Genomic DNA, 125,290 nt, shown 5'->3' on the forward strand with positions numbered 1-125,290 from the left:
TTTTAGTGACCATATACCCAGTAAGAATTATTTTCTGACTTCAAATTGTCCAAATAATTTACCTCTCCCCCTTCCTTATGCGCAAATATAAAGCCCAAACTATTTATCTCCCGTATATTCTGTCACATGTCTTTGTCTTGTATCGCGGTAAGCTGAAAAAAATAACGAAGAAACTGGTTTATTCTCGAGTTTTATACAGCGTAAACTTGAGTGAGTGGTCAATACTACACTAGTACCAAAACTCCTTCCCCCTACGGAATTAAAAAATAAAACACAAATAAAATTCTCAAATTTGGAAAACCTTATTTTCCACGGAGGGGGGGGTATATTTCGGGGATGTATTTTCCGTGGGTTTGAGGGGGGTACTTTCCGGGAGGGGGTATATTCCACGGGGAGGGGGGGGTATTTTCCGGGAGGGGACAATCGCGGGGGGGGGGGTAAACGCCGGCCACCAAAAAAACATTGGAGAATAGGGAATGAAAAGGTGTTTCATGGTTCCAAATTAGATTCACCATATCCGCAATCAAGACACATTAAGTGTCAAAAATCGTTTCAAAAAAAAAAAATAATTGGGGTGTAGTTAGAGAGTAGGATGGCAGCCAGCTGCTTAGTGTTTTGAGTCAGAGTCAATACAAAATGGTTCCTTGATATTCACTAAGCGATGCACAAGGCCTAATGACCGTCGCTATGTTTATCCACCACCCATAAAGAGGCTTGATGTCTCTTTTTTAAAAGCAATCGTGATGTCACGTTTTCAGTCTTGATGGGCAATCTATCAAGAGACTTGACAAAAAAATGTTGGTAAGAAAGTAGTACGGTGTGTAACGTTTTGAACAAAGATCAATACACAAATTTTCATTGATATTCACTAAGCGATGGACAATGCACAAATGTTTCCCGAGATTCACTAAATGATGCATAAGGCCCAATGACTTTTGCGCTAATAGATATTTGACCAGAAAAATGACTTGACAAAGTCTCTTGAAAAAAGGAACTTGACCAGAAAAAAATGATTGAAGAAGGGAAATGAACACGTGTTTCACGGTTACGAATTAGGATCACCCTATCCACCATCCATTACCGAAACATATTTAGCACTTTCTTTTCCAAGGAATAGAAGGGTTATTAGTAGATTGGATGGTAGCCAAGTGTTTGGTGTTTTGGACCAGATATAACTGAAAAGAAGACCCACAAAGATTTCTCAAGATTCGCCAATTTTTATGTAAGAACCAATAATTGCTATTAAATATCTGCCCTGAGAGACAAGCCATCTGAGAGACACCATGGAAAAATAGATGTGAAAGAATTTCTGTTGGAGACCTGGCAGTAAAATGTAAAACAGGCGAAGAACATTCTGGGAGGGCAGTAATAGCACCAGAAGAAACCTGGTCCCTTTAAAGAGCTTTATTTACCAAAATGAACACCAAAAACTACCATTAGAAAATATCCCTAGTAAACATGTAGTATATTTTTTCTTCAACCTTCCGAAGCAGCCAACATGCGCCTTGGCTATTCTACTTCTACATCTTCACTGCATCTACCCTGTTAACTAATTGCTAACCAGGTACGTGAAGCTATCCTCTTTATTAATTTTTTTGTTACTTAACGTAAGCTCTCATTCCAATTTCAACCAAATGGGCTACCTCTAAAGCTTATACAACATCCCTTACATAAGAACCTTAAATACCCCAGGGGCATAACTTACAACCCTCGCTCTCAGGCTCTGGTGGTTTGTATCAACCTCAACAGCCTTGTTATATGATATTTGGACTATTTTGAATGAAAGGAGTGTCTCAAAATATCTTCTTAAAAGAAATTTTCAAATCTACTCTCGCATCCTGAGCGAAACATACATTTCGCTACCATTTTCATCTAGGACATTCAAGTCATCTGAATAGTATAGTGTGGTACAGTTTTAGCGTTTTGATATTATTTAGTACCATGTTCAAATTGTTCGTGGCAACGAACTATAAAAAGAGCGATGCGGCTCAATAGTAACCAAAACTCTAAGATAAAGTCTTGATAAAAATGGATACATCAAAAGAATCGAATTTTGATGCTTCTTCAGTACATATAAAACTCATCAAGTTTAATGTTAACCATCAAAAGTTACGAGTCTGAGAAAATTTGCTTAATTCTTGAAAAAGACAGGAAACATCTCTAAAGCATCAAGCGACCTTAATGAAAATCACATCATCAAATTCAGCATATGAGAGAACCATATTGTAGAGGTTTCAAGCTCCTGTATACAAAAATAAGGAATTTTACATTTTTTTTTTGCCAGAAGCAACATCACGGATAAGTGTTTATTTTTTTTTTCCCAGGGGTGATCGCATCGAACCAATGATCCTAGAACATCAGCAGAAGGATAATTCAATCGGAAATAAAGAGTTAGGCTACAAAAATAGGCTACATCTATTTTTCAGGGGAGGGGGAGGGGGTATTCTTACTGACGAGGAGGGGTGTTTCTTTGGAAGCTCTTTCCATGAAGGATTTTTCGTGGGAGAAGAGAATTTTCCATGAACGGGAGCTGGATTTCCCTGTATTATTTAAAAAATTATCAGAAATTAAGTATAAAAAAAAACAAGTTTTTGACTGAAAGAAAAGAGCAACATTAAAACTTAAACGAACAGAAATTATTGACGTATATGAGGGGGGTTGCCCCTCATCAATACCTCACTCTTTACGCTAAAGTTTTTTTAGAATTAAAAAAAAATATCTCATTATTCTAATTATACGGCCCTTGTGTTTCAGGAGTCATTCCTAAATAATTGGATCAATAATTCAAACTTTAGTGATAAAGAGCGAGGTATTCAGGAGGCGGAAACCCCCCTCATATACGTAATGATTTTTGTTATTTTTAAGTTTTAATGCTGCTCCTTACTTTCATCTGAAAAAAAAAAATTATTTAATCTCTCATAGTCTCTGACGTGTTCTTTGAATAAGCTCCACCAGAATAATGAATATAAATACGAATAGGACACAGCCCTGCGACCAGACAGAGAAAAAGAAAAAAGAAGAAGCAACACTTATCCAAAGACAAGTCCCCGACCACCAGATCTTCAGAAATGAAGAATATAAAACTTAATAATTGAAAATATAGAGAGAAAAACGGGGATAATATTTAAACAAAGCAGCAAAAGGAAAAAACAAGAAATTTTAAATAATAAAAATCTGAATATTTCGACTCCACGTCCGGGAGCTTTTATCTGTGGAAAAAAAGGAATAGGCTAAGTTAAACACAACATATACAGAAAAACAAAAACAAATAAATAAAACTAGCGTCTTAATTACTCCCAAATATCACTGAAGCAATCACTGCAACTAGTATAAAGTTCATTTTATAAATTTTATAATGTAAAATTCTCGTCATTTTTTGTTAATCTTAAAAATTCTTAATGAATTTCTTTTTTTACTAACGTGTTGATCGTCGGTGTCCTCAACTCATATTGGGTTGAGCAAGATGCAACTTACAAATTTCATGAGGTCATTCTTGTTGATCCAATGCATAAGGTAAAATAATTCCCCATGGACAAGCTTTGCTTTAGGATGCAGCAATAGTTTTTTGTAGATATGTTTTTTTTTCAATAAATCCTTCTTCTTCTTCTTATTTATTATTTGTTAATTTGGAGAGCCTAGTGGCAATAGATTATTTCATTTAAAAACAACTCCTGAAAACCTGTGACATTTTGGAAACTTAAATCAACGTGGATCTTTTAACTTGTTGGCAAAACTGAATGACCATTAAATTACTTTATTTGTATCGGTGGTCTCAGTATAAAGCCAGGTAATTTTTTTATTCTATAGTTTTGCTAGGTTTAAAAAAAGTTTAGAATAATAGATGAAGATAGTTCAGATAAAAAGGAAAATGTAGTTTATCTTTGTGATCAATGTGTCTTCCTTCTATAAAAGGGGTTTCAGACCAAATCGCCAGGGATCTTAAGAAAAATGATATTTTTACTTATTTTAATCCTGGCAAAACGATAAGATCAAAAACTTATCAAGGTAAAGACCCCGTCCCTAAGTTCAGTAAAAACCTGGCAAAACTATATGCCACTTCCACATTTACAACATGATACGAATTCTTGACCCTTCAGATTTAAAAGATCCTGTGCTAAACAAGCTTTATTTATAATTGGACAAATGTAACTTAGTTTTCTGCTTTATTATTTATTCCACTTGAACAAATCTTAGTCACTTATTTACTTAGTCACTTAGTCACTTATTAGTTTGTTTCATTTTGATACCCACGTTGTATGTTTTTGTCTTTCTATTTATTTTATTCTCTTTTTTCTAGTTTAAATCGTTCTTATTTCCGCCAAGAAATTGTGAACTAGATTATTTTGGACTTTTTCTAGTATCGTAGAAAAAGGGAAGCAATCCACCACAAGAAAAGCTCCTCGGTAATATATGGTAGAAGCCTTGGTTTTATACCTTGGTTTTATACCTTGGTTTTATACCTTGGTATTATCCTTGGATAATAATTATTATCCTTGGTTTGAGCAGATACAGTTAAGCGGAGACATCATACGTGCAAAATTACGAAAAAAGATAATATTTATTTTCCAACGGGGATCACGATCTCTAATAGAACCAAATTTGATTCATTTGTCAAAAAGAGATAGACAAAGTGAAACATAAAAAAAAATAATAAAACAAAAAAAGAGACGCCAATCAAGCATAAAAATGTTCGATAATAATTTAAAAATTGGCTAGAATAGAAACAGAAAAATAGAGGACGACGGGGTGGGGGATAAAAGGAAATCATAGTCAAGAAGAAAAACATTGCCGAAATCGTGTTCAAGGTCAAAGACATAAAATTAAAAAAAAAACCACTTAAAATCAAGCCAAATTAGCTGTCAAAAAAAATATTTACAATTAAAAAAAGGAATACAGTTAAAGGAAAAATTTTTTTTTAATTAAAGGTCAGAAAAGAAATTTAACATAAATAAGTATCCACAAAAGGGAAAATAAAAGGGACAAAGATAAAGAGAAAAAAAGACCCATGATTATTGTGAACATACACAACAACTAAAATAAGGAACGGAGGAGTTAATTTTTGTAGAGGGCCGTTGTCAGTTATTATGTAGTAGTACCAGTTGTCAACACCTAAAACTTCCGAGACCCCTAAGTAATGTCCATGATATGTGAATCCACTAGAATTGCCAAGGAAGTCCAGCAAAAGATCTAGAGTCTAGTGTGATTATTCACCTACAAGAAAATGTCCTCGGTATGAGGATTAGTTATTGTGGATTTAGCAAAGCGCAAACAAATTTTTACACTCCTTTCTTTTAATGTGGTAATACCTGCAGATTTAAGGAGGAAAGAGTATGGAATTTTGCTCTCTTTGTATATGATCCTGAGGGAAAGCTTTTGGACCAACTCAATTTTGTCACCAAGCTTGCTTGAAAGATGTGAATGCCAGACTGGACATGCATATTCTAATAGCGGCCTGATAAATGATAAATAAACACGGAGGGACTGCATCTTAGAGCAATTAAATTTGTTTAAAATTTTTAACAGAGATAATGAAACGTTTGCTTGTTTAACAATATTAGAAACATGCATGTCCCATTTAAGATAATTTGAAATTGTGACACCAAGGAGTTTAACATATTTCACATGCATTTCAGGTGGAATAGGGTCAAGGAAAGCGGGAGTGGATTTCAAAAAATTTATCGTCATTATATTTGAATTGGTGGAATTTACTTTCATATTTAGGTTCTTAGCTTCATCCGAAATGTGGGTTAGGATTTCGAGGGAGTCACTTTTAGTATTCCTGTGACATACATCAAGGATCGACAAGTCATCCACGTATTTCCACCTTTGGGGAAAATCCCTACCAATATCGTTAATCATGACTAGAAATAAAAGTGGTCCCAATAAGGTTCCTTGAGGAATTCCACAATAAATTACTGAAGTTTCTTGGAGTTGTTCTGGAAGCGTGCTTCAACTTTAAATATCTTGTCCGTCATATTTCTGCCGACATTGCTCGTAGCATCGGAATGATAAGAAAACTTAAGCACAGATAGATGGATAGATAGATAAGTATTTCAAAAACCCAAGGACCGTATACACACAAAAATTTATAAAAACAAGAAAAGCACCAACAGAACACATTACAAAACACACAGAAACAGAATAAAAAGGGAAAAAAAATACCTAATCTAGAGACAAAATAAATTAATTGTATGAAATTTTTTTTACGCATTTATCTATGTACAGACAAACTCTTTGGATTACTACTTTGGAAGCTGCAAATCAACCCCATGTAGATATTTTCCCTTAAATCAGATCAGAGGGCCGGGGCACTTCCAGAGAAAATGGTCCAAATCTTCGTCCTCATCTTTACAAAGAGGACACACATACCGTACTTCAGGATATACTATCTTTTTGTCGAACACCTTTTGACTGCTCTGGATTGGAAATCAATTCACCCTAAGCTGAATCCATCGACATCAAATCATAGCCATTAAATTAAATTTAAAATAAACCCATATTTTCCCAGAAACTACCATAAGGATACTTTATTTCTCTCTTGTGTATACACTGCTAGTATACTGTATGGTCTTCTACGTTCATAGTTCATCTGCATCCATTGAAGGGGTGCTACCATTTTGGCGAACCGTGACAAGCACGAAACGTCATAACTTGGAATCGTCAGAACCTCGAACCGTTATAACGTCTAAAAAAATTTATAAGTTTATATAAAATTAATTAGTATATAATATTTTAGAAACAAATTTAGGTTATATATTTGTGCTACAAGGGGGTGGAGGTAAAGCGTAGCATATATGAAACACGTAACATAACCTAGGTACCTTTTCCCCCCGAAACCCCAAAAAACTAAAGTTTGAAAATTTTCGATGTTATGATGGTTCGAGGTTCTGACAGATTTTTTTGTCAATGTTATGACGGATTTTGTACTGTTCCAGACGTTCGTGCTCCTGACGGTTCGATGTTATGACGCCTTCCCCATTGAGAGTACTTCAAAATGAAATAGTTAGAGCGATGATGGGTGTAGAAAAACGTTCTTCAGTAAGGTCCAATTATGTTGAACTTAAGATATTACCTATTTTCGGTCTGGTGAAATTTTATAATGCTCTATTTATGTCTAAGCGCCAAAATAATTTGTCGCCCAAGTGCTTTAACGGTCTTTTTTTTACCGTTTTCAAGTGTTCACAAGCATAATACAAGGAGTTTAAGTCAGTCTACAAACCCTAGAGTAGTCACTACACGACCAAAGTTTTCTGTGCGTCATGTTTGCCCTTGAGCCTGGAATAGTTTGCCTCAAAATATTGTAAAGGAATCAAAGCCGAGTGAGTTGAGAAGGCTGCTGAAAGACCATTGTTTTAGGGTTTATGCAAAAGATGGGTGATGAGTTCTCTGGTTCTTTTATTTATTTAATTAATCAAATTTTTTATTTGGTTTGATGATGGGAGGTACCGAACGTTTTTTTGCATTTTGTTTTTGTCATTTCTTGTTTTGCCTTGCATTTCTTGTCATTTCATTTCTTTGTTTTTGGTGTGTGAAGTTTATTTGTATTTAGACCTAATGGGGTGATTATTTACCTAGACAAGCTTTGCTACAAGTTTTGTTGATTAATAAACCCTTTATTCTAAAAACAACGTCTTTTGTCGTTTTTGTCGCTTCCAGTATTTTTGTCAGCCTTATAAAACCCCATTTTCGCTTCTTTTATTTCTCTTTGATTTTTTTGTGATGGCAGGCCAATGGGGTTTATAAAATTATCAAAGTTTCGAAGGTTATAATAAGTTCTGCTTCTATTTATAATAATTATAATTGTATATTATCATTTTTAATTAGTTATTATGTATTATTGTAATACTTATCATAATTATTATTTATGATAATTATTAGAATTAAGTATAGTATTATTTTATATTATTATACTTTATGCATTTTTAATGGAAATGCCAATCCAAAATGTAAGTGGAATTACATTAAAAACAAAATTCATTTTAAACTACATTAAAAACAAAATTCAAAATTCGATTAATAGAAAAATTCATTGATCATTCGGATGCTATTACACCAGATTCAATCAGGGCAGCCATTCCCAAAGCAGTTATTCAGCTCTCTATTTCTCCTGTGTTCTGTGGTTCTGTTTTTAAAAATAAGGGGGTCCAAGCACAATTGAATGTAGTATTTGCTTACTTCCCTCTCCCCTAGATTTACCCCAAGTAGGAAGTACCCACCCAGATACGGGGAAAGTCAACCTTTTATTTTTAAATAAATGAACAAACAAAACAAATAACATGAACATTTCGACTCAAAGCAATGCTTGTGCGAGTCACACCTGATATTGGCAAACCAATTTATATTACACTATGAAATGAAAAGAGGAGAGCTGATAACATAAGAGAGGGATAAAGAATTAGAAAGAAAAGAATTGAGAAGAGGTGGAGTCAAAGAAGGAGAGTGAGAGGATAAGATACGAAAGAAAAATTAAGACATTAACTCATGCGGTATCAAATACTGTGTAAGAGAGGTATCGTTTTTGAAATGTGCCAAATGATTTATGGATTTAATAGATTCATTAATTGAGTTCCATACAAAAATCTCTTCTATAAAATGGATAGTGTTGAGACCTTGTAAGCCTTCTTCTCGGTAGCACAACATTGTACTGGTTGCAGCGGAGAGCTCTTCCTCGATGGATTGTGCTACAAAGTTCGAAGTACCTGGAAAGACCTTGAGGAATTCTAGTCGATATTGCCGAGTGTGCTAAACGCAGATTACTAACGTTATGCTTTTAAAATTGCAACTGATCCTTTTGTGGGTAGGCTCGCCTTTTTGTGGGTTAATGCAGGCACCCTAGATGCCAGATTCTATGTTTAAACAATAGAACTGGCAAAAATAGAACGAATTGCTTGTTTGATGCAAATGCATGCCAATGAGCAAAATCCAATTAGCTCAGCACAAACAGGAGATATTTCTGCAGTAGTAGGATTTGAAGAGACTAAAATAGGTGGTACGTTGCTAGTGAAAAGCAAAAAGCTAAACTAGAAGCAATCACATTTCCATTGCCTGTAATCGGTTATTCTATTAAACCTAGAAAGCTACGGATCAGGATCAGTTAACCCTATCTATTTCCAAGCCCATTACTCCATTTCGCTTCCAGGTAAAAAAGAGATGCATACAGTAGTGCGTTCGCCAAACCTAAATAAAAATTCACAGGAACAATGTCAACTTTGTACCCATAAAATATTGATAAATATTTACTCTAGCAGTTACACAGGAGCGTAATTTGTTGTGGGGCGGGGGGTGGGGCAAATTCCCCTCCAAGTACACAGTCTCCCCCCCCCCCTAGCTGAAATTTAGTTTCTCTAAAAATCTTGTAAACTAACATAAGCCTGCATAATTCAAGCATCCACAGAAACGGGTCAGTTTTCTTTAGTATATCTGTATCTTTTTTGTCACTATAAGGCTCATTTTTCAATTTTTACTGTCATTTCCACTTGAGTTTGGAAAATTTGATCCAACTTTGCCCTCCCCCCCCAGAATTTTGACTAAATTACGCCACTGCAGTTTGAAGGCAGTAGATGCTTCAACCAAGCAAGAACTACCTACTGGTTTAGAGGTTGAAAATATAGTTTAAGCCTGCAATAAGGAAAGGCAATGGGCGCTACTTTGACATTCTGCTTGCTGCCTAACAACAAGAAAACCACCCTCGTGCAAAAAGTTGGCAGCAGAAGAAAATCAGTCAAGTGGGTAGCCAAGTGGATTCCGATTTTTTAGCTTTAAGGGTATGCTTACTTTTTGCATGAGGGCTTGATTTTTTAGCTATTTAAAAGCTATTTTTAGCAATTTAATTTTTTAGCTGAATTAAAATTAAGTGTTTTGCAGTAGGCATCAAGACATGGCTAATTGTTGAAAAAAGCCAAGACAGATAGTCCGAGTAATTGAGAGGCAAATCTGGGATAAGCTCTTTTTAGGATTGTATAAAAATGATGTCATTTCATTTGTTGATAGATAAGTCTATCATCCATCCATGGGTCATTCCTAGGGCAGAACTAAGGTAGTCATAGAACTATCCCACCATATGGCTATCCCTGGTGTTTAAATTACCGGTTCAAAAGGCTGTTAGGCTATGCATTACAGACTACATTTACAGCCCATTCCCTGCTTGCGCCACTGTTTTGCAGTAAGGCCATTCTGGATATTACAGATATAGATCAAATAGAGTCTTGCCTGAAAGCAAATGCGACCTTATACATTATAAATTGGCCAGTCAATACCGATGTGCAGTTAGCGGAGAAAAGAAGCAGAAAGCAGTTTTAAAGTAAATAGTATAGGCGCACGCCACTTGGCTACATTAGCTACAGAACACCATGTTATTGTTCTCCAACTCTCTATGTGTAAGGGTACTACGATTAGGTAATGGGATAATCCCCTAGAGGCCCTAGGCTACTTATGCACCATGATGTTATTCAAATTTCTTATCTTAACTTTATGGCAAACGTTGTTGCAATTGTAAGAATACCAACGTACGTAAACCTGCCTTTTTTAAAATTGATCGAAGCAAAAAAAAGCGATTATGAATGGGTCAGTCCATACCACAGTTCATATAATTATCCAGTATGATCATTCCCTATCTCACCCATTATAAAAACCCGGACCGGGGTGCGAGTGCTCCAGAGAACGTAGAAACATAAGCGGCGTCAGATCTTTTCACGGGTAGACAAGTCAGACGCGAAACAATCGGAAACAAGTGGAAAGCCGCTATTAATAACTGCACGAAGAAGTCGGAGGAGCTTTTTGTTCGCACCGAGAACGAAGACCAGAAATGATCTGCGATAATCTTACTGGATAATTATATGAACTGTGGTCCATACTATCTGGGACCGGTACCTATGGTTTTGCACAGTGGAGCAACATATTTTTTAATTTTATTGATGCCGGAAGTATCGATGTGGAATGGATCATACTTTTGAGCAAGGAATTCGGGAACAGATTCAACTTGCAGTAGATAAAGCCAACTTAATACTCTTTATAGTAAATTACAAGTCCCGAGAGGCCGAATTGGAACCTGGAGTCAAGATATCATAAAAACATGAAAACCAAAAACCTGGCAAAGAATGCCAGAACGGAAACAAAGAAATGAGAATGAAAAATCATTTGTTAGTCAATAACAAGGATGAAACATCCTTTGCCTGTAACAAGTTGAGCTCAATCTGAGTCACTATGTGACCTAAAATTTTTTTTGACCAGACCCCAAAAGTTGACTAATATTACTATTGTCCTGCATCATCTGATGATGACCTTTCACCATTTTCCCCAATGATTGTACATCAGCACAAGCTAATTTAGAAAATACTAATCGGAATTCTGCCTTCTGTTGGGGGTATATGTTTTTGTTATGTTGAATTAATCAAATAAAACAGTAAAAACAGCCACTTTTGCATTTTCTGATGACACAAAAGACACATAAAAATGTAGTCCTATATCTGCCCGCTATGATTACTTCTTATGCTCCAATTTCGTTCCAGTTTTTGTATCACTAATAAAGGAGGCAAAGTAGCACATTTTTCAGTTTTTCTTTTAATTATTTCTATTTTATTTATGTAGGATACCACTTTTTCACGGAGAAACTGTTTTTTCATCTTTTAAGTATTCTGACATCATCATGTCGTCATGTTCAATTCCTAGGAATGGGTTTTTGCTGAGTTCAGAGTAATGTCAGGAGAGATATTAGTATATAAAAAAAATGCGACTGAGATATCAACTACACTGTCCATAGTAGAATTAATAAAAGCACATACTTTACAGTCAGTATGATAATTGACATCATAATTAACTTTACGATTACTGACATCATACCTGACATCATAATTAACATTATGATTACTAAATAGCATGGACTGAAACTGATAGTTCAGTATAAAGTATTTCCAGGTCCCAGTTTTGAAGTGTTCTTACACTTTGACGCGTTTTTTCCCAAGAGGAGAGATCCTTTGAACTCTGCTCGAAGGGAAAGATAAATTCCCGCTCCCACCCCCACCCAGCATGAGTAAGTGCATTATTTTTGTAAGATGACATGCACACACGAGGAGGAGAAACACCCCCCCGTGCTAAAAGGCGCTTACCAAGAGGATCTTCAAACTATCCTTTAAAGGAAATGACTAAACCCTCCCCTGCGTGAGTATGTATGTACACACAGACTGGATAACCATGACCCCCCTCCCCCAGCTGAGTTAAAAGGCTCTTCTCCATCAAAACGCTGTAAAAACACACATAAATTAATCCATCTGATATTTGAACTTAAACGTGCATCTTCTTTAAGCATGAATAAAGAGAAAAAAGCACCGTTTACGAATAATACGGTTATAGTAATTTATAAGACGTTATGTTATAAAACAGAAATTTAGGAGGGAAACAGAAAAACAAAAATCGCTTTAAGTTTTTACACTGTCATCAAAATGCAGTTCTTTTTATAAAGAAAGCTTTTTAGGGCTAAGTGGTATAACAAAACAAACTTCAAAAGCTCATTTGTTTTTAACCCCGAGTCGTCCCCTCCATTTTCAAAATCCCTATCCTAAACATTTCTAAAAACGGGATATAACTCATTTCAGAAACATTATAAAACAGTTTCAAAAAGAGAAAAAAGGAAATAAATATTTCTGAAAAAGAAACATACCGCAATCTGGAAAAAAACTGAAACTTCTACCTTGACAAACAAATCAAATTCGGAATACATTGAAACTATTTAACAGAGCTTGAAAATATAGGCTACTAATCTTACAAAAAATAACATGACATCTTTTAAATTATAACAGGTGAGTATAGCATTACTCAGTAGAATTAAACAGGTAAAGATACTAATTCGCAGTAGCACCTCAAGAAGAAAATTATTATGCATAGATTTGAAAATCATAGCTTGATGGATTTAGCTTATTTTTTAGTGCACACACCCTTCGTTGCATACAATATGTATAGGTGTACTAGTAAAATAATGTATAAAATTCAGTTGCGTTTAATTTCAGATCAATAGCATTATAGTATATAGTTTATAAATAAAAGACTACTGGAGCTGGACAGTTTTTTCCAAGATATTGGCAACCGAGGTTTCTTTTCCAAATTTTTGCAATTAAGTTATACTTAAGTTAAAACGCTGAACTTAAAAAGAAAATTATTCTTGTATTGTGCTCCGAGACGCCGCACCAACTTTCCTTCCTCAGGAACCAGTTTGAGTCTCCAGTCTCATCAAATTCGTTTGCCGGGTTTCCCAACCGGAGAAGAAAACGAATACAATAATAGTAAATGCCGGAAGTAAACGCAATTTTTGTTTAGGTCATGCTCCCTCCCCCCCCCATCTCGAAATCTTGAGACATACTTTATTTTTTCATACTATGTCTGATGTTTGTCACGGCGTTCAACAATTTCTATCGTTTTAGTCCCCTCCCCCCAAAATGTGTGAGCTTCTTCATCCCCAAAAATATGTTCCTGCGTACCTTCCAAACATTAGCACAAATTCAAAAACAAAATTAACCCATATAGGTTGAATAAGCAGAGTTGTGGCACCTTCTCAGACGTCTCAACTGCATCTCTAGCATCTTTTACAGCTTGGTATATGGTATAAAAGCAGCAGTCAGTAACCCTTCTTTATGGAAATTAGGGAGCAGGATTGCTCACCCCCCCCTTCTCTCTGAAGGTTTGTATCCGTTCATATGATTTAAGAAAAAATTCTTATTCAGTGTTTTAAAACATGTCCTTTATCCAATGAAACTTTTCACCATCAAAATATTTTTCTCTGCAAGTGCCTGGCATTGGCATAAATTCAAAGCTTAATTTTTAAGCAATGTCAATTTAAGTTAAAATTTGATGTATAACTCAATTTTTTGAACCAAGAAAATTAGAAAGGAGGTATCTAGAATTTTCTCAGCCGTCACAAATTTATAAAGGGTGAAAAAATGGCAGCCACTTAAACAATCATTGATACGAAAAAAATCACCGACCGTAGCACAAGAAAAGAGAACAAAAAAGAGAAAGAAAAAAAAGTGGATAAAAAAAAGAGAGATAAGAATTGTCTAGAGTCTTGGTAAAACCAGTCAGATAAGTTTATTATCAGATAAGTATTATATCTAAAAAAAACTTTCAATAAGTCCAAAAAAGGTGTTATTGCACTTCTTAATAAGTAATAATAATAATAATTCCATTATAATAATAATTGATTATTATAATAGAATATTAGTATAGGTGAGAATTATAATAATAATAATCACAGACCGTAGCACAAGAAAAGAGAATAAAAAAGAGAAAGAAAAAAGGGAATAAAACAAAAAGAATAAAAAAAGAGATAAGAAATGTTTAGGTTGTTCGATAATAATTTGAGGAGAAAAAATATTTACTGCAAGGGATTTCGGATGTAAAAAACATAATTATACTATAAGCTCCTGAAAATATTGTTTTTAAACTTCAAAGATACTTTCAAAGCTGAAAGAATACCGAGACATTGAATTATCTGAAATCGTCACTGATTGATAGTCCTCATCCATTCCGCTTCTGCCTTCATCGAGGCTTCGGCATTGACGAGGTTTTATAAATTTTAATGCAAATCTGTACATAACGTTGAATATTCCCTCAGAAATAACTGGAAAAGACAAGTTCACTTTTTCATAGCATTTACATTAAGCTTCAGCTCTTCCTGAGCCCCTTAGCCAATTAGTAATTCAAGGACATTTTATAGACAAATAATTCAAGGATTAATAATATAAAACATTTCTAAAATAAATTTGAAATACTATCAAACAGTTCGTGATAACGAACGACACGGTAAGGAATCGGCTCGAATGTAACCAAAACTCCAAGAAAACAGGATTTTCATATCAATATATATATCAAAAGAATTGGCCTTTTATGCTAATTCCAAATATACAAGATTCATTAATTTTAGTGCAGCCCATCAAAAGCTACGAAAAAAAGCTTCCTGAGAAAATTTGCCTGATTCTCAAAAAAGGGGAGAAACACCCCAAAAAAGACGAGCGATCTTAATGAAAACCGCACCATCAGATTCAGCGTATCAGATAACTACTGTTGAGGTTTTAAGCTTCAATCTGCAAGAATGTGATTTGTTTTGCCAGAAGAACGATCACGGATGAGTGATTATTTTTTTTCCAGGGGTAAGCTTATCGAACCTATGGCTCTAGAATATAGAGAGGGCTCATTCAAACGTAAATTAAAAGTTATAGTGCCCTTTGAAGTAACCAAAAGGATTGGAGGGCAATTAGCTCCCCTCCCATGCGCCGATTTTCCCAAAGTTACCTGAATATAATTTTGAGATAGGCATTTTGCTTAGCGTAGTTGAAAGGTCCAATAACAATGCCTTTGGGAATAACATGACCCCAAAGACCCCCTGAGGAAAGGGCTATAAACTATGGGGAACGAATTTTTCATGAAGGGGAGGCCGGATTTCCCAGCAATATTGAAAAACGATCCCAAATGAAAGTACTAAAACAAGCTTTTTGAACTTAAAGTAAGGAGCAACATAGGAATTTATAACGAAATGAATTCATTTCTTATATAAGGGGGTTCTTCTCTACCAAAAAACTACACAGTTACCGCCCGATACAATTTAAATCCCAATTCTTAAAAAACGACTCTTGACTTACAGTTTAATTAGAATAAAAATATTATCGTGAAGAGGAAGATATGGAAGAGGGGACAAGCCCCCTCATATACGGAATAATTTCTTTCCGTTTTAAGTTTTAATATTGTTCCTTATTTTCAGTTGAAAAAAACTTGGTTTTTATATTTAATATAATCTACAAGAGAAGAAAAAAAAAAGAAAAGAAACACATTCATGAGACAGTGTAATTTATTGCTTGAGAACAGAAAGAAAAAAGAAATTCATTCATTTTGGCAATTAAAATATCATGCACGATACTTAATTAAGCTTTCTGGGCTCCAAATTCCGCCATTCGGTTATTCAAGGGCATTCTGATAAATTTATCAGAATTCATGTATTTCTTGATATTATCAATACTTTCAAATCGGTTTACAAAGTCCTTGAGGTTTGGAAATTCTTCCAAACAGCTTGGGCTGAAGATTTTGTGTTGATCCAACATTTCGTACATGATAAAATCGGGAAACGTTACCTGTAAATTATAGAATCATTTCAGTTTTTCTTTTTTATCTATAAATAACTACAAACGTTTTTTTAATGAAAATACCAAAAAAAGGGTATTTTCCAGTGAAAACACCCAAAACGGTATTTATCGAAATATAGCGGGCTAGTAAAGTATAGAATCATTTCAATTTTTCTTTTTATCTATAAATAACTATAAACGACTTTTTTTTATTAAAAATACCAAAAAAGGGTATTTTCCAGCGAAAACACCCATAACGGTATTTATTGACATACAGCGGGCAAGTAAAGTATAAAATCATTTCAGTCTTTCTTTTTTTTACGATTTAAAATTATTTTACCCTTTTTTACCTATGAAATTATTATCATTTCATAGCTAAGGACTATTCCTTAGATCTTTCGTGTAAAGTCAGGAGCAAAAAGAGTGCAATATGCCCATATGTGAGAAGCCAGAGCTCTCCTTCTGAGTTTTTAATAATACATTCTGGAATTTATCATTATTTTTTCAAGAAAATATTACCGTAATAGTTAATTTATGATGCAATTGTTTTGACAAGGGCCTTTCTTGACACAATATTTTTAATAATAATTCACTCTTTTTTATCCACAAAGAAAACTATAAAAGGATTTTTCAAGGAATATATAATTTTTTCCTTTTTTTTATAATGATGGTTTTCTTTATATTTTATTTTTAAATATTAATTATATTTTTATTTATGAAAGAAGTAACAATTTATTAAAGTTAAAAGGTGGTTAGAAGATAAAGCCACCCAGGGGAGTTTTGTCTTTTATACGGTTGTTTAGTTTTTTTTTGCAAAATGTAGCTGGGTTAATTGTTTGCTTTGGTAAAATAAAGTATCTATCTATCTATCTAACTCCGTATTTATGTGACAGAAACAATGGATACCTGACACTTACGGAGTTACACTACTTTGGTAAAAACATAATGTATTAAATAGGGAATGCGCAATATGGTTTTTATATGTTTCATTAAAAAACATAATGTATAAAATAGGGAATGAGCAATATGATTTTTATATGTTTTATTAAAAAACATAATGTATAACATATTGAATTTTCAATATTTATTTTGTTTTTTTTATTAAAATAAAAACTTTATAAACTATTGAATTCTAACGATGATATTTATAAGTTTTATTAAAATTAATACATTATAATAAATTTCCTGCGATATATGTTTTTTATATTTTTTATTAAAAAAAATACTTTATAATATAGGGAATGCTCAATATGATTTTTTTATGTTTTATTAAAAAACATAATGTATAAAAAAGGGAATGCGCAATATCGTTTTTTTATGTTTTATAAAAAAACATAATGTATAAAATAGGGAATGCGCAATATGGTTTTTATATGTTTTATTAAAAAACATACTGTATAAAATAGGGAATGCGCAATATGGTTTTTATATGTTTTATTAAAAAACATAATGTATAATATAGGGACTGCGCAATATAGTTTTTCGCCGTTGAAAAAGTTTTTAAGATTTTAAAGTTTAACCCATTTTAAAATTTACTTATATTTGTTTGATCATACCATATTATTCCATTGACTTCTTTTAGTACCCATTTTGACATTAATTGTAGTTAATTTGTCGCTCTGCGAATTCCCATTGTTGACGACAATGTATCGATTCCCCATCAGTAATGTAAGGCAATGCAATTAATTTTTAAAATTTGCAATTGAAACGGTTCACTTTGTCCTAATATGTCAAAGCGGCTTGTGATTTTGCTCAATGGATATTTTATAGTTTTAAGAAAAAAAACCGTTATTTAAATTGAGCCGAGTTTTGCTACATCAGTATGTCAAAAGGTTGGAATAGTATTATCAAATTTCAAAGTAAATATGCCAGATTTAAAAGTACAATTTAAGCAGTATTTAAAGTAATGGTGCTAAATGGTGCTAAAGGGAAATGAGTAGCATTCCAAAGTCTTAAGTATTGTTATTTTTCAGGGTTTTCTTTTGTTCCTGTTCTGTATTTGCATCAAAGTAGAGGTATTGAATTAAATAAATTTCAAGCTGCCCTAGAGTTCTTATTCTGAGTAGTAGTAGACTCATTTATAGCAATGGTTAAGAATATAAGCCTCCTGAATAAGATTAGAATCGGGAGCAAAGATAATGACTGTGGTCAAGCACGACTCTGAAACATGATCACCTCAAAAATCTAAAGGTGATTAGCTCATCACGCCACTACTAAATAACAAAGGACCACTTTCGGAAATTATTTGTTTCCTGAGTGCTTTCGGTGCTGTATATCCCTAGGGTGACATTCAGTAACATCTTGCCGAGAATCATTTCGTTTTTCCGGGTTATTGACACAAGTCGGGCACATAGCTTAATGCAACCATTAGGGTAAATTAAAACGAATGAAGACATACTTCAGTCTTATATGCCTATAAACTAATGCTGTTCAGCAATTTAGCTGTTTATAGTTTATTGGCGGACTTTATTTTGACATTTTGCTGTTGGTAGTTGGTCGGCGGAATTTATTTTGACATTTTTCTGTTGGTAGTTGGTCGGTGGAATTTATTTTGACATTTTGCTATTGGTAGTTTTCACATTGACTTTCCGCGTTTGTTTTTTGTTTTTTTTTCTTCGGCACTTTTCTTAAATACTTTATTTCGTTTCGAGCTGAAGAAGAGAGGCGGTTGTCCTCTCGAAATATTTGCTTTGTTTGTTTATTCAGTAATTTCGTTTGGCCTTAAAAATCCCATTTTTGATCGTTTCCTTTTCTTATATCATTAACTCTTTTTCTTTTAATTAATATTTTCTAAACAGTATAAAAAACATAGATGAACCATCCAGATAGCAATCAAGGGCATGTTATGACTTAACAAGCCTGAAAAAAAAATTAATAACAGTGTACTAAATCTATCAGACTAAAAAAAATGGAAAGTACATAACCCTGTTCCACGCCAGACTACTAGGAAACAACCACAACGCTGTTTTTTTTTTACTTTCACAAATATTTTTACTAATATTGAGTTTGAAACAGAAAGGCTATGAGGATGCTTGTAGAGAACTGGGTTTTAGAACAAAATTCTACTATAGACTTTGTCCACACTGATTAGAAATAGCAACGAGTATAATTACAAAGGAACACCTTCAGTATCGTGCATTAGGAGCAACCGTAAGTATAGGTTCACCTTGAGCATCCATAGGTGCACCTAGTCTAACCTCTGAGAGGGGAGACCACAGGATATTTACCGGGCGGGCGCAAGAAAGAGTTTTAGCCCTAGGCAATAATATTTTTGAAGAGAAATTTCACTTGCTCTTCTTGCATATAAGCAACATCAAAATGACTAGGGTTTTTTTTTGGGGGGGGGGGGGAACTATAAGTCATCAGAGAGTCCACAAGCTTTTCTCGGTTTCAGCAATTTCGGGCAATAATACTTGAATTAGATAGAAACAAACGTGGCCAACGTGACAAAAGAGTATACAAAATCTAAAATATATATACTGTCAAAAAAAAAAAAAAAAAAAAAAAAAAAAAAAAATTATTCTTACATGGTCACCAGCGAAGAATTTTCGATTCCCAAGAAAATTTGAAAATTACTTGCGCTTCTGGGCCAAAGAATTTTTATAGTTTTCTTTATTTTCATTCTAGAAAAAGAAGTATAAAGGTTAAAAAAGAGAATGCCAAAATTACTTAAGACCTATGGCCTTTAGTCTAGCATTCGTACAAACGAAAAAATGTCACTGGCCACCCGTAAAAGAGTTTACTAAGAATACTGGTAGCCCTGGTTATGAACTTATAACTGCATGGAGTCAGTACGCATTATATGGAAAGGATACAAAATTAATCAGCCAATGAAAATGTGAGAATTGTGATAATTTTTCTAAAGCTGCATAGGATAGAAGGTTTTCAATTGGCTGATTCATTTGTCTTTTTTTTCTGCAATTCAAAAACGGGTTTAACACCCTCTGGACCTGGGTTGCCAATAGTCAAAAAGAAAAAACAAACTAAGCAAATTGATCCTATCTCGACCATAGAAAGTATAAACCTTCTGCAGTTAGGGCGTAGTTAGATATTTCGTCAAAACCGTGAAAATGGTTTTCAGGGGATTCAAAAACTTATAATTTTAAAGTTGAATTTTTACTAATTGAGGTGGTTTCTAATAGGTCTCTTATAATTTAAGAGCCCAAAAAGTTCTTAAAGTCACAGAAATTGCAGACAAAATTTAAAATGGCAGTGAAAAGTCTTTGCAGGCAAATCACCAACATCAATCAAAGAAAAACAATACTGGCACGTATACAACCACAAAAATAGAAATAAAGGCAGTATTAAATCAGGATTTACGATTATAACCATGACATACAGTTAGCTGTTACACTAATTACTATAGTTTTCTAGTTCTTGTTTCACCGTTCATGCTCCGTTTTCACCGTTCACCTAGTTCTTATTTAACATTTAAAATTTGCTAAGTATATACAAAATGGCAAATATCACTTAAAATCTCAAAATGTATGTATAACTGTGCTCGCATATAAATTTTTTCCTCAGATGTGATTGGATTGAACCAATATTCGTAGATTATCAGAAGAAGGCTCACCCGAATAAAAACTTTATGATTTAATGCCAATTTTAAGTAACTAGAGATCACACTATGTTCAACTGCTGATCTCTGACATTTTCCACGGAATTTTGCAGGTTATTTTTTCCCGACAATTTCGCAGCAATTTTGGATCGAACACGGACGAAATGTAATAATTTTTTTTGACATTTTTTCCCGGAATTTCCCGGCATTTTTGGATCGAACACGGACGAAATGTAATCAATACAAAACTCTATGAACTATTGAAACAGTATTGATACATCCTGCTAGTCTCAGATGCCATACTGGCGCCCTGTACAGCATTCGTCCATAAACATACATGCAATCTATAAAAAATGAACCATTATTATAGACTGTTTATCTAATAATACTGGCGGTAATCGAGCATCGCATTGTTGCGCACCGACTATGATGATAGATGCCAGCGGCTTCTTTTTACAGAGAGTGGGGTGTTACCAATATTCGTAGTCATGTATACTCCCACCATTTAGCCGTGTCCCAGCCATTTAAACATTTGCCTCTCAATTACTTGGAATATCTGTCTTGGCTTTTCTTTGTCTACAATTAGCCATATCTTGATGCAACCTACTGCAAAATACTTGATAACCTCAATTCAAATAACTTCAAGGCCTCTTAAAAGCATTTTCAGGCCCAGAATTCGGGGTGGGGGGGAGGGGTTAATCAAAAATATTTTTCGGGGGGGGGGTCAACAAATAACCTCACAAACGCATAAAAAAAATTTGTTTATATCCATTTTTGTTACGCTTTTGCGAGTCACACAAACATTTCAGGGGGAAGGCTCAAACACCCATACCCCTCCTGGGTACGGCATTGATGAGGGGCACTTTAGAAGAAATACATGAACTTTCAGATGAATATCGATTTAATACCTGCACTATCTTCATTTAGTTGAAAATAGGATGAAGCTTGCAGTGCAGTCGCTGATGAGGATCAAACCTCCTCTTTTATTGCAGATAAAATAAATCTTTTCAGAAAAAAATCAATTTTATTTCGAAAAGTTAATACAATAAATTATACTTTTTTTCAAATCTACATAATTAAAAAGTTCAACTTTAATGTAAAGAGCAAAATTTGAAGGAGTGCGTGCTAAAATTGGACTACTTTCAATTCGTAATTCAAGACTTCAGAAATCAATGGTTTAACTCCAAACTTCAGGAATAAACTCTAAATTAATGGGAATGGGGTAAATAAGTATTTTTCGCAATGCCTTAACAACTGAAGAAATTATTAATGCACAAATGGTTTTGGAAAGACAATTGGCAAACAAAAGACTTGCAATTAGCGACTAGTTGCTGCTTGCAAGCTATGCTGCGAATGATTTTTGCAAATCATTAGCAAAACTTTGACATACAGAGCGGGGAGTTGAGGGAGGAGGCCAAGCTCTCACGCACATCGTACTTTCAGGTCATTACATGTTGTATTGTCGCTCTTTATTTCATTCTTTTATTCTTTTTATTCTTTTATTTTTTTTTTGGTATTTTAGTTGGCAAATTTCCATTGTGGATCAGTATAAGCCTTCATCTGAGAGGCTGTTTATAGGTTCTAATTATTTTTCCACCAATTGGATAACCCAGAACGTTTACTCCATAGCATTTTGGCCCCGGTCGGACCAAAAATTTAGTTTTATGACCCAAAATGGCAAAAGCCAATACTTTTCTCTAGCACCGTCTCATTTACTAAAAAGGACCCTAGATCTTCGAAATGCAGGCCAAATGCGCAGGGTCGTTACCCAGGAGGGGGGAGGGGGGGGGGCCCACCAAGGTTGGGGTCACTCGGTAAAATTCCGACGCCGTTAAAATTATTTGTTCAGTTAAATAATGACCATGAAAATGCAGACATGTCATATACAAAAAGTTCAAGCTTAGTCGGTAAACGCAGCAGTTTTACCGACTCCTGCCGTGAGTGTGTAGATGGTACCACAACTTTCAATTTGGTTAAACAATGAGCATTAAAATAGTGACATGATATGTACCGAAATCTGAATCTTGGTTGGTAAATGCAGCGATTTTACCGACTCCTGCAGTGATTTTACGTACTGTATTCGAAACAGACATTATGCTAATTTTTGACAAAAACAGTCGGTAAGAATGACCAGCCAGTCGGTAAAATCTCTTGCTCTCTCCCCCGCCCCCCGAACCGGTTGGCTAGTAACGACCCTGCGACTGAATCCTCTCAGCCAGGCACTCTAATTTCAGCAAATAACGAAAACTTTGGCATAAAGGACGAGGAATTGAGACAGGGGCCAAGCTCTCATATACAGAATATTTTCAAGTCGTTATATGTTATTAATTAAAAAAAAAAACTTTCCGAAAAATATTTTTTTCAAAGAAAAGTAAATGCTATTTTAAACTTAAGCTCAGCAGATACAAATATCTTTTAAAATTCAAACTCAAAACGACCAGAAATTACTATTAAAGATTAAATGAAACCCAAAACGAATAGAAATTAAATAAACAATTATAGCAAAAACATTCAACAAGTTATAATATAAATTAATAAATAGATCTGAAAGCGAGCAATGCTTAGATTTAATATGAATATCAAGCTTACAATGAAAAAAAAATATTTTCCTGTTGAAATATAAATGAAACTTAAAACGAACAGATATTAAATGAACAATCAATGCAAACAAACATACATAGATAGTAATGTAAATTAATAAATAAATTTTAAAACGAGTGAAAGTTAAATTGAATATGCAAATCAAGCTTGAAACGAAAAAAAATCACCACAAACAAGAGTTTGGGTATGACCTCCTTCTCTCACTGTAAAAGTCGAAAACCTACTGCGTCATTGGCGCTTTACTGAAAACAAATTTTATGACAAATGTTTTCTTTTGAATTTAATATTGAAAATAAACATTAAAATTATAGTAAAATTTTGAACTGATGAGCTTTCAGCAATTAATATATGTTATATTATTAATATTTATTAATATTAATATATAATATTATGATACAAGGAATTCTGCGGACCTAGTACATGAGAGACGACACACTGCTAGGTCTAGTTTGTGTTTAGGCATGTGAGTGTTTCGGTATGGAAAAGTCTTCCGGAAAGCACTAGGATGGCTGAGAGTGTGTCCTCTTTTAAAAATAGGTTAACGAATTTCTTAATGAATAGGGATGGCTGAGGGGGGGGGCTGTATTCCGTATACTGTCTTGTGTAAGGAATGGTTTGCGGTTCCCATGAGGTTTATTTCTTATTTATTTATATGATTGCATTATTATTTTGTTTTCCATTATATATGTGAGTGAGTTTTTTCAATATATATATGAGTGAGTAAAATAGTGAGTCCTGCCACAAACAAATCTGTATAGATTTTCACGTGGTAGGTCTGTTTGATATGTTTTTTTGTGAATATTGATACTTAATAAAAAGGAATTTTTCTCTCTCTCTATTAAGTTTAATTTATTAGCTCTTTTTAAAGTTGTTAAAGACGAATATAGCTTCCCTACAGACAAGTGTTTTGGATTCTGCCTCCTTTCCTAACTGTAAATAAAAACCAAAAGCCTACTGCGTCATTGGCGCTTAACTGAAAACGGATTATATTAAAAATATTTTCTTTTCCAGTTATTACAGTATTGAAAATAAAATAAAATTACAGTGATATAAATTCTTGAACTGATAGATCTTTCAACAATTAATATCATTATTCATCAAGTATTCAATTTGATTTTGTTTGTACTTTCCAATACTGTTCAAGGCGCATATAGTTTTGATTAAAGCACCAATGACGCAGTAGGTTGTAGACTTTTAAATTGAGAGAAGGAGGTCATACCCAAACTCTTGTTTGGGCTGATTTTTGTTCTTTTCAAGCTTGATTTGCATATTCAGTTTAAGTTTCACTCGTTTTAAAATTTATATTTTAAATTAATATATATTGCTTGTTTGTCTGCATTTGTTGTTTATTTAATTTCTGTTTCTTTTAAGTTTCATTTATACTTCAATATGAAAATATTTTTTTTTTCATTTTAAGCTTGATATTCATGTTAAATCTAATCATTACTCCTTTTGAGATCTATTTATTCGTCTATATTATTAATTTCTGTATGTTTTTGCTATGATTGCTTATTTAATGTCTGTTCGTTTTGGGTTTCATTTATTCTTTAATAGTAATTTCTGGTCGTTTTTACTTTGAATTTTAAAATTTATTTGTATATGCTGATCTTCATTTTAAAAATGCGTCTAATTTTATTTTAAAATATTATTTTTAGGAAAGTTTTTCTTTTAATTAATTTTTGTTCGTTTTTTATTGCAAAAAATTTCAAGTTTTTAAAAATTCCTTATTTCAAAATCAAACTTTAAAAAAAAAAAATATTCATCAAAGTATCAAAACTGATATCAAAGTAACAATATCAAAGTGAATAAATGGGTTTGTATCAACCTCGGAGTTTTTATTATCTTATGTTTGAACTCCTTTTAACAAAATTGCTATCTCAAAATTTTTATCAGATGGGTTAGGGGAGAAGGGGCGTGGGGGAGCTAAATTAAGCTTCGGTCTTTTTTGACTCTCTAACAGTAACCTAGAACTTTCTATTGTAAAACAAATTAGCCCTCTCCGAAGTTTATACGAGTATCCCTTATATAAGAACCATATTTATCCCCAGAGTATAATTTACAACACCTTTCCCTGGGCCCTGAGGGGTTTTGTCGACCATGGAGTTTTAATATCTGATGGTTGAACTATTTTTAACAAAATAGTCAACTGAAATTTTTATCGGATGGTTTATCCATCCCATAGGCCCAAAAGCGTTAAGGATGGAAGGGACTAGTTGCCCTCTGATCTTTTTCACTCTGAGAAAAGTTTTCCACTAATTGGCTATCTCAGAACATTCACTCCATGAGAACCTTCTTAGAACGTACATTTTGGCTCAGATTGGGCCAAAAATGTAGTTTTATTACCCAAAATGGCAAAAGCCGACACTTTGCTCTAGCACGATCTCTTTTTCTACAAAGGACACTAGATCTTCGAAGTGCTGTCCGAATGAATCCTCTCCCTATATTTCACCTTTTATAGTTCGACGCGATCGCCTATGCCAAAAAATCGAAAGAAAACAGAACCGGCAGCCCTGACCAACGTTCACAGCAAGATTTGAAGATTTTCAAGTTTGTGTATTTAGGAACTTAAAAACTATCCGTTATCGGGTTCATAAATACATTGAATTTGATGACATGGTTGTTATCGGAGACTCACCCCTTTCTGTAGATTTCCCCCCCTTTTCTGAAGTTATATTAACCGCTGCTGATGGATAATTTTAAACTTACTAAATTTTATGTATTTAGAATCAATATACGAAGCAGATTTTTTAACAAATATAGCAGCATCAATCCCCACAAACTAATAAAATTAAAGCATTAATATTTATAATGTCGTTATTAAAGCAATAGTACTAGGATTCTAAAATGAAGCAATATATTCTTGCAGGATCGTATCCATGTGGGGGGACGGATAGGCCTACCGGTTTTGACCCCCCCCCGCCCTAAATTTTTGTCTGAGTCGTCAAAACATAACAAAAATGCTGATAAACAAATGTTTGATGCGTTTATTTTGAATCCCCCTCCGAACAAAAATCCTGGATACACCCTTGTATGCTTGGAATAACAGCAAGTAGGATAATCTGACAACATATGTTGCACAAACAATAATATTTTCAGCATCAATCCCCACGAACTAATAAAATTAAAGCATTAATATTTATACGAGTAATGTCGTTATTAAAGCAATAGTACTAGGATTCGAAAATCAATCAATATATTCTTGCAGGATCGTATTCATGTGGGGGGGGGGGGCGGTAGGCCTACCGGTTTAGACCCCCCCCCCCGCCCTAAATTTTTGTCTGAGTCGTCAAAACATAACAAAAATGCTGATAAACAAATGCTTGATGCGATTATTTTGAACCCCCCCCCCCCAGAACAAAAATCCTGGATACACCATTGTATGCTTGGAATAACAGTAAGTATGATAATCTGACAACATATGTTGCACAAACAATAACATTTTCGTTCCTTAAGCATTTTTTTTTATTTCTTACAGTATTATTTTTGTTTTCGTAAAGGAGTTTCAGAAAAACATACAACCAGTTGTTTATTTTTTTAATATCTGTCAATATATACTATTTAACAAAATGCTCAAACAATGGTCTCTTAAATTTTGCCAAAAAAGCAGCACCTGAAATATCATATCAAAGATAATTGTCACTTAGTTAAAAACACCAGATTTGTCTAATTGTATACTCCATCACAGTAGTAATTCCGTTTTTTGGAGATTTTGAGGGGGGGGGGGAAGAGCCGAGAATTTTCCTCTAAGAAGGATAACCTATTATTAAAACATTTTAAAGAAAAAAAATCCTTTTGTAAGACAAATTTTACGAATTGCTGAGGCATAAAGGGAAAGAATGGTGTCTAGGGTATTGTTGTTATCCTACCCAAATGGCCCCCACAGCCTCGTAAGAGATGCAACTCTTCATTTGGGATGTTACAAAATTTGTTTTATGATAACAATTTATTCTGTCCAAATCAAGAAATGGCCTCAAACTTTCCAATTTCTTGATAGTTTTAAAATAGTGTGGGGTAACTCTCCCTCCCAAACCCCTTTTTCCAAGGAGCCATGTGCTTTAGAGTAACTACGATATTTTCTTTAACTTTTACCACTATAACACCCTTAATAAACAGAGCCACGGTTTAGTGTAATAATCTTCGGTGTGAATGTCGCTGTAAGTCACCCCACTGTTTGAAATGCGATCATGTTATTCCTACTAATGCTGCCGTAAAAGCTATCTTAGCCACAGTTTGGAAGTGTTTACAGTCGTGTCTAGAAGAAGATCATGTTCATATGCGATTATTTACCCTAACAGTTTCTGTTAAGTTAACTAATAGCTGCCAAAGTGCCAAAAATAAATATTTAAAAAAACTTAAAATGGAACAAATAATGTAAATAATATTCTAACTTACAAATTTTCCATAGCAAAGTCGAACAAATCCATTACGGAAATCTCCAGCTTGATTTTCAAGCATGTCAACACGCGTCATTTCTTCACTGTTAGACCCAAGTAAAGAGGGGTCGTACTTCTTTGCGATAAACCGCAAAATCGCATTGCTCTGTGTTATCTTTACATCACCATCTATATAGTAAGGAAGCTAAAAAAAAGATAAATTTCTAAATTAACTGACAATTGAGATCATGGGCATATCCAGGATTGCTGTTGTTGTTGAGGGGGGGGGGATACAAAACTTTAAAAAACACAACAAAAATTTGTTTATATACATTTTTGTTATGTTTTTATGAGTCGGAAAAAAATCTCAAGGGGGGGGGGGGTCAAACCCATTACCCCCTGGATATGTCCATGATTGAGATAGCTAAGGAATAGACGTACCTTTAGAATAAGAATTCCATCCCCCACTCCCCTAATTGTCAAATATGTACCCTGAATTAGATATATGAAATGAACCTTCTATTGTTTTGATAAACCCTTACACCAATTTGAAGAAAAGAGTGCTTCATCTTACATTTATATTTGAAAATCGTAATTTTCTAAAAATAAATTCAAAATTATGAAGTTTTAAGGTAGTACCATATTTTCGTCAGTGTTGCAAGGTTGCAACGTTTGAATGTGAAAACAAGTACTCAAAACTAATTAGTTAAATCTGACAACGCTTTTCATCTGTAAAGACTTTAACGTTAATAACCTGCTGATTTCCAAAGAAAAATTCATCTTCTTACGCCGTTTGGTCTATGTCTTTGCTTAGCATTTAGTCTGTTGGGTATAAAAAGGTCGCATCTCTATATTTGTAATTTTTCAGAAGAGCAAACAAAAACCTCACAACTTTTCTATTTTCTCTTTGATAACTGTAAAACAAAAACAGATTGATATGCATTGATTTTACATATCAATTGGTTTTTGTTTTACGGTTATCAGAGGGGAAACAAAATCGGTAATATTAGAAACCTTCAGGAACCAAAATGGAAAAAAAGAGTCATAAACAGCAACAAAAACACAACACGGCAACACCAGAGACATCATGCAACCAAAGGCGGATCTTTTAGTATTTCATCAGTTGGGTATCGAAAGGTCGTATCTCTATATTTGTAATTTTTCAGAAGAGCAAACAAAAACCTCACAACTTTTCTATTTCCTCTTTGATAACTGTAAAACAAAAACAGATTGATATGCATTGATTTTACATATCAATTGGTTTTTGTTTTATCATACAGTTCGTGGTAACGAACTGTAAGTAAGGAGCGACCCGGCTCAATGGTAACCGAAACTCTAGAAAACGGGTTTTTGATACCAATAGATACATCAAAAGAATCAGACTTCAATTCTGAATTCAAATATATAAGTTTCATCAAGTTTAGTCTCACCCATTAAAAGTGAACCGTCTGAGAAAATTTGACAGATATTAAAAAACGAGGGGAAAGACCCTAAAAAAATTACATAACCTTGAGGAAAATCACACAGTCAGATTCAGTGCATAAAAGAGCCCTACCGCAGAGGTTTCAAGCATCTATCTGCAAAACTGTGGAATTTTGCATTTTTTGCCAGAAGAAAGATCACGGATACGTGTTTATTTGTTTGTTGTTTTTTTCCCCAGGGGTGATCGTATCGACCCAGTGGTCATAGAATATCGTGGGAGGACTCATTCGAACGGAAATTAAAATTTCTAGTGCCCTTTTTAAGTGACCAAAAAAAAAAAATGGAGGGCAACTAGGCCCCCTCCCACGCTCATTTCTTTCCCAAAGTCACCTGATAAAAATTTTGAGATAGCCATTTTGTTCAAAATGGTTGAAAATATGATAACTATGTCCTTTAGGATTACTTAATCCCCCGAAGTACCCGGGGGGGGGAGGGCTGAAGGTTATGAACTTTACCCGATGTTAACATATAGTATTGGTTATTAGGAAGTATACAGACATTTTCAGGGGGGATTTCTTCTCGTAGTAGGGTTGGGTGGGTCGGGGGTTTTAAAGAATTGGAACAAAATTCGAACTTTAGCTTAAAGAGCGAGGTATTGACTAGAAGGCGAGCCCCCTAATATACGTATTGAAAATATATGAAAATAGAAGTTCGTTACGTAAGTTAATTCGTAAGTTACGTATATTTATTACTGATAAGAACGTTCGTAAATAAAATTAAAAAAGTCTCGAGAAAGCCATTTAACCAAATAAAAGTAGAATGTCCCCTCCTCAACGCCTAGCTCTTTACGCTAAAGTTTCCCTTTCTCACAACTCTTATTTTTTTTTAAACAATAAAAAACTTTAGTGTAAAGAGCGAAGCGTTGAGGAGGGGACAGCCCCTTTCATATACGGAATAATTTCTGTTCGTTTTAAGTTTTAACGTCGTTCCTTACTTTCAGTTAAAAAAACTTGTTTTTTTTTATTTAATGGTTATCAGAGGGGAAACAAAATCGGTAACATTACTATATATTATATTATTACTATAATATAGTAATATAATACTAGTTTATTCTATTATTTACTATAATATAGTAATAGTATATAATATTACTGTTACTATCGGTAACTTACTATATAAATCTACGCTCGTAAAATAGTCTTGAGTCGTATTTTTAAACTAGTCGAAGATGTTTCTTATGAAATTTTGAATTATATTAATTTTTTAATATTTAACAAAAACCAGTGAGGTTTTTTGTTTGCTCTTCTGAAAATTTACAATTATGGAGATACGACCTTTTGATACCCGGCAGACGATTTGCTGATTTTTCAGACACCATTTTTTTTTTAATTAAGCATCCATTACCACCAAAAACTGCACAACTGCATACGGAGGCCTTTTTCATTTAAATTCAATTCTCGATGTCTCCTCCCTAGAAAGTCGATACAGGGATGAAGGGACGAAAAATATCAATGGGGGAGCCTAGATACCCCTCTAGATTTTGAATACATTTTTTGCTATTTTCAATGAAAAATACCCTTTGTTTTATTTTCCTTGAAATGATAACAAACCACACCCGCCTAGATTTCTAGAATTACATTTCGCATCACCTCCCCAAAATTTTTGTGAATTAGTAATCGTGGTGAGAAGGGGTCAAAAGAAAGAATTCAAAGGAAATTAGAACTTCCTGCACTTAAAAAAAAATCAAGCTTTTCTGTTTGAATTGTGACTTACTTATTGAATTTAAACAAGTCACAAACAAAATCAAATTTTTATGTTGGAATTGTGACTTGCTTATTGAATTCCAACAAATTACTGAAATTATTAAGATTTATGCACTTTTCAGTAGAAAAAATGCAATTTTCAACTAGGCCCCCTCCCACACTCATTTTTTTCCCGAAGTAACCTGATCAAAATTTTAAGATAGCCATTTTATTCAGCATAGTCAAAAATTTAATAAAAATGTCTTTGAGGAAGACTTCATACCCCAAAGTTCCCGAGGGAAAAGCTGCAAGTTATGGACTTTGCTCATTGTTTTCATATTGTCGTTTTGTTGTTCTTTTTTTCTTTTTTTTGATTTTTATTATCTAAGGTTGTATATTGTTCCTCAGCTTTGTTTGTAGACTGTATTATGTGTTGCTATGGCCCACAGGCTTTTTGCGATAAATCTTACCTTATCTTATAGTATTGGCTATTGGGAAGTAGACAGAAGTTTTCAGAGGGGATTTTTTTTCTAGTGGGGGGGGGGGGAGGTCGGAGGAGGGGGGACGTGGGAGGATCTTTACATGGAGGATGTTTTCATGGGGGAAGAGGTATTTCTATGAAGGGTGCACCGGATTTCCCAGCACTATTTAAAAAATGATCAGAAATTAAATAAAAAAACAATTTTATTTAACTGAAAGTAAGGAGCAACATTAAAACTTAAAACAAACGGAAATTATTACGTATATGAGGGAGTTCACCTATTAGTCAATACCTCGCTGTTTACGCTAAAGTTTTTTTAGTGCTTTCAAAAGAGCTATCTATTCTAATTACACAGCCTTTGTGATTCAGGGGTTTGTGATTCGAACAAAATTCAATTGTATCGTATCTGTCATATCTGTCGTATCGTACGGAAATCGTAAAAAAAGTTAAATTAATATGCAAATTTCATTTTAACTATTCATGTACGGTGAGCCAAAATCAAAGCTGCATTAATTCAAAAACATTCAGAAATTAAATTAAAAAAAAAACAAGTTTTTTTTAACTGAAAGTAAGGAGCGATATTTAAACTTAAAACGAACAGAAATTATTCTGTATATGAAAGGGGCTGTCCCCTCCTCAACGTCTCGCTCGTTATGCTAAAGTTTGACTCTGTCTTACAACTCTATTTTTATTTAAGATGAAAAACTTTAGCGTAAAGAGCGAGGCGTTGAGGAGGGGACAGCCCTCTGTTCTGTTCGTTCGTCACATAGTTGCGCGTGCAGTTTTCGCTTCTTCAGTAACTCTGCATGCAAAATGTCTTAGGTAGCCTACAATTATTGTGCATATTATGAAGTTAGAATTGATTTTTGACTTCAAACTGTCCAAATACTTTACCCCGACCCCTTATGTGCAAATATATAGCCCAAATTATATATTTCCCATTTATTCTGTCACTTGTCTTTGTCGGTTCAAAAAAAAAAATATCAATAATCAATATCTTAAATTAGTTCATATATTTATTATTTTCATGATGAGCCTGTAGCCTACACACAGGAACTGTGTGTAGGCTACCAATGAACACAGGTCACATAGTTACACGTGCAGTTTTCGAAGTGATACTGAAGAACAGATATATTACCGCGAAAGACCGAAATCTAGTGAATATCGACATTCACTGGTGAAAGTCCAAAAAAGGAATATTTAACAAATATTTCGGACATAAACCAAGCAACTATGCTCTTCTAGACCAGTCAACTTTCTCATTTTTATGCGAGGTTTGATAGTGATAGGTCAGGCTTTAAATCTCAGAAATTGGTTAGAAATCCGGTTAGAATCTCAGACATATAGATCTCAGACTTGTCAACATTCACCATGGTGAATGTCAACAAACACATAGTCGCTTGGTGTATGCCCGAAATATTTGTTAAATATCCTTATTTCGGACTTTCGCCAGTGAATTTCGACATTCATCAGATTTCGGTCTTTCACCATAACAGACATACAGTATTTTGATTTCATAAGTAAAAAAACAGATAATACTTTCTTGATTATAAATCAAGGAAAGGAAACACACCAATGTTTACAAAAAAAAATGCAGTAAAGAATATTTTTGTTTTGCCTATTAATATTAAATTTTCTGAGAAATATTATGTTGGAAATGTGAACTGTAAATTCTAGTTATACGGAGGATTTGAACAATTGAAAACACCGACCAAAATACTTTTAATATTTTCATCAAGTTAATTTATTTTTGAAAATAAATTTTTTTTTTCAAATAATTGGTTCCCTTGCGTATTACAACATGGTAAACATAAAGATTCAGCTCAATTTGTGTGTCATTTCAATTGTATCCATCTTAACGGTCTTGAGTTAATCAAACTGATTCTGACAAAAAAATCACAAATTTTCTGAAGAAATCACCAAGACTCATTAAAAATCATCTGAATTTAACAAAAATAAGCCATAGGTACACACAATTCTAATTCTTAGGGGCGGGTATCAAAACATAAAGAAGTGCTTTGAATATCAGTGTGACTCATCTTCCTTAAAGCTCTAAGGATATTTTAATTTTTTTATAACATTCGTCAATATACAGTAATTAATTAAATAAATAGATTTGTCACTCAAGTTTTTTTTTCAAATATGACGCCCACTAGTCAAAAAATTTAAAAATAGAAGTAAAAGCAGCACAAAGTTGAACTAAATCAAAGAAGTAATCCCTACCCCTAGATCTAGGACTTCAATTCTTCTGTTCAAGGAAATAGAATTATAGGGAAACTATTCCTAGTCTATATTGAAGCACAGGTAAGCGCAAACATATTGTATTTTAACCACGGGGGGATATCATAGACTGGTGAACTTTATGTAAACAACAGCACAAATTGCAAAAAATCACAACACTTCTGGGGTGATATACACCTAAAGGCCCTCTCAACTACATATATCCCTGAAGGACACCCGTACATTGTTTCATATACCAATCCAGATTTCTAATTCTTAAGTCAATAGCCTATATCTCTGCGTGTAGATTCAATAATTATAATTCCTTTCCAATCCACAAGAGCTAGCATTATTAATCTTGCATTTTTCCAACTAAAAAGGCAAAACCAAAGGGAAAATCGTGCATAAAAATTAAACAACTCAAAGAAGTAAAAGAAGATAAAAACAAACAACTTACATTTGGAAAGTCCAAGCCAAGACTGTGCTTAATATCAAACCAACAGGACTTGTCATATGCAGGTCCCTCGCCACACACATAATATTTATCTTCAAAATCAGTACCAGTATATCCAAGAAGCAACCTGATTGGCTGAGCTAGCTAAAAAGGATACATTAATGTATTTCCTAGGACTGTTAAAACTCAATTAAAAAATAAACCTTTATTTGATTAAAATTCAATCAATTGAATTTGTTTTACGACCTGTTGCATACATAGATAACCAACTTAGTATAGTATAAGAAGAGAGAAAAGGGAAAAGAGAATGGCTAAAAATAATAAATAAAACAAGAACGAAATACATAACATAAATAAATGCACAATAATAACAGAAAAACTACATTACACATACTGCTTTAAAATTGAACACCATTGCCATCTATGGATCCATTGTTATATGCTTTGATGCAGCTGCTGATGCCCGCATCAGGGTCTATGGTGCTGTACCTCAAAGTGGTCCAAAAATTACTTACCCAAGGGTGGAGGCCAAAGTGATACTTTAAATGCCGGCAGTAAACTCACCAGTTGTTTTGTTTCTGTTGCTGAGTAAATAGACCAGAAAGGCACAAGGTATCAACAATTTAGAAGTACGCATGCGTTATGCAGCTTAGACAGTAGCTGATGATTAAAACAAAGATTATTGGATAATATACTTCTGTAGGCACTAGACATCCAGCACTGCAATGATAGGTGAGGAGCTTTCTGGTAGTTTTAAGGGAGTCACTGATTGGGAGGTCTAGATGTTTTGTTTCCAGTTTAGGAGCAACAACACTCCATAAAGATTAACTTTAAGTCCTTCACGAGCTGGACCCCAGTTGAAGAGTATGACAAATGGCTAACCAATAAACTTACCATTTACCTTTGAATATTCTTGATCCAAAACAGCAGATTTTTTTCTCAAAACACTAGTACCACTTGGCTGGAGTTGAAGATATTACCAGCAAATGCAATAAGATATACACTAGACCTTCTAAAATACCAGAGGACATCAGTAGGAACTATGCACGGGCAGATCCTGGGGGACCCTGGGCTCCCTCCAAGATTTTTCTGGTGCCCTCTTTCTCTGTTTTTTTCTTTTTTTTTTTTTTTTCTCAACGCTTCAAGTCGGTCAATTATTTGCACAGTCATCACGTCCCCCCAAGATTCTGCTCATTGGTGCCCTTGTCACATTGGGCCTCCCCCAACATTTTGCTCAAGGTCTGATCCTGGAACTGTGTGTCCAAGATGGAGCAAATAAACATAGATCAGGATGTAAAGCAGAGAGGCATGACTATCTCTGCAATTGCTCTGTCAGGCAATTTGATTATGAGGATTAAATACATATACATATTATAGAAAATAGGAATAAAACACTGATTCCACATTTATAAACTTCAAAGAGGATATGCATGTGAATCATCAAAAGCATGACTGAGATCATTTATTAATACCAAATGATCCCCAATAACAAGTGACTCTCCCAACTAATAAACATCAATAACAACTGATGACAGTGCTGTCAGTGGATGAGCATACCCTATTCCTTTCTGAGACCCAAATTAGTACAGGAGTATATAACACTTATTACTAAGTATAGGCATTACCCACTTCCCAAAACTCGTGCAAGAGTAAGGCAACCATTTGAAAACAAAGAAGGGATAATTCTGTTTGTGAACACCATTTGAAATAAAGGTGCAAGGTGTGAAAAAAAACAATGGGGTTCCAAGTAGGAGGGGGTTGGTGGAAACTTTATCTGTACCTCTTGAGAGAGGCTACTTGATTTTATGTATTACATTATAAACATCAGAAACATTATTAAACATATTATAAACATACAGTAAATTTTGAAGTGACCACTTTTGAAACTATCTGTTCAAAAGTGATTTTGAAAGATTTCTGTATTCATAGGGAGGGTTCCAAAGACTCTTTAAAGAGTATGCTGACATCTAACCCTTGATTTGAAGATAGGCATATAGTAAGGTAATGTACCAGTTACTAGCAGCTAAAATCACGGTTTTGACTTTAAATAAGATAGTTTACTTATAATCTCCTAAAACTCATGAAAGATAAGATATTGTAAAGATTATAGGATCTTTTAAACCTTATGAATCAGAAATTAGCAAACTATAAGGCTCATCAAACTTCCCTTGTGCCTTATTTGTACAATAGATCTATTTCTGAAAGGTTTACTTTTAATAACACAAAGTTATTTTGAGGCAATGCCCCTTAAAGAAGGAAGGGCCTACTCACCTTATCCAACTAATTTCCAAAACAGAAAAAATCCTATTATCTAGACATATACCAGCAAATTTAAAAAGTAAAATTCACGTTTAGTACCTTTTTGCCCTGGGCTCCAAACCCAACTCTACTCTTACCAAAATTCTCTACTGGGCCATATTAGTATTTTTAGAGAATTTTTTTTTATTTTTCACATAATTTAGCCAGGAAGAAAGTGAATACATCTCTTGGTGCCTATTTGATGATCTTTCCTAATATAACAATTGCTTCTTGGGGAAATTACATTTTGAGGCCTTAAGGTGACCCCAAAAGGTAACTTATTTTTGTCACTGCACAAAAAAGTGACTATCACTAGAAACAAGTTTTAGAAGTTGTTAAAAACATCACATTAGTTCATATTGGGAAATTTTGATTCTTTTCCATGATTTTTGTAGAAAGAAGGCAATTGGTTATTTTTCACTCAATATTTCTATTTGCTACTGTTATGTTAGCCTACAGCAGAATTTATTGTGCACAAAATGCACCCTTAAGTATGGACCCAGGAAAATGCTTGGGATTTCAGGAGAACTTTTGTAACTTCAAATTTTTATTGAACTAGATTGTAAAGTATTGTGACAGCATGAAGTTAGAAAACAATTCTTACTTAATAACATGCAGAATGGTTTTATGTACCATATTAGGCATGCAGACCTGCTATACTTTACCTCTACAACCCCCCTCCTATTGTGCAACTATATAGTGCAAAATTGTTTCTAAAGCATAATATTTTTGTCATACTTAAGTATATTTCATTAGGATTGAGTGTCAGAGATAGTACTTGTCTATTATATAAAATTTACTCAAGAAGTGAAGCTTAGTGACAATAAAATATAATGAAAATAGAATACTTTATTAGCAAAATTTTGTAGGTTATTTGTGAATTATTAGATTGGGAGCTTTGGCTGACCATCTCAAAGACAAGGAAAAGTTCATTATTCATGCAATTCTTGACCTAGTTCATTATTAGTGCAATTCTTGAGGACATTGATCAGTTTTTGCTTTGACTAGTGATAGAATATAGTGTCTCACCATGGTTGATCAAGAATCATTTCAGATTATTGGAAGGGCAACAACACAACTGAGCTGGAACAAGTAGGTTTCACTCATTTGAAAGTGAACCACAAAAACAATTTTGCTGACCCAAAAACTGGTGCCTCTAGCCAAAAAGTAGAGAGAATGTGAGGTTCTGCAAAGTGAAGGACTTAATTTATTTTAATGCAATTCTTGAGGATATTTCAGCATTCTGGGAGCATATTTCTAAGTCGTAGTTTCCACAATTTTGCTAATGAAGTATTTTATGGTCATTGTTTTTTTTTTCATTAGGCTAAATAGGTTTGGTTAGATCAAAATGGGTTGTTTAGGTTAAGTATTTAATATATGCTATGCTTTACCCCCCCCCCCCCCTACATATCCTAAACTTGTTTCTAAACAATTATATTTTCACAATAATTTTGTTTTATTTCTATTAGCATTCACCAAACTTCACTTCTTGAGTGAATTTTATATAATAGAAAAGTACCCAGGTTCTACTTAGATGAAGAGTAGGTATAGATGTATGAGCAGTCTCCCATATAAGGAGACATGTTTAAAAAAACAATTCTTGCTCCATAATATGCACAATAATCCTAGTTAATATACTTTGTAGCAGGAGAGCCTTCATCTTCACTATTTTAGGCTACTTGTTTTTCTAAGAAATTCATGAATTTCTTAGAACCTATATAGCCTAGCCTATTATTGTTATGCAAACTATGAAGTAAGAATTGTTTTCTTAACATGTCTCCTTAGGGGGTGGACTGCTCATACATCTATACCGAAGAATAATAGATCAAGGCTATATCATACAAGTACCACCCTGATTTCTTCAAGATAGCCAAAATTTACTGAGGATGGCCATAGTGCCTGAATAAGACTAGGCTTGAAGGTCTATTTTCAGAAAAAAAGCAAGTTTTATTACTCCTCTAATATCCCAGTATGCTAAAATAGGCTTGCTCATTTTTCTTTGTAATACCACAAAATGCGATTACTATTGATTTACAGATTAATTCTGGGAAAACAGACGAGATAAAAGTTCAAAGTTGACTTTATGTTGGAGACATCTAATATAATGATATACGTAGGTAGCGTTGCAAATGAATAGACTGTAGAGTGATAAATAGCGAGGCCAGACTCTTTTTAAGAAATGGGCATGTTCCAGAACTCAATTATAAAAAATGATTATTATTTATTTGTTATTATTTTTATCCAAGACGACAGACAACACGAAAGAAAAACGCTTTTTATTACTGTAAGTGTAGAACGAATTACGATGTTACATCCTTTTAGCCTATTATATGCTAAATTTGTTATTAAGTGTCATTATAGACTGAAGGTAATAATAAAATATTTTAAAGATAATTATATTTTGAAATTCTATTGTCATAAATTGTGTGAGGTTTATTGTAATACTCAGTTAACTTCGGCTGCCAACAATTATGGGCAGTTCTATGAACTATAAATTAATATGAGTTAGGTGTTGCTCTGGGATCCCACGGGCCACATATACGATATTTTTTCGGCGTAATATCGCACTAGAAATTGGAAACGAAATTTTTATGTTAATATTATAATTATTACAGGGGGTCATACTAGACAATTTATTTGCATATGATTTTAAGTGGCGAAAAACAGCATATTAATTCAGCTTTTTTTAATTAGCCTAGGGGAAGGTAATTTCTTGTCACATTTGGGTATGGGACTGGTATGCATAAAAAAAGTCAGTAATAATGACATTTAAAAATAGCTGTAAGTAAGAAATCAAATGTCAACTTTTCTTCTCTGATATTCAAGGTGCTTTTACTTCCTGGAATCTATCAGTTCAAGATTAGATTTCTCTTGTTTTAAAACTTTCAAAAGTGGAAATGAATACACCATCTACATTTACAAATAGGATATAAATGGAATCATTGAAGAATAAGCAGGTAGATATACAATGAATATAATTTCCTAAATGAAAAAGAAATCATTGAAAAAGAAAATAAGACTTAGTACCTTGTATAATGATATTCGTACAACCACTAGATAGGTCAAATCAGTGGTAGTTTGGTCATTGAGTTTGGTAGTGGGGGATCCGCTCCAGAAATCACTTAATTGTTTTAATTTTTATTTATAGTATTTAATTGAAACTCCGATTCTCTTATTTGTCATTGAAATGATTAATAATCACTGATAACGTCCTATTCCATACGTTTCAGATTCATCTACTAACTTACAAATGAAGAACTGCCTCTATGTATAATAATATGCTGACTTCTTGCTTTTTTCGCTTTTCTAAATATTTCTTTTAACCAGCTCAAAAAAAGCATAAATTTGATAAGAGTTATTACTGAAATTATTCTTATTTCACACAACGCCAGTGCTACCTGTGGGATATTTATCTCTATAGAAGCTTGCTGTACAAAATATCTAATGATAACAGAATAAAGTGAATTTCAACAAAATATGTATTTTGTCATAATTTCGAAATTTGGTGTGCACATATAAGTGATCTAAACCCGTTTTGTATTTCTATTTTTACAAATTTCATCATGGAATACCAGAAGAAAATGCCTCGATTGTGAAGAGAATTTTAGACATAAAAACGCTGTTCAGTTAAACCCCCCTCCGGAAATATATACCCCTCATACCCTAATTTACAAAAGAAAAAATTTTGTGTAACTTATATAGAATTCATTTTTTTTAAACAAAGATACAATGGGGAAGGTAATTTTCAAAATTGAATGGGATACCTCACAAATGTCATCTCAGGCAATTTTTATTAATTTTAAGGTTTCTGCCGCAATGATGCCAAGTATTTTTCAGATTTTCTGTATATTCTTTGTCTCTTTGTCAAACAACGCCCAACTGATAAGTTAGTAATTCTAACTTTGTTTTTCGAATACTTTCAAATTTGAAATACGGTCACTATTTAAATGTGGGGAATATGTCACAACATAATGGTACACAGTCTGTGGCAAAACTTTGACTTATCCTGTATCTTTACTTAGGCAGCGCTATTGCGCTGCCTATGATGTTTATTTGGGCTTTATGTGGCCCGCTGATATCGAAATCCAATAAGCAGCGTGTTTGCAAAATAGTTACTTTTATTCACTACCGCTTGAGTAGTACTTAGTTCAATAGCACCCCTCCTCCCCCCTAGCCCCCTCAATAAAAATACTGTTGCTACGCCCCTGTTTTTGATATTAGTTTGTGTTGATTGTTTTGTTTTCATTGTTGTGCAACAGCTAAGCTAACATTTATTGGTACTGTTTGGATATAATATGTCTAGAAATAAATAGAGAATACTATAGACACCGGGGCAAGGTTACCTTCTAAAACACCCTTCAAGCGGTGACAAAAGACATCCCCAGTCACGACTTAACTTGTTTTGCGGGTGACTTCAATGCCAATGTGGACAATGATAGATCTTATTACGAAGAGATCCTTGGAAGCGAAGGACTCAGGAGTTAAATGAAGAGAAACGCTGCTAGTGGACTTTACACTGACAAATGAGCTAATAATTAGTGGCACCATGTTTGCGCTGAAAGCAATCCATAAATATTATTGGAACTCTCCTGACGGGAAAACGCATAACCAAATTGACCGCCGTTTGATAAACAGAAAACGGAGGTCCAGTCTGCAAGATCTGAGAGCTTTCAGAGGAGCTGATATGGCATCTGATCATGCGCTAATGATAGCGAGGATAGTACTGAATCTAAAGGCCACACAGAAGACCAAGTTCAAAGTTAGCCCAATCTTCGATTCCTTGAAGATTTCTACTGCAATATTACAAAATGAGTTCGTCATTACAATCTCTAGCGAATTTTATGCTCTCCCCTTAGATGCTGATACTGATGTCAGTATGGAGTCAACCTGGAACACTATCAAGGAGGTTTATAATCAGACGGCTACCGCTACGCTTGGGTACGCCAAGAGACCCAAAGACCAATGGATATCAGAGAGAACCTGCAACCTGATTGGTGACCGTCGTCACTTAAAATACCAGCTCCTAAAAGGTGGTGAAAACAGCGCCACAGTTCTGAAGAACCAGATGTACAGAAACCTGGATAAACAAGTCAAAAGGAGCGCAGGGGTGATAAGCGCAAACTTTTGGACAGAAAAGCTGCCATAGGGGAGGAAGCGATGAAATGTGGTTACTTCAGAGCCGTATACCAGATTACCAACGAAATTGTGGGGAAATGCCGAAACACAAACGGACCAGTTAAAGATGCAAATGGCAAAACTGTCTCAGACCAGTCAGAAATTTCCGTAGTATGGGTCTTACATTTCGATAAGATTCTGAACAGACCCCACCCTTTGGATCCACCAGAAAACCCTGCAACTCCCTTTTTGGACCTTCAAATCAGCATTGAAGAACATTGTGATGTAGAAGTTCAACAGGCAGCCCGCAAGCTGAAGAATGGCAGAGCAGCAGGAACTGACAGAATAACAGCGAAGATGATAAATACATAACTAAATACCTGTATATATGTGTGGCTTACACTTTTTGCTAGTATCTTGAAGTCTGAAAAGGTGCCCAACGACTGGAGAAAAAGTACGCTCATCAAACTTTTCAATAAAGTAGAGGCGACAAAATATGACAGCTGGAGGGGCAGCAGCCCGGGTAAAATCCTATCTATTCCGGGCAAACTGTTCTCACAAATTATTCTGCGGCGCATCCAGACAGTCCTCGATAAACACCCGTGGGACGAAATGCACAGTTTCCAGCCATCCCGTTCTTGCATGGATCTCATCTACACACTACAGATGATGATTGAGGAGTGCAATGAATGGCGAGAAAGATGTATCTGCTTTTCGTGGACTTCGAGGAAGCCTTCGACTCATCAATCAAGTTTCGCCATGGAAAATCCTGCGATACTTTGGAGTTCCTGACAAAATAATGGCCCTAATTGTTGCAATATGTGAAAACAGAGAAAGCTGTATTCGGACCCATGAAAGGAATACTAGATATTTCCGTATCATGTCCGGTGTAAAACGGGGATGTGTTCTTTCTCCAGTCCTCTTTGTCTTCGCCGTCGACTACATACTTTGTGATTGTACAGGGTTTGGCATCCAAATTGGAGAAGCCAAACAGCTAGCCGACCTGGATTTTACTGAATGTATTGCCTTGATGTAAAGCAACAAAACCAAACTCCAGGATCTCCTCAATACTATCGGTGAAAATCCTGGCAGACTTGGCCTCAAGATTAACACACAGAAGACAAAGAGCATGGTAACAACTGATTCCCTCTGGCCATAAAGTGTATAGATTCAATTGCTGAGCAGATCGTAGAGTTCAGGCACTTCGGCAACATAGTGTAAAGTTCAGGGTCAAGCGAGCGGGAAGTGCAGCTGAGGATAGAGCAAGTCAGTAGAGCTTTTAAGCGACTAAAACCAGTATGGCCATCGAAAAAGTATTCAAAGAAATTAAAAATGAGGCTATTTAATAGCAATGTCCTTTCTGTACTTCTTTACGGTAGTGAGACCTGGAATTTAAATCAGTAACAAGAGAGACGGTTTCTTGCTTTCGAAAACAACTACCTTCGGAGGATTCTGGGTATGCGGTGGTATGCTCCCGCAAACCACTCAGGGGTTGGCGTCTCTGCCCGCAGAGCTTAAGAGTGGTAGGTACCGCGAGGTGCCGACTCCTGCCCCTATTGGGGTCACCACCACCTTTGCTGAGGTCAAGTATGAGGTCTTATGACCGCTCCTTATCCGATGAGGCAAAGTCTGTCTTAGGAGTTCTTTTGTCCGCTGTTTGGGCCAACTACCCATCTAGCCGGTATTTACCAAGTTTCCAAACGGAAAAAAACAGCCTTGGATCGGAGTTCCTTCCAGTACACAACCAGATGCGCGCCCCAAGACAATTCTTACGGATACGTTTACTGTTACCCACTGCAATGTACGGGGTCTCCGAACCAAGTTGGATCACCTACAGCACATGATGAATGCGGTCTACCCTTCTGTCATGTGTGTATCCAAGACCAACCTGAATTCTAGCGTCATTGATAGTAGGATCAGTATTCCTGGTTACACTCTGCTCAGGCTGGATCGCAAAAACCCGAGAAGCTCGACTTTTGGTGAGGTAGTGTTGCTACGTACCTTAAAAATAACATCCTTTTTTGGCACTTTCGATTCCTAGCGGTAAGGAGGTCTTTTGGGTGAAAGTAAACCTATCAAACAAATCGTTTGTTATTGGTACATTCTATAACCCACCAAAGAGGAAAATCACCGAACATCTGGATTGCTTGGAATTTGTAAAGCAAAAGTTCCCTAAATCATGTATGATAATCCAAGGAGACTTCAACATTCATCATAGCCCCTGGCTGAAAAGTCGTACGACTGATGTGGAGGGCTTAGCTCTGCTAGACCTGAGTCCTGCTTACGGCCTAGAACAACTTGTTGAATTCGACACTTACATCAGCCCTCGTGGATCATCCAGGCTTGATCTCTTCTTAACTGATCATTCGGATTCCTTTATTGTTGAAAGCTATCCTTTTGCCAGCAACCATCTGGCAGTTATAGCTCATGGAAATCTCAAAATACCTCCACCTTTAAAGCACGGGTGGATCATCAGGCAGTATCACCGCACAAACTGTGATGGTCTGCGAATCTTCCTATCGGCAAAGCCGTTGAGTAAATTTTTAAAAGAAGCCTCACATAAAGCAGCGGCACTTTTCGAAAAAGCGATTACAGAGGCTATTGAGCAATTTGTCCCATCGAAACAGTAAAATTCTCATCTCGAGATAAGCCATGGTTCAATAATGGTTGTAGAAAGGCAATCAGGGCCAGAAAGAAGGCTCACAAGAAATGGCGTTCAACTGAATCCGACGAGGACCGGGCTGTTTTTATTAGCGCTCGAAACGAGTCTGTTAAAGCTGTACGTCAAGCTAGAGCCAATTACAAGCACAAATTTGTAGACAAACTGAAAAGTGCCCCTGCTAAGCGGTGTGGAGGGTCGCCAAAGAAGCCCTACCGTCATCTAAATTAACATCAATTCCGTCGCTTCATGTTGAAGGGACGATGATCCAGTCAAGCCAGGAAAAGGCAGATGTTCTTACACAAGCCTTTTCAAAGGTCTTCCAACTTGATGAGGACGGAGCCTCCCTTCTCCCCTTTCGGCCCGAACAGATGCAAAAATCACCAGCGTTAACATAACTACTAGGAAGGTGCTCAGAACGCTAAGCCAGCTGGATGTCAATAAAGCTTCAGGACCTGACAAAATTCCCAATCTCATCCTTAAAAGATGTGCCGCTGAACTTGCTGGTCCTCTCGCCTTTCTCTATAGAAAATTCTTTGCAGCGGGATTATTCCCGAAAGCCTGGAAAACTGCTCATGTGATCCCTGCTCCAAAGGCAGAGTCTGACCTTACTAATGTAGGATCATATCGTCCAATAAGTCTGCTGTCCTGCGTAGGTAAAGTTTATGAAAGCGTCATTAATAAGATTACCAATACCTTGAGTCACATCTGTTGTTGGCAGACACGCAATACGGTTTTCGCAGAAAACGGTCCACGTTAGACTGTCTGATTGCACAGTATCAAGAGTAGGTTGAGCTCCTTTCTCAGGGACAAGATATTCGCCTTCTCTCAATTGACATTACAAAGGCCTTTAATCGTGTATGGCACAAGGGACTTCTTTGTAAACTGAAACCCTATGGAATTCATGGTCGACTATTTGACGTGCTTCCTGACTTTCTTCGTCAATGATCGTTGCAAGTTGTCCTCAGTGGCTTCATATCAAAAGAACGCCCAGTTTTATCAGGAGTACCAAAGGAAGTATTCTTGGGCCAACTCTTTTCTTGGTGTTCATGAACGACCTAGGGGACAACCTTGTGAAAAAACCTCACGACTTTGTGGATGACACAACGACAAAAACATCAATTGCAAAAGACGAAGATCCCAGTGAACACCACAAGGAGCTTCAGGCTGATCTGGTGAAAATGAGGCGCGTATAGATGCATGGCTTGTAAGTTTTAACACATCGAAAACGAAAGAGCTACTAATTTCTAAGACACGTAAAATGAGGGCTCATCCTGACTTCGTCTTCAAAGGAGAGGTAATAACACGAGTTGATGCACTGCACCTACTTGGAGTTAATTTTTCTTCGGATTTCTCATGGACTAAGCATCGCAGTAAAATTAGATCCTCTTGCAACAAGAAATTAGGATTTATCCTAAGACTTAAAAGTCTCCTCCCTGATGATTCTATTTGCCACTTTTCAATTCGTGCATCAGACTTGTCATGGAATATGCATGTCCTCACTTCGTTGGTGTACCAAAAAGCCATATCGCTCCGTTCCAAAATATTCAAAATAGAGCAGTTCGTGCAGGAACTTCTGGCAACACGAAAACTAAAACCTCACAGTTGATCCAGGAACGTTTCGATGTGGCGTCCATGTTAGTTTTCTACAAGTACTTGTATAACCATCCATCAGAGAAGCTATCGAAGCTCATTCCTGATAAAGCAAAGCTCTTGCTATCAACTCACCGAAATGCAGCTCGTCAGGACTACCTTGAGCAGGGTACTCCCCGCCAAGAATATCTGAAAACGAGTTTCACCCGGCGATCGGTTGCCACACAGAATAGATTGCCGGAAGAGCTAATCCCGAAAAATCCTTCCCTTGACGCGTTCAAGAGAAGGTAGAGCAAGTACCCCAGTGTTAGAAAATGAGGTAATTACCAGGACTAGCAGCAAATCATCATTTGTGATGGAGCCGTGAAGCCTGTATAAAAAAAATCTGAATATCGACTGGAGAGATCACAAACCAGACAGTCCAAACTATATCAGGCCAGCCCAATGTTACAGACGTCATTCGGCAACGAAGGTGGCGATACATTGGGCACATGATACGTATTAAGGACGATAGGATCCCAAGATAGATCTTGGAATGGCAACCTCAAAGAAACCGCAGAAGAAGTCGACCTTGCGTCGCACTTATCAACGGACCCTGTCCGACATTCACACGGTGATCCAACCCCAATGTGAAGATGTTTGGGCGGCGGCGCACATGCGGGAGGACTGGCGGCTCTTAGTGCATGCACTAGGGCAAAAGGCGGCACAAGAGGATCTAAGGTCTAAAGTCTTGGGTATAGAAAGAAACCTAAGCTTTTAGTATCGGAGGAAAATCGGACGGAGCTTATTAAAACCCATGACCGTAATCCTAAGATCATACATGCACGATTTTTTTTTTAATTATCAGTGATTACCAGGCCGTGTGGTACTTGCAGCTCTGTAAAATGCTCTGATAAATGTATTGTATTTTCCCAATTACCATACAAGTTCACAAAATTCAGCTTTTCAGCTGAATCGAAGTTATAAATTACAAAATTCAACGATTGGACTTTAAATCTTTAATCTAAATCTAAAACATACTTTTATAAATCCTGTCCAACATTGTAAATTATCATAAATGTTATGAAAAGTTATTAACGTTTTAAACGTTACTTCACAAAATTTCAACGACTGGACTCTAAGTCTTTAATTTAAAATTTAAAACACATTCCTTTAAATCCTGTTCAACGTTGTAGATTATCATAAATGTTATGAAATTTTATTAACGTTTTAAACTTTATGAACTTAGCAAATATGCAAGCATCATCAATTTCGTTTGACATTATTTGTGCTGTTAATTTGTATACGGAAGCTTCACTTTCCTAACATACATTTTGTCGAATTGAGTCAAAGGCATATGCTCAGTGGAGGTATGTTCCTCAAAATGCTCTCCCAGGTCAGTTTAGACTCGGCATCAATTCCTAAAAGTTTCTTTCACCGATATACATTTCTTTTTGAAGAACACAGAAACACCATTCTGATGTTTTGAAATCGTTGCCACTTAAAATCAGACGCGAATTAAAATCCAGTTTGAGCCCCTGCACTTCAACACAAGATTTTCAAGTCCAATTGCAGTAATCCTGATAAAAGACCGTTTATCTTAGTACCTAGACTAACATTAATTTTTTGGGACAAAGTTTAAAATGCAAGTAGTATATAAAGAACCCGTTATGAATTTCCAAAAACATCCAATATAATTTCGCTCTTGTAGATAATTCTTCCCTTTAGCTACAAAAGGGGATAAAGTCATCTATTTTTATTTTAGTTTCAAGAAATTAGAGGTTTACCTTGTTGTATTTGGTTGTATTTATCTATGCATAAGAACATGCACAGAATCATAACAAACAAGTATCGCGCAAAACACAACATAGAATTTTTATAACGACTAAATAACTAAATCTAAATTAATAAATATGTATTTATTAAAATAAATATTCCATGACATCTTCCTTGTTTCGTTCAAATTAGAGATATTTACTACTACTACTAACAACTAATCGCAGCACCAAGTCGCCTGAGGCCAACACGCCTACGCACGCTCCTCCTCCATCCCAATCTATTCAAAGCCTCCCTTTTTACACCCTCCCAGAAAGTTCTTATTCCCTTTAAATCTTTATTTATGACATCCTCCCACAGCAGAAGCGGACGGCTTGTTTTCTGTTTAGCCCTAGACGGTTTGCAGAAAAGAACAAAGTTCGGCAATCTGCCATCCTTCATCCGCACAACGTGCCCTAGCCACCTCAACCTTTCTTTCATTATAGCCCTAGAAAGCGGGATTGAACCACACTTTTCGTACAGCCTACTGTTTGAAATACGGTCAGTCAGCCGGGTACCCAGAACAATCCATAAGCAATTTCTCTGGAAAACATCTAGCCAATCTTCATCTGCTTTTCGGAGCGCCCATGCTCCAGAGCCATATTTGACCACTGTCATCCTTGTAACTTCTAATATCCTAATTTTAGTACGCCGGCTAATCTTCCTATGCTTCCAAACTTTTTTTGACTTTCAAAAAGCACCATGAGCCTTGGCTATTCTACTTTTAACATCTTCAACGCTCCCACCGTCTTTACTAATAATACTACCAAGGTAAGTGAAGCTGCCCACCAGGTCAGTCTTTTCGTTACCCACCAGATATTAAGGCATATTGTTCATCTTATCTTCACTTATGTTTTTACAATATGTGGAAAGAACTAAGAGGTTTATTCCATTAACAGGAATATTAGTCAGTTCAAAACCAATTTAATTATGGGTTCATAAACAAAATGAAAGCATAGAAATGCATAAAAATAGGTTAAACTTTCAATCAAAACCATAGATTGAATATATTAATACTCAAATATTTTGATTTCGCATCAGAAACCCTTAGCAACGGAAGAAGAAGAAATCTGGAACAAGACGTACAAAAATATAATATGAAAACGCGAACCATATAAGAAGAAATATCACATCTGAAAACTTTTCAAGATGTTTGAAAGTTTTGAAACTTTTGAATTAATCATAATAATCGAAACACTGCAAACATATACAATTCAAAATATTATACCATTCAAGGTGGATCAATAATAATGCAACTGTCCGACAAAAGTAAATTTGTCCCCTGACATGGGATTCTAACAAATGAAAAAATCTTTTTCTTTTAATATTTTAAACATATTCAACATTTAATACAATTGATACTGATTAAAGTTTGAAAGGTTGTATTTATAGTGCGAAATGTAGTAACAAGGGATTTTAGAAAAACCTTTTAAATCCCACTTATTATTATTCTTCATTTACTGCCCATCAAAAAAAGAAACTTAATACAGAGTAATCACTAAAGATAAAACAACAAAAGGACAAAACACACAATTGAAAATTCACATACATAATAAAAAAAAAACTGTTTATTATATACTTTTCATTAATATAAATAATCTATTGCGAACCAATTTACGACCATAGGTGATGAAAAATCCTTTTAAAATGAAATGATTATTTGTTAATACTCATATTTGGGTCTACGAAATTATAGATATGGGTAATTTTCGGTTTCGTGTCCAAGGAGGCAAACGTAGAAGATACTTGGCAAATCTGAACAAGATTGAACGTAAGACCTTTTTCTCTGTAACTGTAAACAAATTCTAGAATGGAGCAATGTAAACCAGATGTGGAAGGACTACGGTGTTGTATATGAACGCTAGAAGGTGATGGTTGAAGCGCAGTTTACTTTTTACAATTTCGGCGTATGAAATAATAATTTTACGCTCAACGTGAGATATCAGCAAACGGCATGTGTGGCCGATTGGAAGGCCCAGGTATACAATGTGGTCTGCGAGATTGACGAAAAAGGTGATAAGAGTGAGTGAGGCAAATATAGATGTATTAGCTTCGTTTCCGTAGGAAGTATGTTACTTAGTATGACGATGCATATTAGACAAAGAGATGCTGTTGATAAAGTTTTAAGAAAAGAGCAGTATGGATTTAGAAAGTGAAGATAAAATTGTCACTCTTACATTAATAATTTTGAGGTGCCTGAAACATTAGACCCTTTTAGTCCTCAGCTTTAGATCATGAACATGCCTTTGATTCATCCGAAGGAAGAGCTTAAGTGAAGGTCCTATCCTTGTATTGTATACCAGGTAAATACATTAAAGTTATGAGTGATATGTGCAAAAACAATATTGCTGCGGTTCAATCAATCAATCAATCAATCATTTTAATATTAACATATACATATATAATTGAAATACGCTTATGGGGAGACAAGCTCGAAAAACTAGGCCTAGACAAAGATACAATAACAAATTACACTACAATACAACTACAATACACTACAATGCGGTTAATGTAAGAAATGAGATTAGTAGCTGATTTGGTATCAAATCAGGAGTTAAGCAGGGTTGTGTTCCATCCACCTCTATATAGATCATTTTGACAAGAGGTATTCCTAAGGAATGCGACGAAGGCTATGGAAGAGAATGGAATCAAAGGCTATAGGAGATCAGAGAATCAAATGGGAAGGTGAAACTCTCTTTGACTTAGATTATCTCATAGAATCAAAAGCTATGGGAGAAGCTGGTTTGGTATTGAATCAGGAGTTTACCAAGGTTGTGTCCTTTTCCCTTGTATATGGATCATATTAATGCAGTTTGTCCCAAGCATCATGGTAAAAGTTGTGGGAGAGAATGGAATCAAATGGGAAGGTAAAGCTCTCCTAGGCTGAGATTTTACAGATGACCTGAATATCCTAGATGAAAATGTTAGCAAAATGAATAATTTTTTGGAAGTTTTGAGAGTTTAGGGTGCAAGAATAGATTCGAAAATTGAGGTTAAAAGGATTAAGTCGCTTTGACAGGGAATAAGCAAAGGCGAAGAGGCGATGTTGGGCAACAAGAAGATCGATTAAATGGATAGCTTCGTTTACCTGGGTAGTAAAGATGATGGATGCAGTGAAATGCACACCATGGTAATTGGACACAGCTGCCTACTTAGTATTAGTACATTTTTACCTACTTTACTATATTAATTTATTTAAACATATTGATTTATATTACATTATATGTATTCTCATTTTATTTTTTGTATATCATTTTGTTTTCTTTTATTTATCATTTACTTTATTTATTTATATCCTTTTTTTTCCTTTATGTGTTTATATTATTTATTTATGCGAAATTTGTTCTTCTTTATTATATATAATTATAAAATATATCTACTTACTATATATTTTTTTCAGTTCTTTTGTGATACTAATTTATTTATCAAACTGATCATATACTAAAAGATACGTAAAAAGTAAGCAATGCCATAGCGACTAGAGAAGATAGTCTACTTACTATTGCGAAATCTGCAATTCATTTGTATATATTCTAATCAAATTAGCGCTCTATTTCTCTGTTAATTGATTTACATCTAAGTTAATAGCGACAAAGACCACACTGCCTTTCCATCATAAACAAACAAGTAGAACAATAGGCAAATTTTTTATATGAGACAGTAGAAGGCAACTTTAAATGAATATTTCGACCCTATATCCAAGGGCCATCCTCAGCAAAAACAAATGAAGTAAAAAAAAATATAAAAGAAATCATAACGTTGAACTAAAATATTTTTAAAACAGCCCTAGCATCATTACTTCAAGGAAGTTCAACCAGGACTCCTGGTTGAATTGAAAAACGGACTCGCTGTAATTGATATAAGACCTATCCACCTGCATGTTATTTATTCAACAATGCAAACAAAACAAATAGATGGGGTTAACCAAAATTCTTTTCGTTATCACAGGCTTTTTTTTATTATTTTGATATTGACTTAACGAAACTGTTAACAAGACTGGGACCAATTAATTTTACTGACAGGTATTAAAAAATACAAGAAAATACCAACAAATGCTATTAGTTAGTACGAAACAAAGGTAAAAAAGGGTAAAGAATACGGCATTGGACTTTTCAGTTCCTACAGGCGGTGCTGATCTCCGTTTTAGGCTATTCAGCCAGGAACCGCAACGGAGGGTCGGGACCAGCCATCCTGTACTTTTATGCACCCTTCCTGTTTAGCTTCCCCAGATTTCTCCAGGTACCCATTTAGAGCTGGGTCGATTTTGGCTGAGCTTACAGTCACTCCGCTGACCCCTGTTCCAAACCACCAGCAACAACCAGCAACATCAGGAGTCGAGTCCGAGTCCTCGCGGACAAGGAATTTGAAGTCTAGCGTGCTAGACTAAACAGAAAGACGAAATTAATTGATTCTTCTCGTTTAGCCTAGAGATTATAAGAGAATTAATAATAACCATTTTCTTTAACTGTTTAATATTGACTTAACAAAACTGGTATCAATTACTTTTACTTCCAAAGCATAGATGAAGACCACACATAACAAATCCCTTGGGCAATAACTTCAAAGATAATAAATCTGAAAATTAAAAAGAAAGCTATATTAGTAGGTAAAGAAAACAGGATCATCAATGTGAGGAGGGAAAGGGATCTCATGACTCGACCCTAAACTTCAAAAAGCTATAATACACGTGCCCACAAGGAAAATTTCTCCCGAAGAAAAAGACATCTTCCTTCAGTTTTGCCTCTCTCTCAAAAGGATAATCAAATTGACATCTATAAAAATGTCAAAAATTTCATAAAATAAATACCATAAGTTGAAATTAAATTAGCTCTGTCATGAAAAGTTCATGCCAAAAACTTGTCCATTTTTAATTTTAGCCACACAGTTTCCATTTTTATTTAAAACAATCCTGCTTAAACTTTGCACCACAAGAGTTGAAATTATTTACAGCACTAAAATAAAGAAGACTGGAGTGCTCAAGACAAGCGATGACAAAGATACTGCCGACAATCCAGAAGGGGCCCCATTAAATGAGGCCCACGATGTCATTTAATAATATGTACTCGAAATTCATACATTTTCATCTTAATAAAACAGTGGTCATATTAAATTCTTTTAAATAATTATTATTACAATAATTATTCTAAAAAAATTAAGACTTCTTATTGAGTGGATTTTGGGTTATAAGCACATATTTTATAGTTTTTGAAGATTCAAGTACGTCGAAATGTAAAAATCGTATACAAAAATTACATTTACAAAGAGTAACAACAATAAACCTTAAAAGTGCTAACATTCAAGAATTACATGGACAATAATAGGTAAATATAGGAAGATCTGTAAAATATCCAGGTTTAGAAGGGGGTAGGGTATGGGGGAAACGATATGTATCCAATCTTCGTCGGAAAGTTGACTTTTTGAGATAACCATGCATAAATTGTGACCTCTTAAGAATTGAAATTATTTACAGGACTCAAAATAAAGAAGGGCCGTAATGAAAGAAAGTTTGAGATGGCTAGGGCACGTTGTGGGGATGAAGAATGACAGGTTGCCGAAAATTGTCCTTTTCGGCCAACCGTCTAGGGCTAAACGGAAAGCAGGTTGTCCCTTCACCCCTTATGGGGTGGAAAAACGTCATAAAAAAAAAGATTCAAAGGAAATTCGAACTTCCTGGGAGGATGTAAAAAGAGAGGCTTTGAATAGATTGGGGTGGAGGAGGAGCGTGCACAGGTGTGTTGGCCTCAGGCTGATTGGTGCTGCGGTGAGTTGTTAGTAGTAGTAGTAGTAAAATAAAGAAGACAAGGAATGTCAGAGATACTACCCACAGTCCATAGGGGGAAGGGGACCCAAAAGCATTTAAATAGCCCACGATGTGATTCCATTACACGTGCTTGAATTTCACAAATTTTCATCTGAATAAAACATGATCCTATTACATATATTTAAAAATAATTATTGTTTTTATTATTATTATCAAAAGTATCAAAAAAAAAAAAGAGATCGCTAATATCTTTATATGCGTCAAACTAGGCAAGCTAAATGCCGATAATAACCAGAAAAGAACAAAAACAATTAACAAAAGGAAAAAAGGAATTGCAACCAATCAAGTGAAAATCAGTCCCCCTTGTTCAGAAGCCCAGATAGAGATTATACAAATTTATAAGAATAATGGGATTTATGGGGGGGGGGGGGGGTTAAAATAGAAAGGATGCATCTCTAGGAGTTCCAAGTTATAATAAGGAGTTTTTAATATGCTATGCGAAAATAAATTGGACGACAGAAAAGCGGCCCTTGTGTTTCAGGAGTCGTTCTTAAAGAACTGGGACAAAAAGTAAAATATTAAGGGGGGGGGGAGGGGGTAACCTCCTCATATATTGGGAGGAATCTTATAAGTAAAATTTTTTATAGATTTTTGAAGCTTTCGGTACACAAAAAAGTCGAAAATTCTAAGCAAAAACTGGATTAAAAAAAAAAAAAAAAAAAAAAAAAAAAAAAAAAAAAAAAAAAAAAAAAAAAAACTGGATTTAAAAAGAAAAACAACAATAAAAAATAATGAATTATGTGGAAAGTGAAGGAAATTATAGAAAAACCCTTAAAAATACTCATGTTTGTGGAGAGGGAAAAGAAGGAGGGATAGATGTGTGACCTTCACTGGACAACTGGATTCCACTTTTTAGGACAGCCATGCATAAACTTTGCATTCAAACAGTTGAAAGTCATTACAGGACTAGAAATGCTAAAGACAAGCAATGTCAAAGATACTCCCAGTAATCCATTGAGGGCCCTAAAAGCATTTTAATGGTGCCCACGATGCGATTTAATTATATGCACTTGAATTTTCAGAATTTTTCATTGATGTAAATAATAATCGTATTAAATTTTTAAATTTTAAAGTAAAATATCGTTTGTATTATACTATAAAAAAAAATCTCTGACGAATGCCCTAACGAGGATACGCTGGGTACAAAAGGTTAGAACTGTTCCGGTGCTATGAGATGGATTGGGGTTTCTGCTCCGTCAAAAGCTCCAATCAAAGACAAAAAACAACACACAAGAGAGTTTTTTGTCTTTTTCTTTAGATGATTTAACAATATTTTTCTCTCTTTTTTTCTTTTTTTTCCCCGTTGACAAAGGCTCCCGGATGTGGAGTTAAATTACTTTGATTTTTTTTATTAATGAATGTTTTGTTATTTTTTTCGTTCTTTGTCACTGCTTCATTGAAATTAAACCCATTTTTCTATCTTAATTTTTGTAAGAAGTCGTAGCAGTGCTAAAAGGTTTTGAAAATAAGAAGGTCCAGATAGTAGGCAAAATCAGTTTTTTTTAAACATGGTGGTTGTGAAGTTAGGGATAAAAAATGTAGATTATGGATATAATTTTTGAAAAATGGGAAGTACCTAGCGATTTTAGAAAAATTTCAAATAAACCCATCTGAAAGAAAGGTGATAAGAGTGAGTGTGATAACTGCAAAGGCATTATAAGTCTCGTTTATGTAAGAAGCAAATAGATTAGTATGATGATACGTTTTAGGCTTAAAAATGCTGTAGATGAAGTCACAAGAGAAGAACAGTGTGGTTTTAGCAAGCGGAGAGGGTAAGTCGACCAAATTTTCATTCTTAGACTAATAATTGAGAAGTGGCTGAGTCATCAAAAATTTTAGTCTTCCCAATTTTTCGCGAGTTTACTGTTTGACAAACGACAGCCTAAGAATTATACTTAGATAGTCCCTCTGTCTATAAAGTCTATATATAAGTCTATATGAAGCTGAAAATACATAATTAAACTATACATCAATCGCCCCACGGTCAAATACTCTCTACCGGAAAAAAAGAATAATAAGCTTGAAGATAGTGAAGAATGATAATTGAATACCGGGAAGGAGAAGGAAAAAAGGAAAAAAGGGAAATTAGGGTTATGAAGGAAGTTAAGTACTGAGATGAGGAAAATATCGAATTCTGTACAACTCAGAAGTCTCCTTGAAGATCTATAGCTCATCTTTTTATTTCCTTTTTTTAAATTCCATTTTTATTATTTGGATACCAGCATCAAAAATAAGAAACTATAGGTTTGGCTAGAAAGGCGGGCCAAAATTACAGATTGAAAAACAATACCGGAATTATACAGGCAAAGATTCTCTATGCCTAAATAGTAATTTTTAAAGACTTTCCATCTCTCACCACTTTTCTATTGTTATGTAATAATATGTAATATAAAATATCTATTTATAATATTAGTAATATAAATAAAGAATATTAGCAATCTAGTTTTGAGAAAAAAAGGAAAAAGGTGGGAATATTCTTTAATTTTCACATATTCTGAAAACATTTCAAATTTTAATTCTAAACAAAGGCTGAATAGTCACTTATCAATATTTTTTAGTATTTTATTTTTATTTTATAGCTTTCACAAGAGAAAAAAACAACATTAAAAAATTATATTGCTAGATCTATCTTTTGAGTAAACCATTCTGTCTCTTCATCAACTGAACAAATGCTAGCTCATCGACAATAGTGAGCTGAGAATTGTGCTTGAAACATAAAAAATATATATACAAAAATATAAAAATAATTAAATAATAAATACATAATAAATATACTAAAAGTATATAATTCAAGTTCTTCCGTTTCTTCTGAATTCACTACAAGGGTTTATTTTGTCTGAGTTTTGGACTAAATTTTTGAGCATCTTGCTCAAAAAATTCAAATGGAAAACACATTTCTCAGCGAAAACCTCGCACAGGGGGTAACAGAGCTCGTTAAATATAACACCAAATATAAAAAAAGAAAAAAAAGTAAAAAATCAGCAAAAATAAGATAAAAACTATGGCACCAAATAGCTTAAGAAGATGTGACATTTCTTTGGAAACTAAGAAATGTTTTAATTTTTACGAACGAAAAGCGTTGTCAAATTCAAGGTTTTTTGTTACCCCAAAAAGCCCCGGTTTTTCGGGGTTACCATATTTTCAAGGTTAAACGTGACAACAGTGACGAAAAAAAAATTACCTTATAGCTTCATAGTTTTGAAACAACAAAAAGCAAAATCTCATAGGCTCGCGGTTTTCTGTTATACTTAATATGGGTCCAGGGGGGGGGGGGGGTGGGGTACATCAAAATGAAAATATTTTGATTTTGATGGGCTTTGTACTTCAAGGTTTTAATGAAGAAGAACCTTAGAATTTGTGTTTCTCAAAGTTACTACCTTATAGGTAACAAGTTTTGGTCAGACATTCCTTTGGCGTGCGCAAAGTTTTACTTTCACTTATATAGAAATGTTGACCTTCCTCCCCTGGCTTAGGTGGAATTTCCTTCTTTTTAAATTGTCAGTTAAATTGCTATGAATCAGGTGGCCAAAACAGAATGATTCAACCCTCCTCCTGAAAATCTTAGATTCACCACTGATTGTGAAACGCTTAATGGACTCACATTTTTTAGGCAGCAGAGGCTTTAATGGCTACATCCAAATCTGCAATAAGCTCGTCAGCGTCTTCTAGACCAACTGACAAACGGATTAGATTGTCACCAATACCGAGCTGTTGACGCTGAAAGTCAGGAACGGACGCATGCGTCATCAAGGCCCTGGAAAATAACGTTTTCTGGCTCAGTGCACGAATAACCTAACCTGGTGATTTCGGTCTAGAATCGTAGTCTTCCATCCAAAATTAACATAAAGACTGTAATAATAAGCAAGGCCGTACCTAGAGGGGGAGTTAGGGGGATTTGAACACCCCCTCCCCCCGAAATGTTTGTCTGACTCGTAAAAACGTAACAAAAATGGACATAAACAAATTTTGTATGCGTTTTTTAAGTTTTTTTTGTGTGTAATACCTCCCCCCCCCCGAATTTTTTTCGGAGTAAAACCCCCTCCGAAAAAAAATACTGGGTACGGCCTTGCTAATAAAAGATAATAAGAAAAAATAGTTTGCATAGGTGTAATGATTTCTTTTAACATAATTTTCCTGATTTTCTCTTTCATCTCTTATAAGCGTTGAGCTTTGAGCATCAGTGTTTTCCTAATGTAATGTTTTGACGTTAACTTAAAAGTGATTTTACTTTTGAGTTTTCTGCGGAGATATTCAACAGAATTCATGCAGAAATGTAAAACGAATTGGCACTGGCCCAGTTTTGAGCTAAAATTATTATCTAATATAAAAGTATTATTCTAAGTAAATTAAATATAATTATACTAAGTTATACTAAAATACTATGTTAGAAGTTTCATAAAATACATGCTAGCAATCAGGCTCTATCTATAAATTAAGTCTTACAAAGCTTATGCGTGTCATTTTTAAGTTACAAATTCAAAATCCTATTTGCCATCATTTCCTGTGAAAACCTTGTACATCCCAACGGTGAACACCTATTTGGCAAAAGTTCTGGCGATGCTGATAGTGTAGCGCTGCACAGCAAAACAAGAAACACTTGACATTAATTCTAGTTTATATAAATTTGAACCCCATTGAAGAGTTAAAGCCTATTGGAGTCCACCCGGGAACTTTCTGAAAGGAGGCAGATTTTCAATTCTTACTTTATCCCGTCATTTTCTACAAGGACCTGGTGACTTCGAACTGTAAACACTCTCCTGGCAAAAACATTAGCGCCGTCGACAATGCAGCGTTGCAAAGCAAAACAAGCAGGCAGATTTTCAGATTGTCCAATTTCAAAATTCAGTCTGCTCTCACCTTCTATAAAAACCTAGTGACTTCGAACTTTAAACATTCTCTTGCCAAAAATACTAGCGCCGTTGACAGTGCAGCGTTGCAAAACAAGAAGAATTAAAAAATGTCAAAATTAATTTTAGCTTATTCAAAATTTTTATTTCAATTAAAAATCTAAAGCCAATTTAGACCTATTAATATATATTGAATATATTAAAAATTCAATATATGTTTTCATTTTCTATAAAAATCTACTGATTTCGAAATGCAGGCACTCACTTGACAAAAATACTAGCGCCACTGACAGCACGACACTGCTCGGCAAAACAAGAAAAATTCGGAATTAATTTTGAGTTTATTCAACATTTGAATTGTAATGAAAAGTTTGATTGGATTGAACAAAGGATTTCTGAAACAAAACAATTTTCTAAAAAAAACTATTTTTATTGACATAAGACAGCTAAGGATGAAATAGAAGTTGAAAAGGTGAATGAGATTAAATAGAGGTTAGTAAGCAAAGGTTAATTTAAAAAAAGGAAACATTATACCGATTGTTGCCTTTCGGCAAAAACAGTTCTTTCATCTATGGTCCAACAATAAGGCAAAATAAAGAACGAGACAAAAAAACAAAATAAACATAATTCACGTTTTTAATTTAGGCTTTAGTAATAAACTTAGCAACTTCGTGCTAGCAGGCAAACAGGCTGGCATCAGTTTTCAATGGAAGTTGGACAAAAATCAGAAGCGCTTAAGCTGTGTGACCAGGCCTTATCGTCAAAGAATTTGGAGCTTTCTTTTTGCTCCCTTTTAAGTTGTGGTATTAGAAAATTGATCCAGTGCAAGAAAATCAACTTTTGAACCAATACAGATATTTTTCTTAACGCTGATCAATACAACCTGGCGAGCTGATCGAAGCATATGGAATCAGTTTTTCATGCTATGCACCATTTTTAAAATATCGAGGGGTTGATAACTTCGGCATTGCGGTACAGGTTAGGAAAAAAATCTGGCTCAAATTTTACGACAGGGGAGGGACTTGTAAGTAACAATCAGCTGTCAGGCCTAATTCATTTTTACGATGAGGGGTTGGCATTTGTTGCTAGTTGGTGTAACTATTATTAACTTTTCATCCATTTGAGGATGCAAAAATTTGGTTTCCTGTCTGGCACAGAGAGATTTGCAAGTAAGAAAAGGTTGTTAGTGCACGGTCATATTGGTTAAGGGATAAGAAACTCCTACAAATCAGTTTGCATTTCATTTTATCAAAGAACTGGGAAAACAGAATTCAAAGACGAACGAAGGACTTTAATTAAGAATCGCTTGTTGGACCACAGACGGCTTCAGGGATGAGGGGTTATGTATAACTACTGACTGTTATATCTTTCTTTTATTTTTAGCAAAGTCTATCTATAGTTGCATGATTATGAAAAGTGATGGATAGCTTTATAGTATCAACAAGGTTCAATAAGTTTATGCTGCATGTTTCTAGCCTCTTCATGAGATTTATCATTTAAAAGCTTTTAAAACAGGTGCACATTGAAGGAAAGAATTCGGACTAAAAGTCTGAGGCATTTTGAAGACTTGAAAGTAACATTCGTTTGTTAGACCATTATCATCTTTATCAATAAGGAGCTTACACAGTTAGTAGACCTATTATTGGTTCCTGATATGCATTTTAGGCTAAAGACAGATAATTTGTCTACATTTCTTTTGTTTATGATGCATTTGAAGGTAAGAAAATTTGTCCCCATTTGGTGATGAAGTGATTGCAAATAAAAATGCATCAGAATGACGTAGGTTTGCAAACTATTTTAGTAAAGAGCAGTTGCAACAATATCAATCTGATATTCTATAAGATGATATTGTAAGTCTTAATCCGTAAAGACTTCAAAGATTAAAAAGGATAAGTTTTGACTAAGAATAAGGCCAATATTTTTTCTTTACATCCCTTTTTACACAATGGTCAGCTTCAGCAATGCGGGGTTGACATCTTTTACTAGTGGGTGCACCAATTATTGGCTTCCGAGACATTTGAGGATACAAAAAAATTCGGTTCCAAGGCTACTACGGAAAGGGACTTGCAAGTAAGAATAGTTGTTAGGGGACGTTCATCTTCAAGGATGAGGCGTTAGAAACTTGTTCAAATTAGTTTACTCTTTTTTAGTCTCCTGCCCGGATTTGGCCAAGGCGGGGAAAGTTTGAGGGGGTAAAACTATACCCACTCTAGTGAAAACTGATGCCAAGGAGTAAGATACTTGTGCCCATTTACCTGCATTTTATTTAGTTCCAGTAGACTTAAGGGTATATTACATATATATATTTAAGGTTCAATTGGTTGTAAAATAAATAAAATACTTTTAAATCCCTTACTTGAGTTTCTGACCATAGTGTTGCCTCCAAAACATTTTGTGATGCTGCAACACTATGTTGCATAGGCAATGTAAATCCAGTCAATAATAACTAATAGTGTTTATAATTAATAATAATAATTATTAACAACAACGAACTTGACTGTTCTCTCGCATTAGTTTCCTATACTCCTTAGTTTCGGCCTAAGATCGAACTAATGTTTCCTTTTAATGTCGGTAGAGTCGACTGAAAAATCTGTAGAATCAAGTAGATTAGTACGGGCTCTTTTCTAAAGAGTTCTGTTCTTTAGTCACCACCGACTTTGGCGACAACCGCTACACCCTCTTAGACATTCAAATGGAGCCCGTTTTTTAGGATTTTTAGAGTCACAACGTCATGCAATAATCAAAACAAGTTTAGTATGAAAGTGTATTAGTCCAAGTAACACAATCTGATAGCAAAACTATCCTATTCCGTAATATACTATATCCTGGAGATCATTTGCCAATTATCATCTACCTTCGTCAATTCGTATATTATTTCGTATAGTTCGTACTACCTTCAAAAGTCCACACTACCTTCGTATATTATTTAAATCTGCTTGTAGGTTTTTTTTAAAGTGGAGTCTTGGTCTTGGCCCATATGTTTATTTTTGTCCGTAAGTTTTTGCCACTTTTTTCGTTATGTATTGATTTTTTTTTCACATTTTTAATTTTTCTGCATTGATTAAGCCCCCTACAAGATCAGCTTTTGGGGTTGCAATATCCGTCGTATTTGTATTCTTTTTCGTTTTACTCTTTCATTTTTTGTTGTAAATTGTTACATTAGAGTTAGATTTCATAGTATTAAATAAATGAAATGAATGAAAGAAAAAACATTCATAAGTGTTTGTACTAAACTGTTGTTTAGGTAACAGAAAATTCATTTTTATCACAATTGACAAGTTTACACTTTTTCTGACAGAGAAATTATTTTACGAGCAAAGTTATCCTATCCCGCTTATTTGTCTTCACTATGATGAACGGCCAACGAAAAATTAAACTGACACAATATTATTAATATATTGTATTTCTATCTGCGCTTCTCAATGGTTGATTTTAGCAGTCTTTGATTCTCAATGTTTTTTTTCGATTGGAAATTAATCTATTGTTTTTCTACCAGCGCTTCTCATTGGTTGATTTTAACAGTCTTTGATTCTCAATGTTTTTTTTCGATTGGAAATTAATCTATTGTTTTTCTACCAGCGCTTCTCATTGGTTGATTTTAACAGTCTTTGATTCTCACTCACACCGCAGTCTAAACTGAGCAGATTTATCGTGGCTTTCGGTATCCAACCAATTTAATTTTAGACCCTTTAAAGAGATACGAAATTTTAGGAACGTCTACTAAAATAATAATTCGACTGATAAAAAAAAAACTAGATCATGTTAATATTGCACTTGAAATTAGTTTTTCACTTTCCTTCTTTTCTCTACATTTCATTTTTATTCTTTAATCCACATTCATAGCATTCCAATTTTGATTCGATTTTCAGTGATTATTATGAGAAGATAACATATTCTAAGAAACTATTTAATAGCAACTAGTGACAATTCTCCAAGAGTTTTGAATTCTCCAAGACTTCCAACAAGACTAAGAGCTTTAAAAATAAAGATACTCCCTCATGGGCTCAGCCTTGCCACTGGGAATGTGAGCATGTTTCTTACGTGGATTCGACTTAGTATATTCTGACTTTGATTTATCGTTATAAAGAGTTATAAAAAGTATAAGAGAACAAGAGAGTATAAAGAGTATAAGAGAATAAGAGAGCATAAAGAGTATAAGAGAATAAAAGAGTATAAGAGAAAGCATAAAAGAGTATAAGAGTAAAAAGTATAAAGAGAGAAAGTATAGAAAAAAAGTAAAAAAAGAAAGTAAAAATTTTAACAGTCTTTGTAAAGTAATTTTAAGAAAGTAAAGTAAAAATTTAAGTAAAGTAAAAAAGTAAAGTAAAGAAAGTAAAGCAAAAAAAGCAAAGTAAAGTTGAAGTAAAGTAAAAAGTAAAGAAAGTAAAAATTTCATTTTTATACTTAGTTTATATTCATAGCATTCGACTTTTAATTCAGTCTTCAGGGATTTTCGTGAGAAGCACCTATTAAGAAGTAACTAACAGAAATTCCGGAAGACGATTCCGGAAGACAGAAAACGATTCCTTTAAGATTTCCAACACGACTGGAGAGTTTCAAACCCGAAAAGTCTTAAAATTATGCACACTCCTTCCTAATACAGTTAGGAATGTGTATATAGCAATACAATATAGCAATTTCGGATTAAGATCTCTTGTGATAATTATGTAAAGGCAACGTATCTAAAGAAACTACTGAAAACACTAACGGCAATTCCGCAAGACTTTCAAATCCTCCCAGGCTTTCAGCAAGACTGAAGACTTTCAAGGCCTTAAAAAACTTTTTGGATTCCATGAGTCCTCCCTTAATATAGAAGCTCATCATACCACTGCTACCATGGCACTGTTTCTTCGCTAATTCATGCTGAGGATGAGAGGGTAGACCTGGAAACAAACAGTAAATCTAGTTTTACTTACTAGTAGCCGATGAAATTTCATTAACTGATTTATTACCTGATCTCAATAATTACGTTGAAAGCGACTATTGAAACAGTTCTAACAATTAGATCTTCTGAATTTAAGCTTAAGTACAAGGCCGTATCCGGGAGGGGGGTACCGGGTTTGAAGCCCTTGCTTAAGTTATCCTCTTTTTTATAATAAAAAAACACAGAAAGCGACTAAATATTAAACTAAAGAAAACTTAAGGAACAAAGAAAACAGAGATTTACGAACAGAGCCCAAACAAATGACGCACTTTTAAGATTACAAGGATTTACTGAATAGCACATTTTCTTTTTTTCTCTCGCTTATTAACAAAATATAACAAAATTAATCGCTTATTAACAAAATATTAACAAATATTAATATTAACAAAATATTAACAAAATCGCTTATTAACAAAATATGCACGAGAAAAAAAATACACACACAAGAGAATGAAACGTGACAACACTCTCTTGCAACCAATTCCAAAATAAAACATATAAGCATCTTAAAAATAATTTTTTAAACTCAATTATAAGAGTCATAATAAATATGCAACAAATGGTAATATAATGGTAATAAATGGTAACAAAAGCTATACGAGACAAATGGTAACGTCTGACTGTAGGCACTTCAGTTCAAAGTCAACTTTTTCGCTAATCAACAAAATCAAACTTTATTCCGCTGTCCGTTAATTAGCTGCATATTAGCCGCTGTTACCTGCACTTTATTATTCCGAGGATACGTGGCTTCACAATGGCTGATGTTTACAGCAATTTATAGTGTATTATAGCCATTATAGCGTAGTAGAGTTGATCCCAACTGATTTTAAAAATTAAACAGAGAAGAAGCTTCCAAATTATTCAGCTTTTTTTTCATTATTAAATTAAAAAAAAACAGTTTTTTTAACTGAAAGTAAGGAACGACGTTAAAACTTAAAACGAACAGAAATTATTCCTTATATGAAAATGGCTGTCCCCTCCTCAACGCCTCGCTCTTTACGCTAAAGTTTTTATTGTTTACAAAATAGAGTTGTGAGAAAGTCAAACTTTAGCGTAAAGAGCGAGGCGTTGAGGAGGGGACAGCCCGTTTCATATAAGGAATAATTTCTGTTCGTTTTAAGTTTTAACGTCGTTCCTTACTTTCAGTTAAAAAAAACTTGTTTTTCTTTTAATTTAATTTTTGGACGTTTTTGAATAAATGCAGGTTTTGATCTTGTCTCACCGTACATGAATAATTAAACAAAATTTGCATATTAATTTACTTTTATTTGGTTAAATGGCTTTCTCGAAACTTTTTTAATTTTATTTACGAGCGTTTTTATTAGTAATAAATATTCGTAACTTACGAATCAACTTACGTAATGGACTTCTATATTCATATATTTTCAATACGTATATTAGGGGGTTCGCCGCCTAGTCAATACCTTGCTCTTTAAGTTAAAGTTTGAATTTTGTTCCAATTCTTTAAAACTGACCGCTTAATCACAAAGGCCGTTAATTAGAATTAATAGCTCTTATGAAAGTACTAAAAAATCTTTGGCTTGAAGAGCGAAGTATTGACTAGGGGGTGAACCCAATCATATATGTAATATTTTCTGTTAGTTTTAAGTTTTGATGTTGCTGCTGTTGCAGTTGAAAAACTTTTTTTTTTATATTTATTTTCTGATCTTTTTTTTAAATAATGCTGGGAAGTCCGGCGTCCCCTTCATAGAAATGTCCCTTCCCCCATGAAAAATTTCTTCATGGAAAGATCCTCTCACATAATCCCCGAGCCCCCCCCCCCACTACCAGAAAAAATCTTCCCTGAAAACGTCTGTATACTTCCCAATAACCAATACTATATGTTAACATTGGGTAAAGTTCATAACTTTCAGCCCTACCCCCGAGAACTTCGGGGGATTAAATCATCCTAAAAGACATACTTATAATATTTTCGAACATGATGAACAAAATGGCTATCTCAAAATTTTGATCGGGTGACTTTGGGAAAAAAATGAGCGTGGGATGGGGCCTAGTTGCCCTCCATTTTTTTGGTCACTTAAAAAGAACACTAGAACTTTTAATTTCCATTCCAATGAGCCCTGCTACGATATTCTAGGACCACTGGGTCGATACGACCACCCCTGGGGAAAAGAAAAAAAAATACAAATAAACACGCATCCGTGATCTTTCTTCTGGCAAAAAATGGAAAATTCCACATTTTTGTAGATAGGAGCTTGAAACCTCTACAGTGGGGTTCTCTGATACGCTGAATATGATGGTGTGATTTTCATTAAGGTTCTATAACTTTTAGGGGGTCTTTCCCCCTTTTTTCGAAAATAAGCCAAATTTTCTCAGGCGCGTAACTCTTGATGGGTATGACTAAACTTGATGAAACTTATATATTTGAAATCAGCATTAAAATCTGATTCTTTTGATGTATCTACTTGTATCAAAATACCGTTTTTTAGACTTTCGGTTACCAATGAGCCGGGTCGCTCATTACTTACAGTTCGTTACCACGAACTGTTTGATTACTGTCATTATAGTCAATTCTCCTTTCAAACAATCAAATAACTTATAAGATACGTAATTTAGCCGTGCATTATATTTGTTAAAAATCGAGTTCAGACCAACCGTTCAAAGAGTTAACAATTTTCTATGATTTATTTTACTTTAAAAAGACTTCCAAATTTTAGACGATATTCTCAAATATTGCAACTACAAAATACGACAAAAAGTCCAGACTTGGCTACATACAAATCACCAAATTTTTACTGCCTTCCTCCGTTCGCTTGGGCCTTTGATCCTTACAGGTACATTCACGTCGCTCTACCTCCCACCACTCGCAAAGATCAACAATTTTAGTGTTCAGCCCATGGACGCTTATTATCATGACATCACACGGTCCAATTACTCCACAAAATATTCGTTGATGACATTTCGACATTAATATGTTGAAAGCCTTTTTGTTTTAATTTACGGACAGAAACAAACTTTCTCATGAAGTCTTAAATAGTAAAATTAAATCTCACTTTTAATACTTTTTTAAATTTACTAGCCTATGTAAATAACTGGTTACAAAACATTCGTAGCTTATTAACTAAAGAAGAGGCATAAATACTTACCTGGGAAGATGACTTTTTCAACTAGTGGGTGACTTTCTAAGAACTTTGCCACTTTTATACCATTTTCCATGTGCTGACGCATGCGCAAATGTAAAGTTTTCAAGCTACGATTGACTAGATAGCAATCAAAGGGAGAAGGTACAGCACCAATCGCTAGTAAAAAGAGAAACAAATTTTTAATATTCACTTAAAATACAGTGAGGTATACAATCACATTCCAGAAAAAACTTTTGTTTTTGTAAATCACCATGGACTTAAAAATCACAATATTTTTGGACTCATGGACCCATCTTTGGTATATTCATGCCTAAAACAGTGACTTTCAGAGATTTCTCTAAGTGGTTTCAAAATTATGAAGTTTTTATGGCGGCATCACGCTTTCGTCAGAGTTTTATACTTTAGATTATGAATAAGCTGGTCGGAAATATACAGCTCAGTATTTTTAGTAGAATTTAAATTATTTAATTATTATTAACTATCTTAATTTGATTGTTTTAATTATTATTATTTAAATATTTTTTAATTATTAATTAATTATTTTCATTTATTAACTGCCTCCTCTGCTTTATTAAATTTTAAAAATAAAAATGATTATAACTATTAGATTATTTGCTTGAAATTTTGCGCCCCCTAAAATTTCTCCGCCCGGGGCAAGTGCCCCCCTTTCCCTCCTTTAAAACTGCTCTGCCTTCAAACAGAGACTACATCTCCTTAAGCTGTTCAGTGCCATATTTCTTTAGCCCATTTTTTGCTGACTTTTCACCCACTCTTCTTATTTTTAAATTTGGCGCCTGCCACTACCGAAAATTGGATAACTGCATGAACAAGTCTTTTTCATTAAAAGTTGAGTTTCCAATTTTTTCTATTTGATTAAAGATATGCATGGTTATGTAAGCTTCCGCTAATCAATTTAACATCATCGTACTGAAACCTAGGCTTTTGGGTGAAATTTCCCCATTACATCATTTTAATGTCACAAAAGTATTTTTTTGGGCAAGTGTTATGTTGACCTATGAAAATAAATAAATACAACTAATTTTTTAAGTTTAATAACGCTGTGGCTCCAAAAAAGTTCAACATTAACAATCTGTTGATTCCCAAAGGCAACTTCAAAGGAAAGCAACCTTTTACATACATTCTAAGACCTCACTGGCTACACATGACCTATGAAACAAAGAAAAGAAAATATAATATATAAAAAAAAAATATCAAAAAGCTGAGAAAAACGAGGGTAGTGTCAGCTAGTGGTCTCTTCAACATGAAGAGAAAATAAGCAAATATTTCGACAAGTCCGTCCTCAGTGCTTCAAAAGGTTTGATTTTTTTTTTTTTTTTTTTTTTTTTGCACTGAAGACAACTTGGCGGAGGTCCTTGTCGAAATATTTGGTTATTTTATCTTCATGTTGTTCCACTGGCTGACACTATCCTAATTTTTCTCTGCTTTTTTATTTCTCTTTTCATTTATTATATTTTCTCTTCTTTGTCTCGTAGGTGAAGCCATACTTTCTTAAGCTGTCTGGGGTCACGTATTTTTAGCTTATTATTCACCAACGTACTTTTATTAATTTGACCCCACACTACTAACAAAACTAGGCAACTGTAAATATATATAAGTCTGTTTTATTAAAAATTGAATTCCCCAGTTTCCTAATTTTTTAAAATACATATAATTGTGTAAATTTCAGCTTAACCAGTTCAAACAATCCGATTTTATTTTTTACGTTCCTTTGTTGTTGAATAATAAATGTCAACATTATCAATTTAGCTCTATTTGACTTATTAATCTCGGATTCTGCAAAAGAATTATCACACTTCACATTAAAAATGATTTTGCAGTAGTTTGCTGGTTACCAACTATGATCTTTTGTTGGTTATAAAATAATGTTTAAAAGTTGATTTTTCAGGGGAGAATTTTCCATGGGGGGAGAGGGAGTTTTTAGGAAGAGAATCATCCACAGGGGAATTTTCTGGAGGACATTTTTCAAATCCAGAAAAGATTTTTTTTTAAATCACATTACTTAATTCGAAATTTACCTCTTATTTTTGCTACAACATGCAAATAGCATGACTACTATAACAAGATACAGAAATATATATAATAAATATATATATATAATATATATATTATATATAGAAATATATACAATAAATAAATAATAAATATATATAAAGGTATATATAATAAATATATATATAAATAAAAATATATAAACATAATAAATGTAATAAATATTATATATAATATAGAAATATTTAAAGGAAATTCAATTAGAAATTTAATCCGAAATGAAAATACATTAATTAAGTGGTACTTAAATTATGGTAAGAATTTTTGTACAAATTTTTTTCACTTGAAATGCAAAAAAAACTGACTAGGAATGGTTGTAATTAGGACTTGAGCCCTTAAACCAGAAATGGTAATTACAATTTCGACTAATCTTAATGGCAAAAGTTTATTTAAAAAACAAATTGATGGAGATTTCGACAGATAGCCTGAACACCTTCGAAAATGACGTCGGATAGAAACGAAAACTGCACCATTGGAATCGTCATAGACAAAAACCCCATTCAGGAAAGTTACAGCCTCCGATATTGAACAACAAGGAAAATCACTTTTCTGCATTGGTAGCACTGATGTGACTTTTTTTTTTCACCGCTAGATGGGGCCTGGAACATCATATAGAGCTGTTGAGGTGTTCATTTGAAATGAAGCTGTTATACCTACGTGCTCTTTGAAACAAGGCCGCATCCAGGGGGAGGGGGGGTTACCCAGTTTGAACCCCCCCCCCCCCCCCAAACGTTTGTTTGACTCATAAAAACGTAACAAAAATGGACATAAACAAATTTTGTATGCGCTTTTTGAGTTTTTTTTGTGTACCCCCCCCCTAAAAAAAATTAGTACCCCCCCCCCCCCCCCGAACAAAAATCCTGGGTGCGCTTCTGCTTTGAAATTATAGCAAAATCAAATAACATAAATGGTGAGACATAGGGATAGATATAATTATCAGGCACGCACATGAACTTATTTCAAAATTGGGGTTGGACACTTTTGATAAACAAAAAACAAGCTCAATAAACGAGATTTTCAAAAAACCATAAGTCAAGAATTCAGAAGGCCCAAAGACCTCAATGACTACGCGCCTGATCAGAAGTACTGTTAGGCTAAACAGTACATCGTAATTCTAGTGAGATATTACCATTTTTAAAAGAGAGCATATCATGGTAATGTAACTTAATACCGGTAAATAACATCTGTAAATAATCCAACGATTATCAAATGAGAATGGCACACCTGGCAGTCTCGAAGCACTTGAAAAACACTGTATTTCTAACAGATTAATTATGTTCTATTGCTGGTTCAAGTGCTTTGTTTATTCTAATCTCTTTTTAAAAAAATCAATTAAAACAAATTAACACTCAAACAGTATTGCTTTAAGACAATTATTTTCGTTTCATTACGTTTAACATAAAAAGACCTTAATATTCAGACAAAAAAAAAATTAAGGTCATTAAATTTCACATCAATTATTTGCGAGGCCGGGAGGGGGGCGTCTTCCGGGGATTGTTAAAGGGCAGGGTTTGCAACAATTTTCATGGCCAATCTCATAAACATTTTCTCTTCCTTTTTTTTCACCCAAAGAAGCAGAAATCTAATGTAATAATAAAATATAATATTTGTAATTGATCCAATGGTCCAAAAGTTATCAAACGAAAATTGAAACGTGTCAATGGAATCCATATTAGGTAAAAAAAAAAAAAAAAAAATAAGCTCGAATCCTAAATACGTACTTTTTATATCCAACTTAGTTCATAACAGAGGCGTTTTCAAAATTCTTTTGTTTAAGGTGAATGAAATGAAAACAATAGGCGAAAAGCGCACAAACGTCAAAATTCCGAAGGGAGGCACACGTGTTCAAGTTCGTTTTATCTTTAAAATAAATGGCCACAGGTATGAGAACATACAAATTCTGGTAGAACAAAAAACTCGATTTATACAGTGAACAGACTCTAAACCTGTTTTACATTATTTCAGGCATTATCTGAAACAGAAACAAGATACAAAACAGAAATAGAAAAGAAACAATAAGAAACAGAAACAATAAACTTAATGATATACATACAGAAATGTATAAAGATATACTTACAGCAAGGCCGTACCCAGGATTTTATTTTGGAGGGTGGTTTTACTAAAAAAAATCTGGAGGGGGGAAGGGGTTTACACACAAAAAACCTCAAAAACGCATACAAAATTTGTTTTTGTTCATTTTTGTTACGTTTTTACGAGTCAGACAAACATTTCGAGGGGGGGGGGTTAAACCCCCTAAAACAGGAAAAAAGAAACAGCCATCAAACTATTAAGTACCGAAAAGGGTAGACACAAGGCCGTATTCTGGATTTCGTTTTGGGGGAGGGGGTTGCTCGAGAGGATTTTTACAAAACAATTCACAAAACATACCAACATTTGTTTATATACATGTTGTTACTTTTTTACGAGTCGGAAAAAATTTTCCAGGGAGACAGGGGGGTTCAAACGCGGACCCCCCCCCCCCAACCATAAGGCCTTGGGTAGAGCCTCATTGTTCAGAAAAGTTGAGGAAAGTTCAACAAAATTCTATTATTTTTTAACATTTTACTATCCTTAAGGCTTATGCTACCTTTCCAAAATTTTGGTGCGTAACTTTTTTGCAGTCTGACGGTTAAAAGGTTTCAACAAAACATAACAATTTTTCTATCATTCGGTAGCTAAGATTAAGTTTTATCCATCTACCGTATTATATTCTTTAAATTTGTCTTGTACCGTTTTTAGATTAAAAATACCACGGATATTGGTAAATATCATCGAAAAAGGAAAATGTTACTTTTTTTTAAAAGCAAGTTTAATTCAATATTTAAGAAAAAGTCTACTTAATTTTGGCTCGGGGAACGGATCTAACCCACATAAACCCAATGAAATATCTTGCCCTTTTGGTGCAAGTTAGACCTGTAGGATCGGGCCCGGATTTACCAATAGGACCATTAGGCTCGGGTCCAGGGGCACACAATGCCAGGGGGCGCAATAAACTACCACTCAGTGATTTTTTCTTAACAAAAGCTGGACTGATGTGATTTACCGTCTAAGTGCCAGGTGCACTCAGCCAGCGCGCAGCCTATTCACAAAAAAGTGATTTAAAAACAACACAGGAATTCCGTGGCCACTTATAAACTGTCAGATGTCTCCCAAGAATGGCACCTAAGAGTTCGGTATCACCTCTCTTTCATTACTTTTGGCTCATCAGCTGTGTTCTATTCAGTACTTCCACTATTCCCGAATTTTCCGGGATGTCCTCAAAAATCTCGCAAAAACGGAGCGGCAAAACGCTTGGGCCCAGAAGCGTCAAAGCTTTATATCCGGCCCTGTGTAGGCTTGTTGCAAAATTGCATGCTTCATACATATATATATATATATATATATATATATATATATATATATATATATATATATATATATATATATATATATATATATATATATATATATATATATATATATATATATATATATATATATGTATATATATAAAAATAAAACATTTATTTTTGTAAAAAAATAAATTTATTTTTGTAAAAAATAAATGCTCATATTTGTAAAAAAAAGCCAAGAGTACTTTTTTCGTTTTTTTTCCTTTTTTCTTCGATTTTTACTCTTGGTTTTTTTTTTAAAAGTATGAGCAAATGTATATATATATATATATATATATATATATATATATATATATATATATATATATATATATATATATATATATATATATATATATATATATATATATATATATATATATATATATATATATATATATATATATAAGTAAAAATAGAAAAAAAATAATTTTTTAAAAAAGCGAAGTAGGCACGGTCGCAGGAATCTGTTTTAGGATAGAAGGGGGAGGGTCCGTCAAAAGAGCCAAAAACAGGCGAAATATACTGAAATCATGAAAAAATTGTAAAAATTACAACAGCTTGGGGGGAGGGAGTGATGCAGTCGCCAGGTCACCTGCGTACGCACCTACTCTTAAACTAACCATTTTGAAGGAATCGCAGTTTTTTATGGATTTCTTCGTCACTTGTCATGGCAGCACCCATTATGACGTCTGAATGGCCATTCATGTATTTTGTCAGAGAATGCATTACAATATCAGCTCCAAGCTCAAGGGGTCGCTGAAAAAGACCATCAAAATTCATTTGCTAAATATTTACTTTAAATGCTGTTAGGTACTTCTTTCTAAGCCAAAGACAGACACCTCAAACGTCCTCGCTCGGAGGAAGATTTCCTTCCCTATTCCATAAGGTGCAGGATTTAACCCCCATGAAGAGTGGGAGACGTCCGTTAATATGCATGGGGTTTCCCCTTTTAAAAGAAACTTGACAATGCGTTAACATCTCATCACTCATGCCTAATATTCCCTTCCTGTTTTTCCCACACTCGGAGAAAACAGAGATTTATAGATCAGGATAACATTGTTTAAAATAAATTTATAGATCAGTTACATTAACAACTATAGTTATATATATATAGTTGACTATAGTTAATAGTTAACTATAGTATAGTTATATATATATTAACTTAGTTAACTATATATAGCTATATAAATAAATTTATGTTGCCTATGCCCTTTAATGAAGGAAATAGTATAACTAAATTCTTACTTTGTAATAGGAAAGAAATTTATGTGATACGGATTTTCTGGGTCACTCCCACTTTAAATCATGTTTTGTCCACTATATTTTTGTTTTATTTTACTCATATTTGAACTATTCGCGCATTGAAGTATTCCAAAAAACCTAACAAATAGGAATAAAATACATAAGAAAATGAAAATAAATTTCAACTAAAATCGAAAAGCTCCCCCCTCTTAATGGTACTTATGTGGCCAAACCGACTATATATAAAAACAAAAATTTAAATTCTGGAGTCTTTGAAGAAGTTATCGGATAATCCTTGTTAACAAAGAAAGAAATGAGGTTTAATACTGAAATATATAAATTACATTAGCAGGGGCAAATTAGCACTGCATAACCACTGATTTCAAATTAAACAAAAATATGGTGGAAAAACATAATTAAAGTGAGAGTGACACAGATAATCTGTTTAACTTAAGTCCTCTGCATACTACAAAGCAAAAATTTTTGCATGGTAGGTTTCAAATAAACAAGAGTGTTCCCTTCATAGTCTCACACATTGGATAGACAAAAATGCATAGACAAATGCATTGGATTATAAAGTAAAAATTTTGTTATAATATTGTTTTTCTTCAGAAGAGGGCACAGACAAGAATTTTGTTTACAATGACATCCACATAGTCAATACCCATAGCGATGAACGTTGGCTAGTATAATTAACAAACAAAGTTCATGGTAGGTTTCAAATACATGTATCTCTTTCTTTTTTTCTGTTTTTTACATTGACATCCATATAGTCAATACCCATGGTGATGAATGTTGGATAGTAAATTAAGAAACAAAGTTCATGGTTGGTTTCAAATACATGTAAACAAGAGTTCCCTTCATAGTCTCACACATTGGATATATCTAACAAAATGCATTCAACAGCAGCGTTGCTTGGCAAAATTTAAATTTAGAAAATACCAGCATTTACAAAGTTAAGCTTTTGGTTTTTCCTTTTTTTAAGCTAATATGGACACACAAAAGATCGTAGAAATCTTCAAGTTTATCCTTAAGACTCAGCTTATGCTAGGCTAAAAAAACAAATTCTGGATAAGTTATTGATAGAGAACAAAATGCTAAAGCATTTCTACAGTTCAGTGTTTTTTTTTACCAACTAATTTCTTTGAGCTTTTTGCTCTAATTATAACTTTTAGGCAAACAATAACATCGTTTGAAATTCGACCGTCTACTTTTCCCAGTTCAAACCATCTAGGGTTAAACGGAAAGCAGGTCGTCCTCAGTTGGGGTAGGGTGATGTAAGGAATAAAAATTTCTAAACCGGAACCTTCTGTACTTTGCATAGACTCTTTTGTCGTTTCCAGATTCATTTCTTTGTTTTCATGTCGTAAGGAAAGTTTTAAGGAAGATGGGAACTTCCCGGGAGGGTGTAAAGATGGAGGCTTTGAACAGATCAGGGTGGAAAAGGAGCGTGCGCTGTTATATTGGCCTCAGAAGCAGTGGTGAGTTGTTATTAGTAGACCTAATTCTTGGAGTTTAGCTTATACTAAGCTCAAAAATAAAATTTATAAAGTCAAGGTCAAGGTCTGAAAGCGTTCGGTTTTCCTTTTTTCAGGCTATACACAAAAGAGTTCCGCTTAAAATTAGCCAGATATACAAGAGCTAGAATCATAGAAAACATATTCGGCTTGTTCTCCCAGGTCGCCTAGATATTGCAAAATCTACAAGGGTGCCGATAAGCAAAATATTGGGGAGGGGGGAGAATGTGACAAGGGTGCCAATAATTTACCAAATTGACAAATTTATTTAAAATAATGAACAAACAGAAGATAGAAATTAAGGAATGATGTTGCCAGAAAAACATTAACCGTATGGGGTCCTATATACAAAAGATCATAGAAATCTTCCGGTTTATTCTTTAGGTTAAGCTTATGCTAAGCTCAAAAATAAATTTCGGACAAGTTATTGACATAGAAGAAGATAGCAAAGCATTTCTAAGCATAAGTGACCTTTTTACCAACTAATTTCTTTGAACTTTTAACTCTTAAAACTTTTGGGCCGTAAGCATCGTATGAAATTCAATTATTTACTTTTCTCAGTTTTTCTGGTTCAAATTGTTACTCACCTTATTAGCTTACCTTATAGCTTATTCTGTGTGTTTGGCTTATGCTAAGCTCGAAAACAAGTAAAAACAAAATCAAATTAAAAAAATTAGATAAAAAAAGAAAATTGTTACGTTTCCAACTCTTTTCTTTTCGAATCTTGGTAAATTTGTTAATCAATTGACTTAAAATTTATCCTTAATTCAAGTACAAAGGAAAACGTCAAAAAAAGTATGTTAAGAATATCATGAACCGTAATGAACGTCAACGCCACGAAGAGATTCTAGCCACATTAAACCCTTGAGTAAAGCCAAATTCACTTTTTCGTTTTGTTTCTGATGCTTTACCCACCCTAAAATGCACAGGTGTGAGGGGGGAGGGGGGGGTTGTATCGTTCAAGCTCCTCAAGATATCCATGTTTTTATGATTTTTGTTAAATGTCCCAAGATTTTTGGGCAATCTACCAAATTACGATTTATATGGTGGGATTTTCAAAACCAATGACGATTTTCAAATTTTAATTATGATTTTGATTTTCAAAAAATTTCAGATTTACGATTTATATGATGGGGTTTTCAAAACCAATTACGATTTTCAAATTTTATTAACGATTTCGATTTTCAAAAATTTTCAAATTACGATTTATATGGTGGGGTTTTCAAAACCAATTACGATTTTCAAATTTTATTTACGATTTCGATTTTCAAAAAATTTTAAATTACGATTTATATGGTGGGGTTAAGAATTCTGAAGGCCCCACCACCCTCGAAATAATCGCCTACATATCTCTATCTCTATCACACTATCTCTAACATATATATAAAAAAAACTAAACAAAAGTATAAATATGTCGTTGGAAATTGCAAAGCATCAATATCATAGCATAATTTTCTTTTTCGCAACATGATTTAACGTTTAAATTTTTCTGATTCGCCAAAAAATAATACTAATACAATTTACATATGTTCTGCCTGAATATTTTTTTTTCAATTAGTCGTTAAAATAAAAGTTCAAAATAGGGATAAAATCCTTTTTAATAGACAATGTATAATAAATTTCACAAAAAATACCAGATATTTCGGTTACATATACAGTGACCGTCATCAGTAGTAAAACAAGTAGTAAATATCTGGTATTTTTTTTATTTCTATACACTGTCTATTAAAAAGGATTTTATCCCTATTTTGAACTTTTATTTTATCGTCATGGAAAGGCAGTGTGGACTCCAAAATTATCTGCTTCAATTAGTCGTTCAGGCTTTTCATTTTTTTTTTCAATTAATCGCTCAGGCTTTTGGTTTTTTTTTCAATTAGTAGTTCAGGGTTTTCGTTTTTTTTTTCAATTAGTCGTTCAGGCTTTTCGTTTTTTTTTAAATTAATCGCTAAGGCTTATGGTTTTTTTTTCAATTAGTCGTTCAAGCTTTTCGTTCTTTTTTTCAATTAGTCGTTCAGGCTTTTCGTTTTTTATCAATTAATCGCTCAAGCTTTTCGTTTTTTTTTCAATTAATCGCTCAGGCTTTTAGTTTTTTTTTCAATTAGTCGTTCAGGATTTACGTTTTTTTTCAATTAGTCGTTCATGCTTTTCGTTATTTTTTCAATTAATCGCTCAGGCTTTTTTTTTTTCAATTAGTCGTTCAGGGTTTTAATTTTTTTTTCAATTAATCGCTCAGGCTTATCGTTTTTTTTTAAATTATTCGTTCAAGGTTTTAGTTTTTTTTTCAATTAGTCGTTCAGGCTTTTCGTTTTTTTTTTCAATTAATCGCACAGGCTTTTCGTTTTATTTCAATTAGTCGTTTCAGGCTTTTCGTTTTTTTTTCAATTAATCGCTCAAGCTTTTCGTTTTTTTTTTCAATTAATCGCTCAGGCTTTTCGTTTTTTTTTCAATTGGTCGTTCAGGATTTACGTTTTTTTTCAATTAGTCGTTCAGGGTTTTAGTTTTTTTTTCAATTAATCGTTCAGGCTTATCGTTTTTTTTTCAATTTGTCGTTCAAGCTTTTAATTCTTTTTATTTAGTTATTATTTTTTTTTCTCTTTTTTATTCAATTTCTTTGTAACAAAACTTTATTTTATTTAAACAAATGATTAATAAAACAAGTAAAACTGACCCCCCCCCTCCTTTTTAACTCTAAGTATACCATTAACATAATAAACAGTTCATGGTAACGAACTGTAAGTAAGGAGCAAGAAGTGCTAACAATAACCGAAACTAAAGAAAAAAGTTGTTACAGCAACATACATTAAAAGAATCGAATAATTCTACATATATAAAATTCTTTAAGTCGATAGTCACCCCAGAAAGTTACGAGCCTGAAACAACTTATCCCGTTTTCTAAAAAACTACCAAAAGGCCCCCCAAAAAATGAGTATTCTTGATGAAAATTGCAACATCAAATTCAGCGTATAAAAGAACCCAGGTTTACAACTTTTATCTACAAAAATGCAAAAATTTTCCATGTTTTCGAAAACAGTCACAGACTCGTGTTTGTTTCTGTTTTTCCAGGGGTTATCGTATGCGATTAATTTGTTTTACAAACTGTTATATAAACTAAATTGTTTAGTTGACGATTAATAAATCAAGTAAAACTGTTTCTTTTTTACTCATGCCACTAGCTAGAAATTTCTTACCTGGAAATATGAAGACATGAATGTGTTGTCTACAACTAAGATAGCCCCAGAAGCATGTGTAATTTTTGCAATTTTTTCGATGTCGACTAGTTTCATCAGTGGATTTGTGGGCGTTTCAATCCAGACCAGCTAAAGCAAAAAAAAAAACTTAATTAAAATTTCCAAAAACAAACCAATATGTTTCTCATACAGTTTACACTTTTTTTTAACTTTCTTTTGAAAAGTACAGCTTAAAATGAAAATTTTATAAAATTTACAAAATGGAGGGGGAGGAATCAGAGTCATATTTTTGGAAATGCAAAATAGAAAATATGCGAAGACTATATAGAAAACGATATTACACAGAATTTCCTAAGCAACAGCAACCTTGAAAAACTTGTAAATATTCTATAATATTTTCCAATGAAGAGGACTGACTGGTAATTTCTGATGACATTAATAGGGCATTCCCTTTTTCATCTAAGAGAAGACCTACAGAAGAAACCGACAAAACTCCAAATAAAGGCACTGGATTGTCAATCACTACTCAAAGACGAGAGTCATGCGCAGCAAAGTAAACACAACGCCGGGCCGACCGCTGAATGCCAGTTCTGATGAGCTAGAGGAGGTTTCAGAATTCAAATATCTTCGAAGCCTCATAAAATCTGATGCAAGTCTGTAGTGTAGAATTACAACACGCATTGCTTATGTAGCTAATGCACTTACCAAACTCAAGATAGTCTGGGAAAACTCTGCATACTCTAAAGCAGGAGCTCTGACTCCTAAATAGCAATTTCCTCTCTGTACTAATTCAGGAGTTGTATTACAGACAGAACGGGTTGAAAGTAAGGATTTTCAGGGTCAGAACAAGGGCCAGCTTAGGGACCAAATATCCATAAAAATAACTGACTCTTGACTCCTAAATAGCAATTTCCACTCTGTACTAATTCAGGAGTTGTACTACACACAAAACGGCCTGAAAGTATGAACTTTCAGGGTCAAAACAAGGGATTAGCTTAGGGACCAAATTTCTATAAAAATAACTGACTCCTGACTCCTAAATAGCAATTTTCTCTCTATCCTAATTCAAGAGTTGTACTAATACAAAACGACCTGAAAGTAGGGACTTTTAGGGTCAGAACAAGGGACCAAATTTCTAAACAAATAACTATTACCAATGGTAGTATCACTTCCGTTCTAATTATGCATACTGGAACTTATCCTACACTACCTGTCATCCCGGCAAGGACTAGAATTTCTATCCCTGAAGCATACAAGAATGCATCAAAGCATCTCTCTTATGGCCAATATACTGCTGGTCATCAGGTATATGCTGGGCAATGAGCAGGGTCTAATGACTGGCCATCAGGAGAAAGAGTGCTTGGCAATCGCAACACTTCCAATCAAGCGAAACTATTATCACACCTACATATAACCGCTGAAAAAAAAATTCCGTGGGCGTCAAGCAGTGTTCACTTACTTAGCTCATTTTGTATAGATGTTGATTGGAGGGGGATAGACATGCAAATAGTTCGGCCAAATTAAACTCTTCACTTGCTTCGCTAGCTCTGTGCATTTATTTCATCTTAGCTACTCCAAATAGAATGCAAATAAAGAAAAATAATTTAAAAAAAAGACACAGCTGAAAAGACAAAAACTTAAGTTCCTTTTTTCGGTAACTGCTTCGACACGTTTGAGATCAACTCATGCTTTCTTTTTTAACAGTCGATTAAACCTTCCGAACGTCTATCTTCAAGTCTCGTTACACGTTACGCCTTTAGAACATCTAACACAGCCTTTGCTACCTATACGCCAACTGCGTTTTTTACCTCAGCAAAAAGAAAAATCGCAGAAAATCGCGGTTTTCATGTCGTAGTTCCCAAAATGGACCCAAAGGGCAAGAGTTTTTTTTATTTTTATGTCCTTGGCACTTTAATGGAAGACCCAAGCGTGTATTATTGTCTACTACAATTCTGTAGGTCTGGAAGATCCCAATTAGAAATATTCTGGCGGATCCTTGCTGCATGCGAGTTAAAAGACCCCAATATCGCCAGGTTTCCATATTTATTTGGTCGTCTAGCAGTAGCCGTTATCTGACTGTTACTATGCACTTAACGCAAGTATTCTTCGTTGATAATAAAAGTTTTTCTTAACTGAACGGTCTTCTTGGTCCTTGGGCATATTCCCCCCCCCCCCGCCGTAAACATATACATAGTGTACCTAGTTCGACTCATGATCATTCAAATTTCTGAGTTCGCTTACTCAAAATACGAGATTCATACTGTAATTTAAATGCTCACAAAAAATTACATATTTCAAAAATGGTTGACAGGTTACACCTTGTCGAAATGACAGGCATGTAAGGATTGTCAATACATAAGAGAAGGGCCTAAACTGGTAGTCTTAAGCTCGAGCCAATGTTATCATAACTAAATAAAACTAGAAAAGAAGAAAACGAAACATGATAGAAAGTTGAAATGATAGAAAAAGTCAACCAATTAGATTCAACCAATTAAATTTTTCTATCTAGGATAGAGAAAGTCAACCAATTAAATTTAGCCAATTAAATTTTTCTATCTAGGATACAAAAAGCCAATCAATTAAAATTTCAATCAAATTACCTTGGTGTTGGGCTTTATAGCTTTTTGCACGTTTTCAGGAACAGCTGCATCTACAAAAGTGGTTGTGATACCGAGTCTATCAGCAACCTGTCGCAAATACCTGTTAGTTCCACCATATAAGTCATCCATTGATACAATGTGATCACCGTTACTGAACATTTGCGTTATGGTCGTAGTAGCAGCCAAACCAGAGGCAAAGGTTAAAGCTGTAAAGATAGATTACATGTTTTAGCAAACCTATATATTAAAGAAAAAATATTAAAGAAGCCAAAAAAATGTTCCCTAAGGGGAACATGCAAAGTGAGGGTCACGTTGTTTCCAGGTCTTTTTTTAGGCTAACAATCCTCTACAAAAATATACAATCTAAGCTTCAGCTGCATAAAACACAAAAAGCAGATGTTCATTTGGAGTACAACCTCTTGACTGGCAAATTAAGGACCGCATCATTCCCAAGCTTTTTTTAAAATCTATATTTTTAGACAAACCATCCCACCTAAGCTGCAGCTCTACACCTAAGAAATCAAATTTTGTCTACTTTTTAAGAGTTTCCTGGGGGGGGGGGGTAGTTAGGTACATAAGCGCACATTTCCATAAGGTTTGTGCATTTTATGGTAAAAGCACGAAAATTGGCACACATATATAGAAAGAAAAATACGGAGAATCTGACAAGGGGCAGAATCACATTTTCTCAGCGCGTTTTTCCACGTTTCACCGTGTTTTTCCGCACAGAAAATCGTATATTTTTGAAATTGAAGGATTTGGACGTTTGAAAGGTCGTTTCTGGTTGATTCGGGTCTAAAAATTCTGAACATGTGCCCACTTTTGAAATCAGACCAGTAGTTTCCCAGTTATCGTCATTTTCATCATCGCGGGTCATACTCGTTTCTCTATACTGAGGTAGTAGATGCGCTTAGGTTATCTTTCAGGGCTAAATCGAGTATACTGAATCTGAAAATGTGCTTACTTTTAATATCCAACCATCTGTTACTGAGTTATCATTACTTTCATCACCGCCGAGTATAGACTGTCTTTCATACTTCTACATTACAAACTCTGGTTCACCTTAATGTGCAAGTGACGACTGCGGTCTCAACGAATGGACCATTTGCGGGTAAAAACGCAACTCGAAATACCTCATATTGCTAGCAGGTTTAACAAAGAAAAGAAGAAATGTAGCACGTACTTTTTTAAGAGAAAGCATATGAGAAGAGAACAAGTAACGTGCAATTTACCTTTACTAAGTGCTGTTTTTTTTTTTATAAATGTCTTCATATCATGATACACAATATCCAGAAGACTATATTTTTGCCGCTTCTGTGATTTCTTGATGTTGTTTAAAGTTTCAACACGTGACTAATAGTCTTTTCTGCCTTAAGAATAAAAGTGATATGCGGTATTTGAGTCGCGCACAGACAAATTTCTTGAAACTTTGCGCACAGACAAAATTTCTTATGATATTTTCGCTTTGAAGGAAGCAGTTCTAAAAACCAGCAGAACGGAGCGCGTGAACACAGAGGAACTTCGTCTTATGCCGTGATAATCACAGACAGAACCCCCGTTCCTCGGATGAACTGGCGTCATTTTTTCAAATGACTCTTCCTTTTTCGTTACTCTTCCATTTTTTGGTGACTATGGTAGGCCAGGAACTGCAAGACATCTTTGTAATGGCCACTCTTGGAGACACAGTTATTTCAACGCGCGATATCGCTTTTCGCGAAGGCCTCACACTTACCAACCACGGAGAAGGCGACACTCGTGTGCTACTCCATGCCTTCCATCAGGCCCTGTGTGACTATAACTTCAGAGCCATCAGAACTGTGGATTCTGATGTAGTCGTGATTGCAACAGCTTTGTTCCAGCAGCTTCAGATTGAAAACCTGTTTGTCATCTATGGGCACGGAGCAAAGACGAAAATGCTGCCCATTCCTGATATTGCTTACCGTCTAGGAACTGACAGAACTTGCAGCCTTCTCTTTTTGCATGCCTTCTCTGGATGCGATACGACTTCTTCTTTTGCTTCATGGAAAGCATGGTGTTTTGAAGACCTGAAAAGCTGTGAAATCCATTCTTCCGACTTTCGTTACTCTGAGTACATCAGGAGCCCCGCTCCTAGATTGTCACTTTACAGACATTCGTCCTCCTTCTTTACTAAAAATCAAGCGGCTTGTCTGAAGCGAACAGTCAGCGGAAGGAGCTTTTCACACGAAAAACAGCCGGAATGGAAAGACTGCCCCCAACAGCGGCTGCTCTTGAGCAGCATACAAAACGTGCTTACTTGCAGGCCCAGATATGGGCATCATCGTATTGCCCAGAACTTTCCCCACTGGATCCAGGTTTATACGGCTGGGTGAAGCATGACAGAGGCTGGGAGCCTTTCTGGACTAATCTTCCTGAGGCAGCGACAATTTGCAAAGAAATACTCAAATGTGGCTGTAAAACGAAGTGCAAAAACAGGTGCAAATGTGCAAAAGCTTCCTTAAAATGCACAGATCTCTGTTCGTGCAAAGGTTGCGATAATCAGTACAAGCAGTAGTGCACTTTTTGTAGCTTTAATTGTCAGAAGCCGATTTAGACCTGTATCCTGTCCGTGAGAACCTCATTTTCTTTTTTAGCAATCTTTATGATGAAACAAGTCGAAATCGGCTATTTCATTCCTATGATCCATGTGATTGTTTAACTAATTTCAAATACCTGAAGTAGTTTAGTATTCTACATTTTATCATCATAATAGTACACTTCTTACGTCCGAAGTTCCTCAAGTCAAGCTGTTTGAGTTGAATAAATGATTTTTTTTTTCTGAAAGCTTATTGAGGAGATCTGAAACGGTAAATAATTACTTACAGTAAAACATTATTAAAATTCACGTTTTTTTGTCTTTGGGCGGAAAACGCAAAGTAGCGCGGAACCGCGGAGACAAATTTGAATTTGCGACTTAGTCGATTTTTCATATTTTCCGTAACATCTTCACCAGTTTTTATGCGTTTACGATGACAAATACAAAGTCAGAAAGCGAAAATTACTCAGAAGTGCATGGAGCGTAGTGATGAAACTGATGAAAACTCAGCAGCTGGGAGTTGGACGGAAAAAGTAAGCACATTTTTGGGATTAAGAGAGACTAATTAGTCGGAAACGGCCCACTGATCGGAAAAATTTACCACTCTTAAAGTCAGCTATTTTTTCCCGAGCAGAAAAACGCAAAACGGCGCGAGAATCATGTGGGAAAATGTATTTCTGTCTCCAGTCAGATTTTCCATATTTTTCTGCACAAGTCTGCCATACTTCCTGCTTTTACCATAAAATGCACAGACCTAACGCTTATGTATGTAACTAGGGGGATTTATCAAGATTGATTATATAGATGAAAATCCTTGGAATTGGAGAGGAAAGCACCCTTCCTCTGCGTTCGCCTATGAGTAGCAAGAAGTTTGGCGTGAAAAAAGGGTTGATGAAGAAGGGATGTTTGCAATTACATTGGCCTCAGATGAATAGGTGCTATGATGATTTTTCGGTATTAGTAATAGTAACGAGACATACTGCATTATAGTAGCTTGTAGTAGTAGACATAACTGGCTCCAACACCTTCATTTACTCCTATTTGTTCGCGATTCTGCCACATTTAAAGTGAGTTTTCGTGCAAATGTTCTTTTTTTCTTGAACAAAGAAACGCGTTTCTCGCATTGTGGTGTTCCGCAAAACGCAGCATGCAAGAATGTAGGAATAAGAAACAAGCTCCACAATCACAGAATACATTTTTTTTTGCTGGTTTAGCAGTTTACTCAATGTTCAGCGTTTCATTGTTTGTGTTTAGGGTTTCATTACTACGTTTCCGCACTTTTTTTTTATACTGACTATTGACAGACTGCCAACTTTTCGCTGTCAGAAAAAATTGAAGAGCATAGTAAATAGACAAAGAAAATAAATAGAATCACAGCCCGGTCGCTGTTGTTCAGCAGAAAAAAAGCAAAAGATACAATAGTGAAAAGGGGTACAATTATCAAACTAAAACACTATCTCTTTCTTACAGTCACCATGACACTATCCTGATTTTTTTCATAATCAGGACTGCTCGCGAGAAACAGTTGACCATACTGTTTCACCATAACGAGACTGTCCACCATAAACCATATAATTAAATGGTTTGAAAATGTGAGGGTCAATTTTGCAATTTTTTTTTTTTAATTAGGTTACTGTTTATTCAACTTCACTTTCATAGTCCGGCAAAATTTGACTTTAAATTTTGATGTTTTTTTGCTATTATGCCGTTAAGTTCGTCCACCCCACAAGAACTTCCAGATTTTTTTTTTTACTGTCATCTGTAATTTTCATTACTTTTCACATTTTTGTTTTCTTTATTTAAACCCGCAGCCACAAAAAGTCCTGTTTAAGTGCCTGTTACAAAACCTTAAAACATTGGCATCTAATGCATTCCTCTACTTTAGGATAATTTGTTAATTTTTAGAGAAGAAAAACAACATATTAGTTTCCTACATAGATTAATAGCTACTTAGTAATACGATATTGTGATTATTCTACAGCGTGTTTATCTCCTTAGGCTATGAATAGCTCCATAGCTTATAATCAAACTCTTGAATGCGACTATTCATACTATGCACGTGATTTGAATGATAAACAGTTTTTTGTAAGACGATACGGAAGGATTAACTGCGCAAATAGTCGAAATAATAATCTGATTGACTAATCCAGGCACGTCGCGGGACTTTTTTCGGGGGGAGGGGGAGGGACGATAAAAGTCATTTGACAATTTGAACAAGAAAGGCCCAGAAACTGGGATAAATCCAAGATTTGTAGGGTCCAGGCCCCAAGCCCCCCTTTTTATGTCCCTAAACTAGATGGCGACTTTACTAGAACTTGTTGCTTTGACAGAAAAGTTCTTGATTAGAACTTGTTTGTTACTGTTTTGAAAGATTGTCTGCTGCCATATACCTTTTTTTAAAAGTCCAATTGTTTTTTGTTATTTTTTCTATCAAACTGGCGAAAAATATACATAAACTTCCAATTTTATAAATATAAATCTTATTCACTGCTGCATGCCGAAGAAAACCCGAAAAAAATATAATTAAATTATCTCTCGTTGGACCCTAAAAACAGAAATTTAAAATACCATAAGAAAGAGCCAACTCGCCTCCAGAGCCCACCCCTCCAGCAAAACCAAGCACCAAAGAAACTTGAGAGATTGACCACAAAAAAAAAACACAAATTAATAAGCTTTATAAAATCTAACCAGTTCTGTTAGCTCGTGAAAACAAAATCGTTAGCTACAGGGGTGTAATTTCGTCAAAATCCTAGGGGGGGGGGGCAAATTTGGAGCCCATCTTCCCAAGTCAATCGAAAATGACCAAATGAAAAATAAAACTGAGCCATATAGCACCGTAAAGGTAAAGGTATACTAAAGAAAAGTGATTTGCCTCTGTAAATGCTTAAATTATGTATATTTACCTTAGTTTTGACAAAATTTTTGAAAACGCTAAATTTCAGCTGGGGAGGGGGCGAACTGGGGTCTGGGGGACAGTCGCATCCCTGTCCCATTGCAAACTACGCGCGTGGTTAGCTAACTAAAATTATTAGATAAGAATTGTCAGAAACACGTTAGTTGTTCGCGAAACTAAAAAAAAGCTGAAAAAAATAGCATAGGTTATTAGGCCAGTCTCTCTCTAAAATATTCATGGAAAACCAAAATGGAGTTCCCAAAAACCCAAACACTTGGCGTTTTTTACCGAGCGCTTGTTTTATCGAGCGTTTTTTTTTTACCGCCCACTGTGTAAACCGCAATACTATCCTACACACCTCTAAAAAAACCTTGGTAAAACAAACACCCGGTAGAAAACCCCAAGTGTGTTTGGGCCTAACAGGAAGAGATATTCCAGCCATAGATTTTGTCAATGATTATAGCCTAGAAACTAGTCATTATGCTTTGCTACATAATCGGTTTTGCGATCCGAATTCTCAAAAAGAAGGTTCCGACAACGATTAAATTTGTCAGAGAAATTCACTAACAATTCTTTGTTAGCTCAGGGAAACACAATTGTTAGTAAAACTGTTAGCTAAGAATTTTTGTTAAGACAGCGGAAAATGGCTATAATATACTAGTAGAGAAAAATTGAAAACCGGAGGCACTATTTATTGTCACATGTCACATGCTCTTCTTCATTTAACTGATGACACTGCCACCTTAAAAGACTTGATTTCTTAGAGATTTATTAGTTGTAATTCTTAGAGAAAGTTGCCCAGGTAGCTAAATTACAACTTTTATCGGTATGACAAAATTGTAACTTCACAACATTAAAATGCGCATGTGTGAAATGGTTGTGACTTTCATTTTCGCTTTTTTTTGCTTCACAGTTTGGTTTAGACGTGAAAACTGGACGAAAGTCAACTGCCCCGGGACACAGGAAGGTAGTTAATCAAGAAGAGGGTGAAATTGTTGCCATGGATCAATGAACCAAATTACAAATTGCTTTAGTGTGACAAAATGAGAACACAACCTTAAAGTATTATAGCTTTACAATTTCAAATGCGCACTTGTAAAACCGTGTGACTTTTGTGATTCTTGTTTCGTCCTGTTTGAAACGAGGAAAGCAAAAATAACCTTAAGGTAGATTTTTATGAAAATATACAGTCAAGAGCTAGTATCCAACAACAAAGGCCTTACAAAAGGACACCCGGTTCTACTAAGGGAGCGACTCGAAGGCATATGACATGCTCTTAAGCGACTCGTAAGGGACCCCGGAATCGCATACCTCAAATAAATGTAAATGACTTAGAAGTATTGGCCCTCGGCCAGCTTATAATATCAAACCAAATTTAGGGGATAGGCTGGTATATGATATTATAAGGAAGGACTGGATCAAAAATACTACGGATGATTTCCAACCTTGTGAAAATTTTGTATAACTGCCAGGAAAATTGACTGAAAATCAACTGTCCCATACCAACAGAGAAGGATAGGGTGTAGTTCTTGAATAGGAGGGTGCGTCCTACTGAAATTATTGCCCCCCTCCCCCAATAAGACAAATTAAAACTTTCGATCGTGCGAAGAAACTAACCTACAGCCTAAAAGCACCGTGACTTTGCTACTTTTAAAATGTACATTCGTAAAACCGTTGCATTTTTTGTGATTGTTTTCTTGCTAGACAAATTAGTATAAATACTACTACTACGAACACCTCACTGCAACACCAAGGCGCCTGAAACCAACACAGTTACGCACACTCCTCCTCCATCCCAATCTAATCAAAGTGAAAACTGCTGTAAATTCAACTACCCTATGCCAAGAGGAGGGAGATGGTGTGTAGGTTTCCAGTAAGAGGATGCGTCTCACTAAAATTACCGTCTGCCCAATTAGGGACATTAAAACTTATATTCGTGCGACAAAATTAACAACAGTCAAAAAGCTTGGCAGCTTTGTGCGAAATTAAATTGTGAATTTGTAAGGTAACTGCGACTTTTGAAATCCGCTTTTTTTGAATTTTCCAATGACCATAACTCTTTGACTCTCAAAACACAATGTTACACCCCTTTAAATGGTTTGAAAGACTTTCAGAAATACTGCTTTACAGGTAATTACAAAAAATTACACCATTTTATATACACCATATTGAAATAGGTAATGATACATCATATTAGGCAGTTATTTATATATTCTCTCTAATATCACAAGGGCTCATAAGACCCTGATCCTAGAAGTATTCACTGAACCATGAGTTCAACGAATGTAGAAAAATATTCTGAAAAAAATTTTCAATTTGAATCAAGGACATACACTTTTATTGCCCACAGGTGAATTATTGGCAATATTATTGATGATTTAGAAATAAACCATCAATAGAAAAGATAGGCTAAAATGATGAAGCTTCTACGAAAACAAATTATGACTTTTTTAGATATATCCAAAGGGAATAGGCCTTTTAAATTTGTGTCTTTGGGGATTTGACATGGGAAGACAGGGATCAAACATTACTACAAACAGGTACCACATGGCGACTTCATTAAAAGAAGTCGCCATATGGAAAGAAGACTTCATTAAAAGAAGAAGAAGCAGACTTCATGGAAAAGAAGACTTCATTAAAAGAAGCAAATTTAAAAGAAAACTGAGCAATTGATATATTTAATCTGCAATACAGCAGGATTCAAGCTGAAACTTGTCTGTAAGTGATAATTAATCAGCATTTATTTTTATCTTCAAGAATTATTTAGAGTTAAAATCATGTCTGCACAATGTGAATATACCTGAAAAGACAAATACACAGCAATGTCAGGTCTGACAAAGTCGCTAAATGTTAGATGGCGTTGGTGATTTTTATTTCTAACAACAGTGCCAGTTTCTACGCGCTGCTTGGATACGAACTTATCTGAAACAAATATACTCATCCAAAATTATTTTTATTCATTAATGGATTATAATAACTAGCACTATGGACCTGGCAGGGGTGGATCCATAATAAAAGTTTGTGGTGGAGGGGGGGGGGCATAAACCTAGCACTTGCACCTAGAACCACCATCCCTGGGTCAGTTCCTGGGTCGTAGTTACTACTTACCATATTTTGCGCTTTCTAAAGATGCTAATGCAGCTTCTAACACATTTCTTGTTGGATTACCACTCCGACCATATTCAAATCCCTGAAATTGAAAATGAGCTATTAAGGAAATAACATGAAACCAACAGATAGTGAACATACCTTGAACCCAAATTGAAACTAACCCACACAAAATTCTGGATTTGCCAAATTAAAGGTAAACCAAAATAAAAAATTAGGGTTAATTTATAACATTGCATAAAATTCACCGTGGCAGGATATTTCTGCCTCTTTTGCCGTACGATTTTGGGTACTTGTTGATTAAACAAAACACAATTGAGAAGTTTGCTGAATGTAAGATTTGATAAAACTGGTTTCATAGCCACAAAGACAAATGACGGGTGACAGAATGCATAGGATCTGTATAATTTGGGCTATATATTTGGAAAATTAGGGGGGGGGTAAAGTTAGTTTTAGGAGCACTGCCCAAATACCCCCCCCCCCTTAATGGCAAATATATTACTTACTTAGCTTAGACTTAGGAATTCTCACACCGGTCAGCGTATAAGACGGCAACGATCCCTCTCCACGATGACCTCTCTAGCGTCTTCGGCCAAAGTTCATCAAGGGATGTTCTTGAGAGTTCAAGGCATCGTCGGAGTTTAGCCTTCTGTCGTCCTCGCCACCGAACTCCTGAGGGAGTTCAACACCAAACATCATGAGGCAAACGATTGCTGCCCATCCTAACCCACGATTGCTGTCCATTCTATAGCCCAAATTATGTTATTATATAAACTAAAGTTATATGAATGTTATATTTCATTAGAATTAACCTGACTTCAATTCTTGGGCGTGTTTCGTTTAATGAACAAGTACCTAATTTTAGCAATTACAAAATTTCATATTAAGAAAACTTATTTAACTAGTCAGTTTGTCATACATAAGGCGGTGTGCATATAGCCTGATCAGTGTACTGCTAAATTTCCAATATTTACCTATCTACAATCAGAATTTCTCAGGTCAATCATGTTCATTTATCGTTCGATCGGGTCAAATTAAAAAAAAAAGAGCTAAGGCTCTAATTCTAGATAGAAAGAAGGGCATAAAATTTGATTTCGTCCGTAAAAAAGGTGGTTAGCAGAAATAATAGAAAATAATGTTCCAGATATATTGTCTAAACAGAGCTCTAAATATTCGTTTCATAAACAGATTATCTAACAATAAGCTGTACGACAATAAATATGATTCGATCCCACTTTCTAGGGCTATAATGAGAAAAAAGTTAAGACGGTTGGGTCAAGTTTTTCGAATGAACAATAATAGGTTACTGAAAATTATTCTTTTTGGGGCCAACCCACCTGTTATCAAATAAAAAGCAGGACGTTTTTGAACGGTAAAAGAAGAAACCATAAGAAATGACTTAAGGCAAACAGAAACATCTTGAGACATAGTGATTAAACAATAGTTTAAATAGGGATAGATCCTTTTATTAGACAGTAAAAAAAAAGACACTGGATATTTCCATCATGTATACAGTGACCGTCATCAGCAGATATACCCTTCTGATGACGGTCATTATATCTGCTATGACGGTCACTGTATATGTGATCGAAATATCCAGTATTTTTTTTCACTGTCTAACAAAAGGGCCTATCCCTATTGGAACTGTTATTTATCGTCATGGAAAGGCAGTGTGGTCTTCAAAAATACCTATGGAGATAGTAAAGTGTAATGATCTGAACAAATTAGGGTGGATAAGGAGAGTACGCAGCTTTGTCTGCCTGGGGGCCGAGACAGATACATCGGGTCGTTCGGGGGTAGGTTCCCTCCCTAGAAGGTCTAAAATTGCACTACAAGGTTGGAGAGGCAAAAGATACCAAAGGAGGAGCCAATTTTTTATCGATGTCACCCCGAAATAGTAATTCTGTATCCGCCCCTGCCTCGGGAGACTTGGTGCTGCGACGAGTTGTCATAAATAGTTGCAGTAACAATATGCAAATATATTTCTGAGAACACTCAGGCCAATCATGACAAGACGAAAGAATCGTAAAGAAGAGATAAACGGAGAAAATAACATCCAGTGACAAAAAAACGAAATGGACTATGCAAATTTTTCGGTCAAGACCTCCGTTTGGCCGTCTTTAGTGCAACTAATAAAAAAAAAATACAGATACAAATCCGAAGGATAAAATAAAAACCAAACCTTAAAGACAAATACTGAACCTAAAATAGGAAAGAGGAAAGAAATAGGAAACCTATTTCTACCGAAGCCTATTTTACCTAAAATAGGAAAGAGGTTTGGTTTTTATTTTATCCTTTAGATATTTGTCTGTATGTTTTCAAAAATCCAAAGGACAAATTAAAAACCAAACCTTAAAACAAAGACTGAACCTAAAATACGAAAGAAGAAATAAATAGGAAACCTATTTCTACCGAAGCCTATTTTAACTAAAATAGGAAAGAGGTTTGGTTTTTATTTTATCCTTTGGATATTTGTCTGTATTTTTTTCAAAAATCTAAAGGAAATAAAAACCAAACCTTAAAACAAAGACTGAACCTAAATAGGAAAGAGGAAAGAAATAGGAAACCTATTTCTACCGAAGCCTATTTTACCTAAAATAGGAAAGTGGTTTGGTTTTTATTTTATCCTCTGGATATTTGTCTGTGTTTTTTCAAAAATCCAAAGGACAAAAAAAACCTTTAAAACAAAGACTGAACCTAAAAGAGGAAAGAAATAGAAAACTTATTTCTACCGAAGCCTATTTTACCTAAAATAGGAAAGAGGTTTGGTTTTTTGTTTTATCCTTTGGATAATTGTCTGTATTTTTACAAAAATCGAAAAGACAAAACAAAAACCAAACCTTAAAACAAAGACTGAACCTAAAATAGGAAAGAGGAAAGAAATAGGAAACCTATTTCTACCGAAGCCTATTTTACCTAAAATAGTAAAGTGGTTTGGTTTTTATTTTATCCTCTGAATATTTGTCTGTGTTTTTTTCAAAAATCCAAAGGACAAAAAAACCTTTAAAACAAAGACTGAACCTAAAAGAGGAAAGAAATAGAAAACTTATTTCTACCGAAGCCTATTTTACCTAAAATAGGAAAGAGGTTTGGTTTTTTGTTTTATCCTTTGGATAATTGTCTGTATTTTTACAAAAATCGAAAAGACAAAACAAAAACCAAACCTTAAAACAAAACAAAGACTGAACCTAAAATAGGAAAGTGGAAAGAAATAGGAGACCTATTTCTACCGAAACCTATCTTACCTAAAATAGGAAAGAGGTTAGGTTTTTATTTTATCCTTTGGATATTTGTCTATATTTTTCATTATTTGCACTGAAGAAGGTCAAGCAGAGGTCTTGACTGAAATATTTGCATAGTCCATTTCGTTTTTTGTCACTGGATTGTATTTTCCTTGTTTCTCACTTCTTTACAATTCTTTAGTCTAGTAACAATATGAAATAATTACCCTGTGCTGAGCAGGGCCATCCTGTTTGAAAGTTGTTGACAAAGAAATGGGTGGCACAACTGCTCTCGATTCCCACTGTTCAGGTTCTTGTCCATCGTGAAGTGCTCTTGTTGCAAAATCTTTGCTCTGTTCCTTAAAACCAGAATGAACTATACCGTTTTCCATGCTCATTGTGAAAGTCTTGAAGAGAAAAACAAAGTATTCAAAAAGAATCATCAGAAAAAAGCTTAAAGTATTACGTTTAAAAGGTAAAAAAAAACTATTGAATAAATATAGGCAAATTCAGTAGGCTTTCTGTATGTTATAAGCAGAAACAATAAAACATAGATGTCAGAAAAATTGGGGAAATTGAGATTTTCTCTGACAGTAACTAACACATTTTTTTTTTAGCCAGATATTCACTGGCCAACCGCAGTGGTAGTACCTAAGCAGAATGATGATATAAGACAAAGATAAAATAAACTAAACTAGATAAAAAAAAAATTGGAAATTGGAAAAACTAAAATTCTACAAAATTTATGAAAATGTAAAACATTGAAACAAGAACGACACACGAAAAGAAACAGTTGTTATTTTTTGGGCATAAAAATATTTTTTAGGCGATCACTTAGAAAGAAAACTTTATCAAGATAAAGGATTCGAATTATCGCCAAAATCCCCACTATTACACAATCTTGTTTATCATAGTGACAATAAGTTCCCTGAATAACTCTGTTAGGTAAAATGGTCCTAAATGTTAGCACGTTGACAGAAAATAACTTAAGACAATTGTTAGATTCCACTTAAATGTTGGAAAAAGAAGGCCCATCGAATTTGGCCAGCCAGTGGAGCAGCCTGGAAATCACCAAGGGATAGGGGCACAATCAAACTACCAGTAACAACGATGATAAACAACCTACTTTTGGGATTTTCTCTGCTTACTATTCAAATGTACGAACTGGTCGAATCTAAAGGAGTTTTAAGGAACGTCTATGTCAAATCATTTTCTTTGATCATCATTTAGATCACCATTGATGTCTGAAGCTGTGCTGGCCTCAGACAGCATGGTGCTGCAGTAGTTGCTAGTAATAGTAGTAGTGTCTGACCCAGAGGTGGTTTTAGGGGGGGGGGGGCAAAGGGCACTCGCCCCGGGGGAAGAAATTTTAGGGGCACAAAATTTCAAATAAACAGTCTAACATTTATAATCAATTTGTAATCTTTAAAATGTTATTTTTATTAAAATAAAGTAGGAGGTGTAGTTAGCAGATAGTAGAAGCAAAGTAAACAAGTTTAAGCAAGTAAAAAGAATGAAAACGAAACTTCACTTGATTGGTTCTCTTGTGTGGAACATTAAACTAGTAAAAAGAACTAAAAGCTTTGAATTACATTATTTTTTGTTTTACAAGTTAAGTCTTTGCGTCTTTGTGATCCTATTCTAAAGGCACCATTAGGGGTCCCTTTCCTATTTATTCCTCATTTAAAACTCATTTATTTATTAGCCAGTTCTCTCTTTTACATTTCCATAGGTTGCTCCAATCATGTACATAGGATCTTTTGGAGAAGGGGGTGGAGAATAATACAAATATAACTTTTTTGATGGTTTGAATAAGAAGTACCCAGAAATTCGGGAAAATATTTGAGGGGGAAGACGCCCCCCCCCGCAGGTCCTCAGATTGCTGCCATCTATCTTTTCTTAATATGAAAATTTGTCGTTTCATAATATCCCACTAAAGAATTTAAGAAACTAGAGAACCATAAGAATACCTCCAAGCCAATGGTCCGATCGAAATTTAGCATCATTTTATTTTGAGCTTTTTACTACATGATTTACGATATATTTGGTCATTAAGTGCTTTTAAGATAAAGTTAACAAATACCTAAACGGACCGAGAGTACCTTCAATCTGAACGGTCCGACCGATTTTTAATCCACAATAGGCTACATTTTCAATCTGGAACACGGGATTTGTGATCTAATCGTTCTTTCAGTATTTTTAGGATAGGCTATTGCTAACTAATACATAAGTTGGCTAAGAATACCTCCAACCCAAAAGGTCCAACCCGACCAAATTTCGGCTCGATGTTGGCTTCATAGTCAATTCAGAACTCTTTTACGCCGGATTTGTGATTTATTCGCTCTTTTAATATTTTCAAGGTAAAGTTAACAATATCTAAAAGGCACTCAGGCTAAAGTCAATGTCTGTTAATGATAACTATTTTTCTGATATGTTATGTCACACTTTCTTTCCTCTTTTTTTTCACTTCCGTATATCTTAGAAACTTTTGTTGAAGTGATTTCAGCCATTTTTTTCGATGTGAACGGCTCCCATGTCTTATACTATAATCAGGAAAGTGTTTGATTGTGTGAGTAGGGTGGGTTTTGTCGGTTGTTTTTTTGGTTATGTTATAGGAAAACAGTTCCTAAACTTAGTTATAAAATGTGTTTGATTGTGGCTGTCGTTTGGGAGTTTGCTGTTTTTTTTTTGTGAGGTTAACGTCTCCACGTCCAATAACTTTAAGCAGGAAAAGGTTTGATAGTGGCTGTCGGGTTTGGTTTTTCGTGTGTTTTTTTGGTTAGGTTATCCGCAAAAAGTTCTCACTCAAAGTTATAACAAATGTTTGATTGTGGCTGTCGTTTGGGATTTGTCGTGTGTGTGGTCTTTTGTCAAATGAATCTTATACCATTGTATCTTAAGGTGGACATATTTTTTTCATCTATAGAATATAAAAATGTTATCAAATTTTTCTGGAATTATGGTGATAGTTTTCAAACATTCGTGGTAATAAACTATAAATAATGAGCAGTCCGGCCTAATGGTAATCGAAACTCTAAAAAGGGAACTTTGATAACAACTATTTCATCAAAAGAATTGGCTTATTATGCTGATTCCAAATATATAAAGTTCATTGCGCTTAATTTTACCAATCAAATTCTACGAGTCTGAGAATGGTTGTCTGATTTTTGAAAAAATGGGGGATACCCATAAAGTTACGGGATCATTGCTGAATCTGATTTTCTGAATCTGATTTTCTGAATCTGAAAATCAGATCTTAATGAAAATCACATAATCAGATTCAGCATATCAGAACTCTTTTCGAGGTTTCAAGCTCCTATCAATATAAAAGTGTAATTTTGTATTTTTTGTTTTCCAGAAGAAAGATCGTAGGACGCGTGTTTTTTTTTCAGGATGATCGTATCATATCAATTGTTCTGGAAGATCGGGAGAGGGTTCTCTTAAACGGAAATTCGAATTTCTGGTGCCCTTTTTAAGTGACAAAAAAGATTGGATGGCAACTAGCCCCCCTCCCACGCCTCTTTCCCCTCAAATATGTCCCATAAAAATTTTGAGATAGCCATTTTGCTCAACATGATTGAAAGGTCTAATAACTATGTCTGTGGGAATGAGATGACCCCTTCCCCCCACAATCCCTTGGGAAATGGCTGCAAGTAATGGAATTTGCACATTATTTACAAACAGAATTTGTTTCTGGAAAATGTACGAAAATTCTTTTGGGGGATTTTCTGCGGGGGGAGAGTTGGATTTTCCGGAGGTAATTTTCCACGGAGGGGGAGATTTCCCGGCCTGATTGGAACACGATCACAAACTAAATAAAAAAAAGTTTTTCTCAACTGAAAGTAAGTAGCAACATTAAAGGTTAAAAGGAACAGACACTATTCTGTATATGAGGAGGGCTACCATCTCCTCGATCCCTCACTCTTTCCGCTAAAGTTTGAATTGTTTGTCCCAATGCTTTAGGAACAACTGCTAAAACACAAGGCCAGTTGATTTGGAATAGGAACCAATTTTTTAAAGCGCTAAAAAACTTTAGCGTAAAGAGTGAGGAATTGAGGAGGGGGCAGGCCTCCTTATATATGGAACAGCTTTTGTTCATTTTAAGTTTTATTGTTGCTCCTTCCTATCAGTTAAAACAACTTCCTTTTTATTTAATTACATCCAAGATACTTTTGGTGAATTACTGGTTTCGACTAGTACCGGAAAGAAACTTAACGGCAAAAGAATTATCACCAACTACCTTGAAAAAAAAAAAAAAAAATTTACATTTTTTGATACGTAATTCATGAAATAGTTTTTCCATTTTCTACATGAGTTGACAAAACACTAAAGAGGTTTACATTTATGCTTACTGAACAACTTTAAACGTTGTATCAAAAACAACTATAAGTGAAAATAAGGATGAAAAAATAATGTACAATCCACTAAGTATCAGAGTATCACTAAGTATCACTAAGTATCACTAAGTATTTTTTTTCAAAAAGGAGCTATATGTTACTCTTCCTAAGGCGAAACATTTACTGACCAATTTTCTTTTCAAAATTCATTCAATGTTCAAGTTGAGATAGACTTCAAAGTTGTTTAAGAGCCTCACATTCAGTACGCTATTTAAGATATTTTAATGGCTTTCAATGGAAGCAGTTGTTTTTCAAGCATGCCCGTGAAATATCAGGGGGATGAGGGAGAATGCCAAGATCCCTTTCCCATACTAATTCTTTTATATTAAAAAAATTGACAGTTTCATGTAAATGTAAGCGATGTAATACTCGGAGGGAGGGGTGTATCGTCCACACTAACCACCTCTCAAATTTTCTAATTACCTAATAGGAACAGAAGGTTCCATTGTAACTGAACCCCTATAACTGAACCACCGTGCAACTGAACCCCCGGGCAACTGAACCCCCGTATAACCGAACCCCGGGCAACTTAACCCCCGTACAACTGAGCCCCGTGCAACTGAACCCCCGTGCAATTGAACCCTCGTGCTACAGAACCCCCGTGCAACTGAACCCCCTTTAACTGAACCTTCGTGCAACTCAACCCCATTTAACTAAACCCCCGTTAACTGAACTCCCATGTAACTGAACCATCGTGCAACTGAAGCCCCGTGAAACTGAACTCTCGTGATACTGAACCCTCATGCAACTGAACTCTCTTTAACTGAACCCTCGTGCAACTCAACCACCGTGCAACTCAACCCCATTTAACTAAACACCCGTGTAACTGAGCCCTCATGTAACTGTAACTGTGTGTAACCATGTAGCCATGTAACTGTGTGTTAACGAACACAACTGATGAGCGAAAATTGATAAAAGAGAGGGGTAATACCGAACTCTCAGCTACCATTCTTGGGAGACATCTGACAGTTTATAAGTGACCATGGAATTCCTGTGTTGTTTTAAAGTCATTTTTCTGTGGCGTGGCGGCAGAGTGCACCTGGCGATGATAAATCACATCAGTCCAGTTTTTGTCAGGAAAAGATTACTCAGTGATAATTTATTGCTCCCGCTAGGATTATGCGCTTCTAGGTCCGGGCCTAGGGACCTAGTGGCAAATCCAGGCCTGAGCGTGCACATATTTCCTTTTGGTGAATTGACTTTCCCTTTAAGCGCTCTCTGAAACTTCCAACTTAATACACAAATCCCTTTTTGAGATATGCCATTTTGAAAATCTGCATGCACATAGTGTCTCTTGATTTAGTTCAAGTTCCACCATAAATACCTCATTCTGTCAAATTTTTAACTCGATATGCGTAGCCTTAATAGTGCTAGTTTAATAGTAGCAGAGGTTGCAGTAGGAGCAGTAGAAGTAATAATAGTGTTGAATTTGTAGTAGTAGTAGCAGTATTAATAGCAGTAGTAGCAGGTAGATGCCCCAGAAGTTTCATCTTGATACGCTAAGCTCTTCCGAAAAAAATTGCAGATACACCTGTATCAGTAATCTGTATGTTATTGCAAGTTACCAATTGTTAAAAAAATCAATTGTTTTTATAGAAGGGATGATCGTAAAAACTTTGAAGGAGGCTTATTCGATTGGAAATTGAAAGTTCAAGTTCAATTTTGAAGAATCAAAAGTAATCACAGGGCAATCAGCCTTTCCCTCTTAACTCCCCCCCCCCCCCCAAATCCGGCCGATCAAAATAAAAATAAACATTTTGTTCAAAAGAGTCTAAAGATCAAAACACTCTGCCTTTGGGGTTAACAAAACCACCAGCAGCATCTGGGTCAAGGGCTGTAAGTTAAGCTAGTTGCTCATTGCTAACATAAGGTTTATTTAGATAAAAATTTGTATGAACTTTGGGGAGAGGGGCTCATTCGATTGGAAATCAAAATTTCCAGTGCACTTTTTTAGAGTTAAAAGTCATCGGAGGGCTTCAACCCCACCCTATTTTTTCCCCAAATACATCCGATCTAAATTTTGGGACTACAATTTTATTCAAAACAGATTAGAGGTTAAATAAACATATCATAGTTAAATAACTATTGCTTATAACCAAATTGTGTTACACCCAACATAAGTAATGTGGTTGAGTTGCACGAGGGTTCAGTTGCACGAGGGTTCAGTTGCACGGTGGTTCAGTAACACGAGGGTTCAGTTGCACAGTGGTTCAGTTACACGAGGGTTCAGTTGCACGGTGGTTCAGTTGCACGGTGGTTCACTTACACGGGGGTTCAGTTACACGGAGGTTCAGTTAAAGGAGGTTGAGTTGCACGGGGGTTTAGTTACACGAGGTTTTAGTTAAATGGAGTTCAGTTACCCGGGGGTTTGGTTACACGGTGGTTCAGTTGCTTGGGGTTCAGTTACACGGGGGTTCAGTTACACGCACACCGGAACAGAAGCCTGCTCCCACCAAAGATCAGTCCTGAGGACCCAGAGGAAATGAAGCAATTTCGACTTATTAGACCCCCTCTCATACCTGAAAAAAAAATCATACTGCAGAGTAGGACTATAAGTAACCTCAAAATCACAACTACTCCACAGAATAGTCACCACAGTGACAATATGCTGCCCTAAAACAAACTTTTATAGATTATATCTTTTAGTTAATCGTCAAAAATGGATTAGGGAAATGGCATTTAACCAAAAACAAACAGTTGGGCTATAAAACATAATGAAAACTATAAATTTCGAATTCGTTATCTATTGTCTGTTCGAAAATTTGGCTGGTCTACAAATTCAGATTCAATTTGAGAATAAAAACCCTAACTTAAAATGGCAATTCAAAAATGTAATCAAATGGGATTGATAAGGCCTTATTCCAGAGAAAATGAGGAGTCCAATCCACTCATGAAGTGAATAGAATAGCCTAGATTAAGATGTTACAACTAGTAAAAGGTAGCCTAGTGTAGAGCTTATAAGTATAAAATCCAGAAATCCAAAGTGTCAAATTCTACAACAATGCCAAAAACTTTAATTATAAAAACCTACTGAACAATAAACCACCTATAAAATAATAAACCATGCAAAGAACTAAAGAAATAGACTTTCTTTCTGTAGAGTATATGCACGCCTCCTCTTTAGAACAAAATCAAACTCTCCAGGTGATGCAAATTAAAATTTAATGAGCTATTTTGCAAATAGCTCATCGCACTGGACTTGAAATCCTGAGAAGATGGTTTTTTAGTCCTGGCGTTGTTGATTGGTTTGGAACGGGGTCAATGGTGTGAATCTGTAAGCTCAGCCAGAGTCCTAAATGGATGTGCCTGCTCTAAATGAAAATCAAGGGGAAAAACACCGGAAGCGTCGGATGATTTGACCCCAACCACGCATTGCACTCTCGGCCGAAAGCAGTGAATCAGGAGATTGGTACCTGTGCCAGGGCTTCCACTATCCCCGAATTTTCGGGGATCTCCCCGAAAATCTATGTGTCTCCCCGAAAAAATTTATTTTTCCCCAAATCCCCGAAATTTCCCCGAAAATCACTCATCCACGGTTTGACCCCTAGTGACTATCCCTAGCAAACATTACTTTACATACCATAATTTTTCACTACTCTCTTGCTTGTTAATTTACGTCTCCTGTGTTACTTTGCATAAGAACCAGACCGATACAATTTAATTATAGAGGTTCTTTATATGTTCACAAAAGTATCACTTTCTTTTATTTAGATTTAATAATTTCGAATGCAGTATTCCAAATGTTAGAAGATTCTTACATTTGCATCATTCGTGGTCAAGTATCTTGACAAAATTAGCCAAGAATTATACTTGAATGTGTTTAGAGGAACGCTCAGTTAGATTCTGGATTTTGAAATTGAACTTCTAAAGAAAGAGAATTGCTTTGAAAACCGAATCATAAGTTTAAATTTGGTTTTCTTTCGCTATTTTCGGTTTTGGACATACTGTATTAATGTTTAATACGTAATAATTGAAAGTATAATATATTGCAGAAATTTATCTTCTTGCAAGGAATTCTTACCTTTTAAGCTTTTGTTTCATTTGGTGTGTAAAATTCAAGTTCTTTTCTTTTTATCTGAGAATTGCGTTTGTCATACCACCCTTTATCCTGAAACGTATTCACCCAGAAATCCCTCATAATTATTACTCTGGTCCCTTCACCCGTGTAATATTTTCAGTGGGCGTAATATTTTAAACTGCAGTTTTGGGAACTTTTTACGGTCTCGCAAACCTGTTAGTTAGACAAACGAAATTTTACGGAAAATATATTCTGCTCAAATATGGGATAGCCAAGTAAATATGTTTAAATATCTAAGGCCTACCTTTACAACTTCTAATGCTTTAACAATTAATAACCTTGTATGAAGGCTAATTCTGAGATAAAAAAAAATTTAAAAGTAAATATGGTATAATTTATTTCTTCCTAAGAACTATCCTTAAATACGATCTTCTTACCATAAAAAATGCACAACTCCCTGCCCCTCCTAATGAGGAAAAATTTAGCTACAGACTATGTAAAAGATCGAGGAATAGAGGATTCAAACGGAAGTAACCCCAAAAATATTATCCATAAGAAAATATACAATACAGCTTAAAGTAAAAATTTGGGTATTAGGCTCATATTGTTTTCTTGTCAAGTTTTAAATATTTTCGGGCATATTTATCACGAACAGTTGGTTAATAATGTCAAATAATGTTAGTGCGAAGTAAAAGAATTAGTAAATTTTATATGATTTGTAGCCTACAGCTATCATGTCCAGGCATTAGATGGGCTGATATAGAAATGAGACTGCAATAAGCATTATATTTGGAATATGGATGGTCACAGGGTTGGTGGGAGGGTTGGGGGTTAATCGGTGACTATATAGTAATTATGAGGTAACCCAAAGAAAGGAAAGCATAGTAGAAACAAACAATGAAAAAAATGTATGTTCCGATGGGGTATTTTCCGCACGGGGGTGGGTATTTTTCGCGGGGGATATTTTCCGCGGGGAGAATTTCCGTGGTACTTTCCGTGGGGAGTATTTTCAGCGGGGGAATATTTTCTGTGGGGTATATTTTTGCAAGGAGGGGGGGGGTAAACACCTAAGTCCTTAGAAGTAGCATGAAAAACCAATAATGTCTCTATTGTCACAAAAATTCCCTTTTTAATTTAAGTTTAAATTTACTTGTTAAGTTTAGTTCTTATTTGTTTTTAAGTTTTAATATTACCCCGTATAGGTTGAATTTGTCTATTTAATTTACTTATCTGGAAACCGCAAACAATATGTTTTTGTTTTTAAATATTATTAATGAATTTCTGAGATTAATGACTTGATATAAAATTGCTACTGGTATTTACAGCTCCATTGTGTTAACTATTTTTCTTCTTTTTTTAAAAAACAATTTTGAAGTTTTTGCCGCAATAATCAACAATAAGTGTTTTCAGCTATGGGTTCCAATCCCGGGCTCTGGCTCTAAAACCTATTTTGTAAATGGCTTGATTTACTACGCAGATACAAGCCCTACTTGAGCCTGAAAACGAAGCTAGAACCAATTTTGGCTCCCTAATTTTCGCAACGAAATACCATTTTGTTTTTTCCCCGAAAAATCACCAAATCTTGAAGACTTGTCCCCGAAAACTCCCCGAATTTTTAAGACTTGTCCCCGAATTCTAATTTTCGAGAGTGGAAGCCCTGCCTGTGCAACGCAGACCATCGGTCAGCATGTGGAAAAGTTTAAGTTTAGGGTAAGTATTTCGTAAATAAGATTCTAAATCAAGAAAAGAAAGTAGGACACTGTTAAAATTATAAGATGCCAAATTAATCCAATTTTTATTTCGCCATTTTATTTCCTAATCATTACAGTTTTCACTTTTTGAAAGGTAGAATCTAATAAAGTACCAAGCTCGCTCAAACCATTCAAAAAACAAACGAAAATTCAAATAAAACAGTTACAACTTAAAAAAAAAATGCGAAACAGGTATATACTATTTTTTATAATGAATATAAAGCAAGAATACAATACATTGTTTGTGAGCCAGAATGAACGAACAATTTCAGTTGTCAACTTACAGAGTAGTGAACGTTCCTCCACCTCAGTTAGTTAAAGACTAAGAAAATATCGGAGCATGTTGCTCTTTTCTTCTGTCTAACTATGGATGAATCTGATTGGACAGAAAGAGATCAGCCCCTTAATTTTTACTTCTCGAGACATTTTCTTTGAAAAACAAAGTAAATATTTTCGGGTGTACCTCAAAAGTATCGGTTCTACGAAAATTTTATTTTACTATACTTACTATAATTACGATTATAGTACGATTACTATACTTACTATAATATTTTACTATAATTACGATTTACTGTTATCAGTAAATCTAGGAGACTTCAGAATCCTGATGCAGTAAAGCAGTAAACTGTAGCGAGTATAATAGGAATAGGAGTTGGTAGGGGGGGGGGGGGCAATCCCCTCACCAAGAAAGACGACACTAAAAACGTACAAAAATAGGCAAATCAAAATATCCCCTTCTAAATTTTTAAAAAAATAACTTTTGGTTGCCCCCCCCGCCCCAGAAATTTCTGGTACTCAAGATACCATAGAATAGTAAGCCCTAGACCTCCATTGCCAAAGCCCCGAGGAGTGTTGCAGCAACCATGATCTATGGGGTCATAGTTCTGAAGCAACATCTGCAGCTTTATCTCATGGGTGATATATTTGTAAGCTCCCTAACACATATACAAATGCATTATCAACTTTTAATTACAAACTTTCGTGTGTAAGAAGTAATCGCCAAACTCTGTATCCGTACTGTTTTTGTTTTCAGCTGCATTAAGACTCTGTGCTACTACGGTTAGTGATTATCCATGCAACGGGTCATTGTGGAAACTTTTATTTCTTAAGGGCTGGGCACACGTAGCTGATTTCGTGAAGTGATTTCCAAATCAGCGCCGATTTTAAAAGAAATCGGCGTCGATTTTAGCTTGAAAAATTTTCTAGTTTTCGGCGCCGATTCACAAAATCAGCGCTGATTTTCATCATGATCATCAAAACAAAAATAGGGATACAAATAAATAGTCAACCAGAGGTATCTGTGGTGAAAGACCCCACTACTAAGCTGAGAACTAAGCTGAGATCAATCATGCAACTGTTAATAAACTCCAGTTGACTATTTGTGTCCATGATTTTTGTTTTGAAAATTTTGCGCAATAAATTTTTCTTTCAACAAATTTTTCTTACCGTTATCGTTTGTCCACTGATGCTGAAATCGGTTCCCGAAATCAGCAACGTGTGCCGAGCCCTTTAGTGTAAGATTCATTTTCGGATCTACAAGAGTGCATGCCCTCTTGCTTACTTTTCATGGTATTAAACCTCCAAAATATAATAAATATCAAAATCGAAAATTTTTGAAGAAATTGGTTATGTTTCCAGATTAGGATTTCGGGTATTATTTACCAAAAATTTATGAGTGATATGGTATTTTGATTAGGTTGTCGAAGAGGTAATACAAAGTTTTATCGTTATTCAAAGTTAATGATTTCTTTTAGATACAGAAGAGTGCAAGTCTTCTGGCTGACTTTCCATGGCATTAAATTTGTAAGACAAAATAAATATCAAAATCGAAAATTATATGAAAACATTAGGAACTGCTCTGTTTCGAAATCACGATTTGCGGTATTATTTCCCAAAAATTTATGAGAGCGATACGAAAATTTCGCTTAAGTTTTCGAAGAGATAATATGACGTTCTATTAGTATTCAAAATTATTTTATTTCTAAAAAGCTTGTGTAAACTTTTATTTTTTAGCGCAGGGTTTATTTTCAGATATAGAAGAGTACGTGTCTTCTTGCTTACTTTTCACGGCATTAAATGTCTAAAATGTAATGAAAATCGGAATAAAAACAATTAAAAAAACAATCGGAACTTCTCTGTTTAGACATCAGGGTCTGCGGTATTATTTCCCAGAATTTCATGAAAGATAAAAAAATTTTGCTTAGGTTTTCGAAGATATAATATGAAGTTCTATCAGTATTCAAAATATTCGACTTCTACAAAGTTTAGCTTATAAAATGGGAAATATTACTTGGGTAAAATGTTGGAAATTTGCATGGTAAAAACTTCAAAATAGAAAGTCACGGAACGAATTTCATTTTTGAAAACCGATAACAACTCCGGTTCTTAGAAGATCAAGATCTATTTATCCTTGTTCAAAAACATCAATCTTTTTCTAGAAAAATATTTTCTCTAAGATATCAAAAAATTTGATGCGTCATAACAACTTTGGAAAGAATTTCTAAATGAACGAAGCGATGTCTTCTATAATAAAGTTCAAACCATCATGCGTAAAGCCCAAAAAATCAGAATTTGGCATTCGAGATCAACTTTTCTAGAATTATTTCGAAGAAATCTAGAAGAGATACATAATTTTGTTCTCCAGTTCCCAGAAAGATGATTTAATGTTCTGCAGAGAGTTCTGAAAAAGTCTATCCAGCTAGGATAGTATTGTCTTGACATCATGTAGAACATGAGAAAAAAACAGAATCTGTTATTTTTCTTGAAAACTGCTAAAAATTTTGAGAAATTAGTTAGAACTTTTCTACCCTATTTCACGATCCCCAACCAAGAAATACTTTGAGTTTGTATCTCTTACCACTTCCGGGCTACAGACTGCTGGTCACGAGAAACGGCTGCTTGGGATGCTTTCGTATCAAAAGCTGTGAAAGCAGTATTTTTGTTCCGCAACAGAGCGATATATGTCGCGGTACATGCTATACATAAATACGCTGCAGTGGTATGGTAAGAGCAAGGGATTTGGAAGATTCTTACGGATTTTGTCTGATCATCAACAGTTATCCTAAGTGATTTGATCAAACCAAAACAAAGAAGAACTGACAAGAAACCGCAAATGAAGGCATTCACACCCAGGAACAAAGGCATGATCAACGAAGGACGATTTCAAAGGTGCCTTCGCCAACAATCTGCCTCCGATATCTCTCACTTCTTTTCCGCCCCGCGGACACTGGACTAGCGACTCCGTACTGCGAGGATAGGGAGATGTTGTTAGTCCGGAGAGGCAGCCGCAGCAAATATTTCGCATTCTGGAGCAGTAAGAAGAGACCAAAAAGGTTCAAGGGCGAGCAGATGCGGTAAAACAAATGCATTATAAACGCTAGCTAAGATACGGCTGTTAAATTTTAACTTTAATTCAACTAGTAAACATCTTCCGTTAAATCAACTAGTATACATATTCCTAGATTTGTTTGACAAAAAAATCTTTCAGAAGTTGATGAGTGGCTCGAAAATTTGACCCAATCGGTACACCAAGATACGTCAGTGTGCTTTAATAGCACAATACGTCAGTTGTGCTTTAATAACGTGTTCACCCAACTAAACATTTGTCGGGCAATCTGAGCGGTGATCAGGAACTCAGTCTTACTCTCATTAAATCGAAGACCAATACAATTATACTCCCTATCGAGAATTCGAAAATTTTCGTATGCTAAAATTTTTTATTAATTATTTTTTCCTGGGAAATAATTGATTTATGCGAAAATATTGCTGCCGTTTTGGAACAGCCGTTTCCTTTACTACTACCCTAAAATATATATCTCCCGAGGTGCCCCCCCCAAAAAAAAAATTCCCGTGGAAAATAAGGCTTTCCACAGTTGAGAATTTTATTTGAGTTTTTTTTTTTTTTTTCCGTAGGGAAATGGAATTTTGGTACTTGTAGGGAAATGGCTATTATGCGCCACTCACTCAAGTTTACGCTGTGCAAAATTCGAGAACACACCGTTTTTTTTTTGTTAGTTTCTTTGTTACTTTACAAATAAATCTGCGCTATAGATGTGCATATTAGGGAGGGGGGGGGGTGTAAGCATAACTTGTCTGCATGCAAAATGTGTTTGGTACAATTATTCTGCATATTAGCTAGATAGACAAATAAGTGTATTTTAAAGCCAAATATACGGCCATGAACACAGTAAAATAACATAAATAAATATAGTGAATGGGGAGGGGAGTTTAACCCCCCAAAAGTGCCCTCCCCCACGAAAAATACCCCCCTCCTTCGGAAAGTAACCCACACGGAAAATACCCCCTCCTTGGAAAATACCCTCGTGGAAAATAAGGTTTCTAAATTTGAAACTTTTATTAGAGTTTTTTTTTTATAGTTTTAGTCAGTTTTGTTTATAGTTGAAGTCAGAAAATAATTCTTTCTAGCTTTATTTGTTGAAGTAAAAAAAGTGGAGCTATATTTCATAGCTCCATCGGGAATCGCAGCCCTTCCCCCGGGACCTGTCATGGCCTCGTTAAGTCAAAAATGAGTAGAAATAAATTCAAATAATTTTCCATGCGTAAAACTACCACAAATAACCATAAATAAGTGAATTGAACCCAAAACGAACAGAAATAACAATAAATAACCTATTCAAATCCAAATAGCAACAATTAGCATGAGTAGGGCTGTCAACCCCCACACCTCCTCAAGACCAGAAAGTAATTTGCACTTTACTAAAAACAAAATACATTTTAAATGTCTTCACTTTTTTTACTTCAACAAATAAAGAAGTATTAAGACTATAAGGAATATATATCACAATATGTATATCAAACTGACAATACAAGTTTTTTTAAGTAAAGTGCAAATTATTTTCTGGTCTGAAGAAGACATGGTGTTGTCAGCCGTACTCCTTTTACTTTTTGCTCGTTTTGAGTTTGACTAGGCTATCTATTATAATTTCTGTTAGTTTTGGGTTTCATTTATTTGTTAATGGTGACTTGTGGTAGTTTTGCACTTGGAAGATACGAAAAAGAAACTCGTAGAATATGACAACAGTTTTGTCCGTAAAAACTTAAACAATTTAGAATGTGTTGGTTCCCAAAGCCAACTATCTTTTCAAAGGATAGCTAAACCTTCTTAAACTTTTTGGTGCCATATGTTTTAGCTTAATTTTGATGATTGTTTGCCTAAATTGTTTTTCTTCTTCATTTTTTTTTTTTAATTTGGCACCCGCTACTGCCAAAAATTGCTGAAAATAATATTGAAGCCTTTTCAGCACAAATGGATTTGTGTTTTTTTTTTCTTTAAGTTTTTAAGTCACTTTCTGGTGTGTAAATTCCTCTTTTTCCCATTCATTTGCCCTTTTCAACAAAACTATAAAAAATCTTAAATAAAAGTTTCAAATTTAGAAACCTTATTTTCCACAGGGGGGAGGGTATTTTCCAAGGAGGGAGTATTTTCGCTGGGGTTACTTTCCGAAGGAGGGGGGTATTTTTCGTGGGGGAGGGCATTTTTGGGGGGTTAAACCCCCCCCCCCCCATTCACTATATTCATTTTTTTACTGTGTTCATGGCCGTATATTTGGCTTTAAAATACACTTATTTGTCTATCTATCTAATATGCAGAATAATTGCACCAAGCACATTTTCCATGCAGACCCGTTATGCTTATCCCCCCCTAATGTGCAAATCTATAGCGCAAACTTATTTCTAAAGTAACGGAGAAACTAACAAAAAAAAAACATTGTGTTCTCGAATTTTACACAGCGTAAACTTGAGTGAGTGGCGCATAATACACAAGTAACAAAATTCCATCCCCCTATGGAAATTAAAAAAATAAAACTCAAATAAATTCTCACATTTGGAAAGTCTTATTTTCCACGTTTTTTTTTGGGGGGGGGGGGCGGGGTATTTTCCGCGGGAGGGGGGTATTTTTACGGGGAGGGGGGGGGTATTTCCCACGGAAGGGGGGTTATTTTCCGGGGGTATTTTCCAGGGGGGTATTCACCTAGAACTATCTCCCGAGAATGCTAACTAGAACTCATAGAATAAATGTTAGAGGTCTATTAAGCGTAGCCCAACTGGCTGTTCCTGTTGTTTCTTACTCAACTAGATAAGGGTTGAAATCCACTAAGATTCCAAAAATGTTATGGAGCCTAAACAAAGCCCCATCCCTGGGATCCACATGTGAAACAAAACTTCATTATATGAGAAGGTCTTCGAAGTCTTAAACCTGGCCCTCACTATGACTACCACGAGTGAATCAAATTTTACCATTGAGAAACCAATATTTTGGGTGATAACATGATCTTCCAAATCTGGTAGATTTTAATTCTTTATCTAGTCGGACAAAAAAAAATTACTAAGAACAACCGTTCGGACGGTTTCTAATAGACCCGAAACCTAAAATCGATCGTTCAGGGGCGGAAGGGGTTCCCCCTGGATCCATGCCTTGGCTACCCTGAAATTTCATTAACTGAGGAGCTTTGCAAAGTCTTAATCTAGCCCTGACTATTACTTTATAAGTAGACCAAATTTGTCCGCGAATTACCAGAGATCAGACTCAATCACATTTTTTTCCGAATCTCGGTGGAAACAATTAGTTGGGTAGCGTCTAGTAGACCCCCAACTTGTTAGGAGTCTGTTAAATAGGTTTACTAATTGAGTCAGATTAAACTACTGAATTATCGGTCTAGCGGGCCTGTCAGGGGGGGGGGGTCACCCCTCTGATTCATATCTCCCCCAACGTTTCATCAGCTGAAGTCCCCTGTAAGGTGGTAATCTGGCCCTGACTGTTGTGGATAGATCAGATTTCCCCATGAAAAACCGAGGGTTTTTGCTCGAGGACGTTTCTACTCGACTCTTGGCGTATCAAACTAATCAAGCAAAAAATAAAAGAACTACTGGTTGACTAACATCAAAAACAAGAAGAACGATAGGGAAATCTTTTCACAAGACGGTGAAGATAACTTGAATAAATATTTCGGCCCTATGTCCAAGGGCCGTCCTCAGCAAGACAAAAATATATAAAAGAAAGAAAACTCACGACAACATGCGACAGATAAAACTAAAGGTAAAGTTTTACAAAAGAGCCTTGGCATCCCTACTCCAGCGAAGTTCAACCAGAACTGATAAATAAAATGAGGTAAAACAAGGATTCATTCAAATGAAAGAAAAATAATTAAAAAAACGTTCTTATTGCTAACGCTGCCTTTTTGGCAGCTAACCTCAAAGGTCTTTTTGTTACCGGTTCTGTAATAATGTCTACTGGTTTTTTAAAATATTTTGTAAGGTTATTTTTGATTAAATTTGTGTATAGTGTTTAATGAATATTTCCCCAAGTCCCTATTTAAGGAAACATTATTATTAATATTAAGTTTGATTTCAATTGCTTCTCGAACTACCTGTTTTATACCTAGGTCATTGCTAATAAGGGCAGATTCTTCAAAAAGTATTTTGTGGCGAGGATTTTCAAAAACATGCCTGCCTAAGGCAGAATCAAAAGAAATAGTAGCAATATTAGAATTTAGAGCTTTGGTAATATCATCGTCATGCCGTTGTAGGGGTTTCTCTAAATTATGGTGAGTTTTACCTACATAGTATTTGCCACAATCGCATGGTATTTGATAGACCCCTTTTTGGCGAGTAACTGGGTTTTATCTTTACCAAAAGGTAGGTAATTTATGTTTTTGAAATGATTGGTAAATACTACATACAGATTATTTTGTGTGCAAACTTTTTTTAAGATTCGTAAAGATTTTTGGGTTGCAATTTATTGGTTGACTGATGCCCAATAGACTCCTCAATAATTCATTAGCTGAGGGGCCGCTGTCAGGTCTCAACTTGGCCCTAACCATGACTTCTACGAGTGGATAGCAAATACGGGAGTCATAAGATAAAAGATTGGACAGCAAAAAATGAAAAAAGAAGCATCTTATTTTGGTTCTTACTAATAAGCAAAGCAGGTGGGGAGGAAGGAGGAGGAGTGTTTTGAAATTTTGCCTGAATAGTATTAACATCTGCCGCCAGGGTTAGTAATGCATGTGGAGTGGAGTAATCCAGCTGTCAGCTGCAATAAATACACCTGAGGTTCCTTCAGACTTTGAGAAGTTTTTGAAGAATTTAAATTGTTTAGATAAAACAACTGTAATCTATCTGACCCTACCTAAGAATATTGGGTACTGATGCATTATACCTAACACACAAAAAGGTCAAGTTTGACTAATGCAAGTGAAATAAAATAGAATGAACATATAATAGTTTAGAAACAAATTTGGACTATATATTTGCACATTAGGGGGGTGGGATAAAGCATAGCATATACTAAATACGTAACTTTAGACAGCAAATACCCGTTTTACGGGTTTCCATGTCTGGTTTCCTTGGACAGTATATAGCACTGTGATAGGTATAATGCACCAGTACCGAATATTGACTATTGAACTTATTCATAAAAATTCTATTTTACCGCAAAAGAAGCTCTTACGAAGGTTGCAGAGGGTTCCGGTAGCCCCCCCCCCCTGCCGAGTATTAAAAATACCTATTTAATGCTTCAATAATATTAGATTTTGTTAGTGATTTTTTCTCCAACTGCACCCTTCTGAGAGATTTGGTGCCACTATCTACAAAGATTGGTAAACGAAGGTAGCATACCCCACTTAAAATTTAGGCTACTATGAAATCGATAAAACTCTCTTCCCCACCCTAAACGGGCTAGAGAATAACCAAAAGCGGGGTTATAAATTATAACTCACTTTTATTCACCAGATTAAAACTTGTCCAAAACTTAAACTTAATTAAGAGCTCATTGTGTACTAACTACAAAACTTGTAAACACAAGATAAGTAAAATCGCCTCTTTCGCAGGTCAGGGGCAGACCAACCAATCAGAGAAAAGGGAAATGAATGGGCAATTTTTTTTGATCTCATTACCAATTTGCTAGGTTTGAGCATTCACGCTCTGGCATCCTGAACAATTTAATACAAACCAAGTTATTTTTACCATTAGATTAAGAAAAAAAATCTTTGCCATTAAAAAGTGCAGGTGAAAGCAATTTCCGTACAGGAGAAAAAAGGACACTTACCTAACAGAAAATGTCTAACAGATAATAGATAATAATCCAAAGGTCGAATCACTGTGCGTCTGGTTTTAACCAACGCCCCACAGCCTCCAGGGCAAGGGCCGTAAGTTATGCAAGTTGCTCATTTTTGACATATATAAGGTTTTTATGGAAGGGGTGGTCGTATAAATTTCGAAGTGGGCTCATTCAATTGTAAATAAGAAGTTCTAGTGTCCTTTTTAAGAGTCAAAAGTGATCGGAGGGCCAACCCCTCTTCCCTTCTCTCTTTTCCCCAAATAGATCTGATCGAAATTTTGAAGTAGCCATTTTGTTAAAATAGTCTAAACGGAAAATTACTATGCCTCCAGGGTTGACTAAACCCCCTAGCCCCTGGGGCTATTATTGTACGTTATTTAAGTTACCCACTGTATATGTTCAAATATATATTCTATGTTCATCTTATTCAAAGAAGTCCAAAAGTCAAATAACTATGCTTCAAGGAATGACACCCCCCCCCCCAAGTCCTGGGGCAGGTATTGTATTTTATGTTAAATTGCCCATTGTTTATATATAAAGTTGATTATTGGGAAATGGGGCAAGATTGATCCTGAGTTTTGAAAAAGGCTAAGGATTTAAAGATAAAACCTTTATAAAATGTTAAGAGGGATGTCAAACAAAATCAAAACACACTATATGAAGGAGTGCTGTCAAAACGGTACAATAGCAAAATCTAAGGAATGTCTAAGGGTACTAATTTGGAACTTTAAAACCATATTGAGGGGGAAGTCAAACAGTTCCTGGTAACAAACTGTAAGTAAGGACCGACCCGGATCAATGGTAACCAAAACTCTAGAAAACGGGATTTTGATACCAATAGATACATCAAAAGAATCAGATTTTACTGCTGATTTCAAATATATAAGTTACATCAAGTTTAGTCCTACCAATCAAAACTACGCGTCTGAGAAAATTAGGCTGATTTTCGAAAAAAGGGGGAAAGACCCTCTAAAAGCTATAGAACCTTAATGAAAACCACACCATCATATTCAGCGTATCAGAGAACCCTACTGTAGAGGTTTCAAGCTCCTATCTGCAAAAATGTGGAATTTTGTATTTTTTTGCCAGAAGAAAGATCACGGATGCGTGTTTATTATTATTATTTTTTTTTATCTGTTTTTTTTTTTCCAGGGGTGATCGTATCGACCCAGTGGTCCTAGAATTCTGTGGGAGGGCTCATCGGAACGAAAATTAAAAGTTCTAGTGCCCTTTTTAAGTGACCAAAAAAATGGAGGGCAACTAGGCCCCCTCCCATGCTCATTTTTTCCCAAAGTCACCCGACCAAAATTTTAAGATAGCCATTTTGTTCAGCATGATCGAAAATACGATAAATATGTCTTTTAGGATGACTTAATCTCCGAAGTTCCCGGGGGGGGGAGGGCTGAAAGTTATCAGCTTTACCCAATGTTAACATATAGTAGTGGTTATTGGGAAGTATACAGACCTTTTCAAGGGGGATTTTTTCTGGTAGTGGGGGGTGGGGTGGGTCGGGGGTTATGTGACAGGATCTTTCCATGAAGGAAGTTTTCATGGGGTAAGGGACATTGCTATGAAGGGGGGGACCAGATTTCCCAGCATTATTTAAAAAAACGATCAGAAATTAAATTAAAAAAAAATAAGTTGTTCAACTGAAAGCAGGGAGCAACATCAAAACTCAAAATCAAAAGAAGTTATTGCGTATATGATTGGGTTCACCCCCTAGTCAATGCCTCACTCTTTAAGCCAAAGATTTTGTAGTACATTCGTAATAGCTATTTATTCTAATTAACGGCCTTTGTGATTAAGGGGTAATTTTTAAAGAATTGCAACAAAATTCAAACTTTAGCATAAAGAGCGAGGTATTGACTAGGGGGCGAACCCCTTAATATACGTATTAAAAATATATAAATATAGAAGTTTATTACGTAAGTTTATTCGTAAGTTACGTATATTTATTACTAATAAAAACGTTCGTAAATAAAATTAAACAAGTTTTGAGAAAGCCATTAAACCAAATAAAAGTAAGATTAATATGCAAATTTTGTTTTAATTATTCATGTACGGTGAGCCAAAATCAAAACCTGCATTAATTCAAAAACATTCAAAAATTAAATTAAAAAACAAGTTGTTTTTTTTTTTAACTTAAAGTAAGGAACGACGTTAAAACTTAAAACGAACAGAAATTATTCCGTATATGAAAGGGACTGTCCCCTCCTCAACGCCTCGCTCTTTACTCTAAAGTTTGACTTTCTCACAACTCTGTTTTTTTTTAAACAATAAAAAACTTTAGCGTAAAGAGCGAGGCGTTGTTAATAATTTCTGTTCGTTTTAAGTTTTAATGTCGTTCCTTACTTTCAGTTAAAAAAACTTTTTTTTTTATTTAATCAAACAGTTCGTGGTAACGAACTGTAAGTAAGGAGCGACCCGGCTCAATAGTAACCGAAACTCTAAAAACCGGAATTTTAATACCCATAGATACATCAATAGAATCAAATTTTATGCTTATATCAAATATATAAGTTTTATTAAGCTTAGTTTTACCCATCAAAAGCTACGCGCCTGAGAATATTTTTCTGATTTTCAAAAAAAAGGGGGAAACAACCCCCAAAAAGTCATAGAACTTTAATGAAAATCACACCATCGGATTCAGTGTATCAGATTCAAGCTCCTATCTGCAAAAATGTGGAATTTTGTATTTTTTGTCAGAAGAAAGATCACGGATGCGTGTTTATTTGTTGTTTGTTTTTTTTGTTCGTTTTTTTCCCAGGGGTAATCGAATCAATCCAGTAGTCCTAGAATATTGTAAGAGGGCTCATTTGAACGAAAATTAAAAGTTCTAGTGCCCTTTTTAAGTTAACAAAAAAATTGGAGGGCAACTTGGCCCCCTCCCACGCTCATGTTTTTTCCCAAAGTCACCCAATCAAAATTTTGAGATATCCATTTTGTTCAGCATAGTCGAAAATCTAATAAATATGTCTTTGAGGATGAATTAATCCCCCACAGTTCCCGGGGGATGGGCTGGAAGTTATGAACTTTGCCCATTGTTTACATATAGTATTGGTTAATGGCAAGTATAAAGACGCTTCAGGAAGGATTTATTCTGATGGGGGGGGGGTGTCGTAGGAGGGGGCGACATGGAAGGAGTTTCCCATGGAGGTTGTTCCCTTGTGGGAATGGACATTTCAATGAAGGGGGCGCCGGATTTCCCAGCATTATTTAAAAAACGATCAGGAATTAAACAAAAAAATATTTTTTTCAACTGAAAGCAAGGAGCAACATTAGGGGGGGGGGGGGTTCGTCCCCTAGTCAATACCTCGCCCTTTTCGCTAAATTTTTTTTAAGTACTTCCAAAACAGCTATCTATTCTAATTAACCGGCCTTTGTAATTCAGGGGTTTGTGATTCAAACAAAATTCGAACTTTAGCGTAAAGAGCAAGGTATCGACTAGGGGGCAAACTCCCTAATATACGTAATAAAACATACGAATACAGAAGTTCGTTACGTAAGTTACGTCAGAACAAAATTTCGAGAAACCCATTTAGCCAAAAAAGTAAAATTAATATGCAAATTTCATTTTAATTATTCATGTACGGTGAGCCAAAATTAAAGCTGCATTGATTCAAAAACGTTCAGAAATTAAGTAAAAAAAGACAATTTTTTAACTGAAAGTAAGCAGCGACATTAAAACTTAAAACAAACAGAAATAATTCCGTATATGAAAGGGGCTGTCCCCTCCTCAATACCTCGCTCTTAACGCTAAAGTTTGAATCTGTCACGCAACTTTATTTTTTAAAACAATAAAAAACTTTAGCGTAAAGAGCGAGGGGTTGAGGAGGGGGCAGCCCCTTTCATATACGGAATAATTTCTGTTCGTTTTAAGTTTTAATGTCGCTCCTTACTTTCAGTTAAAAAAAACTTGTTTTTTTTATTTAATAAAAAAAAGGAATGGACAGCCCCGAGGGAAGAATTTTAAAACTATCCCATTTGTCCATTCTTAACATGCAGGATTTATCATTGGGAAACACAACTTGAATGAGCTTGGTCACTGCTAGGGCATTAGCCCACTTCTATTCCTCCTCCCCCCCCCTAAGCAGCAATCATAAAATCATATAAGTAGGAACCTATTAGGAGGTACGGGGCGAACATACTTTGTGTATGTTTTTATGGTTTTTATTAGTGAGAAAGAAAAACAGGTTGTTGATCAGGGTGATGTATTTTAATGGTTTATTGATTCTAAGGGGTCAAAGAAACCTCTTTCAATATCAAGTTATGAGTTGTTTCTAAGTGTATTGACTCTCGGACAAAGTTGGCCCCTTCACAGGAGCGGGAGAGATGTATTGATATGGGACAGGAGGGGGAAATGGATTTCATAGAACTTGATTTACATAGTCGAAAAAGATCTCAATTTCTAAGAACTTGATTTGCATAATCGAGGGGAATTATTGATTCGAGAAAGGTGAATTACTTTGTTGTTTCTAAGCCGAATTATTGATCCAAGAAAGGGGAATTTATTTGTTGTTTCTAAGGGGAAATTATTGATCCATGAAAGGGGAATTTATTTGTTGTTTCTAAGAGGAATTACTGATTCGAGACAAAGAAATTTATATGTTGTTTCTAAGGGTAATTATTGATTCAATAAAGGGGAATTATAAATGGCATCACTTGTTTCCTAGGAATTATATGGGGCTCTAAAGAGATAAATTAATGTTCTATTTTTATAATACTGCTTGTCAGGCCGTTATACTTAGTGAAAAAATCATTGTTCTAACGAAACCATAATAGTGTCTTTACGAGAACCTTAAATATTAAGAGATTAACATGGAAAAGGGTTTCATAGGAGTTTCAAATGTGACAGCGCAAGGCTACAAAAATAGAAGGAACGCGCAGAAATTACTTTTAGGGGATTATTTAGGCGAAACATTTTTAGGCATTTTAGAAGATGATTTGGGAGATTTGGGCGAAACAGTTTGAGACTTTTTAGAAGATGATTTAGAAGATGATTTGAGTTGAAACTCCGTGGTCGTTATAATACGCAAGTTCCATTTGAACAGTGTTGTGAGGTTCCCTACCCCAACCCCATCCCCAAAGGGCCCCAACCCCATCCCCAACAGAGCCCCAGGCCCCCCAACAACAATGGGCCCCCAAATGCCCCCAAAGGGCCCCCGCCCCCCAGGGCCCCCAAACTTTTTTGCCCCCCATTTTTTTTATACTTTTTTATTTGCGCATTTGAGACACAGAAGGGTCCCATCCCCCTAACTTTTGGCTCCCCATCCTACCATTAGTGTTTTGTTGTAGTTTACCTTGTCACAGTTACATTCTTTTGATTTTTCAAAGTTCATTTAGATTTCCTTCGTTGAAATGCGAGAGTTGGAATATTTAAGTAGTGTTTTGTCATGGTTTACCTTGCCAAAGTTACATTCTCTTAATTTTTAAAAGTTCATTTTTAATATCTTTGGTTTAAATGTAAGAGTTTGAATATATCATTAGCTTTTTGTTGTGGTTTACCTTTTCACAGTTACATTTACTTCATTTTTCAAAGTTCATTTTGGATTTCTTTCGTTGAACTGCAACAGTTGAAATATTTCAGTAGTGTTTTGTTGTGGCTTACCATGTCACAGTTACATTCTCTTGATTTTTCGAAGTTAATTTTGAATTTCTTTCTTTTAATTGCAAGAGTTGGAATACTTCAATAGTGTTTTGTCATTGTTTACCTTGTCACGCTTGCATTTTATTTATTTTTCAAAGTTCAATCTGTATTTAATTCGTTGAAATGTAAGAGTTTGTATATTTCAGCAGTCTATTGTTGTTTTTTACATTGACACGCTAACATTATATTGATTTTTCCAAGTTCAATGTAGATTTGATTAGTTGAAATGCAAGAGTTGGAATATTTCAGTAGTGTTTTGTCGTGGTTTACCGTGTCACAGTTACATTCTCGAGATTTTTCAAAGTTAATTTTGAATTTCATTCGTTGAAATGCAAGTTGGAATATTTCAGTAGTGTATTGTCATGTTTGTCCTTTTCTCGGTGAAAGAGTTTTTAATTTAAATTGTTCATTTGTATTTCTTTTGCTGTAATAAAAGAGTTGAACTAGGTCAGTAAATTTTACTTTGGATTTATCCTGTCAAAGTTACATTCTCTTGATTTTTCAATTTTTATTTTTAATGTCATTTGTTGAAATGCAAGAGTTGGAATATTTCAGTAGTGTTTTGTCGTGGTTTACAGTGTCACACTTACATTCTCATGATTTTTCAAATTTCATTTTGAATTTCTTTGATTGAAAATGAAGAGTTTGGAATATTTCAGTAGAGTTTGGTAATGGTTTATCTTTTCATAATTACATTCTCTTATTTTCAAATTTAATTTTGAATTTCTTGCGTTAACATGCAAGAGTTAGAATACATAAGTAGTGTGATGATGCGGTTTGCCTTGTAATAGTTAGATTCTCTTGATTTTTCAAAGTTCATTTTGGATTTCTTTCATTGAAATGCAAGAGTTAGAATATTTCAGTAGTGTTTTGGAGTGCTATACCTTGTCACAGTTACATTCTCTTGATTTTTCAAAGTTCATTTTGGATTTCTTTCGTTGAAATGCAAGATTTGGAATACTTCAGTAGTGTTTTGTCGTGATTTACCGTGTCACAGTTACATTCTCTTGATTTTTCAAAGTTCATTTTGGATTTCTTTCATTGAAATGCAAGAGTTGGAATATTTCAGTAGTGTTTTGTCGTGGTTTACCTTGTCACAATTACATTCTCATGATTTTTCAAAGTTCATTTTGTATTTCTTTCATTTAAAAGCAAGAGTTGGAATATTTCAGTAGAGTTTGGTAATTGTTTATCTTTTCATATTTACAGTTTCTTATTTTCAAAGTTAATATTGAATTTCTTGCGTTAAAATTAAAGAGTAGGAATATCTAAGTAGAGTTTCGTCGTGGTTTCCCTTGTCACACTTAGATTATCTAGATTTTTAAAGTTTTTTTTTGAATTTCTTTCTTGGACACGCAACAGTTAAAATATTTCATTTGTGTTTTGTTGTGGTTCACCATATAACAATTACAATCGCTCGATTTTTTAAATTTAATTTAGTATTTCTTTCCTTTAAATGAAAGACTTAGACTACTTCAGTAGTGTCGTGTTATTCTTTACCATGTCACACTTACAATCTCTTTATTTTTAAAAGTTCATTTTGGATTTCTTCCGTTGAATTTCAAGAGTTGGAATATTTCAATAATGATTTGTCGTGGTTTACCTTGTCACAGTTACATTCTCTTGATTTTTCAAAGTTCATTTGAATTTCTTTCGTTTAAATACAAGAGTTGGAATATTTCAGGCGTGTTTTGTCGTGATTTACCGTGTCACAGTTACATTCTCTTGATTTTTCAAAGTTCATTTTGAATTTCTTTTGTTGAAATACAAGAGTTGGAATATTTCAGTAGTGTTTTGTCGTGGTTTACCGTGTCACACTTACATACTCTTGATTTTTCAAAGTTCATTTTGAATTTCATTGATTGAAATGCAAGAGTTGGAATATTTCAGTAGTTTTTTGTCGTGGTTTACCTTGTCACAATTACATTCTCTTATTATTCAAAGTTCATTTTGAATTTATTTCGTTGAAATACAAGAGTTGGAATATTTCAGTAGTGTTTTGTTATGGTTTACCTAGTCGCGATTACATTCTCTTGATTTTTCAAGGTTCATTTTGAATTTCTTTCGTTGGAATGCAAGAGTTGGAATATATCAGCAGTGTTTTGTTGTAGTTTACCTTGTCACAGTTACATTCGCTTGATTTTTCAAAGTTCATTTTGGATTTCTTTCGTTGAAATGCAAGAGTTGGAATATTTCAGTAGTGTTTTGTTGTGGTTTACCTTGTCAAAGTTACATTTTCTTGATTTTTAAAAGTTTATTTTGGATTTCTTTCGTTGAAATGCAAGAGTTGGAATATTTCAGTAGTGTTTTGTAGTGGTTTACATTCGCAAGCTTACATTCTCTACATTTTTCAATGATCATTTTGTATTTTGTTCGTTGAAATGCAAGTGTCGGAATATTTCAGTAGTGTTTTGTTGTGGTTTATCTTGCCGCAGTTACATTCTATTAATTTTTCAAAGTTCATTTTGAATTTCTTTTGTTAAAGTGTAAGAGTTGGAATATTTCAGTAGTGTTTTGTTGTGTTTTACCTTGTCCCACTTACATTCTCTTGATTTTTAAAAGTTCATTTTGAATTTCTTTTGTTGAGATGAAATAGTTGGAATATCTCAGTAGTGTTTTGTTGTGGTTTAACTTGTCATGATTACATTCTCTCGATTTTTCAAAGTTCATTTGAATTTCTTTCGTTGAAATGCAAGAGTTGAAATATTTCTGTAATGTTATATCGTGATTTACATTGTCACAGTTACATTCGCTAAATTTTTCAAAGTTCATTTTGGTTTTACTTCGTTTAAGTGCAAGAGTTAGAAGATTTAAGTGGTGTGTAGTCGGGTTATACATTTTCATACTTAAATTATCTAGATTATTAAATTTTCAGTTCGGTATTCTTCAGTTAAAACGCATGAGTTGATATATTTCAGTAGTGTTTTGTTGTGCTTAACATTGTAGCAGATATATTCTCTAAATTTTACAATTTTCATTTTGAATCTCTTTAATTGAAATGAAAGATTTGGACTATTTAAGTAGCGTTTTGTCGTGGTTTACCTTGTAACATTTAAATTTTATTTATTTTTCTAAGTTAATTTTGGATTTCTTTCGTTGAAATGCAAGTGTTGGAATATTTCGGTAGTGTTTTGTTGTGGTTTACTTTGTCACCCTTATATTCTCTGTATTTTTAAATGATCATTTTGAATTTCTTTTGTTAAAATGCAAGAGTTGGAATATTTCAGTAGTGGTTTGTCATGGTTTACCTTGTCACAGTTACATTCTCTTGATTTTTCAAAGTTCATTTTGGATTTCTTTCGTTGAAATGCAAGAGTTGGAATATTTCAGTAGTGTTTTGTCGTGGTTTACCATGTCACTGTTACATTCTTTTGATTTCTCAACGTTCATTTTGGATTTCTGTTGTTGAAATTCAAGAGTTTGATTATATCACTTGTGTTTTCTGATGGTTTAGCAAGTCTCTCTTGCATTCTCTTAATTTTTACAAGTTCATTTTGGATTTCTTTCGTGAAATGCAAGAGTTGTAAAATTTCAGTAGTGTCATGATGTGGTTTAGCGTGTCAGTCTTATTCTTATTCAATTTTCAAAGTTCATTTTGGATTTCTTCCATTGAAATTCAAGTGCTTGATAATTTTAATAGCGTTTTGTCACGGTTTACCTTGTCACAGTTATATACTCTTGATTTTTTACTGCTTATTTTGAATATCATCTATCGTAATTCATTTGTCAATTTATTTTATGTGTGGTTTTTTAGGATCTAACTAGCCGCACTTGCCGACCATTGTTATTCCAAAGCAAATGGCCGTTTTCTTTTATTGAATTACAAGAACTGGAATACTTCACTAGTATTATGTTGTGCTTTACCCTGTAATAGTTACATTCTCTTGATTTTTCAAAGTTCATTTTGGAATTATTTCCTTGAAAGGCAAGAGTTGGAATAATTCACTAATGTTTTGTCGTGCTTTAATTTGTTACAGTTAAATTTTCTTGATATTTCAAAGTTCATTTTGGATTCCTTTCGTTGAAATGCAAGATTTGGAATATTTCAGCAGTGTTTTGTCGTGATTTACCGTGTCACAGTTACATTCTCTAGATTTTCAAAGTACATTTTGGATTTCTTTCATTGAAATGCAAGAGTTGGAATATTTCAGTAGTGTTTTGTTGTGGATTACCTTGTAATACTTACATTCTCATGATTTTTAAAAGTTCATTTTGTATTTCTTTCGTTGAAATTCAAGGGTTGGAGTATTTCAGTAGTGTTTTGTCGTGGTTTACCTTGTCACAATTATATTCTCTTATTTTCAAAGTTCATTTTGAATTTCTTGCGTTGAAATGCAAGAGTTGGAATATTTCAGTAGTGTTTTGTTGTGGTTTACCTTGTCATAGTTAGATTCTCTTGATTTTTCAAAGTTTATTTTGAATTTCTTTTGTTGAAATACAAGAGTTGAAATATTTCATTAGTGTTTTATCGTGATTTACCATATAACAATTACATTCTCTTGATTTTTCAAAGTTAATTTTGTATTTCTTTCCTTGAAATGCAAAAGTTGGAATATTTCAGTAGTGTTTTGTCGTGGTTTACCTTATCACAGTTACATTCTCTTGATTTTTCAATGTTTATGTTTGATTTCTTTCGTGGAAATACTAGAATTAGAATATTTCAGTAGTGTTTGTTCGCTGCTTACCACTTCACTCTTACATTCTCTCGATTTTTCAAAATTCATTTGAAACTCTATTGTTAAATATAAGAATTGGAATAGTTCAGTAGCCGTTTTATGTGGTTTACCTTATCATACTAGCATGTTCTTGATGTTTCAAATCCCATTTTGAATTTCTTTCGCTTGAAATGCAAGAGTTGGAATATTTCAGTAGTGTTTTGTCATGGTTTACCTTGTCACAGTTACATTTTCTTGATTTTTCAAAGTTCTTTTTGAATTTCTATCGCTGAAATGCAAAAGTTGGAATATTTCAATAGTGTTTTGGTGTGGTTTACCTTGTCATACTTACATTCTCGTGATTTTTAAATGTTCATTATGAATTTCTCTCGTTGAAATGCAAGAGTTGGAATATTTCAGCTGTGTTTTATTGTGATTTAACTTGTCACAGTTACATTCTCTTGATTTTTCAAAGTTCATTTTGAATTTCTTTCGTTGAAATGCATGAATTGGAATATTTCAGTAGTGTTTTGTCGTGGTTTACCTTGTCACAGTTACATTCTCTTAATTTTTCAAAGTTCATTTTGGATTTTTTTCGTTGAAATGCAAGAGTTGGAATATTTCAGTAGTGTTTTGTAGTGGTTTTCCTTGTCAAACTTACACTCTTGATTTTTCAAGTTTCATTTTGTATTTCTTTTGTTGAAATGCAAGAGTGGAAATATTTCAATAGTATTTTGTTATTCTTTATCTAGTCACTGTTACATTCTTTTGATATTTCGAAGTTCATTTCGGATTTATTTCGTTGAAATGCAAAAGTTGGAATATTTCAGTAGTGTTTCGTCGGGGTTTACCTTGTCAAAATTACATTCTCTTGATTTTTCAATGTTCATTTTGGATTTCCTTTGTTGAAATGAAAGAGTTGGAATATTTCAGTAGGGTTTTGTTGTGGTTTACTGCGTCACAGTTACAGTTTATAGATTTTTCAAAGTTCAATTTGAATTTCATTTGTTGAAAGTCTAGATAGACTATATAAGTTGCGTTTTGTCTTTGTTTACCTTGTCACTCTTACATTCTTTTTCTTTTTAAAATTTCATTTGTATGTTTTTCGTTGAAATACAACAGTTGGAATATTTCAGCAGTGTTTAGTCGTGTTTTAAAGTGTCACAGATACATTCTCTTGATTTTTCAAAGTTCATTTTGGATTTATTTCCTTGAAGTGCAAGATTTGGAATATTTCAGGAGTGATTTGTCGTGGTATAACGTATCACAGGTTCATTCTCATCATTTTTCAAAGTTCATTTTTAATTTCTTTTATTGAAATGAAAGAGTTTGAATATTTCAGTAGTGTTTTGTCGTGGTTTACCTGGTCACACTTACATTCTTATGATTTTTCAAAGTTCATTTTGAATTTCTTTCGTTGAAATGCAAGAGTTGGAATTTTTCAGTAGTGTTTTGTCGTGGTTTACGTTGTCGAACTTACATTCTCTTGATTTTTCAAAGTTCATTTTGGATTTCTTTCGTTGAAATGCAAGAGTTGGAATATTTCAGTAGTGTTTTATCATGGTTTTACCTTGTCAGTGTTACGTTCTCTTGACTTTTAGAAGTTCATTTTGGATTTCTTTTGTTTAAATGCAAGAGTTGGAATATTTCATTAGTGTTTTGTCGTTGATTACCTTGTCACACTTTCAATCTCTTAATTTTTTAAGGTTCATTTCGGATTTCTTTCGTAGAAATACAAGAGTTGTAATACTTCAATAGTGTTTTGTCATGCTTTACCTTGTCACTTTTACGTTCTCTTGATTTTTCAAAGTTCATTTTGGATTTCTTCCGTAGAAATGCAAGAGTTGAAATATTTCAGTAGTGTTTTGTTGTGCTTTACCTTGTCACAGTTAGATTCTATTGATTTTTCATATTTTATTTTGATTCTTTTTTGTAAAATAGCAAGAGTTACAATATTTCGTTAGTACCTTGCTACGCTCTATAGAGTAACAGCCACATTATCTTTATGCTTCAAAGTTCATTTTGAATTTCATTCGCTGAAATTCATGAGTTGGATTATTTAAATAGTGTTTTTTCGTACTTTACCCTTTCATAGCTACATTCTCTTGATTTTTCGAAGTTCATTTTGAATTTTGTCATTGAAATGCAAGAGTTGGAATATTTCAGTAGTGTTTTGTCATGGTTTACCTTGTTGCAGTTACATTCTCTTGATTTTTCAAAGTTCATTTTGGATTTCTTTCCTTGAAATGAAAAAGGTGGAATATTTCACTAGTGTCTTGTTTTGGTTTACCTTGTCACCGTTACATTCTCTTGATTTTTCAAAGTTCAATTTGGATTTCTTTCGTTGAACTGCAAGAGTTGGAATATTTCAGTAGTGTTTAATCGTCGGTTTACCCTGTCACAGTTATATTCTCTTGATATTTCAAAGTTCATTTTGGATTTATTTCATTGAAATGCAAGAGTTGGGATATTTCAGTAGTGTTTCGTTGTGCTTTACCTTGTCATAATTACATTCTCTTGATTTTTCAAAGTCCATTTTGGATTTCGTTCATTGAAAAGCAAGAGTTGGAATATTTCAGTAGTGTTTTGTCGTGGTTTAACTTGTCACACTTACATTCTCTTGATTTTTCAAAGATCATTTTGAATTTCTTTCGTTGAAATGCAAGAGTTGGAATATTTCAGTAGTGTTTTGTTGTGGTTTACCTTGTCATGGTTACATTCTCTTGATTTTCCAAAGTTCATTTTGGATTTCTTTCGTTGAAATGCAAGAGTTGGAATATTTCAGTAGTTTTGTCGTTGTTTACCTTGTCACAGTTACATTATATTTATTTTTAAAATTTAATTTTGGATTTCTTTCATTGAAATTCAAGAGTTGGAATGTTTCAGTAACATATCGTAGTGCTTTACCTTGACACAATTAGATTCAATTGGTTTTTCAAAATTCATTTTGGATTTCTTTCATTGAAATGCAAGAGTTAGAACATTTCAGTTGTTTTTTGTCGTGGTTTACCTTCTCACACTTAGATTCTCTTGATTTTTTAAAGTATCATTTGGAATTTCTTTTTTTGAAAAGCAAGTGATGGGAATATTTCTCTTGTGTTCTGTCGTGGTTTACCTTTTCACCGTTATATTTTCATGTCTTTTCAATGTTTATTTTGGATTTCTTTTGATGAAATGCAAGAGTTGGAATATTTCAGCAACGTTTTTTTGTTATTTATATTAACACGGTCATACTTTTTTGATTTTTCAGGGATCATTTTGAATTTATTTCGTTGAAATACAAGAGTTAAAATATATCAGTAGTTTTTTGTGGTTGTTTACCTTATTACGGTCAAACTTTATTGATTTTTCAGAGTTCATTTTGGATTTATTTTATTGAAATGAAACACTTAAAATATATCAGTACGGTTTGGTTATGGTTTATCTTATCGAAGTTATATACTCTTGATTTTTTAAAGATGGTTTTGGATTTATTTCGTTGAAATGCAAGAGTTTAAATATTTCAGTACTGTTTTTTAATGGTTTACCTTGTAACAGTTACATTCTCCAGATTTTTCAAAATTCATTTTGGATTTCTTTCATTGAAATGCAAGAGTTGGAATATTTCAGTAGTGTTTTGTCGTGGTTTACCTTGTCACTGTTACATTCTCTTGATTTTTCAAATTTCATTTTGAATTTCTTTTGTTGAAATGCAAGTTGGAATATTTCAGTAGTGTTTTGTCGTGGTTTCCCTTATCACACTTACATTCTCTTGATTTTTCAATGTTCATTTTGGATTTGCTTTGTTTAAATGCAAGAGTTGGAATATTTCAGTAGTGTTTTGTCGTGGTTTACCGGGTCACACTTACATTCTCTTGATTTTTCAAA

General features: G+C 34.6%; 3 protein-coding genes across 4 annotated transcripts; 1 reads left to right on the forward strand and 2 right to left on the reverse strand.

The window, feature by feature from the left end:
• Nucleotides 1-15,814: 15,814 nt before the first annotated feature.
• Nucleotides 15,815-38,320, reverse strand: LOC148947290 (glutathione S-transferase Mu 3-like). The gene is given in 5 exon segments (XM_089097371.1): nucleotides 15,815-16,112; nucleotides 19,631-19,726; nucleotides 27,655-27,840; nucleotides 33,958-34,098; nucleotides 38,207-38,320. Coding segments are annotated over 5 exon segments (669 nt in total). The 5' UTR covers nucleotides 38,246-38,320; the 3' UTR covers nucleotides 15,815-15,905.
• A 2,478-nt stretch (nucleotides 38,321-40,798) lies between these two features.
• On the forward strand, nucleotides 40,799-41,398 carry LOC148947291 (uncharacterized). The gene has a single exon (XM_089096557.1). The coding sequence runs from the start codon at nucleotides 40,799-40,801 to the stop codon at nucleotides 41,396-41,398; it is 600 nt and encodes a 199-aa protein (XP_088952683.1).
• A 10,470-nt stretch (nucleotides 41,399-51,868) lies between these two features.
• On the reverse strand, nucleotides 51,869-110,889 carry Cth (Cystathionine gamma-lyase). Of its 2 annotated transcripts, none has more exons than XM_089096994.1 (10): nucleotides 110,781-110,889; nucleotides 92,104-92,283; nucleotides 88,656-88,737; nucleotides 80,101-80,306; nucleotides 77,501-77,629; nucleotides 72,174-72,309; nucleotides 66,113-66,265; nucleotides 62,790-62,964; nucleotides 56,836-56,988; nucleotides 51,869-51,988 (listed from the first exon to the last, which is right to left on the reverse strand). In XM_089096994.1, the coding sequence occupies exons 2-9, from the start codon at nucleotides 92,272-92,274 to the stop codon at nucleotides 56,841-56,843; spliced, it is 1,200 nt and encodes a 399-aa protein (XP_088953120.1). In that variant the 5' UTR covers nucleotides 92,275-92,283; nucleotides 110,781-110,889; the 3' UTR covers nucleotides 51,869-51,988; nucleotides 56,836-56,840. The 2 variants fall into 2 exon arrangements, with proteins under 2 accessions (XP_088953120.1, XP_088953121.1); XM_089096995.1 differs by lacking the exon at nucleotides 110,781-110,889 and adding an exon at nucleotides 102,327-102,337.
• Between the last annotated feature and the right edge of the window lie 14,401 nt (nucleotides 110,890-125,290).

Source organism: Artemia sp. Qi Xiang Cuo, chromosome 11, assembly GCF_049724085.1.
Source record: "Artemia sp. Qi Xiang Cuo chromosome 11, ASM4972408v1, whole genome shotgun sequence".
Lineage (NCBI taxonomy): Eukaryota > Metazoa > Arthropoda > Branchiopoda > Anostraca > Artemiidae > Artemia > Artemia sp. Qi Xiang Cuo.

Excerpts from the sequence above, each read along its gene's own strand:
- Cth (XM_089096994.1), bottom strand. The coding sequence starts at position 92,274 with ATGAGCATGGAAAACGGTATAGTTCATTCTGGTTTTAAGGAACAGAGC. Across the intron at positions 77,630-80,100 it reads CTATAAAGCCCAACACCAAG|CTGGTCTGGATTGAAACGCC; the intron begins GTAATTTGATTG and ends TTTTTGCTTTAG. Across the intron at positions 66,266-72,173 it reads ACTGCGATTCCTTCAAAATG|CGATTGGTGCTGTACCTTCT; the intron begins GTTAGTTTAAGA and ends TCTTTTTACTAG.
- LOC148947291 (XM_089096557.1), top strand. The coding sequence starts at position 40,799 with ATGTTTGCGCTGAAAGCAATCCATAAATATTATTGGAACTCTCCTGAC.